Source organism: Biomphalaria glabrata, chromosome 2 (genome assembly GCF_947242115.1).
Source record: "Biomphalaria glabrata chromosome 2, xgBioGlab47.1, whole genome shotgun sequence".
Lineage (NCBI taxonomy): Eukaryota > Metazoa > Mollusca > Gastropoda > Planorbidae > Biomphalaria > Biomphalaria glabrata.
This window is the reverse complement of record NC_074712.1, coordinates 3,015,443-3,135,118: the sequence shown is the minus strand read 5'-3', so window position 1 is coordinate 3,135,118 and position 119,676 is coordinate 3,015,443. Positions and strand designations below refer to the sequence as shown.

Genomic DNA, 119,676 nt, shown 5'->3' with positions numbered 1-119,676 from the left:
TCCGTCTTCTGCGCCTGTCTTCAATGATGGGTTTTCATTTGGTTCTCAAATGTGCTTCCGGCAGCCTTTGTGACAGTTTGTGATAGCTCTCCAACCGGTAACATTAGAGAACTATATAATACCGACCAACAATCAATACGCTCACGTGTGTAGAATAGTTACAGAAAACAGGGTCTCAAATTTTGACCGAGACACACGTGTGGGAGGATGTTGACACATTGATATGAACTCAATTATGATGACTGATATGTCACGCCTGCTTGTATTACTAATATACAACTACAATGAACATAACAGGATGCAGACGCAGAACTTACAAAACAAGGTTACAATGAAAGCATAGCAGAAACTACAGAAACTATGAAGAGACCTGCTCGTGTCGAAAGTGTTAGCGATACAGTTGTATTGTATGACTTGTATAACTTGATACCACAGGATACGGACATTTGTTAATGTTATTTATTATTTGTGGTTAATATACATATGTATTCAATGACCTGATGGTTATGAAGATATAGGTAAATCCTAGATGTCACTCAAAAAGACCGCATCACGAATGAAGAGAGTAGAAAAAAAGATTAATGCAACAATTGGACCCTACGATGACCTGCTAACCACGTAATAGACATATAAAACAGTAGTGAGGGGTCAGTTGATTTTTTTTTTAATTACCCGATCGCATTAACAGGCTTTTAGCGAATATGTTTTATTGCAAACAATTTTCACTTTTCTGCAAACCCTTTGGTCGTCTCTCGGACCCCAGTTTGAGAACCATTGTTTTCAATAATAAGTTATGAGGTCTCTTTAAAAACAGACTAAATTATACTTATCGGATACGAGAAAAAAATTCCAGACACTTCCGAAACATTTAAATAGTTCTTCTAGTTCTTTATATATCTATATTTAGTTACAAGATATAAATAATGATAAAGGGGCGCAATCTAAATTAAAAGGAAAGTACACTGCTGTTCATTGAACCTTTACTTCTAGTGTAGCTTAACGTGCTTGGCATATATATATGAAAGTGGCCGTGATGGACTAAACTAACTATTACTTAGTGAAATGGATGTACACTGTAAACCAATGACTAAAGGTTTTAAACAATTCCTACACAAAAGGATATTGTTTTTTTTCTGTTTAAAAAAAACGATATCAGGTTATTAAACAAAATTATATATATATATATATATATATATATATATATATATATATATAGCTTTTATATAGCGCTACTTTCATGCTTATAGCATGCCCAGAGCACTTTGGTCCAATCTTATTTGGGGGTATCTAGGAGTTGGTTTTCCGTGCTGCCTTTAGGCGCTCAGTAAACACAACTCTGCCCGAGTCGGGTGTCGAACCTCGAGCCCCCGTCTAGGTAGCCAAGCCAAGCCAAGTTCAAGCGCACTTAGCCTCTCGACCACGCTTCCCAAATAGCCACAAATATGTTGCCACCTCTGATTTCACTAAACTGTTGCCGACTCTGATTTCACTAAACTGTTGCCACCTCTGATTTCACTAAACTGTTGCCACCACTGATTTTACTAAACTGTTGCCGACTCTCTTTTCACTAGACTGTTGCCACCTCTGATTTCACTAAACTGTTGCCGACTCTCTTTTCACTAAACTGTTGCCGACTCTGATTTCACTAAACTGTTGCCGACTCTGATTTCACTAAACTGACGCCACCTCTGGTTTCACTAAACTGTTGCCGACTCTGATTTCACTAAACTGTTGCCGACTCTGATTTCACTACACTGTTGCCGACTCTGATTTCACTCAACTGTTGCCGACTCTGATTTCACTAAACTGACGCCACCTCTGGTTTCACTAAACTGTTGCCGACTCTGATTTCACTAAACTGTCGCCGACTCTGATTTCACTACACTGTTGACGACTCTGATTTCACTAAACTTTTGCCACCTCTGGTTTCACTAAACTGACGCCACCTCTGATTTCACTAAACTGTTGCCGACTCTGATTTCACTATACTGTTGCCAACTCTGATTTCACTAAACTGTTGCCGACTCTGATTTCACTAAACTGTTGCCGACTCTGATTTCATTACACTGTTGCCGACTCTGGTTTCACTAAACTGTTGCCGACTCTGATTTCACTAAACTGTTGCCGACTCTGATTTCACTACACTGTTGCCGACTCTGATTTCACTCAACTGTTGCCGACTCTGATTTCACTAAACTGACGCCACCTCTGGTTTCAGAAAAAAAAAGGTGCCACTTCTAATTTTATAAAACTGTTGCCACCTACGACTTTGACAAAACAATAGCCAGCTCTGATTTCACTATAATGTCTAGCTCTATAAAAATCAGTCCCAAACAAGTTGGAGTAATCAATTCTAGAGAGAAAATTTGAGCCCTGCTGTTGTTCTATTCATCACAGCAGCCATGACTCTGATATCGTGCATTATAGTAGCATTTAGTGGGCTTTTGGTTACAGAGGCAGACTACGTCAACAATTACGACCAGCCTTTTGATTTCCAATGTCCTGCTGCTCAAATCCTCAGCTACATATCAAGTGTCCATCACAACGGAGCCGAAGACAGACGATGGGAGTTTCTCTGCCGGACCGTTGGCAAGACGGACACTTGTAACTGGTCAGGTATATCATATATACAATTTACGTTTCTTGTCTATCTTGTTTATATCTACATTGACCATAAGAGCAATATACACAATGCGCACGTTATACGTTTAGAAATAGTTTATATGTTTATCATGTTATGCAAAAAACTTAATATAAACATCATTCATTTCGATACAATTATTACTTGTGACTTTGGTCTATAGTCGTTCATTCCATTCGTTTAGCAGCTTCGGTACTGGTATAAGTATGGGTTACTTACACTTATACACGGATGGAACATCGTAGATGATTAACGCAGTGTAGAATATGCCTTACACAATCTTCAGCCACTAGCTCTGGTGTATTTCTGTTACCGGCTTTTATAAGCGTTATAAAGTTTAATAATACTGGAAATGTGTAAATTTTCTTGTCAGTAAACACATATTATATATATATATATATATATATATATATATATATATATATATATATATATATATATATATATATATATAATGGGCGTAGCCAGAAGGGGGTGTTCTTGGGGGTGTGTGTAATTTTGTGACTGATTTTTTGCTTTGATTTTCTTTATTTTAGGTGAGATTTTAATATTAAACCATCACTTGCCCCAGCGCAGTCAATGTGTGTGTGTGTGGGGGGGGGGGAAATGAGTTTGAAATCCCTTTCCAGGGGGGGGGTTTAACCCCCCCCCCCTCCAGGCTTTAAGTTTAAACCACATCCAGAGGGTTTTGAGTTTAAAACCCCCGTCCACCGGGGTTTCAAGCTAAAAACCACCTCTTCAATATAAAAAAAAGCAAAGTTTAAAACCCCTCCAGATGGTTTTGAGTTTAAAATCCCCCTACAGATAGTTTTGAGGTTGAAAAAAACCCTCTTCAATATTATTCTTAAGCAAACTACATTCACCTAATTCTATGAGCGTAGCTAAGGGGATTTTGAGTTTGTTTAAAAAGAACTCGAGAGATTTTTTAGTTTAAAACCCCCCAACAGATGGTTTTGACGATAAAACTAAATCTAAAGCAAACTACAGTCACCAAATTCCAAGAGCGTATCCAAGAGAGGTTACACATTTCTACCAGTCGCTGGGCTCCATTAATAAAGTGCAGTGAATAGCATGGAAGTCATTTGCCAAAATTGAAAAAAAGACTTAATGTGGTTTAAGAAAGAGGCTGAGACGGCTTTTAGGAGTCAGTTATAGAGATCGGGTCTCAATCAAGGAAACTCCGAACTGGGAGCCGACAACTTAGTGAGGTTGTGATTGAGCGTCGTATGAGGTTTGTGGAACACGTTCTTGGTCAAAATGAATTACGCATACCAAGAGTTGCGACATGGAGGCCATTACGAGGAAAGCGGAATCATAGTATACCTTGGCGCCACGCTTTCATGGAGGACCGCTGAGCAGTGAACACCAGGTGGGAAGAGCCTTCAGACATTGCCAGCGACAGATTTTTGCGGAGACAGCTTTCCGCCCAATGTGCCGAACGGCGCGGTAGGATCTAAGCCTAAGTAGGTAAGATTAGCAGATTAACGAAAAAAATCCTGGCTACGCCCATGATATATATATATATACATATGTATATAAATAGGGAATGGTATTATTTGTTTTTCTATGTATAGGAACGTGACAGAGCGTGTAATAAGATTTTAAAAAAATCATAATTGTTTCGTTTAATCAGATCACGTCAACGCTTTTGAAGAAATGGTTGCCTTTTCCTGTCCTGATGAGACCGTCATGACCGGAGTATCTAGTTACCATGACAACCGCCCGGAAGACAGACGGTTCAAATTTCAATGTTGCAGGGTGGTGGAGAAACAAACCAGCGGCTGCTTCATGACCAACTTCGTCAACGACTATGACGAGAAACTTACCCTCGATGTCCCTGAAGGCCACGCTGTGAAAGGTGCATTTAGTTGTTATCACAATGGCGCGCATGACAGAAGATGGAAATTTGAAATCTGTAAACTGTAGAGTTTAGATGCTAGAAATAATATAATATATGTAACTTAATCGGCGTCCTTTTATTCTTGAAATTATGTTTGCAGTAAAATATGTTCTTATCTTATCTTATCTTATATAATACAGACGTTACTTCAAAAAAAGAAGATGATTGCGTCCTACGCGTCATGCATTTAGTCATGCATATTAACCAATGACTTAAATTCTGCCAATTCACTGGTTTTCCTGGCTAGCTCAGGCAACCCATTCCATGCTCTAATAGCACTAGGGAAGAAGGAGTATTTGTACAAATTTGTCCTAGCATATGGGACAAAGGATATGCTTTTATCTTTGTGTCTTGCAGAGTATTTTATTAAATTTTGTTTTTGTATTTGACGATTATGGTTTAGTGTTTTATGTATAATTGCTACTTTACTTTTGAGTCTTCCGTCCTGAAGGTTTTCTAAATTGAGTGATTTTACTAAAGGTGTTACTCTAGTCCAGTGATGCCCAACCTAATTCGACCTGCGGGCCATTTTAATTTCCAAAACTCGTTTCGCGGGCCACATGACCGAAAAGTTACAAAAACTAAATGCAATCGTTCTGTATTATTTTACCAGCACACCTACATTCGTGTGATATTTGACGTTTATATTTTTTTTACGCGACAAAAAAAAAAATCATTTCTTTACTTAAAAATGTTTTACATGTTTCGGATGTTCCTTCAGAGTTGAAGATAATTACTTCCTAGTCCAAACCTCCCGCAGGACGACGGGGGATGGGAGCGGGCAGGGTTTGAACCCGGGACCATCGATAAATCTGAACGACAGTCCAGCGTGCAAACCGCACGACCAGGCAGCCATCCATCCAATGTTAGCAATGGTGTAGATGTCTTTAAAATCGACTCATTTTCTTGTCCCTTTTTGGTGAATATTCCCATCGACCCTCCAATGTCTAGTTGTAGTTAATCAATCTTTTATTCGTGGTTGAAAACGAGGATGCCGCCATATTTATTTTATAATGCTGATATATATGTCGAATTGTCGATGTTGTATTTTTTAACAGCCACACTTTCTTTATAAAACAAAGATGTTGGCTTATCATCATGTTCCACAAAAAACCGTAAAGATGCGCCCACTGGTTCTGGTAGATTCTTCTTTCCCTGTTTATAGACATTAAAACATTAAAGGTCTTGGTATCAATTAATCAGAGAAAATATGAAAGCCCTACAGTAGTAAAGATACATTTTTCAATTATATTTTTTTGGAGGGGGGAATTTTCTCCACGTTGTGTCGACGTTTCGGCGGGTCGGATAGAACCGTCGCAGGCCGGATCTGGCCCGCGGGCCGTATTTCGGGCATCACTGCTCTAGTCAAATGTGAATATTCGTTTGTTATGAATCTCACTGCTCTAGTCTGTTCCAGTTTCTTAATGTTTTCTTGAGTTGAGGGGTCCCAAACGGAGGATGCATATTCTATTATTGGCCTAACCACCATGTGTTTTAACTATTAAAAGACATGTTGTTCTTATTTCATAAAGTTATTAGATCACAAGATTAGATTGGTTCTTAAGACCAGTGGACTTCAGGTCCACAACATGGGACTCTGGCATTCATGTCCTGGGTCCATGTCCATCCTTCCGTTTTTTTTTGTTTCTGCTATTAATGAGTGAAGTAGTTTGAAAGGAAAACAAAATTGTGTTAAGGTGTAGATTGTCCAGATGGTGATCTCAGGTTTTTTAGATTTTAGATTAGTTTTTTTTCCCTCTCAAAGAAATTTCGGTCTCTGAAAAGGAATTTAGTAGGCCAATTCTGTTTTAACTTGTCATGTGACTATAGAGGGCGATCCTCGATGCAAGTGTACGGTCACAAATTTTAATCACCCGATCCAACTTCTGGTGTGTTCACCACATGCGATCATTGACATTTCTGCTTGCCCTAAACCCAACACATTTAGCCATGTCTGTGAATACTGAAGGATTAGTTTCCTTTGTTGGTATCAAAGAAAATATTTAAATTACCAGTAATTAAAACTCATTGGTAACTTTAAAAAAAAATTTGGGTTAATGTCTTGTCTACGCCAATGAATAATTGTTTCAACTTGATCCGAGAATGGGTGTGGGAGAAATAACGTGTACAAACTTTTTACTATACAGACAGACAGAGTAGATATAAGCTTGGTAAACAATTGAAGAGAGAATGTTTATTGAGATAAAATGTCCGACAGACAAAATTAAGTTTACAAATTGAATGTAGCGAAGCTAATAAATAGCCCTGTTTTTTCAAGATATTCTGGCATCCTTCCGAAATTGGTAGACTTTATAACAGGGGTTCTCAACCTGTGGGTCGCGACCCCCTTCGGGGTCGATTGACCATTTGCCAGGGGTCGCTTAAGACCATCGAAAATATGGATTGCTATTGTCTACTATTCTATTGCTGTATGTGTGTGTCGGGTTGTGGGGTCGCGGCAGAGTGGGAGGTTGTAAAAAGGGGTCGCCGAGCTTAAAAGGTTGAGAACAGCTGCTTTATAAAATGTAAAATAACAACATTAAGAATCTAGGATTTACAACTATCCATAGTGATTGTCAACCAATCGGCTACCAAGTACTTCAAGTACTAGTCTATGTGATTTATATTTATATAAAGGTCGTTACTCGCAGCAACTGTTTTAAATCTTCTTTATATTTGGTGCTCATACTGTAGTAGATAAATATGTTGACGCTGGCGTTGACTGTACCCAGCACAAAGACCACAGTCCAGACGCCATGAAACAGTGAAGCTAGTGGGCCAGTAACGTTGAACTCTGGGCATGAAGCCGAGACGACGGACAGCATGACAGCCGGAGTGTAACAAACGACCATGACGGCAGCCACAAGGATCACCATTTTGACAGTCTTACGATCTTTAGTCTTGAACGTCTCGCGCTGTCTGTCGTCGCTCGTGCTTTCCAACCGCCATTGTGTCTTTTGATTCAGCTTCACCACAAGTACAGCAGTGAAGACGACAACACACAAGAGACCGGCACTCATTAGAACAGCGTGAAGGGTGAAAGCCATTCCTTCATTCTCAGCGCTGTTACTTCTAACCTTCAACGCTATTAACGTCTTGTTTTGGGTTGCAGCAAATGTCCAGCTGTAGTTACCCGACATACATTCATGAACAAATCCGAACACATTAAAAACGTCTATGGTGATTAAGACCGCAACACTTTTAAAAGGGGGGACAATTTTCCTGACTTTCAGAGGGACCATAATGCAGAGGCATCGCTCGGCGGTGATAAACACTGCGGTAAACATGGTGATTCTATTGGCGCATCGTATGGACCAACTTGCTGTACGATACGATAGCTCCACCAATACAAATGACACATCTAGCGACTGGATTATGTGGGATGAACATAGATTCATCCAATTCACCGCCACGATTCGGAAAACATCCGTAATGGCCAAAGCGAAGAAGCTGATATTAATCGATGAGTTTAACCCTTGCCTGGCAAAGACACAGATGTTGATGATATTAGACACCAGACCAAAACTGCCTGTGATAGTACACAGGATTATTCTGTGTAGGAAAAGACTACTTTGCATTCGACCGGCTGTCACCAGAGTGTGTGAAACAATGATTTCGTCAATGATAAGATCACTCTGATATTTCTCTTCCATGTCTTCTATGTCACTGACATAAAATGATTCAGAAATGGAAGAAATGTGTTGAACCAATAACGTATCGACCAAGTCTGGTCGTTATTCTTTGAAAGTGTCACTTGGGGGACGTTCTTATAGAGATCCCTGGGATAATGACAGTCGATATTTAACCGAGTTTCTTTTCAAACTTCAGTGACTGTTAAATACATTAAAGAAAAGATTTAATTGAAGGGTAAGATGAAGTTTCTCTGCCACTTAAAATAAAACCTTTTTTCAACAAGCGATCAGTTCAAAGGTAGAGTCTCAGACGTTCAAATTTAAGATACAAACAATGACGATCTTTAATTTATGATTCGAAATTGCCGGTGTTTTAGTCAGATGAACAGATCATGTCTTTCTAAACATATACCTGTTGTTGAAGTGGGTAAGCTAAATACCAGAATTCCGTGGCTCAATAGGAGGCGGTAAATGATTAGTCTATCTTTGTAGATACAAAATGATCATTTCAGTTTCTTTACAAACAAACGAAACAATCCACAATAATAAATTCAAAGACAATGCCAACTTTAATTTGACAGTTTATGAAGTTTTTAACAACGATATTAGCGATTCAGCTCAATTTCATTGACAAGACTGACCTAGTTTAAGAATTTAATAATAGACAATCAATGTCTTTTGACTGATCAACAATGAATGAGTCTATTTAGCAAGACTTTGCTACACTGCATAAAAGGAAGCTAATTTCTTAGGGGGAAAAAATTCTTTGTTTTAACTATATCAATCACTTTTTGGTCCAGATTTTTTTCTATTGTATTAGTCTAATATTTTGTTAAGATTGAGCCTTATTCTGTTTTTTTTAAAATGATTTTCAAAATTGTTTAGTTTTTCTCACACTCGGGGTTCTGTTATTTGTGTTTTAACAATTCTTTCTTTCATGTCTGCTGTTGCTCTCTCAGAGGCTGTTTACTGTAATCATTCTAATCACATACTTTTTGACTGGACGTTTTTATGACAAATCCATGCCTTGATATTCTAGTGTAGCGTTACAATCTTATTTATTACGTGTGTCATATTATCAAAACGATATACCGTAAACATGCTAAAAAATTTTTCATTTCTTGCATGTGTTTTTTTAATATCATACTTTGTTTTCTTTGAATAGATCAGACAGCCTAGATTGCTAATAAAATATAGTTCTTAGAAATCAACAATCAGAAACTACCTGGTAGAGCTTAAACATTTTCTAGGATCTTTACATATCTTGATCGATGCATTTCTGTGAACTATACATGTTTGGCCACTATGCATGTCTAAGCACTAAACACATCTGGGCATTGAAGTTATATGGGCAATATATCTGGGCACTGAACTTACCTGAGCAATGTGCATATTGGGACACTATAACTATGTGGACACTAAACATATCTAAGCCATATGCATATTGGGGCACTAGTCATATTTGTCCACTGGATACATTTTTCTGCGATGAAAATACAGGGGAACTATATTTGAGCACTGAACATATCTGGATAATATCCATTATTAGGACACTCATAATAATATCTGAGGATTACATATATATGTACACTATAATCTATAGTCACTGAAAAGATATGGGCACTCCACATAACGGGGGCACTTACCATATCTGACTAGCAACTACACATATATGTACACTGTAATCTCTAGTCACTGAAAAGATATGGGCACTCCACATAACGGGGGCACTTATCATATCTTGACTAGCCACTACACATAGATGTGCACAACTCATCTCTGGTCATTGTTAATATCTGGGCGCTATGCATAACAAAGGCACTAAACGTATCTGGGACTCTGAACATATATGTGTACACTATATAAATACACACACACATATATATATATACATACACACACACACACACACACACACACACACACACACACACACATATATATATATATATATATATATATATATATATATATATATATATATATATATATATATATATATATATATATATATATATATATATATCATGAGCACTACCCCTATCTCCTGTCTGAACACTTAGACTTTCTGGGTAACAGTGTAAATAATTAAAACAAAATAAACCAACATATAATTGAACAAGAGTGACTATTGTAAGAATCTATGATCTTTATTAATTTTTGTCTCGTATTCTTATTATTATTGTTACTGTCATATTATTTTGTCGTAACTATGATTGACTAATACTCATCTTCTGGTGTCTCCAATGATATGAAATTCAATTATTCGATGTGTTGTAGCTTGACTTTGATGGAGTAGTACTATTTTGTTCATGCATACTTCTATTGTTACTAGGTAGCTCTTAGTTTTCGTAAACATGTAACTATAGTAATGACTAAGCAAGGGCTCTAGTGGGAAGCGAGGTCGAGAGGCTAAGTGTGCTTGAACTTGGCTTGGCTACTTAGAAGGGGACTAAAGGCAGCACGGAAACCCCCCTCCCCTTCCCCCCCCCCCCACACTGGTCCACAAAAGAGATTGGACCAAAAGCGCTCTGAGCTATAAGGATGAAAGTAGCGCTGTATAAAAGCTATAATAATAATGGTCATTCATTGTTTTAGTTGTTTTTTAATGCTAAAATGAAACCAAACCGTTGAACACTTGAAGATCTATAATCGAATGATTGATATCCAGAACTAAGTAACCCAGTGCCGTAGTGAGATTAGTTGACGTTCTATCATTTTAAGAAGTTTCTAAATCTACCCCAACTTTTTAAATTATAGTTGCCAGATAGGTGTTGGGGAAAATACATACTGTAAGCTGTTGCAATGGTCACATTAAGAGGAAAGCTGGCTTACTACTGATGCATCGAAGAAATGTTTTTATCAAAGAAACTCACATGTAGTGGTATTTGTACTGTTATAAAGCTCTTGATTATGTTGAACGGGAAAGGCAAGATAAAAATGTCTGCCTATATTTAGAACTCATTTTGTAATAAACAAAGAAATTAATACTAGGCTGAGAAACTCCAACAATGAAGTCAAATGACCAGGCGACGTGAAAGAGATTGGATTGCCTCCCGTAAGCGCTGAAGTCCTTGACAAATGTTTGCACCAAGGATAGGGTTACCATGGGAACGTCAACTAGCGCCATGAACAAAGCCAGCACAGCTATGAGGACTGACGACTTCCGGTCTCGCAACGTTAAGGCTTCCGCGTGATTCTCACTTCTGGTGTGCCTCTTTCTCCAGCTCGTTTGCCTCTTCAACTGTGTCACAAGCAGAACGCTGAAAAGGCTAACACTGAAAAGCCCTGATACTACCAGGATGGCGTGAATTAAAAATGAAAGGCCTTTCAGATCCAGGAATTCGCTCCTGAAAGCCAGCCCCAGCATCGTTCTGTTCAGAGCAGGGTAGAAGTTCCAGTCGTAGTAAACGTAGGCGTACTCCGGGACTACGTATGCAACACAGACGACGTAGATGCTTACGATGACCGCCACGGTTCTTCTCGGGGTGATGATTTTCTTGATCTTCAGGGGCAGCACCGTGCAGAGGTACCTCTCCAAAGTCACGTAAGCTGTGATGAACATGGAGATGTTGTTGGCGCAACCCGCAGGCCAGCCCGCACTCAGATATAACAGCTCGTTAAACATCACAGGGACGTTAAGCTGATCAGTGGAAGGGTTCCAGCACACAGCCATCCACTCTGTGAATAAGATTCGGCCCATGTCGGAAATAGCTAGGGAGAAGAGACTTATGTTAATAGAGTTCTTAAGACCTTGCACCGCAAAAACGCACAAATTGGCAACATTCACGACTAGAGAGAATAAACCCAGGGCCGTGCAAATGACCACATGATTTGCAAAAACAAATTTTTCTTTGTCACTGGTAGATATCAATTCATCTTCTAAGCTATTTATACCAGTACCTATGTTAGGTACAATGCTCTGTGTGGATATTACCAAATGAACAGGATATGTATCATTCATAGTGACAAGGAGACGCGGTGGCTGAGCGGTAAAGCTTGGCTTCCGAACGGGAGTCCAGGGTTCGAATCCTGGTGAAGGCTGGGATTTTTTATTTCGGGATCTTCGTGCGCCTACGAGTCCACCCTGACATTAATTGGGGAAAAGTGAAAGTCGTTGTGCTGGCCACTTGACACCCTCGTTAACCGTAGGCTACAGAAACAGATGACCCTATAGACCACAAGGTCTGAATAGGGAACTTTGACAAGGTAAATTAATGGTATAAACTAGTTCAATAACGATCAAGAAGACAAAGCTAAGCTGAAATATATTTTCGTACTTTTTGACAGTAACACTATGTCCATATATTGTTCAAACTCTTGTATGGGCGAATGCTGAGTTTAAATGAACACATAAAGTAGCTGATCTTTATGTAGATTTGTCAAAGCGTAATAACTTGCTAATCCTTTGGCTATTATTGTTTGTACCTATGTGAAAATATTTATATGCATATGCTAACATTGCCTCGCACAGAATAGGAACACTCTAAAAGAAGTCTCGCCTATTAGATTAACTAAAGGCAGTAGATCTAGACAATTAAACACATATTCTTAACGTCGGCATTCAACTTATTAATAGCATTAAAATTATCTCTAAATGTCATCGTGATAATTGACATTTGTGTGTTGGATTATATATTTTTTCTTCGTTAAACACAAGATTGAAGTTGTTTTTATGTTATAGCTGGATGTACCGTTATATCGTTATATCCGTCACGCTCATTGATTTGTGCATGTCCCTTAAATGGGAGGTAATTAGATTGAAAGTGTTTGCAATAAGGACATACTGCATTTAAAGAGATAATAACTCAGAATTATAATAATGGTATAGTAATACAAGGCTTAAAGGTCATAACTGTAGAATGAGGCCTGTTTATTGGAGATAATTAATGGTGATAAAGTAAAGGTCTTTTATAATTATATGCATAGGACTTAGGACTATTTAATCATCATCATTATTCGGAGATAACATGTGGATACGATACTGCCTACAGCAGAGCGAGCCCGCGGCACACTTTTAATGAAGAATAACTGATGGCTCCAATGATTAATCTTAGTACTAGCGAATACACATATTCTTAGCCCTTTGGACATAAAGCATGTTAACTTGTAAACACAATTTACTCTGAATTAAAAAAAAAAAACTTGCGTTATGGCGGCACATTTCCTGCTGACAGACGTCTGCTTCACACAGCTGAAGATGCTTGGGATTTCTGGAGCATTATGTCGACAGTGTCTTTGGTTTTTTTGGACATTCAACATTTGGCAGAGCGTCTACGTCTGTCATTATGTTCTGTCGTTTTATTGGGAAGATATTTGAAACTGTTAATTTTCTGCTTCAAATACTTCAAGTCATCATGATTATTTGACAAAAGGACGAATTTCTTAACTCTTTCTCTCCTAACCGACGATACAAACGTTGATTCCATCAGAATGTGGTCAATAATTACGGAGAGAAAGAGTTAAATGTGCATTTTAAATTAACGTAAACATAATAAATAACCTTTTTTTTGAACATAAATTGTGATTTGAACAAAAATAAATAAGCTTTGGATTGAGGACGGACTTAATTCTTAGTGCCTACATGTTCTACTTGCCAATAAGAGTTATATTTGAGATAAGCTTGTTTATTTATGTATGTATCCCTTTTATTTTTTATTTTAATAAATCATTTGCTAAGTTGTTGGTGAAAGCTAGAAACATGTGAGACCAGTGGCATAGCTAGGGATTTGGGGACCGGGGGGGGGGGCGGTCGGGCTTGACCTCTTTAGGAGCCCTTGCATTTTGACATCATGACTTGAGATAATGGCCGCTAAATGGCGTAATATTTAATGTTTAATTTTGGAGGAATCCTCAAGTGGGGGCCCGGAGTCGGATTTTCAAATTTGGATCACCCACCCTAGTTTCGCAACTGAGTGAGACTGTCTAAAATATGTCAACTAAGAATGAAAACAAGTTATAATATTTCACTTAAAGTGCTCATAAAGAGGATAGTTAAATTTCTCGTCTATATAACATGCTTTTATGATATGTCTTTATTTCTTTATGGGCCTATTTCGTAAATCTTATATATGAATGAAAAAAATTTTGAACTGTTATTTTTTTTTTCCAAATGTATTTGATTTTTTTTGAATGTATATTGTAGCATTGCAAGATATAAACAGATCACATGTTGTTTATCCCTAATGAGAAGCGTGGTCGAGAGGCTAAGTATGTTTCAGCTTGGCTTGGTATGAAGAGGGCTTGAGGTTCGACACCCGGCTCGAGCAGAGATGTGTTTACTGAGCGCCTAAAGGCAGCACGGAAAACCTTCTCACTCATTTCTCTGACTAATCGAGTGTTTGGTTTATTGATTCATGTTTTGTTATGTACAATAAAAATTTTTTAAGTATCATCTTGATCGGAGAATGCGCGAGGGACAAATAGCGTTAACAATTATTTAAGCGGACTAAACCCAACAAATTCAGCTATATCTATGTGAACACTGAAGTATTAGTTTCCCTTGTTTTTATGAAACAAAATAATGAATTACAAGTAATTAATTGTCTTATTGGTTACATTTTTTTTTATTGATTTATGTCTTGTCTATGTCAATGAATAATTGTGCGAAGTTTCAACTTGAACCAAGAATGGGTGTAGGAGAAATAGCGGGAACACGCTTTCTACCGGACAGACAGACAGACAGATTGAGTTGATATAAGCTTCGTAAAAAAGAATGATTTATACCTATCAACAGAAAATACAAGATCCACTTGAAGCTGCATAAACTACGATCAATCAATATCTTTGTTTCTGGAAATACATATTGTAATAACTGAAGTGAGGCAACTCAACGAGGACATAGACGTTTATTTACACTGAGACATGACAAACACAAAGGGCATCTGCCTTGAGCACAGCATCTCCATATTGGCTCTCTCATTGGGCGGAAATCGTTAGTCTCCTCATGTCAACATCCTGTTCTAGTTTGGTTACTAGAAGTGCGCATCTCTGCACTAGCCTGGATGATGGTGCGCATGGCAAAGTCATAACAATATATTTTTTAATCATTTTTTTCTTTTGGTTGTAGCGCAAATTAATTATTGTTAAATCCTTTTAATATGGCGTCTTTGACTTGGCTTATTTTGTCAATTTATTTCCAAATCTCCATCAATTTGCCTCTTTTCAGTTACGTTCATATTACTTTATATGCGATCTATGGGGCAGATAAAGTAAAGGTCATATGTTTCTTTGGCCCACGGTTAACGAGGGTGTCATGTTGCCACCACAACGATCAACCGCCTTTACTTTTCCCCAACTAATGTCAGGCATCCATTACAACTAAAAGGCGCCCTTTGACATTGCTTAATTTCCATCAATCTTCTCACGACCTTCACACCAGTCTTCACCAGGATTCGAACTCGTGACACTTGGTTCGGAAGCCAGGCGATTTACCACTCAGCCAACCCGCCTCCATAGAACTTAGAGAAAATTCAAACAAACTTTTTTTAAACAGCAAAAAAACAACAACAACAAACAAACAAAAACAACAACAACATAAATTTGATTGATTAGCAACCTGTAGCCTACTCAGTTTACAGCTTCAATAAAGATCTATGTAGAAATACTAATGAGCTACTAATACCTCATCTCCTACAGATTGAAACAAAATTCGACTCACTTTAAAACTGCACGTCTTTCTGTCACTCGGTAACTTTTACTCCCTACTAACGTAGCCTGCAACTTCCGCTTCGATGGACTCGTGGTTACATCAGAATCTACTCAGCTAATATATTCACGCACACACACACACACTCCATAACCCCCACATATGCACAGTCTTTGTAGATGTTATGCCCATTGCCCGAACATCAATCGCTAAAGTGTCTATTTACCACATACCAATACAGGTCTCGGTAGTATCTTTAGCTCGTCAAGCATGTTTATAGCAGTGGTTCTCAAACTGTAGCCCGCGAACACCCCAGGGCACCGTGAGATGACCGTTAGGGGTCCGCAGAAATGTGAAAATTGTATACAATTCAAATTAATTCTTCCTAAAAGCTTGTTTATCCTATCGGATAAGTTTAATAATAATCAAACCGCCACTCACTGTTGTTTTATATATCTATTAGTAACTATTCTTTGACGAAATCATTTATATAATAATAATAATAATAATAAGGCTTGTCTTCGAGTCCAAAGATTAGTGAGGAGTGCAGTATTTCCCGTGGCTGCGCAGCCCAGGCTGTGACCTACATATTTTGCCATATCCAGGGCAAGCCTAACCATTGTCCGCAGGTGGTCGATTTAGATTTTCTTTTCGCCGTCTGCGTTTGTCCTCGGCAGCGGATTTTCTTTTGGTCTCAAATGTGTATCCCGCGGCCTTCGTGAGTGACCTACAGCTGTCTCGTTCTGAGGCCGAATGCAACCAGGTGCTCTCTTCTATGTCAGCCAAGGAAAGTTGACGCCTAAGCTATGATGCATTTAAGTACCTTTTTTTACTTAGGAGTCCGTGAGCGAGTTTTGAATATGTAAAGGGGTCCCCGGGTCAAAAGGGTTTGAGAAATTCAGGTCTATAGGATACGCTAATTATGAAAACAAGAAAGACACATTTCTATTGGCAATCTGTATTACACTAAGAGTAAGACTAAGACCGACTTTCTTCATTCCTTTCTGACTTTTGCCGTGGATAGAACCTCTTTCAATGGCAGGCACGCCCATTCTTTTATGTTGTCTTCCCATCACTTTCTCTGTCTGCCCCTTCTTCTTTATCCTGGTACTGTTCCCTGAAGGAAGGTCTTTGTGAGGCCTGAGACCTTGTGATGTGGCCATAGAGTTTAACTTTCCGTTCTTTACTATAGTGAGCTTAGTTTAACTCTAAGAAATGCGTGAACTCGAACCAGATACATCAGTTTTTTTGTGGCTACATTCAAGATAGAAATTTCTCGGGTCTCAGTTGGCGATAATTTCTTCTATTTTCAATGCCCCGGGACGACAACTGGTCTCCTTATTTATCAAGTCTCTATAGTTGTAGCTTTGGCCATTAGCAATAAAATGGCTACGAAGTTGGTTCCGCCCCCCCCCCTCCAAAACAATCCCCCCTTTCCATTTGTGATGATGACAGCTTTCTGTCTTATGCTCCGAAAGGTGTGGGGCAATCAAAGTCACACCTTTGCTTGATATGTGAACCAACGAAACAAGCAAACTATATAAAATATTTTGTTTAGAGACAAAGCTTATAAAGCACCGCACAATCGTTGTCATATCTCTAAATACTACAAGGTTTATCTCACCATTTTTCCGATTTTGCTTAATCATTTCTTTAAAAAAAAAAAGAACAACCTAGTTAATTATCTAATGGTAATTAATTATTAATTTTTTTTTATTATTAATTAGTTGGAGAGAGAAGGTGACCAAGAACGCTATGGACAGCGAGAAAACATGGGCATCAGCTCTTGAAGAAAAGCGTGCCATACGGAAAATGGCCGGCTCCTCTACCACCAAAACGAAACCTGCAATATATGTGGACGGGAGTGTCTCTCCAAAAAAGGGCTCCACAGTCATATGAAAAAGTGTTCGAGATGAACCATAGTCGTTAATTAGTATGTTTGGTATCGAATAAGGTGTCAGGGGGAGGTATGGCGAGAGTGAATATGTTACTTTGATATTTTGGTATGATAGTTATATCCCTTTCTTTAGGTACTCCCATTCCCAGGTTATGAATGTAAATAGTCTTGCACGTGTTATGAACTGAATGGTTTAGTCTTCTTTGGATGTGCGAGAGAGTGTGTTAAGCAGTGAGGTCTTGTTCCAGGTCCAGGAAGGTTGGACGTTTACTTCCTGAACTGGTGGTTGTGTATTACTTACTGACAGTTAATACAATTGTGTGCTTTATTAAGTATTAAAATATTATTTGCATTTTCATGGATATCTGAGTTGGAATTACGGTGTATCTAGTAGTAATCATTAAATAAGAACAATCTGATATAAACTTTGTCACATGTAAATTATGAGTGAGTCTGGTGTGAATGTACACTTTGGTTTCTTATAGTTATAATGTTTTTTGTTTGGTGTAATGCACAAATTGTAAGACAAATTTCCATAAGGACAATAAAGATTATTATTATTATTATTATTTGTATAACAATTAGTGAGCGAAGCAAGTATTAATTAATTGGAATTGAGTAATTGTGTAACCCCTAAAGAACAAAGCAAGAATAGAACCCTGACACAAGGGGAAAAAATGTATTTGACTGATGTGTTGGAAAAAAGTAGAATTAGTCCCCTCAATACATTGTCTGGTGAAGTAGGTTGTCGCTTTAAGGTTTCAATTTAACAATAGATATCTGTAAAACCTTATATCATCATCAGTACTTCGCATAGTGCATCAAGAAAACTAAATACATGAACTTGTGCTAAACAAAAAAAATGGGTAAAAATATTTCCAATCCCACAGATTTATTAGTCTAGATATCTTACAATTTTAATAACATGACTGATCCAAACTAATTGATACAACTACACTTAATATAAGCTTTTGTGTTTTTTTTTAAGTATTTTTTTGTGTGCGTTTCTTGTTCTTTTTCCGTCCCTGGAGACTTATAAACTACGTCATGGGTAGAAAACTTGATACTGTGTCTCTTGAAGTTGTAAATAAAGAATGATAATTAACAATGTACCCTATAGACCTCTTGGTAATAGGGACATGTCTGGCTCGGACATGTCACCCGCATGCCAGATGGTAGAATCCCGAAAGATATCTTATATGCTGAGCTTGTGGAAGGAGTCAGACCCAAGGGCCGCCCAAGACTAACATATAGAGATGTCTGCAAGCGAGACATGAGAGCCTCAGGCATCAGCGAAAGTATGTGGGAAAACATAGCCAAAGACCGGAGTGCATGGAGACAGACTGTGCGTGCTGGGACAACCCTTGCTGAGAACAAAAGAATTGAAGCGGCCTTAATCAAGAGGGAAAAAAAAGAAAGCTGCCCTGTCCGCTAGCCCTGAATCAGAGGCATACACATGTATGAATTGTGGCAGAGTCTGCCGTTCTAGAATTGTCTTGATTAGCCACACCATATTCTGCCCCGTCTCAAGATTAAGCCAAAACCAGTGACTCATTTGGGCGCATCCATTGCCTTTCGAGACAAAAGGAGCCATATAATAGGGAAATGTTAAGTTTTATTTTTATGATTCTAGCTATCGCTATCATAATCAAATGGTTTAACAGTCTTGAGAAAACATTGGCCTACACACAATCACATTCTAGAAGTGGATTAGGGGCCTAAATATTATTACCTACCTCAAATATAATGATAAAATTTTAATATTTAGTGTGGAATAACAAAACGAGAATGGGCGAATAATAATCTCTCTGTCTCTTTCTCTCTCACTCTCTCTGCCTCTCTCTCTCTCTCTCTCTGTGCCTCTTTCTCTCTCTCTGTGCCTCTTTCTCTCTCTCTCTCTCTCTGTGTCTCTTTCTCTCTCTCTGTGCCTCTTTCTCTCTCTCTCTGCCTCTCTCTCTCTCTCTCTCTCTCTCTCTCTCTCTCTCTCTCTCTCTCTCTCTCTATATATATATATATATATATATATATATATATATATATATATATATATATATATATCAGATAGATTAATACATCTAATTACACAATTTATGAAACAAAATCCCATGCACTGTCGAATAAATACTAACCACTATGCTGAGATTAATGAGGTCACATTCTGTAGTTTATGTCCTATGCATTAATCAATCATTCCAAAATGGGTCTATATAGACCCCCAGGGGTCTACCAGGACTTTCAATGGGTCTACGGGAGTAAAAAAATAAATTGGGTGTCTACGACCTGTAAATGGGGGTCTACGATAGTGAATCTTTTTTAAGCATGTCGAGACATTAAATTTCACTTCCCATTAATGAGTTGTACCTTAGTTAATCTTTTAAATTTTAACCCTTTTTTTCCAATTTTAAAATTTTAACATCTTATTTTAAATAGCTTAATTGTGTCTACATAAAAAAATATTGTATATGGCTGTGTTATAAAAATAACTGTAGAAATTAAAGTGTTGGTTATTTAAATTTTGTTTCATTCCTTCCTTGTCGAACAAGTCCTTTCATTTGTGTTTTTTTATGCAACAAGTTTGAAGTTATGTCGCCATGAAACCATCTAAGATGGAACATCATTTGAGACAACGCTAACATGATAAAATAGATTTGAAATTTGAAATACATTCGAACACTTTAAATTTAGTAGAACAAATGTTTGATTACAACATCACAAAAGAGAAGAGGTTTGCGAGCGTTTTACAATATTTTTTACCTAGGCCTATATCAAACTCCAGAAAACTGTACACTATGGGCAAAAAAATGACTTTGCCAGCCATTTAAGAGGTTTTAAAACCTGTTTTACACAATCCTATATCTGATATAAAGAAAATTCCTCTAATCAACAATACATTTTAAAGGTATAATGGTAAAATAAGTTAGGACAATGAAAGGTTGTTATGTAATTTCTTGCAAATAACATTCTTCCATGATAATATAGTGTTATTTTTATCATATTTTCGTTTTGTTAGGAATCTTTGCCTGAAACTTTGATCAATCGCTTCTTCACACTGAAGTATGGTAGTTGTCGAAAGGCTTATGTTTGACAATATCCTTTTTGAGTTCTTGTGTGCTTAAGATCCCAAATTTAAAAAAAAGCGGGAATCGGACATAGTCTATTGAACAGACTCATCGTTTCATAAATTTAATAAGGCTATCTTGCAGCTACAAGGTGATAACCTAAATTTAATCAAAATGAAGGCATAATCTCAATGTTTCTTGTGGTGATTAAATCAATGAAGCATACAATGGACGGAATTAATGTTACCCCATTTTCAAATTTAAAACACTCAAACATTATCTAATCGAGAAGTTATGGTATTAAACCCTAAATTGACATTTTATTTTCAAAGCTGCCCATCAATAGGCGTTTATCTTTTATTTATTAATTTGTGTTTCGTCAATTCCTGTAATGCATATTCAATTTAATCCTGCTTCATTTTAATTTGACTGTCATCAATGAATATATATGGCTCAGTGAGAACAACACATTTGGCGTTAATGAACTTTCAAACAAATACAGGGGTCTAACGAGAAATGGAAAACATGGCAAGGGGTCTACAAGACACAAAAAGTTTGGGAACCACTGGTATAGATAGTATAATTGGCTGGTGTATTTAAAGATTCTATTTTAAAGTTTAAATCTATAGTTTCGGACATGTGGACTAGAGTAGTTAGATGGCCTAAACCAATTTGACTGATAACAAAAGTTTGCAAACTCTCAAATTATCAACTACTGGCCCTCTATCTAAGTAGAGTTAACAAGTTTAACAGATCTTAAAACCTAAATCTACAACCAGGCAATCAATCTTTCTTCAAACCTAAATCTAAAACCAAGCAATCAATCTTTCTACAGACCTAAATCTAAAACCAAGCAATCAATCTTTCTTCAAACCTAAATCTAAAACCAGGCAATCAATCTTTCTACAAACCTAAATCTAAAACCAGTCAATCAATCTTTCACCACACCTAAATCTAAAACCAAGCAATCAATCTTTCTTAAAACCTAAATCTAAAAGCAAGCAATCAATCTTTCTTCAAACATAAATCTAAAACCAGGCAATCAATCTTTCTTCAAACATAAATCTAAAACCAGGCAATCAATCTTTCTTCAAACCTAAATCTAAAACCAAGCAATCAATCTTTCTACAAACCTAAATCTAAAACCAAGCAATCAATCTTTCTACAAACCTAAATCTAAAACCAAGCAATCAATCTTTCTACAAACCTAAATCTAAAACCAAGCAATCAATCTTTCTTCAAACCTAAATCTAAAACCAAGCAATCAATCTTTCTTCAAACCCAAAACAAAATAACATTGGGATCTAAGCATTGTTTCATAATGTCTTATACCGCCACTGCAGCAACTGTTTTAAATCTTCTTTATATTTGGTGCTCATGGAGTAGTAGATAAATATGTTGACGCTGGCGTTGACTGTACCCAGCACAAAGACCACAGTCCAGACGCCATGAAACAGTGAAGCTAGTGGGCCAGTAACGTTGAACTCTGGGCATGAAGCCGAGACGACGGACAGCATGACAGCCGGAGTGTAACAAACGACCATGACGGCAGCCACAAGGATCACCATTTTGACAGTCTTACGATCTTTAGTCTTGAACGTCTCGCGCTGCCTGTCGTCGCTCGTGCTTTCCAGCCGCCATTGTGTCTTTTGATTCAGCTTCACCACAAGTACAGCAGTGAAGATGACAACACACAAGAGAGCGGCACTCATTAGAACAGCGTGAAGGGTGAAAGCGATTCCTTCATTCTCAGCGCTGTTACTTCTAAACTTTATACCGATTCGTGTCCTGTTAATAGATGGATATATTTTCCAGTCAAGGTAGGCTGCCATGTATTCCGGGACAAGGCCCAAGCCATTCAAGATGACTATAATAGTCAAAATCACCACACTTCTGAGAGGCGTAACGATTTTTCTGACTTTGAGAGGGACTATAATGCAGAGGCATCTTTCAGCGGTGATGAACGCTGTGATGAACATGGTGATCCTATTGGCGCACCCTATGGGCCAACCAGTAGTTAAGTACATTAGTTCAGAAAAGACAACAGGCACATCGAACTTTTGCATGTCTGGAGATGAACACAAGTTCATCCAATTCACCGCCACGATTCGGAAAACGTCCGTAATGGCCATAGCGAAGAAGCTGATATTAATGGATGAGTTTAAACCTTGCTTGACAAAGACGCAGATGTTGATGATATTAGACACTATACCAAAAGTACCTGCGATGGTACACAAGACTATACGGTGTATGAGAACGATGCTCTCCATTTGGTTTGGTTTCACCAATGTTTGCGCAATAACGATTTGTGATGTAACTATGTCAGTAATATTTCTTTCCATCTTGTTGGTCTGTGTAGAAGTTATCGAATATGAAATGGTATAGGAATTTTTAAAACACTTCGTTCCTATATCTATTGTTATTCTTTGACAAAGGCGTCCACAGAAGTGAAGAGAGATACCTTGAATATTGTTAATCGATATTCGGTTTAGTTTTCTTTTTTAAACTTCAGCGGGTGTAAAATTGTAGTCAACAGATCTTTAATTCTAGAGTAAGGCCAAAACAAAGCATGGAAATGCGCACCAGAGTCAAGTTTTATTCGGTATTGAAAGCAGTAACGAGTCTGGGTAGAACTGTCTGTGTTAGAGGCTATGATTAAATTTTTTTAAATCTATGAAATATAATAACACGTCTTAACTAAACATTTACTGTTAGTTATAAACTAGTGCTTGCAAACACAAGAACAAATAGCATTGTTTTAATAGGAGATGACATAGAATTATACCTTATAATGTATGCGTAAAGGTCTGTTTGATCTCTAGTTCAACACTAACACATAAATGGTAGTAAATTGAAGGATCTTCTTAAAATAACCACAAATTTTGATATTTTAAAAAGTATACACATCTTGTAAATAATCTAGCAATGATACCACGATTTCGATAAGTTTGTTCGCAATACTGTCACACTTTAATTAAAACCAGGAGTACTACCTTTCAATGAAGTATAAACTTGTGTTTACATAAAAGATATTTGAAAATGTGTTTCTCTTCTAGAAATAAAAAGTGTTTTCATAACATTCTCATTCCCTATACTCTTAAGCGAGCAATTTTTGTAGATATATATTTATATTATAATAATAAGGCTTGTCTTCGAGTCCGAAGATTAATGAGGAGTGAAATATTTCTCGTGACAACGCAATCCCAGCTGTGATTTACAAATTTTGCCACATCCAGGGCAAGCATAACATATATAATACATTTTATTTCTACGATGGCTCTAACGATTCTCTTTAAAATTTCGAGCTATATCTAAATAAATGAGAAAAAAAATTCTTAACTCATTGGCCACATTGCCAAAACTCGAGGACGACTGTTATATAGGTTTTAAGACGTTTCGTTCTCGTAAAATTAATTTTGGCTTTAAATTTCTAAAAAAATGGAATTCTCGCTACACACGAATGTGTCTGAAATGAACTCGGGAAACAAAACATTCAACCGAGCGAGGCACGGGCACCTGGTAGTGTGCTATTAAAACTTTAAAGTTTTCAGCTATTAGAAGAGGTTCTCTTATCGCTTATTAGTGTTATACTGCAAAGTTATAAACGCATTATTGTTATGTGTTTTCACGGCCATTAGTGTTTGATTTCAAAACATCTCATTGATATGTTGATAGTACTCCCATCATTTATGTTATCATAACAAAAGTGTCGTAGATAGGAATTTCGGGGCCCGGGGGCGGGGGGGGGGAGCTTGACCTTCTTATGGGCCCCTGCATTTTGACATTCGACATCATGACATGAGATAGTGTACTTAATAATTATATTAGTCTGAATTTCAATTGGTAAAGTATATAAATAAAATTAACAAAAAATAATCATTAATATTCTTGTAATGAATACTAACGTTTTTTATTGGCGAGATAACGCACAAGGGACAAATCTCAAGTCATATCACTTCACGTCGTGCTTACTGTGCAGAAAAGGTCATCTATAGCATTATCAAGATCAATGCTGTCTAGTATTTTTGACTCCAAGTGAATAGCAAGATTATATGTCAGTGGCTTAATAGTTAATATTTAATGTAAAAAAAAAAAAAAAAAAAAAAATAGGACATTCATTTGGGGTCACCTCTCTAGTGGGGGTTCGGGGAGACCTTCGAATTTTGACCCACCCTCCCCTATCCTAGCTACGCCACTGCATAACAGTTTGTCAATTTGTTTCTATATATTCCATAATTCATACACGTAGGACCTACTACACGAGTAATACTTATTGTATTACATAAATATTTATCTTCGCTATTTTTAGCTTTTTAAAAAGAGAATCATTTCAAAAGTTCTCATCCCTTGATGATTTTCTGAGACAAAGCTTGGTGAAAGACATGGGGAAGTCTTTATGCTCAGTTAAGTGACCTGAGCAAGGTATTATAGCACAGTGCAGGACAGGCCACTGTACTGTTGGCTCATATTTCTCGCGTCTATGGCTAAATTTTGATTCACGGTGCCCCCGCTGCGGGGAAGAAGATGAAACCGTTCCTCATATTCTGTTTGACTGCCCCAGACTTGCTGATCTCCGCCTCGACAGGTCTGGGAAACCCAAAATTCTCGACCTGTATGGCGACATTTATGCACTACGCAAGACAGCAGGGTTTCTGTCCAGGGCTTTTGCAAGAGAGGATTTGAGCCTCTCAAGCCCTCACTCTAATGGAGTTTGATGATGATGATGATAAGTTAAGTGATACAATGTCGTGAGATCTTTAAAACTTAAAGAAACAAACATTAAATTATTCTCTTAAACAGTAATAACAGAACAGAATATGCAGCTCCGTGTTTACTATGGATTTTATTTGTTGGTATTCCTAACAAGGTCGTTTTGAATCAAATAAAGGTCATTGGATTGGTAGCACAACACCCACGTTACATGTATACAACTTCAACCAGGGAACTGAATCGTTATAATTTTGTATAGATAAGCAAGCATGCCTACTTTGTCTTTAATTGTGTACACCTTTTCATTAAGTGTTTACTTTCGGTGAATGGTAAAAACAAGAGCAAATGTTTCCGATTGTTTGTCTATATTTAGAACTCATTTTGTAGCAGACGACAAAGTTCATGCTGGGTTGAAAGACCACGCCGATAAACACAAAAGACCAAGCGACATGGAAAAGATTGGATTGTCTCCCGTAGGCGCTAAAGTCTTTCACAAAGGATTGCACCAACGACAAGGTAACCAAGGGAACGTCAACTAGCGCCATGACAACCGCCAGCACAGCTATGAGGACTGATGACTTCCGGTCACGAGCCGTCAAGGACTCCGTCTGAATTTCACTTCTGGTGTGCATCTTTCTCCAGCTTGTTTGCCTCTTCAACTGTGCCACAAGCAGAACGCTGAAAAGGCTAACACTGAAAAGCCCTGATACTACCAGGATGGCGTGAATTAAAAATGAAAGGCCTTTCAGATCCTGGAATTCGCTCCTGAAAGCCAGCCCCAGCATCGTTCTGTTCAGAGCAGGGTAGAAGTTCCAGTCGTAGTAAACGTAGGCGTACTCCGGGACTACGTAAGCAAAGCAGGCAATATAGATGCTTATAATGACCGCCACGGTTCTTCTCGGGGTGATGATTTTCTTGATCTTCAGGGGCAGCACCGTGCAGAGGTATCTCTCCACCGTTATGTAAGCCGTGATGAACATGGAGATGTTGTGGGCGCAACCCGCAGGCCAACCCGCACTCAGATATAACAGCTCGTTAAACATCACAGGGACATTAAGAGGGTTGGTGGAAAGATTCCAGCACACAGCCATCCACTCGACTGATATGACTCGTACCATATCAGACATCGCTATACAGAAAAGACTTATGTTAATAGAATTCTTAAGACCTTGCACCGCAAAAACACACAAATTGGCAAAATTTACTACGAGGGAGAACAAACCAAGCCCTGTGCATATGACTACATAGTTGGCAATGACCCATTTCTCTTTTTCAATATTAGATATCAGTTCATGTTCTAGGTTGTCAATTTCCGTCCTGTTGTTACGCACAGACGCAAAGTGCTCTGCAGATAGCAACAAGGAGTTATAGTATGTATCATTCATAGCGACAGTACTTTTACTGTAACTCTTCTGAAAGAAAAGTCCGATTAAAATAGATCCCCTTTTAGGAATAACATTATGCTGGTATTTGTAATAATTATTACTTAATAAAATCATGCGAGCTTTAGCTAATAGTGTTTAATTGATTTTCAACAACCTGCGATTACCGGGACTAATTGCGAACACACACAGAAGCACATACAAACACACTTTATATTAGTAATACACTCATACATATGAACATAATAAAATAAGCTTCGTCTGCTAGATTAGCTGGAGGCAGTTAAAATCTCGTGAAGTGCGTTCAGTTAGAAGTCTCTATCTAATCAAATCGCTACAAATGATCTGTTTACCGTCAATATGTACACAGTAATTGGCTGTTGTTGCTCTAAAATAATTATCTCGTTTGCTGTTATTCGGGAGTAAAATATTCTCTTTAATTAAATAAAATTACAACATGCAATATATACAAGTGATAATTGTTACTTACGTAGCGAGTTTCACCATGATAATTAGAGCCAACGACAAGAGAAGGACATAACCTACAAATATGTAGGAAGAACGTCACCTCTTCTATACTTTAAAACTGAACTAGTTAACACACTATGACGTCATTCGTCATTGTGCATACGGTGCAAAGTAAAGCTTTATTTTGTATAAAAATTATACTATAAAGCCTAATCAAAGTACATTATATCTAGCCCACTGGAATTCCTCTAGAGCTCACTGCAATGCTGTAGTTTATCATCTCAGTCTGTGGTGATTCTAACACAACTCCAGGACCTCTCGGTGTCAATTGGTGCAGATTAGCTGTCCCGTGTTTTCATTTTTGTAAAAAATTATTGCCAGACATCTGGAAGCCGGGGCATCTCTGCCAACTTGTGAAGGTTTCTCCGATGGTGATGTGGAAAAAAAGGTCACATTAATGTTCTTTTGGACCTGTATAAAAAATGTTTGTTTGTAAAATGTTTTACATGTTTCGGATGTTCCTTCAGAGTTGAAGATAGTTTACTTCCTAGTCCAAACCTCCCGCAGGACGACGGGGGATGGGAGCGGGCAGGAATTGAACCCGAGACCATCGATAAATCCGAACGACAGTCAAGCGCACAAACCGCACGACCAAGCAGCCATACAATGGCGCCGAACACACGCCTCATTCGCAACGTGATGACTGAGTGATGTCCAGGAACATTGGTTTGCATTGACTAGCCCAGTTTTAAGTATATAGAGCTGGACATAACAAACATTAGAACAATGAAGATTCACGCTGATCTGTCAACTAGTAAACGCACCAACACAAACATTTGGCATTGTATTTTCCGGGATTTCTTTGGCTTCCAGGCTTCCATGAAAACTGGAGACGGCTGCCTTCGGAAGAATCCCTGGTTCATCGTTTGTCATGTGAGGACATGTATAATACATGTGTTCGTACATGTGTCTACAACAAAGAACAATAGCCATGATGTCTACAGCCGGAAAAGGTTTGGAAATACGGTGGCAAGACCGCACTACAAAAAGCGATGTCGTTGCGAACGCCATATGGACAGTATAGAGGGAATTCTTATGGTCCGCCAGTTACGCTGGGCAGGGCACGTATCCCGTATGAGGGACGAACGTATGCCAAAAGCAGTCTTTTTTGGTGAGCTAAAAGGTGGTCGACGTAACAGAGGCGCCCCACGGAAACGCTTTAAAGACCAGCTTAGGCGCCAACTTGCTGACATCGAAGAGAGCACCTGGTTGCATGCGCCCTCATAACGAGACAGCTGTAGGTCGCTCACAAAGGCCGCGGGATACACATTTGAGACCAAAAGAAAATCCGCTGCCGAGGACAGACGCAGACGTCGAAAATAAAATCTAAATCGACCACAGGCGGACAATCGTTATGCTTGCCCTAGTGTTGCAAAATAAGTAGGTCACAGTTGGGGCTGCGTATCCACGGGAAATACTGCATTCATCATTAATTTTCGGACTCAAAGACAAACCTTATTACATTATAATATTTTTTTTAATTCAATAATAATATTAATAATCATAATAAACCAGAAAATTCCTCAGTGAAAACTGTTAAATGGACTTAGATGAATTTTGTTTCTCTTTAACGAAACTCAACCCTGGCAGCGCCAGAGAATGAATAATCGTAGTTTCTGACATAATAATAATTAAAATAATAATAGATTCAATAATAGACAATGTTATCATTGTATTCATTGTAAATAATGCCATCTCTTTAAATATTACGATTACCTCCCTTTGACCGACACTTCCGAGGTCACGTCAAAAAAATAATTCAGTGAACACTCCCAAAAATTGTTTAACAATTCAACCACTTCCGTTCCTTCAGAACCAAACTTTTTCTCGCAGATAGTAACTGGAATGTAGATTCCTCGATAGTAAGCATTATACATTGTAATGAAATTGGAAGATAACAGCAACGTCACGGCTGACTAAAGCCATCAAGGACGGCTCCAGCAATGTCACGGCTGACTAAAGGCATCAAGGACGGCTCCAGCAATGTCACGGCTGACTAAAGGCACCAAGGACGGCTCCAGCAATGTCACGGCTGACTAAAGGCATCAAGGACGGCTCCAGCAATGTCACGGCTGACTAAAGGCATCAAGGACGGCTCCAGCAATGTCACGGCTGACTAAAGGCATCAAGGACGGCTCCAGCAATGTCACGGCTGACTAAAGGCATCAAGGACGGCTCCAGCAATGTCACGGCTGACTAAAGGCATCAAGGACGGCTCCAGCAATGTCACGGCTGACTAAAGGCATCAAGGACGGCTCCAGCAATGTCACGGCTGACTAAAGGCATCAAGGACGGCTCCAGCAATGTCACGGCTGACTAAAGGCATCAAGGACGGCTCCAGCAATGTCACGGCTGACTAAAGGCACCAAGGACGTCTCCAGCAATGTCACGGCTGACTAAAGCCATCAAGGACGGCTGCAGCAATGTCACGGCTGACTAAAGGCATCAAGGACGGCTCTAGCTGGATGCTGAGGCTGGGGCTAATATGCTACTAATGTGTCCTCCTGTCGTAAAATGTTGTAATGCTAATTAATATAATCATAATAATCTAAACCAAATGCACGACCCTTGTATTGCTATTTAAAATGTATGCCAAATATAATATTATATGTATGATCCCCTAGTGCAAAATGGATTGAACCTGCTGAAAAATAAATATAATTTTACTTGGTGGACTAAAATCAATAAAGAAGTTTCTTTTCTTTTTTTGGACCTTTTGGATTTGAGTAACCCCCTACCTCGAGTGTGCCTCTAATGTACTTATAATAATAGCAGCACTAAGGTACCCCCAAGGTTACAGAAGAAGGTCAAGAAAGTGTGGTGACAAATAGACAGATCCAGACGAGGATTCGAACCCCTGACCCCGACCCGACGCCATCGCCTAGCAGCAACCAATTAGGCCTACCAAAGTAATATCCACTCTCGCCATCCTGCTCTCAAAAGAAAAAAAAGGGGTCAAACGAGTTAATTGGCCATCCCAGGGTCACGGGATTACACTCCCCCCCCCCCTCTTCCAAGAGCGTGCCATAATAGTCCCCACAAACAATCTTTTATTTTGGGTTAACACATTACCTTTATTTTGTCTAGTTTATAAACTAGCCAAATATGACCCGCGGGCCTTAGTTTGGGTTATACTGATCTACTGGATTGAATTTAGACTTATGTCGTTCTTAAATACAGATACAATTAGGTACTTTTTGTCTATTTTTATGGCCCTCCGGTTTGTGGGAGGGACATTAATCATACACTACGGCCTCCGCCATGATCTAAAGAACTTTTATGCCAATTTTTATCAAGATTGGTCAAAAGATTTTTATTCTTATTCCGGACATACATACATACATACATACATACATACATACATACATACATACATACATACATACATACATACATGCACACGCATACATACATACACACACATCATACATACATACATACATACATACATACATACATACATACATATATGCACACGCATACATACATACACACACATCATACATACATACATACATACATACATACATACATACATACATACATACACACATACATACATACATACATACATACATACATACATACATACATACATACATACATACATACATACATGCATGCATACATGCATGCATACATGCATGCATACATACATACATACATACATACATACATACATACATACATACATACATACATACATACACACATACATACATACATACATACATACATACACACATACATACATACATACATACATACATACATACATACATACATACATACACACATACATACATACATACATACATACATACATACATGCATACATACATACATACTGTTGTAACCCAGCCTTGCACCAGTGCTTGAGGTGCGCACCAGCGCACTAGTGAACTTAAAACAGGAGGACTGTTGGGAGGCCGGCTAGAGGTCATGGGAGTCTGAACAGTCTGGTGCTGAGTGCTGTCCTGTGTGATACTAGGAAACTGTTGGGAAGACCTGGAGCGACACTGGGAAGTGTGTCGGTGGTCTGTTCTGTGTTCTGGTATAAAGTAGGACTCTTAGAACTTAGACATATTACTCCCTGTGACTTTATAGCAGAAGTCCAAGTCTAACTAGTTACTATTACCCGTACCATTTGTCGATGCTTCATTTGCATTTATCATAAATAAATACATCGTTTACTCTTGTCAACCTGTCTTTCGTTGAGTGCCTGCCTTAGAGAGTTACAACAATACATACACACACACACACACATATATACATACATATATAGGATACATACGTACAAACATACATACATACATACATACGTACATAAAATGCATACATACGCCTTACTGTCTGCTTTATATAATAGATAGCGTTATATTTAGCATAGTTCACAAGGAAGTTATTTGAAGCCTGCAGCGGTTTAGTTGCTTACCAGCAGTTTGGGGCTACAAGTCAACAACCTTCAACGACACCCCGTCGACCTATAGGAAACCTGAATAGGGCTCAATGATCTTTTTTTTCCCTGGAGAAACAAATTCCACAAACAACAAACAATAAAACATATTCTCTTGGATGTTTATAGGGATACTGCTGATGAACTGATAGTTAATACGTGGGTCCCTTTTTAAAAGAGAATATTTTAAATTCTTTTATTGACTTTGCTGTCACTTAAAGCAATCCATTAGGCGACGACACTGTCTGCCCATTTGATGGCGGCCCAACGAGTTGCAAAATGTTTTTGTAAAATGTTTTTGTAAAATGTTTTTGTAAAATGTTTTTGTAAAATGTTTTTGTAAAATGTTTTTGTAAAATGTTTTTGTAAAATGTTTTTCTAAAATGTTTTTGTAAAATGTTTTTGTAAAATGTTTTTCTAAAATGTTTTTGTAAAATGTTTTTGTAAAATGTTTTTCTAAAATGTTTTTCTAAAATGTTTTTGTAAAATGTTTTTCTAAAACGTTTTTGTAAAATGTTTTTGTAAAATGTTTTTCTAAAATGTTTTACATGTTTCGGATGTTCCTTCCTTTACTGCCTTGTCCAAACCTTCTACAGGACAAAATTCTATTATAAAAAAATTGTTTTATTACTAATTTGTTTTCTGTTATAAAAGTTACTTACATTTTATATAATGAGTTTAATTTTGTCTTAACGAGGAAAAAAAAAAGCATTTTGTATGTATATAAGTGGAATATATTTTAAAACAACATTTAATAAACAGTGTTATTCACAATGTAATAACATATACATTTATTTGTATTAACAAAGGGAACGCTTCTTCCTTGATGCCTTAAATGAGAGATTGGCACTTTACAAAACCATCCAATCATTCAAAAACATCAGTTAGTCCAGGTCACTTTCAGCCGTATCGGTCTGACAATTCAAAAACATCAGTTAGTCCAGGTCACGTTCAGCCGTATCGGTCTGACAATTCAAAAACATCAGTTAGTCCAGGTCACGTTCAGCCGTATCGGTCTGACAATTCAAAAACATCAGTTAGTCCAGGTCACGTTCAGCCGTATCGGTCTGACAATTCAAAAACATCAGTTAGTCCAGGTCACGTTCAGCCGTATCGGTCTGACAATTCAAAAACATCAGTTAGTCCAGGTCACGTTCAGCCGTATCGGTCTGACAATTCAATAACATCAGTTAGTCCAGGTCACGTTCAGCCGTATCGGTCTGACAATTCAAAAACATCAGTTAGTCCAGGTCACGTTCAGCCGTATCGGTCTGACAATTCAAAAACATCAGTTAGTCCAGGTCACGTTCAGCCGTATCGGCCTGACAATTCAATAACATCAGTTAGTCCCGGTCATGTTCAGCCGTATCGGTCTGACAATTCAATACCATCAGTTAGTCCAGGTCACGTTCAGCCGTATCAGTCTGACAATTCAATACCATCACTTAGTCTAGGTCACGTTCAGCCGTATCGGCCTGACAATTCAATAACATCAGTTAGTGCCGGTCACGTTCAGCCGTATCGGTCTGACAATTCAAAAACATCAGTTAGTCCAGGTCACGTTCAGCCGTATCGGTCTGACAATTCAATAACATCAGTTAGTCCAGGTCACGTTCAGCCGTATCGGCCTGACAATTCAATAACATCAGTTAGTCCAGGTCACGTTCAGCCGTATCGGCCTGACAATTCAAAAACATCAGTTAGTCCAGGTCATGTTCAGCCGTATCGGTCTGACAATTCAAAAACATCAGTTAGTCCCGGTCACGTTCAGCCGTATCGGCCTGACAATTCAATAACATCAGTTAGTCCAGGTCACGTTCAGCCGTATCGGCCTGACAATTCAATAACATCAGTTAGTCCAGGTCACGTTCAGCCGTATCGGCCTGACAATTCAATAACATCAGTTAGTCCAGGTCACGTTCAGCCGTATCGGTCTGACAATTCAATAACATCAGTTAGTCCAGGTCACGTTCAGCCGTATCGGTCTGACATTTCAATAACATCAGTTAGTCCAGGTCACGTTCAGCCGTATTGGTCTGACAATTCAATAGCATCAGTTAGTCCAAGTCACGTTCAGCCGTATTGGTCTGACAATTCAATAACATCAGTTAGTCCAGGTCACGTTCAGCCGTATTGGTCTGACAATTCAAAAACATCAGTTAGTCCAGGTCACGTTCAGCCGTATCGGCCTGACAATTCAATAACATCAGTTAGTCCAGGTCATGTTCAGCCGTATCGGTCTGACAATTCAATAACATCAGTTAGTCCAAGTCACGTTCAGCCGTATTGGTCTGACAATTCAATAACATCAGTTAGTCCAGGTCACGTTCAGCCGTATTGGTCTGACAATTCAAAAACATCAGTTAGTCCAGGTCACGTTCAGCCGTATCGGCCTGACAATTCAATAACATCAGTTAGTCCAGGTCATGTTCAGCCGTATCGGTCTGACAATTCAATAACATCAGTTAGTCCAGGTCATGTTCAGCCGTATCGGTCTGACAATTCAATAACATCAGTTAGTCCAGGTCACGTTCAGCCGTATCGGTCTGACAATTCAAAAACATCTGTTAGTCCAGGTCACCTTCAGCCGTATCGGCCTGACAATTCAATAACATCAGTTAGTCCAGGTCACGTATCGGCGTTCTTTGTGTATATTTGGGGCTAGGGTTGTGGTTCTTGATAGTTTACATAGGGTTGTGGTTCTTGATAGTTTACAGTTCATAGCTTCTAGTATTCGTGCTGAAAATATTGAAACCTGCCTTTTTACCTTGCTATCTATAGGGCAGATAATGTTTTATGGTCATCTGTTTCTTTGGCCAACGGTTAACGAGCAGGGTGTCATGTGGTCAGCACAACGACCGACCGCCATTACTTTTACCAACTAACATCAGGTACCCATTAGAGTTGGGTGGATTCAGGGGCGCCCTAATAATCACATAATTCAAAATCCTAGTCTACACCGAGATTCGAACCCAGGACCCCAGGTTCGGAAACCAAGCTCTTAACCACTCAGCCACTGCGCCCCTGATATATTGAGCGATATAGATGTTATTGCTTTGTCTGAGATGTTAAACCAAACAATTCCTTAAAGGTGCTCTTATACTTGGAGCTTAGCTTGTAGTAGATAAAGATGTTAACGCTGGCGTTGATGATGCCTGTCAGGTAAGCGAATGACCAAGTGGAATGAAACAAATTGGCCTGACGACCACCGACCCCAAAGTCAGGGATGAAGGATGAGACGAGGGATAAAACTACAGCGGGCGTATAACAAAAGGCCATGACCACAGCTATGAGTATGACCAGTTTGACTGTTTTCTTGTCCCTGCTTGACATGGACTCCATCTGGCTTTTATTGCCCGTGTTATCTTTCCTCCACTGAGATTTGCTCTTGAGTTGGATGACCAGAACAATGGTGAAGACGATGACAGCGACGAGGGCGATGGTCAGAAGAGCTGCGTGTATGCTGAAAGTGACGCCTTGAGTACTCGACCTGTTGCTTCTGAACGCCATCCCCAGAAGAGTCTTGTTTTTGGCCGGGTAGAATTTCCATTCGTAGTAGACCGAGGCGTATTCCGGGACAAGTCCCAACGTATTGACCACATCGATCGCCAGTAAAATCAATACGGTCCTCGACGGTTTTATCATCTTCTTAATCTTCAGAGGGAACACGATGCAGAGGAATCGCTCAGCGGTGATGTACGCTGTGATGAACAAGGTGATGCGGTTGGCGCAGCCGGTCGGCCAACTGGCACTCAGGTAACGAATGTCTGAAAACACCCAAGGAATTCCCAGCGTATCAATATTGGGAAGAGAGCAGAAGTTCATCCACTGAACTGTGACGATACGGATCAGATCTGAGATGGCCATGGCGAAGAAACTGATGTTTATGGACGTATTTAATCCTTGTTTGACGAAGACGTAGAGATTTATGACGTTACTGACCATGCCGAAGAGACCGATGATGGAGCAGCAGGAGATTCTGACCACCAATAGAAACATCTGCGCTTCGTAGTCGCTCAGAACTTGCTGTGTCACTGTAATAGATGTTTCATTTAGGGTCGGATTTAAGTCTGATAATGCCTCACTTTGGCTGGTTAAAGTCATTTTTGTTAAAATTGTTGTTGTTAGCTGTAACTGCAACTATTTCTTTTCATAACTTCATGAATTAAAAAAAAACATAATTGATTTAAAATAATACAAATAAATATCATTTCAATAATTATATGAATAGTTTTGATTATGTATACATTTTAATGAATAGTAAACTCTGCTCGAGTCGGGTCTCGAACCCCCTTCAATGGTTGCCAAGCCACGCCCAAGCAAGAGAGAGAAAGAGAGAAAAAAGAGGAAGAGAGAGGAAAAGAGAGGGAAAGAGAAAGAGAAAGAAAGAGAGAAAAAGAGAGACAGTGAATGAAAGAGAAGGTAAGAGAAAAAAGAGAGAGAGAAAGAAAGGAAGAGAAAGAAGAGAGAAAGAAAAAGAGAAAAAGAGAGAGAGAAAGAGAACGAAAAAAGAGAGAAAGAAAGAAAGAGAAAAGATAGACAAAGAGAGAGAAAGAGAGCCTAAAAGAATAAGAAAAAAGAGCGATAAAAAGAGAAATAAAGAGAGAGAGAGAAAGAGAAAGAAAGATACACAAGAAGCGGACTTCAGTTTTGACAAATTTTGTGGTGTACTGAACAGAAGATGTGAGGAAGTTACCTTATCAGAAGATTGATGATCCATATCGGTCTATCTGTCAAACATTTCTATGTATCTCAAACAAATTCAAGATATCATTGAAGTTAATATTTGTTTAAAAATCTGAATAATTTTAGATTTAGCAACTTCACGTCTAATTCTGTAAATGTAGCATAACTTTATACTTACGTATGTAGTGAAAGTTTGTTTAATACTTTCAATTGATTTAAATACAAATACTTGACTTAGAATTAGATTTTCTCTAGAAGCATAGAGTATCTCCCTTTATCTTGAGAGTATCTCCCTTTATCTTGAGAGTATCTCCCTTTATCTTGGGAGTATCTCCCTTTATCTTGAGAGTATCTCCCTTTTTCTTGGGAGTATCTCCCTTTTTCTTGGGAGTATCTCCCTTTATCTTGAGAGTATCTCCCTTTATCTTGAGAGTCTCTCCCTTTATCTTGAGAGTATCTCCCTTTATCTTGAGAGTATCTCCCTTTATCTTGAGAGTATCTCCCTTTATCTTGAGAGTCTCTCCCTTTATCTTGAGAGTATCTCCCTTTATCTTGAGAGTATCTCCATTTATCTTGAGAGTCTCTCCCTTTATCTTGAGAGTATCTCCCTTTATCTTGAGAGTATCTCCCTTTATCTTGAGAGTATCTCCCTTTATCTTGGCTGCCTGGTCGTGTGGTATGCGCTCTGGAATGTTGTTCAGTGGTATCGATGGTCCCGGGTTCGAACCCTTCCCGCTGCCTACACCTGTCATCCTGTGGGCAAGTTTGATCTAGGATGTAATTAAATCTTAAATTTTAAGGAACAACCGAAATGTGTAAAACATATTTTAAAAACCTTTTACAAACAAAAACTAACCAAAGATAAGGACCCCCCCCCCTTTTGGCACTAGTTTACTGCGGCTACGTACGTTTATATTCATAACACACCTCGCTCTGTACGCAAGAAGCAGCACGCTATGAAATCTATATTTATTCTTTTCATAAAGAAGATGATTACGTCCTACGTGTCATGCATTTAGTCATGCATGTTAACCATTGACTTAAATTCTGCCAAGTCACTGGTTTTTCTGGCGGGCTCAGGCAACCCATCCCATGCTCTAATAGCACTAGGGAAGAAGGAGCGTTTGTACAAATTTGTCCTAGCATATGGAACGAGGAATGTGCCTCTATCATTGTGTCTTTCTGACTATTTTATTAGGTTTTGTTTTTGTATTTAAAGATGATCACGAAAATATTTTTGGATTCTTGTGTTGTGTTTACCGAGATTTATAGCAACTCTAGCTGGTCTCGGTGAGTGGAAAGATCCCCCTTAAAGATCCAACTTAAAGATCCCACTTAAAGATCCAACTTAAAGATCCCACTTAAAGATCCAACTTAAAGATTCAACTTAAAGATTCAACTTAAAGATTCAACTTAAAGATTCAACTTAAAGATCCAACTTAAAGATTCAACTTAAAGATCCAACTTAAAGATCCAACTTAAAGATCCAACTTAAAGATCCCACTTAAAGATCCAACTTAAAGATCCCACTTAAAGATCCAACTTAAAGATTCAACTTAAAGATTCAACTTAAAGATTCAACTTAAAGATTCAACTTAAAGATCCAACTTAAAGATTCAACTTAAAGATCCAACTTAAAGATCCAACTTAAAGATTCAACTTAAAGATTCAACTTAAATATCCAACTTAAAGATCCCACTTAAAGATCCCACTTAGAGATCCAACTTAAATATCCCACTTAAAGATCCAACTTAAAGATCCCACTTAGAGATCCAAATTAAATATCCAACATAAAGATCCCACCTAAAGATCCCACTTACAGATCCCACTTAAAGATCCAACTTAAAGATCCCACTTAGAGATCCAACTTAAATATCCAACTTAAAGATCCCACCTAAAGATCCCACTTACAGATCCCACTTAAAGATCCAACTTAAAGATCTCACTTAAAGATCCAACTTAAAGATCCCGCTTACAGATCCCACTTAAAGATCCAACTTAAAGATCCCACTTAGATACTAGCCTTGATCCTTCTAGATTCGTCTCCTAGTCTGACCACTAGACTGTGGTAGAACTCCTCAAGGACTCTGTGACTAGAGGGTGTTATCTCTAAGTGTCTAGGCTATACGCATCGGATGAAACCTAGTTCTAGACTTTAAGCATATCCAAGTTTATCAGAACTGCACCTCTGAGAGATATCCTCCACTGCCAACTCCTTGCCCGATCACGAGGTTAAACCTTTTGCTTGCCATAAAATCAGCACCCTCAGCTGACGAAGGACTCAACGACCGTCGAGTGCCTAAACATTTCCTTGGGCAACCAGTGGTTTAAGTTGGAAGCCGAGTCACCGGTCATTGACTTCTTCCATGGCTCCTAATTACACTAACAGGCTTGATCCGTCTGCCGCACACATTCTCGTCAGAAGGAATCCTCTCCATAGAGCCTCAACAGGACACTGGAACACTTGGTCACAAAAACAATGGGGGGGGGGGGGGGGACGCGTATTCATGCCATTAGCAGTCGAATGATAATTTCATGTTCAAATCTATCTATGTTTATATAATAATTACTTTAGGTTATTTTCGTTTCTTTCCACTACTGTTATCATCCTTCCTTTTTTACATTTTCATTCATTAAATCTATTTGTCCAAATAAAGAATTTTTCTATATTATCATTATATAATTTAATACATGTTGCTCAGGAATTTTTTTTTACTATTTTTTTAAGACAAAATTGAATTCGCAATACTTTTATTTTTTCGACACTGAAATCTGAAAATGTTTTCAGAGCATCAACCTGTAAAATAGACCAAGCAAACAAAAAAACAAACAAACCGCAGAACTTGATACTTGAGAATTTCTCACAAAATCACAAAGGTACTGTCAATACACTTCTAGTATTTCAATACATATTTATTTTATTTTTACATTTAAATATATACTACATGTATTTAATCTACCTATATTGCCCACGAGTTTATGATATTTTGATGACTAACAGAAACCTAGTCGTTATTATCAATAATTATGGTTCCACAGATTTAAATACGAACTTTCTTGACAATAAAAAAAATCGATTATTTGTTAATGGAAGGGTTAGCCTATTTTGCATGCGTCTATTGATTGATTCATTTAAACAATTTGTGTACTCCATTCTTCTAAACATAAATATCTTCCAGTGAAACGAGCGGACGCCATAATTAAATATGTAAGTAAAACCTATTATTAGAGTTCAGTAAGCCATGAACCGTAACCACGAATATTCTTTTCTCTCTTAGTGTTCGGTCTGTTTGATTACGGTGAACTCCCCTTGACCCAAAACTTTTGACGTCAAAACAAATTATTTTGTGTAAACTCCGTGAAATTATTTCAGATGACACTATTTACATTTATTCAGACCCATACATTATTTGCAGATAGTGCATGGTCTGGGGAACCCATACTTAGAATTGACAACTAATGATCTTGACATGATGATAGTAAATTTGTATGCTTGATTAATGTTATCAGGGTTGGCCTACGCACAATGTTCAGTTTGAGTTACAAATACCAATCTCGAATTTTATGTCGGCGTTCTACGCCAATTAATGTAATCTTTACTAACTATATGAAACAATTTCTATTTTAAATAAATTGACTTCTTGAGCACCGAATGTCTGAAGGATGAAACACATGATTTAGCAATTGGATTAAAATCGATCATAACATTCCCGTTTTTTGGCTGATATTGTGAAGGGAGTAGGCTTATTCCTGCGCCTGTGTTGTGGATATAAGGCTTGTGTTTGAGTCTGAAGATTAAGGAGTTCAGTATGTCACGTGAATACGCAGACCCAGTTGCGACCTGAATTTTTTTTGTGGCATCTAGCCAGACAAAGCTGTTGTTCACCTGAGTTATTTTTTTTGGTGGAAGCTTTTCTTTGGGTCTCTAGTGTGTCCCACAGATTTGTGTGTTTTCCGGCAGTCTGTTTCCGATACCTTTTGATACGCTGGCCTTTTCTCTATGTCGGCAAAGAAAACAAATGATGCCTGAGATGATCTTTCAAGTGTTTTAGGGAATACCTCTCTTACTCCGCCCCCCTTAAAGATTAAAAAAAGGATTGCCTGACGCAAACGGTCATCTCTTGTACGAGTTGTCCTACCCAGTTCACATGTCCAACAAGAAATGATGCAGCTATACCGCCCATTCCTGCATTCAACGAACCTCTTTATGTCTTGTCTTCTATTAAAAGCGAAGACAGCCTTGAAAAATGGTGTCAGGTTCTTCCCCTGGCTCCTCTAGGGGTATGATTGAAAAAACAACTTTTATTATTTCGACCTCTACAGATCTACAAACTTTACAAACTTTATTACTGTTAAATAAATAATCTCTAAACGTTATTTAAAAACACAACCTTCAGGTCAAAGAGGAACAAGAACTTAAATATCCGATATCTTAGACACACTTGTACTCATAACGAACTAACGTCTTGTTCCACCACAAGATAACAACTGATTACCAAGTTCTGTCTCAAACAAGGAAAGCTAACACATTAAAAAACATCACGTTTATACTGTTCACGTTCATACCCGGGGATATTAACAAAATGATACATTTCTTTCATACCAAAATGTATGTATATTAATGTATATATATGGCTCCTCATGTCTCGGAAGACAATGGATGCACTCAGGTGAGTCACTGGCTTTGGTTTCGTCTTGAGACGTGGCAGAATCTGATGTGACTGATCAAGCCGATTCTTTTGCGTCAGAGTTTGCCACAGTTCGTGAATGTATATGCCTCTGTCCTAGGGCTAGCTGACAGGGCAGCATTCTTCTTTCTCTTGACTGATGCAGCTTCGTTTCTTTTGCATTCGGCAAAGTTCGTACCAGAACGTACAGTCTGTTTCCATGCTGTCCGGTCTTGGGCTATCTCCTCCCACATACTTTGTTCGATGCCTGTGGCTCTCATGTCTCGCTTACAGACATCTCTGTAGGTTAGTCTTGGGCGGTCCTCGGGTCTGACTCCCTCTGCAAGCTCAGCGTATAGGATGTCTTTAGGGATTCTTTCATCTGGCATGCGAGTGGCATGACCGAGCCAGCGTAGTCTCCTCTTTGTAAAAAGAGCATAGATGCTGTGCATATACCAGCCACTGACAAATGGCATCTCTATCTAGACAACCTTGAACAAAATATTGCAGAGCGTAGTAACACATGTGATATCTGTGTTTTGGGTCAGAGCCTTACCATGGAACTATACTAACTAGCTTTCACGTAGCGCATTATGAAACCGTTGTGGGACGTATGCTGAATAACTCATCCTAATTGTTGTACTTTGAAGTAGGCCTACATTCTATAAGGTTGATAAGTTATACGATTTATAAAACCATCACGCTCGTATAGACAACATTTAAGTTTATGTAACTTATGGTAGCAAGAGTTTTTTTTTTACATTTTACTTTAATCTACACCAGTCTGAACCTTAAGCTACTGCTGATAATGTCATAATCTTATAACGTTATATAATGTTATAAAATGCTATATAATGTTAATAAATTTTATATAATGTTATAGAATTTCATAGAATGTTATAATACTCTCATTCATATTCTTCAGAATTTTTGTGATCTCTTTCAAATTGATTGGAAGACATGGTGGCTGAGTGGTATAGCTCTTGGCTTCCGAACCGAAAGGTTCCGGGTTCAAATACAGGTAAGGACTGGAATTTTAAATTTCGGAATCCCCCAGCTCTAATGAGTAACTGAATTTAGTTGGGCGAAAGTAACAGTGGTTGTGCTGGCCACATGACACCCCCGTGCGCCGTGGGTCAAAGTTACAGCTGAACTTTACATCCTCTTCCCTGTGGATCTCCAGGTCTGAAAAGGGAGGCAGGGGGGGACTTCAAACGGATGAATTGGATCAAACAGTCTAGTACCGGACTACCATTAAAATAATCTATTTAATGACTGAACCTTTTTGATGTGTGCTATTTTATGTAGATGTCGAGTATACCTCTAAATGTTGGTAATGATCACAAAGACTTACTGTGAATAAAAAACAAGCACGAAATATTAATGTTTGCAAAAGGCATGCATGCAGTTTTATTTCAAATGTATAAGATAAGATAAGATAAGATAATTTTTATTGGTCCAATCAAATGGAAATTCCAACTGACTACAACTGACCACCTCAGCGTATCTACTATAACAATAACAATATAAATGCAAATACGAACAACATTCACACATGAGGCACACACAGGGGTGGACTGGGTATCAAAATCGGCCCCGGCATTTCTATACCATCCGGCCCATAATTTATATTTTATAAGATGGACATCCAGTTCTAAGTCTAACTGTCCTCATAATCATTATGTTAAATTTGATAATGTATCGATAGCTGTACACATGCTAACAGTAACACTATGTACTTATAAAGAATACAGGCTTTATGCTGCTTTTTAATCGCAAAGTGTATAGGCTCTAAAAGGATGAAGCTCTATGGATGTAGGGCAGTGTAGGCTATTACATTATTTCGGAAAATGTTAGATTAAATTAGAAGGCCTTAGTAGAGTCTGTAAAAGATTTTTTTTTAAAACTACTTCGCTCAGAGGCCCCCTTCCCCTGAATAAGGAATACTATAAAACATTTAACAGTGGCATCCATGCGGCCCTTATCTTATAAAATACAGACGTGATTTAAAAAAAGAACATGCTTACTGTGGTCCTACCGGCCCATTTGGATACCGGCCCACCGGACATTTGCCCGAATGCCCATATAGCCAGTCCGCCCCTGCACATACACACTCACAACCATCGCTTTATTGATTAGACTTCTATGTACTTCTCGATGACAACAGATGACCTTGTGATACACTGCCCGAAAGTGGGATAAAGGAGTTTTTAAATCTTTCTGATTTAGTCCTAATGGAAAGGAGACGGTTCAGATCTTATGTAACAGTGGTTTAATGGGTGCAGGTTGTCTTTAAGAATAGTGTGTGTTTTGGAAAGGCATATTTTATGAAAGAGTTCTTCAAGAGATGGTAGCTGTGTTCGAGTGATATACAATGCTTTTTTTAATTATTCTATTTAGTCTAAGTCTTTGTGCCAGTGAAGTATTACCAGCAGGTAATGGCAAAGTTAATTAGACTGCTGATGGTTGCTGTATAGAAAGGTTTAATTATTGTTTTGTCGATTTTAAATTTTCTTAGCTTTCTAAGATAGAAATGAATTTTTGGTGTAAAGGTTTTGACAGTGTTCACTCCATTTCAGTTTGTTTTGTTTAACTTATAGACAAATAAAGCCTTTACCTGGTAATAGCCGCGTCACCAAGTGAGCGCGGGGGGTGCGGGCCACACCGGGTGACACCCACCAGGGGGGTGACACCCAAATGGGAAAAATGCAGTTTTCAAAATGCAACTTTTAAAAATATAAATTATTGCCTTGAATGTCTCTCACAGTTCAATACCAACATTTCCCAAACCTTTTTAATTTAATTCTGTTTGACTTGTAATCTTCCTACAATAACAAAACTAATACGTTGTAGAGGCCAGGAGAAAAAGCTTCTGAAGCTCAGAAATGTAGAAAAACTTTTGGCGCCCAGGGCTTTGCCCCGGACAACTCTGAGTGAATTTAAAGCACTCCCCCAGACATCTTATCTGACCAGTTGAGTGGCGAACGTAACATTTTTGTTGTTGTTAATATGTTGAGTAACACAAAATTCTTTAGCCCCTAGCGCGCCATTCGACGCATAGGGCTGCAAGTTCTCTCCACAGAAATCAGTCTAAGGCGACTTTCACAGCCACTTCTCGGCTCAGGATTTTTAAAAAATGTGTGACGCCAAGTTAGATGTGCAATATTTTTGCGTTCCTTTTTCGGCTTTCGTATCACGACTGAATTTTGGTGAACGTGTTTCGTCTTGTCTAATGATATGTCTCACTAATCTCAATTGAAGTTCAGTTGCTAGTTCCTTTAGACGGTGAAATGTCTGTGTGGGAAAAGATTTCTCTATTGGTAACATTGTCTTGGTGTGTAATTCGTAGGATCATTCTCACCATCACTGCTCAGCCTCTTTTCAACCTTCCACGTCTGGAAGGGAGATAGCGTTGGGACAATGAATTTATTGTATTGAGTAGGTGGATTTTAATATCCAGGCTTATTGATTTGTTTCAGGACAAACTTTTGAAAGACGGCTCCTGCTTTCCAATCCGACATGCAACAACATGATATGCATCTCCATCGCTTAAGGGTTGTGATAACACTGCCTAAATAGGTTAAGATTTCTATTTGTTCAAGTTCTGTAGGGCCCATGTTGATGGGGGTACTGAGTAACGTGCACTTAATATGCATAACTTTGAGGGGGTCTTTATCCTTAATCTCGTGTATACATTTAATTGTATTTCAAAGTAATGCTCTGTTGTCTGCAAAACCATCTTGTCGATGGCTACAAGAAAGTGAAATGGGGGATAAGATACACCCTAATCTCATATCCGTCTCGATGTTGAAGAGACGGATCTGTTGTGACTTGCTTTGGACATGTCGCTGAATCTGGACAAATTTTTGCGAGATGCCTTATTCTCTTGCTATTTTCCAGAGTGATTCCAATGACGCTATAAAACTTTTTTTTTTAATTACTAAAATGTTTAACATCCTATCTTGGTATTCTAGGCTTTGTTTCGCAGGACTTAAACCTGTTCAGTGCTTGAATTGCATTTTCGGAAGCAGCTGAGAAATACTAGCGTAAATGAAAAACCGTTTCCGTAAGGATCTCTTCCATAACCTTTTAACAATAACTATGCTCAACGCAAGGGTTCTCAATTCTATAATCGTACATTTTTAAATTATGCAATATTTTTTTTTTTATATAAAATGTCAAAAACAACGACATCAAAAATAAATCGAAAACTATTTTCGAGTATAACTGTCAATGAAGGGGCTAACAATGTTATGGTTCAACATGATGAAACACTGTAAAGAATAGGAGAGTGTTTTTTTTTCCTTGGAGGGGGGGGGGGGGTTTGACACCCGAGTTTGCCGCACCGGGTGACACCGACCTTAGTGACGCCACTGCCTGGTACGTTTACAGTAAGATATCCTACGGTATACATTCTTAAAGCAATTTTATCTTTTTCAAGTAGTTTTTTTTTGGGTTGTAGTAAGTCTTGATTTTTTTTTATTTGTTCATCAGTAAGTGAGTTTGTTTTAAATCCTTAGTAAATAACTTTTATTGTGCATATATCTCATTAAAATAATAATTCTTCTTCATTACCCATTGCTTTGTTTCTAAAATAGCTTTTAAAAAAAAATAATTTTCAAAAAAAAATACAGCGAGATATTTCAACGAGGCTTAATTTAACTCCCCTGAATGTTGTGCATCATATCACTAATACAGGGCTTTTTTTGTGACGGTACGCACCGGTACGGCGTACCGGCACCTTTTTGAAAAAAAATATTACTTTTCTTGTATTTTAACGTATATTATTAATTTTTAGTAGTTAAAAGTTGGGCTATGAACTACTGAGAACTGGCACCCAATCACTGAGAACTGGCACCCAATCACTGAGAACTGGCACCCAATCACTGAGAACTGGCACCCAATCACTGAGAACTGGCACCCAATCACTGAGAACTGGCACCAAATCACTGAGAACTGGCACCCAATCACTGAGAACTGGCACCCAATCATTGAGAACTGGCACCCAATCACTGAGAACTGGCACCTATTTTTTTTTTACAGAAAAAAAAGCCCTGCACTAATATATCTCCAGCAGGTTACTAGCATCACGGGTTGATATTTTAAACATGAGTGCTACTTATAAGTACTATGTTCAGTAAAGTTTGGCCTAAGGGACTATAACTTATACACCATCACAAAACAAGCAAACAGAATGAGAAAATTTCAGGATTAGCTAAACAATGTCAGGCCGCTAGACTGAACGTCATTGTTGTCAACTAAGAATTGAGATATAATTTTAAAATTTATCGTAATGCGTGTCAGTTGATCTGCGTATCAGTCCCCTTAATCACCGCTAGTTAATTGCCCATTTGTTTTTTACATAAGTTTAAAGTTTAAAAAAGATTTTATAATTTCTCCAATTTTCGTGCCACAAAAGTGAACCGTGGATGACTGCTAAGCATCGTACAGGCTGCATCGACAACACAGCAACATCAACAAATTAGCAACATCGACAACACAGCAACATCATCAACATCAGCAACACAGCAACATCAAAAATACAGCAACATCATCATCACAGCAACATCAACAACACAGCAACATCAACAGTACAACAACATCAACAACATAGCAACATCAACAAATTAGCAACATCGACAACACAGCAACATCATCAACACAGCAACATCAGCAACACAGCAACATCAAAAATACAGCAACATCATCATCACAGCAACATCAACAACACAGCAACATCAGTAGTACAACAACATCAACAACATAGCAACATCATCATCACAGCAACATCAACAACACAGCAACATCAGTAGTACAACAACATCAACAACATAGCAACATCAACAACACAGCAACATCAAAAACACAGCAGCAGCAACAGTACAACAAAATCAACAACACAGCAACATCAAAAATACAGCAACATCATCATCACAGCAACATGAACAATACAGCAACATCATCATCACAGCAACATCAACAATACAACAACAACAACAGTACAGCAACACCAACAACACAGCAACATCAACAACACAGCAGCATCAACAACACAGCAACATCAACAACACAGCATCATCAACAACACAGCAACATCAACAATACAACATCAACAGTACAGCAACATCAACAACACAGCAACATAAACAACATCATCATCACAGCAACATCATCAATACAACAACATCAACAGTACAGCAACATCAACAAATCATCAACATCGACAACACAGCAACATCAACAAATCAGCAACATCAACAGTACAGTAACATAAACATTACAACATCAACATCACAGCAACATCAACAACACATCAACATAAACAACACAGCAACATCAACAGTTCAGTAATATAAACATTACAACAACATCAACATCACAGCAACATCAACGGTTTCTTCCCATTCAGGTAATACATTGTGTTCACGGTTTTTTTTTTTTTTGGTGTGTGGAATTAAAACTTCTACAATAATAGTTTAAGCGAGTAGGTTCAAAATCGCTAATTTTATACTGGCAATGGCACCAAATGTTTCGATACAAGAGGAGAGTACAATAGAAGAAGAGAAGATGCTCAAAATGCGATCTCAAGAGGAAAATGATTGTTACAATACCTCTATTCAAGTAATAACGTCATAGAGGGCGGAAGCTAGACGCTGATCTCAATTAACGGCTCTAACAATTTTCCTAGAAATTTAACAGTTGATTAATATCACTGAGAAAAGAATGACTAGCTCGTTGGCCAATTTGGGAAAACTCTAGCTTGACCGTCATCATGTTTTCAAGTGAAAAAAAGAAATAAATTTAAATTTAGCTCTAGATCTAGATCTAAGTTTATATCCAACACTTGTTTTGAAATGACTATCACTTTCTTGAAATGACTATCACTTTCTTGAAATGACTATTGCTTTTGGGAATTTCTGAATTCGAAATTAATAGAACTGAAGAGTTTTATAAATTAATATTCAGGAACATTTTGCCATCGTCTTGTAAGTCTAGATCTCAATGCTTAACATGCTTTCTCTGCGAGAAGAGGCGGGGTAAAGGGATGTTCCATTGTTTTGTAATCTAACATTCATTAATTTTTAAGAGAAAAACAATAAGTTGCATTAAGGAGGCAGTGTCTTTTTTTTAAAAAATATTTTTTATGTTTTTTTCTTGTTTAAAATATTATTGAGTGAAGCATTTAAGTACGAGGTTGTAAATTATAGTAAACAGCCATAGAATGGGCCTACGTGTGTTCAAAAATGAAAAGGTGATTATGGATTTAACGTAGAGTTTGAAATACCTTCCCCAACTAATAAGGCAATTCCCCGTACACCCATGTATGTATCCAGTGTGTAACGTGTATCAGAGAAGCTGTAACAAGATGAGATCAAGGATCTATCGGGAAAGGGGCCACTATGGATGGCTAATTAGTGTATCCGATGGATACAAAGGATAACGATTCATTGACTTCAGTTTACTGGTCCGCACAGATTGACTTGTTCAAGGTGGTGGTTTTGGGGGGGGGGGGGTTTGAGGGGCACTGCATTTTGCCATATGAACAATTCAGCTATGATGTGGGAGCGGTTAGAGTCCTTGTTGCGTGCTGCTACGGAAGCTCGGTGAATTCGTTGTTTAATGTTTAGAATTACATATGACTATCATTGTCAAATTTATAACCGAAACTATTTAAATAAATGTCCTTTTTATCTTAAATATTGTGTAGAGTTTAAAAATAGTTAGATATCTCCCTCTATTCAGTTGTCTTCTTTTTCCTTCTGTACCCCTTTATTTGGCTCGTGTCTGATAAATCAGTTGTTGTTTTATTTCACAAAGGAATAACACATTCGTAATGATTGTAGGCGAAACAGCCTAAGTCACGTGTTTACGGTATTGAGTGTTAAAGTTTTAGTTTGTTTTGAGTGTTGAAATTTCCAAGTTTCCAGAATCCATTTCTCGAAGTCTCGTCTTTAGAATGTCTATAAAAAAAAAGTAGGCCCTATAATAAAAACAACAAATTTTTAAAGCAAAGCTTATATTGAGTGAGATTACATCAATTATTTTGACTCAATCATGTAATAACTTTTTAATAGATTTAGAGTTTAGACAAACATTCTAAATTGTTTTTATTTTGCACAACTTTCGTACTTATAGCATGCTCAAAGTGCTGTGGTCCAAATTATATTTTGGACCAAATGCTGGGGGAGGGAGGGAGCTGGGAGAAGCTTTACGTGCTACTTTTTCAAAAGCTGCTCAAGTCTGAATTCGAACTCGAGGTCTCGAGCATTCATACTAGAAGGCCGACGTTCTAGCCACTGAGCTATTCAAGTACTTTTAAAAATAGAAAGTTTTGTTGTCTAAAAAAAAGTCTACAGGTCAAAATTTTTAGCAAATGACCTAATTTTCTTAACAAGATTCAGTTAAGAACATTTCTATGTCAACTAAAATTAATTAAGGTAGGACGTAATCATCTTCTTTTTTGAAGTAACGTCTGTATTATATAAGATAAGAATTCATTACGACTAACTGATTATTTTGAATAATGTGTAAAAGATTCCATCTAGACTGACAACAAGTTGGTTTGTAAAATATTAACTAAATTCCAGGCCACTATAGCTTCATCATGACTTTGAACACGTTATTCGGCATAATGTCTGTTTCGTTCTGGGCTTTCACGAGACTTCTAGAGATGGACATTAAACAATGTTTGGGAAAAAACAGACCAAAAAAAATATATAGCGCTATTTAGTAGATGCATTCATTTATTAAATTCGCCTGTGTGCTTCACTGTTTAGTAGAAGTAATAGGTCTAGAGCTAGCAGGTACTAATTAGAATAAGTTCGATAACATCTGTTTGTGAAATGCATCATTCCGACGCTAGAGATGTCGGAAAAAATGGGTCGGTGGAGCTTTGAAGCAGACTTCGCCATGTCTTTTAACTTCTGTTATAATTGGTTTTGTGTCTGTATTGAGTAGATCAAATGGCATAATTTTAAACATAGACTTTTTTTTTTGGATCTAGTAAGGGAGAAATGTGTGTATAAAAAAAACCCAACTCTGCACATTGTAATTATGATTGTATGTAGTGTGAAAAAATTAACACCCCTGAAGTTGAGTATTGATTTAGTGTTTAAGGAATGGCCAACAAGCCTTTCAATAATTAATAATAAGTATGTTCCCATTGTTAAAAAGAGCACGAGAAAAATCTGTTCTATGAAATTATTACAATTATAATTGTTAAAAAAGTGTTATCATTTTTAGAAATGATTTTTTAATATAAAATATATATATATATATTTGTATTGAAAGTTTTTTTTTCTTGAGACCAGTATAAAAGTGAATTTTTTTTTAACTAACTTCAATTAGCTTGGCCTGAGGCAAGATACCTTATCCTAGGCCTTAATCAGATTTTCCTAGTTCAGTAACAACTTCCCTAATGCAGTCATAGTTTTCGGGTTTATGTAGACTTAAGTCTGACAAATCTGTACATTCTGAAATGCTTAATAAAAGCTTAGAAGAATTTGACGTACCGGTAACTGGCTCAAGGTTTGAAACAAAGGACTTGGAAACTTTAAAGGACTTGAAACTATTGGGGAACATCATTGATCAAGAATTGGTCACAAGGTCTGATCTACAACTATGGGTTCTCGTCAATTATGTTGTTGTATGTACCGGACTCGGGCTCCTCTCTCTAGTAGCCAACATCATCAACCTGTTTGTCTTTGCGAAGCAAGGTTTAAACAACTCCATCAACATCAGCCTTTTCTGTATAGCGCTGTCGGATCTGATCAAAGTGGTGTCAATAGAGTGGATGGCTGTGTGCTGGAATCCTTATGTCCACGAGTTAGGGGCCCCGGTGATATTTACTGACTTACTCTATCTGACTGCAGGTTGGCCCACAGGGTGTGCCCACAACATCGCCATTTTCATTACTGCGTACATAACTTTAGAGAGATACCTTTGTATCGTGACTCCGTTGAAAATAAAGGATATCATAACCCCACGTAGAACTGTTGTGGTAATTATCTGCATTAAGTGCATGTGCATCTCTTACTTGGTTCCGGAGTACGCCTATGTGTACTACGATTGGAATTTCTATCCGGCTTTAAACAAAACAATGTTAGGGATGGCATTCAGACAAGAAGCTCGCGATCTGAAAGGGTTAACTTTTTTAATCCAAGCGATTTTAATTGTATTCGGCCTCATAAGTGTTGGGCTTTTCAGTTTTCTCCTAATCTCAGAGCTCAAAAAACAGTCAACATGGAGAAAGCTGCACACCAACTGCGAGCAAGTGAAAAAAAAGCGCATTTCATCACGTGACCGGAAATCGTCTGTTCTAATCGCTGTGATAGCTGTCGTCATGGTAATAGTTGATGTCCCTTTAGTCACAATATCAATGGTGCAGACTTTTGTCCAAGATTTCAGTGCCTACGGGAAACAGGTCAACCTTTTCTATGTGACTTGGTCTTTTGAATTTATTGTTGGTGTAGCCCAGCCGGGGGTCAATATTTTTATTTACTACAAGATGAGCACAAAATACAGAGAAACACTTCGAATGTTATTTCCTTGCGACAACGAATGATATTGGATTCTCTACTAGTTGTTTTTTTTTAAAAAGGCTTTTATTATCGACTACATTCAGACTCTTGAGTTTATGTCAGTTTTAATCAAACCGACAATGTCAAATATTCAGAATGAACCCTTGTATGAAAATGTTTATTGAAGGTGATCATGATCATGCAAGAGCTGTTGTTGTGTTCGATCCATCTAAGAATCCCCAGGTCATAATGATACATTGATTTCATGCCCTTGATTGTACCGTAAAGTATTAATTAAATATATTTACAAAACCAGTTTAGGAACGAAATCTCTTGATTATGTGTGGTACCCGGTATGATCATGTGATGTTAGAGGCAATGGCAGACTGGCTTTGTAAGCGATCGGGCAGATGCCATGCAGGCCAGCACCCAATGGGCTGGTGGGGTTGGCGGCGAATGGACAGACTTCGTTAATGGTAAGGCTCGTAAAAGTTTAATACGTACCCTCACATAAAAGGAGCCCCACGCAGCGTCATAACTGACTCGCCTTACCGTTTATAATAGATCTTTAACAGACTTAACAGTCAGCGGAACAGCAAACATAGCTCAGTGACCGTAATATATTAGACAATTTGGAGTTCTTGAGTTCTCTTCGCTAAACCAGCACTTACTGTCACTCTCTACTGTCCAAGACGAGGCTATCTCCCCTATGTACTTTTTCAACAGAGGATCCTATTTTCAGACGTCTAGAAACAGCTTTTATTACATTGGTCTAGAACAGGGGTGGGCAACCTTTTTCTGCCGAGGGCCGCATTAAAAAAATTTGGGCACTGGGAGGCCGCATATATAGGCCTATATGTGTGTGTGTGTGTGTGCACTCCCAATTGAGGAATTATAACAAGAGTTACCAATTACTTGAACTAATTTAACGAATGATTTGTTTGAATTTTGCAAACATTTGTTTACATCACAACATTTCACCACAAATGTATAGTTGTACTTAATATGAAGTTTATAACTATTTACTCTCGTGCGTAATGTTCCGGAACCATGGAACTATAGCTTACTAGGTGTTATCTTTGTGACTGCTGTCAAATTGCAGTAAAAAAGCATCGACCTGTTCTAACACTTCATAATTTTCAAACCAAAAAAAAAAAGCATGTTCACAGATAAATGTGATTCTAAATAATGTGAAAGTTTAGCAGGAAATTTTTTTATAGCGAATATACAGCTTCTGTCGCCATGAACTCTCGCGAAATAACTGACAGGAACTTCTCTTTCAGGTCAAAATTTGCTAGGAGGTATGTCCTCTGGAGCTGAGTCAGCTTCTGGATTAGCCTAAATGGTGAGATGAGGATATTGAAAACTTGTCCCAAGTTGCTGACGTGTTAAAATTTGCTTTCAAATTCCACAATCAAGGAATCCAAATAAGTCTTGTACTTTTCAACCATTTCACTAGAAATCGTTTCACCTTTCAAATAAGGAAATTGATCAAGCCTAATGTCACTTGCTGCCCTTACGAAATTGAACAGTTTTGTTTGAAAAGATTTAAGATGCACAAACATTTCATATGCAAACAACAAACTGCAATGTTCCCGATGATAAACATGACGTCTTTTTTCAACTCTTCATTAGAAATATTAGTAACACAGTCACAGTCAAGGATCCTAGCAATTTTTCTTGATATTCCATATTCTTCTAATGCTATGCCAGCGGATACTACTGTGTTACCGAACATCGGAATGTTTTGTTTCCAAATCTTCAAGTATTTTTCGGAACTGCCAGTCAAGACCGGCACTAGAGACCTGGAGGCCCTAGGCGAAGTGAATTTGGTGGCCCCAAATAAAATATAAAAAATTATAAATTAACAGTGAAAAAAAAAACTAAAATTATGCAGCTTATTAAAAGCCTAATCTACTTCAACAATAACAGTACGGACAATAACTGTCACAATAAGTTTCGCTATTTATCTCTAAAATATTAAAATACATATCCTGTGCGAGGCTCCCAATAATGCCTTTAATATGAATATGATTCATTATTGCCTATTAATTGAATAGTATTCAATGCAGATTTGTGTAAACTTTCCCGTAATGAGTTTATGGTTGGGATATTGCTCTTTTTAACTATTTCATTACAAAGCCTGTTTTTCTCAGTCAAAAGCACGGTCTCCATCAGTTGTTGCCCTTGCCATTTTGTACAAGCCAACCTAACCTTTTCAACACAGTTCTTCATAGCACTGAATAATAACTGGCCTGAGCTTGTGTCTTTGACTGAATTTTTCAAAATATTGCCGTTTAAAATAATCTTCATTTACTTTGAACTTTTTAGAATAACGTTTAGAGAAAGTGTTTCTTTAGCCTCTCCATTATAAGTGATAAGAATCAAAAGTTTCAATAATTTCTATAGATATTTACAATTATTTATTTTTAATATCTTTGCATTTTTATATATGTAATGTGTGGAAACACCTGATTTCTTTGGGTGTCCGCGGGCCGCATAAAACACTTCGGCGGGTCGCATGTGGCCCGCGGACCGTAATTTGCCCACCCTTGGTCTAGAAACATTCTTTATTACATTGGTCTAGGAAAATCTTTTATTACATTGGTCTAGAAACACCTTTTATTGCATTGGTCTAGAAACATCCTTTATTACATTGGTCTAGGAAAATCTTTTATTGCAGTGGTCTAGAAACATCTTTTATTGCATTGGTCTAGAAACACCTTTTATTGCATTGGTCTAGAAACATCATTTATTAGATTGTTCTAGAAACATCTTTTATTGCATTGGTCTAGAAACATCTTTTATTGCATTGGTCTAGAAACATCTTTTATTACATTGGTCTAGAAACATCTTTTATTGCATTGGTCTAGAAACACCTTTTATTACATTGATCTAGAAACATCTTTTATTGCATTGGTCTAGAAACATCTTTTATTACATTGGTCTAGAAACATCTTTTATTGCATTGGTCTAGAAACACCTTTTATTACATTGATCTAGAAACATCTTTTATTGCATTGGTCTATAAACATCTTTTATTACATTGGTCTAGAAACATCTTTTATTGCATTGGTCTAGAAACATCTTTTATTGCAATGGTCTAGAAACATCTTTTATTGCATTGGTCTAGAAACATCTTTTATTGCATTAGTCTAGAAACATCTTTTATTACATTGATCTAGAAACATCTTTATTGCATTGGTCTAGAAACACCTTTTATTACATTGTTCTAGAAACATCTTTTATTGCATTTGTCTAGAAACATCTTTTATTACATTGGTCTAGAAACACCTTTTATTACATTGCTCTAGAAACATCTTTTATTGCATTGGTCTAGAAACACCTTTTATTACATTGGTCTAGAAACATCTTTTATTGCATTGCTCTAGAAACATCTTTTATTACATTGATCTAGAAACATCTTTTATTGCATTGGTCTAGAAACACCTTTTATTACATTGGTCTAGAAACATCTTTTATTACATTGCTCTAGAAACATCTTTTATTGCATTGGTCTAGAAACACCTTTTATTACATTGCTCTAGAAACATCTTTTATTGCATTGGTCTAGAAACACCTTTTATTACATTGGTCTAGAAACATCTTTTATTACATTGCTCTAGAAACATCTTTTATTGCATTGGTCTAGAAACACCTTTTATTGCATTGGTCTAGAAACACCTTTTATTACATTGATCTAGAAACATCTTTTATTGCATTGGTCTATAAACATCTTTTATTACATTGGTCTAGAAACATCTTTTATTGCATTGGTCTAGAAACATCTTTTATTGCATTGGTCTAGAACATCTTTTATTGCATTGGTCTAGAAACATCTTTTATTGCATTGGTCTAGAAACATCTTTTATTGCATTAGTCTAGAAACACTTTTTATTACATTGATCTAGAAACACCTTTTATTGCATTGGTCTAGAAACATCTTTTATTACATTGATCTAGAAACATCTTTATTGCATTGGTCTAGAAACACCTTTTATTACATTGTTCTAGAAACATCTTTTATTGCATTTGTCTAGAAACATCTTTTATTACATTGGTCTAGAAACACCTTTTATTGCATTGCTCTAGAAACATCTTTTATTGCATTGGTCTAGAAACACCTTTTATTACATTGGTCTAGAAACATCTTTTATTGCATTGGTCTAGAAACACCTTTTATTACATTGATCTAGAAACATCTTTTATTGCATTGGTCTATAAACATCTTTTATTACATTGGTCTAGAAACATCTTTTATTGCATTGGTCTAGAAACATCTTTTATTGCATTGGTCTAGAACATCTTTTATTGCATTGGTCTAGAAACATCTTTTATTGCATTGGTCTAGAAACATCTTTTATTGCATTAGTCTAGAAACACTTTTTATTACATTGATCTAGAAACACCTTTTATTGCATTGGTCTAGAAACATCTTTTATTACATTGATCTAGAAACATCTTTATTGCATTGGTCTAGAAACACCTTTTATTACATTGTTCTAGAAACATCTTTTATTGCATTTGTCTAGAAACATCTTTTATTACATTGGTCTAGAAACACCTTTTATTACATTGCTCTAGAAACATCTTTTATTGCATTGGTCTAGAAACACCTTTTATTACATTGATCTAGAAACATCTTTTATTGCATTGCTCTAGAAACATCTTTTATTACATTGATCTAGAAACATCTTTTATTGCATTGGTCTAGAAACACCTTTTATTACATTGGTCTAGAAACATCTTTTATTACATTGCTCTAGAAACATCTTTTATTGCATTGGTCTAGAAACACCTTTTATTACATTGCTCTAGAAACATCTTTTATTGCATTGGTCTAGAAACACCTTTTATTACATTGGTCTAGAAACATCTTTTATTACATTGCTCTAGAAACATCTTTTATTGCATTGGTCTAGAAACACCTTTTATTGCATTGGTCTAGAAACACCTTTTATTACATTGATCTAGAAACATCTTTTATTGCATTGGTCTATAAACATCTTTTATTACATTGGTCTAGAAACATCTTTTATTGCATTGGTCTAGAAACATCTTTTATTGCATTGGTCTAGAACATCTTTTATTGCATTGGTCTAGAAACATCTTTTATTACATTGATCTAGAAACATCTTTATTGCATTGGTCTAGAAACACCTTTTATTACATTGTTCTAGAAACATCTTTTATTGCATTTGTCTAGAAACATCTTTTATTACATTGGTCTAGAAACACCTTTTATTACATTGCTCTAGAAACATCTTTTATTGCATTGGTCTAGAAACACCTTTTATTACATTGGTCTAGAAACATCTTTTATTGCATTGCTCTAGAAACATCTTTTATTACATTGATCTAGAAACATCTTTTATTGCATTGGTCTAGAAACACCTTTTATTACATTGGTCTAGAAACATCTTTTATTACATTGCTCTAGAAACATCTTTTATTGCATTGGTCTAGAAACACCTTTTATTACATTGCTCTAGAAACATCTTTTATTGCATTGGTCTAGAAACACCTTTTATTACATTGGTCTAGAAACATCTTTTATTACATTGCTCTAGAAACATCTTTTATTGCATTGGTCTAGAAACACCTTTTATTACATTGATCTAGAAACATCTTTTATTAGATTGGTCTAGAAACATCTTTTATTACATTGATCTAGAAACATCTTTTATTGCATTGGTCTAGAAACATCTTTTATTGCATTGGTCTAGAAACACCTTTTATTACATTGATCTAGAAACATCTTTTATTAGATTGGTCTAGAAACATCTTTTATTAGATTGGTCTAGAACAATGGTTCCCAAACTTTTTTGTCTCGTAGACCCCTTGCCATGTTTTCCTGTTTTCGTAGACCCCCTGCTTAAGTAATAAGATATATCATTTTTGAAAATTAACTTCAAATTTCTAACCAGTGAGTGAAAAAAAGTATTTTAAAGCTACATTTCAAGTTATATCTTTTTATTAATAAAATTCAGATTTAAAACAAAATAATAGTTAGTACGTATTACATACAATCAACAAACACACTAGAAACGTTTTGTTATAAAGTATTTGCAAGCTTACCATCCCTTGCTTCGGAGATGAGGTTTCATTCAAGGATTTGTTGTTCTATGAAGTAGTCCTTCCAAACATTCAATATTCATTTGTCCTAAGTAGCATTGTATACGTTTTCACAAAGAACATAGTGTTTTTTGTGTAGATTTTCTTTTATCTACAATAAATCGAACATATGCAAATAAAAAATACCCCAGTACTATTTAATGTTGACTAAGCCAGCTGTATAGAGAAATATGTCATTTGGAGAAATATGTTTTTTGTTTGCATAAAAGTACATTAGAAGAAAGAAAACCTTGTGGTCCTATAGAGGTCAAGAAATTAGTGAACTCTTCTATAAATTCATTGTCCTAATAACCATTGGGTCAGAGTTTATCTCAAAAAGCCACCACAAACGAAGGACCTGGATTACTCAACAAATGTCCGCATGGAGAAAAATTAATTAAGAAATCATGTTCATTGCCACTGGTAAGCTCTCTGATAGCCACAGAGCAGAAATGGGAGCACTGGAACTAGCAGCTATCATGCTAGCAAATCACCACGTACGCCAAACAGTCAGAATATTTTCCTGACCGATGCAAAAAAAAAAAGTCCTCCAAAGCTTGGAAACCCTGATTTCTCCAATTTGAAACTACTCAGTATAGCACTTATAAAGCTAAAAAACAACAGCAAAAAAAAATATTTAAAAAATACTGTTCTCCAATTGAAACCAGCACATATTAAAATAGAAGAAAATGAGAAGGTTGACACACTTTCCAAGTGTGAGAACAAATACAAAAGAAGAAACTAATAGTGAATAGATAAAAGGACAAATGGACAAGCTCTCATCCGAATAGCAAGAAGGACAACGCCTAATATAAACTATCTCGATACGACCAATGACTAATTTTTGACATAAGAACCAGACACAACAGTATGAAACAACACATGTTCCTAAAGATGAAAATTGGGACCAGTGAAATTTTCCCATGTAGAGTGTCACCAGAGAATGCCGACCAGGTCCTTCAAAGTTGTATTCTTCATCAAAAGGGTCGAAAAAGACACTGGCCCCAAAACACCACCATAGAAGAGAAACTATATAGCAAGCTTCCTAATCTGGAAACCACTTTGCCACATCTCAGATACTGGTCTAGTCATCTGAATACTCCAAATGATAATAAGTAGGAAGAAGAAGAAGAAGCCTTTACTGTTATAACTCATCTTACTATATGATGTCGATCAAGATTTTGTGGGTTTATTCTGAACTTTATCGTTGAGTGTTAGAAAGTTTTTCAAACCTTTATCTCAAATGATCCTCCAGCTTAATTGGCTTCATAGCGTCATAAAAAAGACACATAAACATTCGTTTGTTTGACAAGGAAGAATGAAGTCCAATTTGAAATACTCAACGCTGTACGGTCTACATGTCTTCTTGTTAAAGTTACAACATGACAAAATTAAGCTATTTAAATATAGTTATTAAATTTAATACAACGATTTTTCATTCCAGCATTTAGTAAGGTACAAATCATAAATGTGTGTATAAAATAATTCTATTAACGGGATATCAAAATTAAAGTCATTACCTGCTGAAATGAGATTCATTATCATAGACCCCCGTGCCCATCTTATAGACCCCCAATTTACTTTTTCTCTTTCGTAGACCCCTTGGAAGTCTTCGTAGACCCTTGGGGGTCTTTATAGACCACTTTGGGAATCACTGGTCTAGAAACATCTTTTATTGCATTGGTCTAGAAACACCTTTTATTACATTGATCTAGAACAGTTGTGGGCAACCTTTTTGTATCGAGGGCCGCATTAAAAAAAAACTGGATATGGCGGGCCGCATATATATATATATATATATATATATATATATATATATATATATATATATATATATATATATATATATATATATATCTTAGAAAGATACGCTAGCTAATTGTGTAGAATGTCTTTTAGCTCATATTTACACTGTATTATATTTACGTTTCTTTCCTTTTTTTTTTCCACACTCCACGTTGAAAAATGACAACAAGAGTTAGCAATGTTTGAAACCAACTTTACGGTTTTTTTTAACTGTTGTCTTTTTCTATCACACTATCCCCACAAATATACTGTTTTACTTAATGTGCAGTATTTTACTTCTTACACTCGTGCATAATGTTCCGGAGCTGTGGAACTAGCTTACTAGTTGTTACCCTTGTGACTACTGTCAAATTAATCAGTCAACATTGACCAATATACTTGTTTAGCTTCTATAAAAAATAACAAACTTGCTCACTAAATGAAACAACATATGTTTCGGAAGTTAAATGTCGGGTCCTGCCCTTGTGAAGCCTCACCAGAGAATGATGACCATGTCCTTGAAAGCTGCATACTATATCAAGAGGCCAGAACAAGACTCTGGTCCCAAGGCCCTGCAAAGACTATTTGGCGAACTGCCTGATCTGGAAGCCAATGCGCGGTTCATCTCAGATTTGGGATTACTGAACTGAACCCTCCAACATGTAAAATGAGAACGAAGAAGAAGAAGAAAAACAGATGTATGTGTACCCTAATAACAGCAGCAAAGTTTTTTTCAAGTGTTGAAATACAGCTTCTGGCACCTATAAGACTTCTATGGAAATAATGTCAGGAGGTTCTCTTTGCTTGGAGTTATGTCCTCTGGAGCTGAATCAGCTTCTGCGCTAAAGGTGAGCTGATGGCATTGAAGACTGGTTCTTGACGTCTTAAAATTTGCTTTTATAAATAAGTGTTGTACTTTTAATCATTTCACTCGAAATAGTTTCACCTTTCAGCAAAGGAAAATGACAAAAACTTTTTTCTTTTTTTGCTTGCTTGTAGAAACGGGAACGCTTTGTTTGAAAGGATTTAACACGCATTTGAATTTCATTGGCAAAGAACCAATTTCAATATGGATTATAGAAAACATGAAATCTTTCTTTCACTCTTCATTAGAAATATTGGTAACATGGTCACAGTCAATGTCCTTTAAGTAAAATAACTATTTATATTCTTCTCATTTGCCTTGCCCATGGTAGGCTGGCGGATGCATTGAATTATTTTGTTCATAAATCAGAATTACCGATGTCTAATAACCCTGGCTTTAGATGGTACAGACATTGATCAATGTAATGTTGAAATTTTATGCAACTTTGTACAAACTTTCATGTTTAGAGTATATGGTTGGGATATTTTTCTCAGTGAAAGATCGAGCTCCATCAGTTGTTAAACTATCTATCTTGTTCCAAGCCTACACAACACTCAGAGATTGTGTCTTCAATTGAGTATTGATGTATAGCCAATAAGCACAATCTTCGTTTACTTGAAACTTTTTATAATAAGACAGTTTCAATAATTTATATAAATGTTTTTAATATTTGCATTTTTATATGTATATATTGTGGGAATACCTGATTTCTGCAGGTGTCGGCGGGCCGCACAAAACATTCCGGCGGGCCGCATGTGGCCCGCGGGTCGTAATTTGCCCACCCCTGATCTAGAAACATCTTTTATTACATTGATCTAGAAACATCTTTTATTACATTGGTCTAGAAACATCTTTTATTACATTGGTCTAGAAACATCTTTTATTACATTGGTCTAGAAACATCTTTTATTAGATTGGTCTAGAAACATCTTTTATTAGATTGGTCTAGAAACATCTTTTATTAGATTGGTCTAGAAACATCTTTTATTAGATTGGTCTAGAAACATCTTTTATTACATTGATCTAGAAACATCTTTTATTACATTGATCTAGAAACATCTTTTATTACATTGGTCTAGAAACATCTTTTATTAGATTGGTCTAGAAACATCTTTTATTACATTGGTCTAGAAACATCTTTTATTAAACTCATTTTAAAATTGGTGCTTAAAACGATTTCATACTATTTAAATTCTAAGGATCTGATTTCAAAGAGTACAGGCATCTATTACATTTTGAATTTTTAGATGCATCTGTATAAAAAGGAGTCTATAAATTTTAATTTATTTCTGTATTTAAAGTGTTAAAGTGTATTAATAAAGATTGACAATGTTAACATTAATAATCATGCACAAGGTCTTGAAGACAATACCAGCAATTGACTTGCATATGTTACAAAAATTTATTTGCATTTAAAAAAAGGATATAATATTTCCTTTAAGATCTAGCATAGTCAATCATATCATTATTAGCGTTGTGAATTGTAACATAGTTACTCAGAATGTTACTTTTGTTTCAGAATCTTTCACTTAATCACAAGGCTGTAGAAACAGTAGAGGAACATCTAACTACAGGTACATCGAAATTTAAATGTGACAAGTAAAAAACAATGTATATAAGTTAGTATACGCTACTCTTTTCCTAAAGACCATCTAGCTAAGGATATTCATTGTTATCTCCCCTTTTTTCTAGACCAGGTTAAACAAAATAGTCTAGAGAAAATATATTATTGTTTTTTTTACTTCTTTATCATTGAAATGACTATATTATCAATTTTAATAACTAAAAATTTATAGGTGTCGATTCATTCTGAATTCTGTTTGATTGCAAAATATTTAATATTGCTTATATATGTATCTTATAAAGTTTAGAATTACGTAGTAAATACTAACTTTTATATTGAAATGATGACAAAATGTATTAGTCTAATACATGTGAGGTGCCTATATGTTGGTGAATTCACACATCTCTCACATCTTTGTGTCTGTAGAGGGAGTCTCAGCAACTGAAGACTTGGTTTAGTTTACACAGCATAGAATGACATATACAAATGTGACAAAACATCTTTAAAAAAGAGAAAAATAATATTTTATTTTTGTTAACAAAAACAAAAAGTAAAAAAAGAAAAAATACCATTTGAAAAAAAATTACAATCAAAATTGATTTATTTGAATCCAAGCAACTTCCAATCAAACTGATAGATTGCAATGGCAAATATCAAACATCTTAAAATTAAACATTTGTACAAACTAGGTCAATACGTGAAATGTTTGCTGTTTACAAAAAGTGTACATTCTAATTGTCATTAAAAAACATTTCAAACAAAATTCTGGAATGAATGAGAGTGAAACTACTCTGGGAGATAATGTGAACAACTTTGATTTATCAATTTCAAATGTCAATGTTTAGAGCCCAAACTGAGACATTGGTTCTAGTATTCTGGTTTGATTGAATTATGTTGAAAGAGCACAAGCTGAACCTTGTATCTGGCCCCAGCAGGGGAAATAATAACATATTATACAAGTCAAACATTACTATTGGTTAACTCTTTCTCTCCGTAATTATTTACCACATTCTGATGGAATCAACGTTTGTATCGTCGGTTAGGAGAGAAAGAGTTAATAACCTTTGCATCTTTAGTTGGAATGTCTTTTTTTTTTTTTTTTATAACTTTTCACCCTGTTAAAAAATGAATAAAATATTCTGCCACACAGTATGAAATGTTTACACACATTGAATGTTTTTTTATACTAACAGTTTTTTTTTTTAAATAATATTTCAGGAATGAATAATGTTCAACTTCTTTTTAAGTTTATCTTTGTTGATAAACAAGCCAGAAACTATATAAAATATGAGTGTAATTAATAAGTAATATGCATACCATTCCTTTATACATAATGACTACAATAAATAAACAAATAATGGACCAGTAAGAAGTGGCACGGAAAACATTGGCACTACATATATTGTAGCTATACTTGAGTGACAATCATTTGCTGGTGACAACTTTAATTAAAACATGTTAGAAATAAATTTGCATTATTCTAGTACAACTCTTGCAGCTTATAAATATCTGACTGGCATTTGTGGCATGATTGATAAGTGTGTAATAATTTAATAATAACATTGAGACTTCCACCAGTGGTTGAAATTATGCAGTTATCTTGCCTCTTTCCAGCTAAGAAGACGATGAAGATCATGAAAAGAGATTAAATCAAGACAAAGTTAAAAACGTTTTTTGATAAGTCATTTGAACTGAATGTCTGAAATTAGTTTGTGATTTACTGCTTCGATACCAGAGGTCTTCGAATGACATCGAGAAGAGATGTGTGCTAACTTGACCTATTGTATTGTCTCGTTACAACCTCTTCTTTATAAAGGTACCCTAGTTTAAACTACTATGGCTCTGTGCCCAGTATCTACTACTACACATGCCCAAGTCCCGAGTTTTTTAATAGACATTTTTTTTTTCAAAAGTTCTGTCAATTGTATGGCAAGTTTATTCCTGAGGATTTCCCCCCCCCCCCCAACCATCTTCTGAGTAGATCCCACCAAGTGAGTCAACTAATGTGAATTGCAACATGCAGTCTTAAGGCCCTCACATCCTGAAGATGCCCCCACGAACATCTCCTTGTTATATCAACAACTGGCCAGTTTGTCCCACCAAGTGGGTCAACTGACAGACCAGTTGCAACATGCAGTCTTATGGCCCTCACATCCTGAGGATGCCAGTGAGAAAATCCAGAAACTGCTATTTTGTCATCTTCATGGCCATTTTTTATATATATATATTCTTTTTAGTTTCCTGAGTTAATGTCCTTGTAATTTTAAATATTTGGCCGATTAACATTAAACGCAGTAGAATCAAAATGTCCTGTTTCCCCAACAAATGCCTGGGTGGACAGAATGTTGCTGACATATCACTCATAAAATAATGTTCACAGAAAAACTGAACCCCATTTATAACAAGATATACAATACATAGCCAAGGGACTTAAGTTTCGTTTATCATTTTAATTATTTCATTTGTTGGACAAACAAAACATTTTGAAATATGCTGATGAGAGAATAGTCCTCTTTAAAAATGTATTTGCGCTATGCACATGACCAGCCTTGTTTGTTCATGCACTGATGAGGAATCAATTTTCTGATTTAAAAGTGTGAGAGATGCATGTGACTAGCAACATAGGGAAAAGAATGGAGACTTGTTACAAAGTCGTGTTACTAAAATAAAGTAATAGTATTAATGCTTCACTCTAATAAGTTAATAGTATTTAATCTACAATAAATGTTTCAATCATTCTCATTACATTTTGACAACAAGAAATAAAAAAAAATTGTGGCTGCAAGAGTTTAAAATTGAACAAATGCTGCCCCTTACAAACTATTTCTTAAAGGAAAAAAAATTGAATCCAAATCATCATGAAAAATAAATAAAGAAATAAAAACTTTTAAAAAAAAAGAGGAAATTGGCAATGGGATATTGATGGCTTTAATCAGACAGCATATGAATAGAGACAGATGAGACAAAGGATTATATGATATTTGTCATCAAGAGCCTCAGTCTATAAACACTGCAAGAGAACAAATGAATTGAAGGATGGTGAGAGAAAAAAAAAAGTTTTTGTAGATACTTTTATTGTATCATGTGTATCAAGACTGAGTGTTTCCCTTTCACTATGTCTTTCCGACTTTTTATTTAATGTTTTTCAGCTGCCCTTTTAGGATCAGAAAAAAAAAAAAGCAAAAGGAAAGAAGTTTCATCAGAGGGAGATGTTTGTATAATGTGATGGATGGACATGTGCGCTGTCACTTTTGCATCTAGCCTTGTTAGGCTTGAGGACATAGACACTGTTAGGAGATGGAGTGAAAGTACAAAATCTCATATTCAGGTGAACAGACCCAAATGTGTTAAGACTTGAGGACATAGACACTGTTAGAAGATGGAGTGAAAGTACAAAATCTCATATTCAGTTGAACAGACCCAAATGTGTTAAGACTTGAGGACATAGACACTGTTAGGAGATGGAGTGAAAGTACAAAATCTCATATTCAGGTCAACAGTCCCAAATGTGTGCAAGTTCACAATGAATTCATGGGTGGGGTTGACAAAATGGATTTCCTAATTTCCAACTACAGGACAAAAGTTAAAACCAAAAAAAAAAATGGCCTGTGTGGATCATTTTTCATGTTATGGAATCTTCATTGGTATATTCAGAGTACAAAGACATTGAAATGAAAACTGGTAATTCCCCCCCAAAGAAACAATTCAGGCTTAGGATTCACAGAGATATAGTCAGAGATGCTAAGCACGCCTTGTTTACAATCGAGTTACGAAGGCATGCCTAAACAAAAGCAAGACTTCTAAACTGTATTTAAGTTGTTTGCCTTGAGTTTCGTTGTATAACCATATTTTATACATCTCACACAGATGACGAGTTTTTAATAAACAGTCAAAACCATTTTAGTTTTGTGAGAATTTAAAAATGCCAGCTCTTATATTGTCATAAAAACTTTTGGGAAATTTTCAAACCCAAGTTCTGTGTTTTTAATAGATTTTTTTTTAAAGTTCTATCAATTGTAAAGCAAGTTTAACACAAAACAGATGATGATTTTCCATGCTATGGAGTTTTCATAATTCAGAGTAATTGAGAATACAGAGACAAAGAACTGAAAAACAGTTTTTAGCTCTGTTAGAGAATTTCATTTTTAGGGATTTTTGTATGACTTAAAAAATGATTACATTTCTCCATCACTATTCCTAGTCAACAACTTGGAAAAAATGGGAACTAAAAAAAGCAGCTTTGAAACTCCGTGTATACAAGAAAAGAAAAAAACAACAGATTTCACTTAAGGAGAGCAGCTTAAGCTAGCAAGGAAAAAGAATTAACTGAAAAAATAGGTCCTAGGTATTGAAAAAATTCTGTAAAAATCATTTGACTTGTTTCTTTAAGGGTGTTTTTCTCGATAATAACATTTTCACTTCAGTCACCTTCTTAGATTTGTTTCTATTTATTGACGGAGACTTAATAAAATGTGAAATATTTAACAGGACACTATGTGCTTCATATCAAGGGAGAATGTGAACATTTGGAAGATAATGAAGTTAACTTTTGGAACTGGCAGCGCAGGGGTCATTCTAGTCATCATGGAGTGGTAACGGAAAATTGTTGAAAATGGAAAGTGTATTGATACAAAATTCTTTCCAATATTTTTAAGACATGTCAACATTGGGAAAAAAGAAAGGGAACAGTTGAATATGAGTCCTGGAGATTACAACACAATTGTAAAATTAACCATGCAGGTAGTGCTGGAGCGATGAAAGTCACTGGTACAGTCAACATTTTTATGTGCTCTGTAGAAACCAGAAACCTCTGATACACTCATTATTTAGGTGACAGAGATTCTTCCTCATACAAAAAAGTAATTGATTCTAAGTCACATGGAAAGAAGCCTATGCTATAGAAAAACTGGAATGCGTAGGCCACATCCAGTAAAAATGCAGGACAAGACTGAGGTGGCTTGAGCAGATTAACCAGCAAAAAAATAGACACACTCAAAAATTACTTTGGAATTGCTATCCGTCAGAATAGTGGTAATTTGGCTGAGATGAAAGCAAACGTCAAAGCTGTCCTTATTCATGTTGGATCATCTGAAAAAAATACCAAGACATGATAACTGACAACTCTCGGTGCAAATACAAACTTGACCCAAAGTCTTACAAACATAAAAATGGTCTTTTTGAAGCAGCAATAACATTTTTGGAACCTGTTTTTGAAGATCTGGCAAATGATGAGCTGTTGCGAAATGCACTAATGGCAATACACAGAAACAGAAATGAAAATTTGAATAAATTGATTTGGGAAAGATGTCCTCAAGAGTTGTATGTAGAGAAAGAAGAGGCAGTGTATAGTGCTATTTCTTATTTCAATGATGGATCAACATCTTTAAATGTTTGGAATACCTCGATATAGAACCTGGATATTACACATACCAAAAGTATTTCAACCCCAACATCAAGTCGTCAGAAGCAGCACAAAGAAGAGAAGAAAAAGATTAAGAGCCAATAAAAAAAGGTTCCTAGATATCACAGCAGCTACAGAAGGGATAAGTACACACCAGGAGGGCATTAAAAGCCATTTGTAAGTAAAATTATAAACAATATTATTACCGGTAGTATTTTTTTTTCAGCTGCCCAACATTTAACATATAATAATATATAGATAACTTCATCAAATATTATTCTATTGCTTTGAAATTCCTCATATCAATACATTACAAGGATTTAAAAAAAAAAATTTTTAGTGGAACAGAACAAAGTAACTTTCTTGCATGTAAGTATTCTAAGTTTTGAAATTATATTAAAAGAAAATTTTTATTATATCTCATGTAAACTGATAGGGGCCCTCAAGCATTATATTCTAAGCTTTATTTTTTTCCAAATCTGAAAGCTAAGACTTAATTAGGAGCTGAGTAAGAAGTGTTGAAAAATACAATATATTTTTACTATTTTGGCAGCTGGACCCACAAAATCACATTTGCAAAATTTTTTTTTTCGAAGTCCCTATTTCCAACCAGCTGGGAATAGGGTTCAACCCTATTCTCAGTCAACTGTGTAAAGGCTTTAACCCTGTTCCTAGTCAGTAGACTTCCGGTCTAACCCCAGTTAACTTTGTATATCATTAATTTAAAAAAACAACATGGAAGGAAAATCATTCCACAATTTTATTGCATTCAAAGAATATATCAAGAAGCATGAAGAGAAGCATCATGTTTTGTTTGTTACTTGTAGTTCTTAAAAGGCACATTGTTGATTTTACAATGATTTACTAGACTTAGACTTACTAGTAACTAGACTATAGATCTTTAGATGCTAAAACCTTTTTTATTTCATTTATGCTTAGCTTTTTCATTTCTTTTCATTCAAATCATTTTATTTTGTGCTGGTTTTCAAAGGAATGAAAGCTGTAGATGGAGGCTTCAATGTGTCAGACTCTTCATGTGCCAAGTTGATAGAGATTTTGCAGGCAGAATTGATCAAACTTAAAAAGGCTATGAGTGAAAGGCAGGTACTTGAAGTTAAAGACTCTTGCAAATTTATTTTATTAAAACTGTGTGTAGATCTAATAAAAACAAAATCTCCATTGCAGTACTTGTTAGTGACATCTAGGGAAATCTATCACCTGTTTAATCCCTCTGGCTACTTACTCAAGTACCAAGCATGTTTGGTCACAAACTTTTAAAGACTGTCTCTCTGTGCTGCGAGCCTTCAATATTCACAGTTGTGATTCTGCTTTTGAGCAATATGTAACATTTAATAATTTATTGAGGAAAAGACAATAGATGGTAGCTTAGCCAGCTTCAATAGGAATGGACATCTGGATGAATTTTGGTTTAGGATTACTATTAATTCAGACAAAAATCTGGCCTGGGAAGCAGTGTCACAACTGTTATTACTGTCTCATGGACAGACAGATGTGGAAAGGGGATTCTCTGTGAACAAACGAACTTCAGAAATAAACTTGGCTGAAAGAAGCCTTATCGCAAGGAGAAGCATTTGTGACCACATTTGCAACATAGGTGGGATAAAAAATTTTGTTGTTTGCCAAAAACTGATGTTATCCTGCTCAAGTGCCCATCAGAATTACAAACTAAATCTAGAGGCAAAAATAAAAAAATTAGAGACTGAATTCTCAAGAAAACTTCTAGAAGAAAAGGTCATTTGTCGGAGTTTGAGTTTTTTGGCACATTGGCACAATTTAGGCCATGTCTGAAGAAAAGGAAAATGGCAATTGAGCGTGGTATACAAAGCCTCAATGAGACAGCAGATGAATATCTTTTTGAAGCAGATAAAAAGAAAGGTCTCACCTTTGTCACCAAAAGCATCATCTAAAATGAACTGCTAAAGAAAAGACTGAGGAGTTGAAAAATGTTGAGAAAACAATTCAGGAGAAAATAAATAGTGTCCAATATTTTATAAAAATGAAGTAAATGATTCATGTGTATAAATGCTGTTTTGTTTGTACATAACTTTATGGTGAACTGTATATTTTCTTTGATAAGATGGTCATAGCTTTTATGTCTCATTTTAAAAAGTTAAAAATATTTATTATGACTTTTTTACATCATATTCATCAATTCATGTGTAATAAATTTATTTGTTGTTTTCCTGTCTTTTTGTGCATAACATTTTGCTAAAAAGTTGAATTAACGTACTGCTACGTGGGGTTTTTAATACTAATATAAACATTAATAAAGCTCTGCGACCATGAAGTTTCTCCTTAAAAACCCTCCTAAAATCTTGTCATGAAAAAGTGCTACTAACCCTGTGATTAGTGTTAATACATATTGTTTCTTTTTTGAAGTAATGTCTGTATTATTAAAAGATACAATAGGTAGCACGTAATTTTGAATGAAAATAAATATGTAGGCCTAGACGGAAATAAATATACCGAGAGATATTTTAACTTTCTCCATTTATGAAGCAACAGAAGTTGTTGTTTTTTTGTACACAAAGAAGTTAAGTTTAGAATGTTTTATATTTTTTGTATACAGCTGTTAAATTTAATAAGACTTTTAAGAAGATAATAGATTTTCCCTATTATTTCAGGCCTGTGATGAATTATTCATAGCCTCTCTGAATGACAAAGCCTCAAATAAAGCCTTACAAGAAAAGCCTCTTCCAGAAATCTTCCACTATACGTGAAATCATTACAACAAAAGGTATTTTGTTGCCATTTTACGACAAAGTATTATAGGTTGAAACTTTCAACCAAACGACCACATAACATTTGACAGAGAGAACGTCCTGCAAGAAGGATCAACTGTTTTGAGGTCAGTACCTTACATTATTAACATTAAGCTGTGAAAGATACATATACTAAGCAAAAACAGACTAAATGTATTCTTGAGAAGGACGTCAAAAATTATAGGAGAAAACTGAAAGATCCCTGCACTGACAGTAAAGGAGTAGAAAACATTCTTAACAACATAAAGGTTGGTGGTGACATGGTGAAATATGGTGTGACAACAAATAATGAATTTTTATATTTGGCATACATGACCAAGGAAATGATAGGTTCACTTAAAGCCAACAAAACCATATTGATAATAGATTGCACTTATAAAGTCAATGAGTATTTATTTCCGTTGTTGAATGTTATGTGTATTGATGCGAATGGTAATGGTGTAAACTGTGTTGCATGCTTTTGTAAGGAATGAGAGTGTTGGAATTTTTCTGAATGTTTAAGTGTATTATGACTTCAATTTTTTTTTTTTTTTGTAGATAAAGATTTTAGTAAAATAGGTGCAATCAAGCAATGTTTCCCTCAATCTTTAATTCGCCTGTGCTAATTTAGCACAATGACAGCAGTGAAAACGTATTTAAACACAAATGTCTCAAAGGAATTAACCAATAAATTTTTTTTGATCTATTTAAAGAACACTCTTATAGATTGAGCATGTCCCAATGTTGAAAGCTACTTTCAAATTAATTGGTGGTCACTTTCTGACAAGTGGGCGGCATGTAGAAATACAGATGTTGCATCTCTACATATCACAACTACAAATCATGTAGAATCCTATCATTCAAGGATAAAAAAGCACCTAGATAGCCACACAACACTCTCAGTATGTGTAACTAAGCTACTTTTGTTTGATTCAGATCTATCTTAAATAAAATCAGCACAACACCACATCCATAAAATAACCAAACATTATTCAACACTACCAGACACACATTTGCTTATTTTGTACAAGAATATACTAACACCATTTGGAGCAGAGTTAGTGGGCCATCAGATTTCTATATTTAAAAGATTTAACTATAATGCAGACTCATCATTTTGTCTATTTCTGATACTAGTAATTCTAATGACACCAATTCATATGTGGTGAGCATGGAATCTTGCACTTGTATTTTCTTCACTAAATTTGTATTGCCTTGCAGACATATTCTTTCTTTGAGACATAAACTTTCTTCAGAACTGCTGGGTACCATTTCCAAAAGAAATCTTTTAGTAATTTAGGGATGAAGAATTTGAGTACATACACCATTAGTGCAAAGACAGCAAAATGCAATTTAAAATTATACAGGAGCTGGCTAATGAACTAAACTGTCTGTATCAGAATATGGGGGAACAACATTTTTTAGTAAAGCTTGAACAGTTGAAGACATTTATTTATCATATCAGGGCTAATGAGGAATTTGTTATTACTAATGTAGCAGAGGCCTTGGCTAAAACAAATATTAGTATGCAGGGTGAGTGTATTAATGAAGAGTTTGTTCCTATTGCCACAACCTCTCAGGAAGTGTCCTGTCATTTAAATGATATTAAGTAGCAGAATGTTGAAAGAGTCACAAGTGTTATTCATGCTCAACCCTTTGTAGTTCATAGTATTGAAAGCAATCTGTCTGGTAGTGATATTGCTGACTCATCTAAAGTTACAACTGATACATTTAATAATGTAATGTTGGGAAAAGTAAAAACTAAAGGAAGACCTAATAATAAACAAACACTTCACAAAGAAAAAAGACTGGGTTTCCCTTACAGCTCAGATAGTAAAAAACTTGTTAGAAGTAATGAAAAAGAAGTCGTCGCTGATGTGAAATGTCCCAGTGCCAATGATGTGAATGTTTAGACTTAATACATTTAAAAAATATTGATGTAGAATCTTGTTAAAACCTTAGTCATATATATTTTTTGATATATATGAAAAAACAACATAAATGACATAGTAAAATGGAAATGAATAAGAAATGTGTATTAAGGGGGTCCACAAGTTATGATGTCGGAAGTAAACTGATTTTTGGTATACGTTGGAAAATAGGTCAAGTTAAATGAAGAAAATATACAATGTGGTTATTTACTAACTTAAACAGAAATGACAAAGAAAACCTGATTATTGGGAGGAAGAAGCTGCAGAAGGTGCAGGAGATACCGGAGCATGTGAATCTGGAAGTTTAAAGCGAATCCTGAAGATACAAAACTAAGGCTTTAAATAATCAATATAGAATACGAGACATGTATCATAACCACAAAACATTTTAACTTGGGATTGATGTAACTAGTGGGGTACAAAATTGTAAAATTTAAGCAAACAATGTAATTTCAAACATTTCGGAAAGATCTCAATAAAAGCAGAAATTCAACTGGAGAAGAGTTACAAAGAATGACTTTAGGGAGTGTAAAAATTAGGGCTTTTTAAGTAGATCGATTTTACAGTGTGAACCCGTTTTTTTTTTTTTTGCTCTACACAGTTGCAGAAAGTTAAAAGGCAAAATTGGTGAGCATATCACTAACTAGTTTTGAAAATAAATAATCAAAATGCAGAGAAGTTCAGCAGGTTATTCTCGAAACTGATCAAAATGTAAGAATTTCTATGACACAGAGCAAGATAGCTTCCCTTGATCTTCTTTCCATTGAGACAGAAACAGCCAAAAGTTTAGAAATACACGCCCAGTGGCAGGATTCTGACTTTGCTACTTAGAAGGCCAGAAAAATGCACTTTTAGTTAATAAATATATATGCTATTTACTGTTAAATAATTGATATAGAACAAGATGATGATAGTTCTTGTTAATGTTTAATAGTTTTACATTTTCATTTGAAACGTGTACCGTAAATGGTTTAATTTTGTTAAAGGCTGGTATGGAGTCCTAACTTAATCAAAAGTAACGACATTTTTACTTATAAAAAAAAAGTACAATCCTTGCATTGGAATGTTTTCTGGTAAATGTACTTCATACTTTTAGATTACTTAATTTTTTTGCCACACACTAATTTTTTCTTATTTGGGGGAAGGGGGCCCACCAAAATATTCTTGAACCCGAGTACCTTTGCTATGCCACTGGATGTAACCCAAGAACCTCCTGTATTTTGAAATTCTACTAGGTATCTTTAAAAACTATACACCAGTATTACTGAAATCAAATCAAAGAAATATTTGGTTATTTCTTTGCGTCAATTCACAACAACCAATTTATACACTGGAAGATGGATATCTAAACACAAAGTTTAATTTTATAACTATCCAATCTATTGTTAGATATGTTTGAGTGACTAGTGTGCAGTAGTCCAATCCTGACTAAAACATGAAACCTTAAAAATGGGCTGTTTTAATAGAGGCTACCTATCACTGAACCAAAAGAATGACGGGAAAGTTATTCAAATGATAATTTAAATTTTAGTCACAGAAGCTTAACTTTTGATAAATTAAAAGTTTAAATTTAATTTACTCCTAAAAATAATTTTTAAGCTATTTATCTATCTTCCCTTAAATTAAGTATTTAAAAATTAAAATATGTTTCTGTAAGACATTTTCACTTTCCTAATATATACAATTAAGACTGGGAATACGATTTTGGCATAAACACAGTGGAGGAAAGGGTTACAATACAGCCTATACACAGTTGACTGGGAATAAGATTACAGACTATAAACAGTTGAATAGGAATAAGGTTACAGCCTATACACAGTTGACTGGGAATAAGGTTATAGCCTATACACAATTGACTGGGAATAAGGTTACAGCCGCCTTTTTTTTTTACTCAACCTATTTTTATGGTCCCTTCAATGCAATTTTATATTTATTTTAATATTAACAATTTTTTGAATTTTTTGGAATGTTAATCAAAATAGAGAAAACATGTCAAACTACCTCACAGATGACAAAAGGTGACTCAGTCTCTTTCAATGTTGCTGTAAAGATACAAGATCGATTAAAGTCACATTGAGTTTTTCAATTCTTGAAATGCACTAAATAATGTTTTTTCAAATTTGAGTTATGAGAAAATGTCTTCTTGCAAACCTCACACTCAAACGGCTTTTCTCCTGTGTGAATAATTAGGTGTTCCCTGAGATGATCAATTCGAGAAAAAAATTTCAGGCACCTCTGGCACTGAAACGTCTTCTCCCCAGTGTGAATTTTATGGTGCCTTTTAAGTGCATATTCCAGTGTAAACATTTTATGACACAAGTCGCACTGAAAACGTTTCTCTCTTGTGTGGACCAGTTGGTGATCCTTTAAGTGTGCATTCTGAGAGAACTGTCTATCGCATTGTTGACATTTGAAAGGTTTATCACTCCTGTGGATGAATCGATGTGTTCTCAGCGCTGACCTGTGTGTAAAGTCTTTACCACAGTCCGGGCAATGGTATGGTCTTCCCCCTAAGTGAAAAGATTCATGCTGCTTTAAGCTGGTCCTATCTCCAAACTCTTTATCACAAAATTTGCATGTAAAACACTTTCCTTCCATATGCACTCGGGAATGCTTATGCAGAGTTGAACTATCCGAAAAACCTTTGGAGCAAGCTGAACATTTATACGGCTTGTCACCGGAGTGAATGGTGATGTGCCTCTTCAAATGTGAATTGGAGGAAAAATTTTTATCACAGAGATTGCAGGTATACAATTTTATATCCGTAAGTGTCAGTTCCTGTTTTTTTAGCTTTGAGTCATGCACGGTCTCCTTTCCAGAAACATCAGTTGCCAATGTGACAACTTTGTTATTAAATGTAAACTGAACTTTGAGAGCAGCTGGCAGAGATAAAATGGGGCTATGTACAGATGACTTGATTGAGATTTCCTGGACATGTTTTGTTAAATGTTTCTTCATTTCATAAAGAATGTCAAATCTTTGATTGCAGAGGGCACATTGAAATTTTTTATCTTCTGCAAGTCCTTCTCGATTAAATGAAAATTCTCCAAGAGTTATCTGTTTACATAGTAAACAGAGATTTTCATAGGATGTGCACAAGTTTGCATTTGTACTTATGAGGAATAGATCATTGCACATCGAACACTGAGACAATTTTCCCCCTGTGTGATCAGCCATGTGGTATTTGAAAATATCCTTGTCACTAAACGAATCAGTGCTAAGTATTTAAGTCTAAACGGCAACAGATCAACAATGCCATGTTTTGTTTTAAACTTGGAAAGTGTAATGTAATGTCAGATGCTACAACCATTGCTCCTTTCTCACTGCTGTGGAGTTGAACGGTCTGTTTACAGGTAAGTTGTAGGCTCAATACAGAAGTAGATGATTGTTCATAGCAGTTTCAATGAGTTGTTGACAAATCTTCACAATTTTGTTAATACACATTTTGGCCTTATAGTAACTGTACAAAAAAGTAGTTCCTGAAAAAAAAAAAAAGAATTTTAATTAAAAAAAAACGACAAAATGATAAATTCACAATGTTCTCTCAGACTCTACTGCAGATCATTACGATTAGTCTAATGACCCACTGTAAGCTTAAGCCATATGGTCAGGAGCACACAAAGGCCTGTGCATTATTTTTTCCATTATGTTTCTACTTAAAAAGTCTTTATTTTCTCTGACATGTAAGTGGAATAGATTCAAGAAGACTTCAATAATTGATGTACATCAAAAGATGCTAAAAATACTTTATATCAGCCCTATGTACCTTGATGTAACCATAGAGGTATACAGGCCTAGTAGAACTATGATGCTACAAATGATGTGTTTGATTGGTCTAGACCTAGTTAATGAGTTTGAGTTTAGGCACATCTGCACAATTTAGGCCATGTCGTACCCGTAATCCTTTAAGGATCACTCTCCCTTTACATAACAAGGGCTAAATTCTATACAGTTAAATCATTAAAAACAAGGTCTATTCACAGTTAAAATAGTAAAGATAGTAAAAATGTAATAATTTGGTAAAAATCTTATGTAAATATTATATGTTCAAGACAAAATTTTAGGAGATATTACATTTTTTAAGAAGGAAGTATATGATGTGTGTGTGTGCATGTATGTGTGATACAACAGCAAACAGATACATAGAAAGCAATATTGTTTTATACTAAATGTCACTAGAGTTTGAACACTTAGCAATACTAAATAATCTCTCTTGGCTGTATTGATTTGTACAGTTTTAAAACAATTATAATTGGTTTTTGAATGTGGAGATCATAATTTTTTTTTACCAGCAATGAGCATCCCACCCAGAACATAAACAACATTATCAACAGCGGTCCAAAGAAAATGTAGAAGTAATCTATATATATATATATATAATTCTCTTCGTGGCCTAACCATGCGGTACAGCATGATGAAAAACTCATGAAAGTCGGGCTAGAGTTACCACATGTAACTTTCGCAGTGACAGAGAGCGAGGCTCAGAGAAAAAAAAAAGATATGGAGGCGTATGCTACGCCGCAGTCGGCTCGCTAACGATAACTTACAATCAGTAATGACTCATTTCAAAACAATAATCCATTTTTTTTTAAATATTTTATTCAAAAATTTCATCAAAGAAACTTGCAATTCCATTTTTTTTAAAACACTTTCTTAGAGAGATGCCTATAGTGACAAATAATAATATATTTTTCTCTGTGGTGGGAAAGTAGATTTTTGTTCCTCTGTATCATTATGGCTTGCATTCTGATTTATAAAATGCTCTTAGAAACAGGGCCAGTAATATTTACATTTCTATGTTTAAACATTTTTTTTGTTCCTAAATAAATAAACTTAATTTTAATAAAACTCAAAAGATCCAGAAAATTTGTTATTATAATGACTTATATTCTTAAAAAGAAAATATTTTGAGGGCTTCATTATTCTGTTTTAACCTCCTCTCCCTCCCAAAAAAAGACACCTCCGATTTCTTAGAGAATATATATATATATATATACATATAAAAATAAAGAATTTATAAATAAACACTAGATATTTTGTAGTTCTAAGTCACTCTAATTCAATAACTTTTCACTTATGGGTGAACCATCTTCACAAGATTTAGCGCACATCTAGCTCTACAGACTTTTCTAGACATTAGAATGATTAGATATATCTAGATCTATGTCACTAAAATTCATGCTTAAGTGGTATGGTACGCATCTTCAATAGATCTGGACATAAGATCAACATAATCAATAGGTTTTTGTATACAACAAAGTGCTTGGCTTCCAAACTGCCCTGCCTAGATCTTTATATTGCAAGATCTGAAGGGGAACTTTACTTACTTATAATCGCTAATAATCTAAATGAAGTAAATGTAATGAAATCTTTAAGCTAAAAATATAAATACTCTTATAGACTTATAATAGACTACATAGCATTTTTAAGATTGGTAGAAAATATAGAACTTTTAAATTCTAGATCTAGTAGGTACTTTGACATCCTTACTCTACTGACCTATAAACTGCTAGACTAGCTGATTCTGTGGCCTACGTTTAACGAGGGTGTCATGTGGCCAGCACAACGACCAACCACCTTTACTTTTCCCCAACTAATGTCAGGTACCCATTAGAGCTGGGTGGACTCAGAGGCGCCCAAGGATCCCAAAATAAAAATCCCAGTCTTCACCAGGATTAGAACCCAGGACCTCCGATTCAGAAGCCAAGCGCTTTATTGCTCAGCCACAGCGCCTCCTTTCTACCAAACTGCATTCTAGAAAAAGGATCGAAGTCAATTTACAAATATAAATAGATTTGAAGCTGTAAGTGTAAATGAATGTTAGCCGCATGTGACTGTGAGACGAAACATCAAATTAAAAATCATATATAATGTAGTGGTATATTATACATGTTCCAAATTTCAAGTTTCTATCTAGAGTCTATCGAAGTACTAGATCTAGTATCTATTATGCCATGGTTATAATAAATTAAATTCATTTTTTCAATCATAGTTTTTAGGACATTTTCAGTTACTCTACTCTAGAGTGAGTTACTAAAATACTAGACCTAGGTCCGCCTGGCTAGGAGTAGGGCGGCTAGGGCCTAGCCCTCTAGCCTAGCTAGCAGGGCGCCTACACTGGCTACACTAACAGTAAAACTGCCTACAGTAAAAAGTAGTTTCTTACAGTTACAGTTGACTTACAGTTACAGTAGTCAGAGTAGTGTTACAGTGTTAGTGTACAGTACAGTAACAGTACAGACACTGACAGTGCGTACTGAGTACTACTGTCTCTACTCTAATTCTAGAATCTAGGACAGTCTACTAGTACTAGTCTACTCTAGGCGTCTAAGTCTAAGGAAAATAAAAATACGTCACCAAACGAAGTTACAATATTTGTTTAAATCTACTCTAAAAAAATTTAGACTGGATCAACTACTTTTTTCAGTTTTGAGGTAACGTGGTCGCCATCTTGTCAACAATTGTTTTTGTAGCCAGATAAAAACTGCCGTACAAAACAAAACTAATTTCCGAGAAGTGAAAATGTATCTTTTTTTTTTTTAAAAGAATATAGATATAAACTCAAGAGTTCTCTAGATGGTCTCTGAAAGAATTATTATATTTTGTTTGCTTATAGATCTAGAATCTAATGTAGCCTATTGTTTTGTGTAATTCACAGTTGTAAGGGCTTGGCTCCCGAACCTGGGGTCCTAGGTTTTTCGGAAAAGAAGACTCAAAAGTAAAGTAGCAATTATACATAAAACACTGAACCATAATCTTCAAATACAAAATCTAATAAAATACTCTGAAAGACACAAAGATAATGGCACATTCCTTGTTCCGTAGGCTAGGACAAATTTGTACAAAAGCTCCTTCTTCCCTAATGCTATTAGAGCATTTTCATTCCTATATATATATATATATATATATATATATATATATATATATATATATATATATATATATATATATATATATATATATATATATATATATATATATATATATATATATATATATATATATATATAGGGTCGTCTGCAGGTGCAAAAGGATAGACATGCCATTGAATGTGTGTCAATATATTATCTATATGACAAGCTCCTGTTTGAAATGTTAAAATGTCTGGGTTGCCTACAGAGACCTGGGCTTAATGCTTAAGATCTGTAATTGCTTCTTTTGTATTTTCGTGCATGATGCTAACGTTAGAGCGTTTTGACTGACCAATACATAGAGTGCAAATGAGAAAAATAGACAAAATGACTTACAGAAAGCCATTTACTCACATAGTAAAACAGAGGATGCATATTCTAATATTGGCCTTCAACTTAGTCTATTGAACCATTGGGGTACCACACAAGATCTGTTGACAACCTTTCTTCATTGTTCTCAGTCTTACTCTGTGGATAGAATCTCATTCATGACAGACTGTCCATTTTTTTTATGTTGTCTTCCCATCGCTTCTCTGCTAGCAAGTCATCATTGGTTCCAGTTGCTGTATTAATCTTGTTTCTAATCTCTTATCTTATGTTATATAATACAGACGTTACTTGAAAAAAAGAAGATGATTACGTCCTACGCGTCATGCGTCTTCATTTGAGATGCAGTCTTTGTTAAGTGACACCTAGAATCATCTCAACTGATTATTGTTAATATTGGCCTTGCCAAGGTGAGATAGCATTTAAGTATAGACTACCCATGCCTTGAATGTAATCACCTTTTTAAATTAAAGATTTTCTCATCTTTTGAGTTCATAAAAAGAAAAAGCTTGTGTTCATCAACGATCATGAAGATGGAGCTTAGCGTCTACAATGTTTTAATAATCGGCTAAGACTTTATGATAACTGCCATGAGTCAAGATACAGAACTTCCTGCTTAGAACTAGTTCACATTTGTTTCAGTCCCTCTCAATATGACCAAGAGTACTTTTAATTTCACAAGAGTACTTTTAATTTCACAAGAGTACTTTTAATTTCAAGTACAATGACTTCCTCCCCATCCCCATCCAAAAAAAAACTACAATTAAGTTTTAAAGTCATTTTTTTTATAAAGAAGAAACTGTTGCTCGGAAATACAAAATGAGTCCAAATTTTCAAATTTCTACAATAATTGCATGGGGTCTAAAATAGATATCTAGATCTAGGAATGAAAAATTAAAAGAATAAAAAAAATCATAGTTTATAGTTCCAAAAGCAAATAAAAAAAAAAAATGTAAAGTTTCCCTTTCAGACCTTGTGGTCTATAGGGCAGATGATGTAAAGGTCATCTGTTTCTGAGGCCTGCATAATGCAAATAGATGATAATTTCACTTTGACCTAAACATTTAGGTCTCAACTTTAACCAGTGCAAGGTTAGTCTTGCGAATGAATTCCTGTATAACAGTCACAAAGTTTTTGTATGATATGATTGTCTCAATGAAGTAGTTATGAGGGGCATAGGCTGAGCGGTAAAGTACTAGACTACCCAGGTTCAAATCCGGGGATTTTTTATTTCAAGATCTGAGTCCACCCAGCTCTTATGGGTACCTGACATATATATAAGTTGAGGAAAAATAAAGGTGCTTGGCCATTGTGCTGGCTACATGACACCTCCGCTAACCATGAGCTACAGGAACACATGACTTTTACATCATCTGCCCTATAGATTGCAAGGTCTGAAAGGGGGAGCTTTACCTTTTTTTTTTCTATTTTAGTAGTCGTCATGCTCTCAATTATGTTCTGTTAGTTATTGAATACAATTCATTACTTGCAAGCAGTAATATCAACAAATATAATTGCAAACATCTTAAATGTTAAAGCAATTTATTTTATCAACACAAACAATTGGTTACAAAAAAAAAATACAAAATAAAACAATAGATAGTCTATAAAAAATGTATTTAGAGTTCTTTTGTCTAGGAGACAGTGGATCCACCCAGATGCTTATCTTTCAATATAGTCTGCGTAAAAAATTGTATGACTAATCAAGCTACAATGTACAAATAAATAACTACTCAATCACAAAGTATAAACATTTATATAAATTATTCATATAATAATGGAAATATTCAGTTGTGTAAAATTGTTTTGTTTTTCAACATTTCAGATGTTACTTTAGAAATGAATGTTAACACAAACCTTTCACAGGAAGGTGGTGACCACAGAATTTGAACACTGGACCACCAAAACGACAGTCCAGAGTGCATACTACACAACCAGGCAGACATTCTGTCATTACAGCACATTGTATGAACATACCCATTAGTTAACTATAAAAGGTCAACAAAAAAAATCAATATGTATTTTAAGCCTTATGAATGAGATTAATTCAATATAAAATTAATTTAACTCAGGTGTATTAAAGTCTTCAAGGATTATTCCAGAAGTAATATCACTTTATTTAAAAAAAAAAAAATACAATATCAGTATTTTAAAAATACACAGATCTAGCAACAGTTACTGCTGATTGTTGTTATTCATTTGAGAATAAAAAGTCTTAAAAGATGACTGACATGCTAAGTGCCATCTTTATCATACCATTTGTTTTCTTATGTTTGTTTTAATGTGTTTTCCTTTATAAGCTTTACACTTGTGTGTATACAAAAGAATTAAGTTGAAGGGTCTTTTAAACTGACTGCTAAAAGTGACTCTTTAACTCATTTAGAAAACTCCTTCAAAGTTGAATGTTTAGGATGTTCCTTTAGAGTTGAGAATTATTACATCCTAGCTCAAACCTCCCGCAGGATGGCAAAGATGGTAACAGGAAAGGCTCCATCCAGGGCACTACAGAGATTAGACTGACAAACCAGAGTGTGCTGTATGACAAGGCTGCCACCCTGTATTGATTTGGAGACTAACTGATCTACACATAAAAAGTCAGGATCATTATATTTAATAAGAGAATGTTTCTCCCCATCACTCTGTTTCAGCTTACAATCTTTGTAATTAATGTTAGTCGTTGTTTCAGATTATAACATGACAGATACTTCTGTAATTACTTCATGCCCCATCCAAAATCATTAGAATAATTTTGTGACATTATCACAATTTTAAGGGTCATTCCAAAATTTACAACATTAAACATGGCAATCTTTGAAGTGAATCAAAAAATGTTTCCTCAAATTGGAATTACTTGTAAAGGCTTTGCCACAGATGTCACATTTAAATGGTTTTTCTCCTGAGTGAATCAATTCATGCTCCTTCAAGTGGTCAACTTGTGAGAAAAATTTATTACAAATCAAACATTCATATGTCTTCAGCCCAGAATGTGTGACACCATGCCTTTTGAGGGCATACCTAGTAGCAAATGCTTTACCACACTCTTGACACTGAAAAGGTTTGTCTCTTGAATGAATTTCTTGGTGCTCTTGTAAAAGTGCTCTCTCTGGAAACCGTTTACCACATATATAACATCTGCAAGGTTTCTCCCCCTTGTGGATAACTAGATGAGTTTTTAATACCGAGTTGCTAGAATAATTTTTGCCGCACTCTGGACAGCGGAATGGTTTCTCTCCAGTATGAATCGTCTCGTGCTGCTTCAGGTTAGATCTTTCTGCAAAATCTTTACCACAGTAGCCACATTTAAACCTCTTCTCACCAGTGTGCAGTCTCTTGTGTTTATATAAGGTTGAATTATCTGTAAAACGTTTGAAACATAGGGGGCATTCATATGGTTTTTCCCCTGTATGAATAACACTATGGCGTCGCAGAGTTGATTTAGCAGAAAATCTTTTCTTACAAACACAGCATTCAAATGGCTTCTCACCAGTATGTGTGAGTTCGTGTTCTTTCAATTTGGAGTAGAATGTGAATTCTTTGCCACACACGTTACAATGTAATAGATTTACTTTGTCATTAAATCCAAAGTGGACTTTAAGCCCTGACAAGTGAGAAAGATTGACATTACGTGTAGATGACTGGACTGGAATTTCGCCAACGTGCTTTATTAAATGTTTCTTCATTACATCCAGCATATAAAATCTTTTATTACAAAGGACACATTGGAGTTTTTTGTCAACTAGAATTTCCCCTAGATGTAATGAAATATTTTTAATATGTTTTTGGTTGCACATTTGGCAGAGATTTTTATGAGCAGTGCGTTCACTTATACTTCCAGGAAACAGCTCATTGCAGTTCTGACACCTCAACAATTTTTCACTCATGTGATTCGACATGTGCTGTTTTAAAATAATTTTTTCTCTAAATTTATCATTACAAGTCAGGCATTGAAAAGTATCCACTTTGATTCTAACTCTTTCATGTTTCTTTAAACTCAGGTAACGCAAGAATTCTGTATCACATTTTACACCGAACATTCCATTTCCAATGCTCTGGAGATGATCAGCGCCAGTAAATTCTGTATCTAGAGGCAATGGAGTCTCAGTCTTTATGCTGACAATATTTGTTTTATCAATCATCATTTTGGTTGAAAAACATATACATATATATGGTCAATCGAAGCCTTGGTCAATATTATGTGTAAGTTCTGCAAAAATAAAAAAAGTAGATAGTTGTATGACAATATAAATGATGTTTACACTACTCATTCAATGGTAGGACATGCATAATTTGTACTCTTAAAAGCTATTTTTAATAGAAGGGGAACTATTTCCTTGCAATATTTATTGGACAGTTAAAGTAAGATTGTCAGATAACAGAGGAGTGAAAATTGTATACAAGCAAAAACCAAAAGGCAGCAACCCAAAGGCAGAACAAGAATGCGCTGGATTGATGATGTGGAGGCAGATCTGCAACAGCTTGGGGTTAGGGCGTGGAAACAAAATGCTCAGGAGATATCTGAATAGAGGGATGTGTTGAAGCAGGCCAGAGCCTTTCATGGGCTGCAGCGTCACTGGGATGGATGGATGGATGTTGAAGTAAAATATTAAATTATCTGATACGATGCTTAGTTGGCTTCAATCATTAATTCTCATATTAATATGTTTACTTTATTTGATAATAACATTAAACAGAATTACAAATGAAAAAAAAATATATTAAATAAAACCTAAAGGTGTAAAAATACTAGAGTAGCAACAGTGGACATTAGTGAGTTACATGAGTGGCAACAAAGTTTTTAAATTAACTGTTTCAGTCTGATACAGGCCAATTCTATATAGACAGATCTGTTCCACATTTGCATTGGTCTAAAAGTATTGTGTCTGTGCTGTGTAATATAATGTTTCTATATTTTTTGTGTGTTTAATAAATTGAGGATTTACAATATTTCTAATATTATGTCAGAGAATGTTTCCTTCTCTGGGTGCATACATTGTCTTTCAAGACAGAAGGGTGTGTCATAATTATTGCAGTGTTGGTCTAAGTTCAAATGGCTATGTATTTTGTTTTTTATCTTTTTATAAGAAATCAAGACCAGCTAAATAATAACAACAAATGAATTCAAATGGATAACCATGTACACTTTATTTGATCGTTTTTATGATGTCTTATAGATTGCAAGGTCTGAAAAGGGAAATTTACTTTTAATAATTATATATACACACTACAAACTAGTAGTTAGTACTGTATAAAGTGTATTATAGTTTTATCTAGATAATAGTTATACATAGATCTAGATCTCCATGATTTCACATCTTGATAAAATTATTAACAAATCAAACAAAGCATATAAAGGGTTTAATAATCTACAAATCAATTTGTAATCAAATAGAACATTTAAGAACACTATTTTTAAAATGTTATTTAAACTTGCTTAGACTGAAGATTAACGGCCAATAATGTATTTCTATATATATAGTTTAAATATTATATAAAATATATATTATAATATGTCCTCTGTTTGGGATCCCTTAACTCAAGAAAACATCAAGATTAATCAAGAAACTAGATCTAGAACAGAAACAAAATAGAGCAGTGAGATAACTAATGAATATTCACATTTGATTAATAGACTTTTATAGAGTTTTTTAGACTTTATTTTAGAGTTTAGAGTAATGTACACCCAAGTTAGTAAAATCTTATTCACTATGTCTTAAATGATAGAGATCTATAATCTAGACTCTCTATACTATACATAGAATAGATCTCTATAGATAGACTGTCTAGACTAGTCTAGAGTACTCTAGTTCTAGAGACAGAGATCTAATATATATCTATTTCTATACTATAGTGACACTATATAGTTAATAGTTACAATAGTAATTGTTCTATAGATATAGACGAATATAGTCTAGAGTCTAGACTATAATATAATAATCCTATGATATAGACTATATAGATCATATTTTAAAATAATCATGGAATGGGCTGTCTGAGTCAGCCAGGAAAACCAATGACTTGGCAGAGGTTAGGCCTAGCGCAGTACAACGGTTATATCATTGATTAATAATTTAACATGCATGACTAGATTGTCAGTCTACTCGGGCTAGCCCTACTCTCTACTTGGCTACTTAGCCTACTACTTTACTCTAGGCACTAGGGCTAGGGCTAGGGCAAGCGACATGTATAATTAAGTATAATATTATATTGTATTGTAGTAATAGTATTGTTACACTTATATTTATATCTTAACTCTTGAGTCTACTGGTCAATCATATGACATGCTAACAGACACAAGCGTCATACCTATGATACAGTCAGTTTTCTTTTATTGGTTCAATCATGAAGTTAAAGGAAACAAACAGAAATAAACAGCAACGCCATCTTGGCACTCTAGGTGATTTTTTTTCCCTTCTGAAAACAGTGTTGATTCGTCTTTATAGACCTAGATCTAAATATCTAGGTATGTGATCTAGACTAGAAGTTCTCAAACTTTTTTGAACTGAGAAACCCCTTAGTAGAGTCAAAACTTGCCATGGACCCCTAAGTGGAAAAACTAAATAAATGTATAGCATACAAATTATTAGTGTAAAAAAAAAAAAAACAACATTTTGTTGAAAGAGTGTTTGTAAACAGCAACAGCAAATCACCACTAGCACACATTTCTAGTTGGAAATGAATAAAGGGAATCTATATTTTTGAAACCAGAATTTTGTTTTAATAGTGACATTCTTGTTTTAAAAATTGATTTTAAAAAAGTTTCACATTTGTGGATATTTCAATATGGTACTCCACAGCTCCGGGATTAATCCGTAATTAAAATATGAAATTGTCAATGCGTAAATTTTTTTAAGGGCTCAATATCCAGTCGGGAATATCCAATAGAAAGGAGTATCTTGAAATCTTTGTTTTATGTCGTCATAGAATAGCTTGAAATGGTCATATTAAACATGGCTAGTTGATTAATATTCAAATTATCTGATAAACTGGCTTTTAACAAAGAGTGACTAAATGCATGACGCGTAGGACGTAATCATCTTCTTTTCTGAAGTAACGTCTGTATTATATAAGATAAGAAGATAGAACAGGACGAATATTACATACATTTATCATACCAATCAATACAAATCAAAGGCAGTGAGCACGATTCTTACTGTGAAGCTTTACTACTTTTCATCTTAGGCCTAGACTATGTTAAGATAGTGATATATTTAAAGCAGAGAATATCAAGTATTAAAGTTGATTAATAGATCATTTACTATTGCAGTAAATAGCAGTAAAAAAGCTGGGCATTTTACCCTTTAGGCTAATATATATGCGGGCCGGACGGAGGACACGACACCAAAAATGAGGACAAGGCCTCATTTAACCGGACGTCTGGTAACCCTACCAATAATACACATTTTGACCTTGACTTTTCATTTAAGTCTTCTTCTCCTCCAGTGGAACCTTTTGGAAAGGGACACCACTCTTTTCAATTTAGTTCACGCTTCACACAAGCATTTTTTTTCTATTTGTACAGTAAAAGATAAATACTAGGCCTATATCAAGGGACGCTCCATATAAATGCTTAACTCTTTCTCTCCTAACTGACGATACCAGCGTTGATTCCATCAGAATGTGGTAAATAATTACGGAGAGAAAGAGTTAAACATCCCCCCTTCCCCATTATTTATAACCCGGAGGCTCGGTGGCTAAATGCTAAAGTGCTTGGCGTTCAAATTGGGGATCCTGGGTTCGAGCCCTGGTGATTTTTGTTTTCGGAATCCTTAGGGCGCCTTCAGTCCACCCAGTTCTATGGGTACCAGACGTTTGATGGGGAGGAGAATGGATCGTTGTGCCACATGGCACCCTCATTAACCGTGGGACACAGACGTATCGCCTTGACATCATATGCCATATAGATCGCAAAGTCTGAAAGTGGAACTTTAATTTTACTTATGATTTGTCGGTTTGCATAGGTTCCTTCTGAAATGAAGATTGTTCAGCCCTGTCTCAAACATTCTGCAGTACAGTGGTTCAGGCGGTGGCGGTAGCCAGGGTTGTGATCGCTTCCCTTAATTCTTAACCCTTAACAATGAGTGTATACAAAATGGAATTACAATTCTGATGATTAGAGGCTAAAGTACCACAAGCGTTTTAAGGGTTAATTGGCCATAAAGGTATCATTTAGCGATGTGGGAGTCTTTCATACTGCAGATGTGGCCTGCCCATCGCATCTGAGACTGCATCGAGATTGTACAAAATACAGCAACAATTAAGCACACTGGTTTAAGAAAAAAAAGTTTCTGATTCCAATGAAGTACTTTTCTCTAAAGCGCACACATAGGAAGAATCACCTTGGTATTTTTTCAGCCCAAAATTATGCCATATTCTACGTCGACAAATTTAATCCTGGGCGGTCCGGGTGTCAAAATAGGCGCGGCATTTCTCCACGCTCCGGCCCACACATTGTTTGCCATATGATAGCCCTTCAATCAAAGCTGTCCTCAAAAGCATTTTGTAAAGTTTAATAATGCTTCAAAAGTAGTTAGCTATATGAATAATTTATTACATAATTTGAAACTATCCAATAAACCCTATTACTAAACGAATAAAGTGTAACACTCAGTCTTAATGTGAAATACAATCCTGCTACCATATACATTAACATATACACGTATTTGACATTCAATGTATCTGAAGAGGCTCAGTCAACAACAAACATATTGTTTTTGATTCACTTTCACTCCTCGCCATTTTCTCAGTCTTTTCGACTTCAATTTACAAATACAACTTTTCATATTGTTACGAATCTCACTATCCAGGCTCTCTGCAAACTGCACCATACACCACCAACTTAAAGAACTTGACAAGTCAGGGCTCCAAAATAACGTAAAGGTTTAATGTCCATAAATAACAGCAAATACTGTACAATTGGCAGCACGTAGAACAGTACAAATAGCTCTGCGATAACAAATATCTCTCCGATAACACCGTTCCGCCGTATCAAGTCTTGCACTGGCCTCTCCGTCTCGTTCCGGGCTTGCACTGGGTTCAACAGTTCGGGACTGACTTCACACACTAGGCTCGTTGTGTCGGACTCGATCACAGACCAAGATCAAGACGCCGTTCGTCTCAATTGTACTTGATAGTACTCCGCACTGAACCGTCGTAATGCTCCGTACAGAACCACACCGCTGAACTGTGCTGTAGTCGACCGGACTGTAGTGAACCGGGCTCTGAACCCCTGCCGTGAACCGTCTTGACTGCGACACCTCCGCTCTTATTTAGGGTCCCTACTGGCCTTCTCGAACCGGACAGAACGCCGCTCGACGTTTCTAGGTGGTCAGATGACTACAACTCTCGTAACGCTCCTGAACTCTGTTCACGACGTCGGTCCTTCCCGGACCGCCGTCGATCCTTCCCGAACCGCCGTGTTGACACTCGTCTCGGCTGACAGTCGTAACTCGTCACGGTTGACCGCTCGTCTAGCGCTGGCCTGGGGCGATATGCGACGGCTGACTACACACACACCACTACCCCCATTTGTGCCACCACCAGGTTTATAACAATATATACACACACACACACTAACGTCGAATACTAAGAAAAAAAGGCCTTACGTTTCTTGTTTATCATTTAGAGTGTAGCCTATAATAGCCTATAAAAGGAATTGATGTCTACTATAATGTAATAACTTAAGGGAGGCTAACTCAACGAGGCTCATATATCTTTATTTACACGACATCACAAGTTCATAAAACATCATCTTTCTTAGGCACAGACTTTTCACTTCGGCTCTCAACTTGGGCGGAAATCGTTCTCCCTTCTCTTCCTAATGTTGACATCCTTTTCAGTCGAGTTTATCACAGTGCGCACCTTCGAGCTTAGATGTCGGTGCGCATGGCGGAGTTATAACAATATGCACTATAAACGGATGTAGGTTAATTACGACAACATTTTAGATTAGTTTTAGACTTTGGAGTGCACACGATGTTGGTTTTGTTTTGTTTTAAATCAAGACGCTCAAAGTGTTACTTTAAAAGAGAAGATTATAACATCTTAAAACACAATCTACTGGCATTCATGCTGTCCTTTCGACGGCGCAATAGTGTACCGGCACACCGGGCCTTTGCCCAAATGCCCATATAACCAGTCCGTCGCTGCTTTGAATGACTCCATGTGAACGTTACAGAAGTCGAAGTAATGCTAAATGTTCACACTTAGTATCCACGTTCATTTATAGACAAAATAGCATCAGCTTTACGGCATTGTGTGAACTATTTAGGCAGCACAGCCAACACCTAATAGTTTTTTGCCAACATTGGATCTCGAGGCTCGGTGGCTGAATGCTAAAGTGCTTGGCGTTCAAATTGGGGATCCTGGGTTTGAGCCCAGGACATTGTGTGAACTATTTAGACAGCACAGCCAACACCTAATAGTTTCTTGCCAACACTGACTGAATCTTGCAATTTCTCTGAGTTTTGTTCTCGCTGTTTCAATCTCCCAAAAGAAAAATATAAGAAATACTTTAAAAAAAAAACAACCTAAGTGTAATTGTATCAATTAATTTGGATCAGTCATTTAATTAAAATTTTTATTAGATCAAGATCTAGACTAACAATAATAGATCAGTGCGATTAGAAATAGTTTTATCAATTGTTTTTGGTTAGCACAATTTCATGCTTTTAGCTTTCTCAATGTGCTATTTTTTTAAAAAAAGTTGGACGACTTAAATTTAAACTCTAGGGCTCAAGCCTTCTCAAGCCAATACACTAATCATTGTGCATGTGAAGTGCTTATGAAAATAGAAGGTTTTATAATTATCTATTGTCATTTACAAACTTTTAAGAGGCGAACTAATTCTACACACAAAGTATAAAGGGGACAAATTAAACTTATACCGGCAAATCAGTCATGTAGAATTTCTTTCCCTTGTTCGATACCAAACAAAATAATTAATTACCACTAATTAACTAACTAATTATTTTTATATAATGAGACTCTTGTTTTGTCATGTAAAAGAAATAATTGTGCAAAATTTCACCTTAAATCCGAGCTTGGGTGTGGGAGAAATAATGCGTGCAAACTTGTTAACACACAAAAAATATTCGATTGCTTCCCCTTAGCAGCTGGATGGTCTGGGAGAGCACTACATGCTTCCATTAGTGGGGCCCAGAGGGTTTTAAGAGTTTAAAGATAAAGATGAAAAGTCCTAAGACAAAATTAAAGAAATACATTTTAAGGTTTTTCTTTGCAAATTTACAATATGTTTGGAATCTAAATTTACGTAATGGGATGTTAATTAAAGTTTATCAATTTTGTTTTTTTTAGGAAATCGTGTTTTGTAGATAATTTAAGTTAAGATGCTGATACAGAGTAAGAAAGAGATTATTTCAAGAAATAGTAGTAGGGAGTAGAAAAAAGTTCCCCTTTTCAGATCTTGTGGTCTATGGAGCAGATCATCTGTTTCTGTAACCTACGGTTAACGAAGGTGTGGTGTGGCCAGCACAACGATCAACCGCCTTTTCATTTTTCCAAACTAATGCCAGGTTGACGTGGATTCAGAGGCGCCTAAAGATCCCAAAATTAAAAATCCCATACTCACCAGGATTCAAACCCGGGACGGCCGGTTCGGAAGCCAACCGTTTCACCGCCCAGCCACCGCACCTCCAATAGTAGAGAGACATCAGATTTACCTCCATCTAACAAGGGGGTGGGGGGGGGGCATCGAGAGCGACCTAAGCGTCTATATTCGTTCTTTTGGGTTCTATAACGTACTTTTTAATTATAAAAAGAAGAATTCGAATGCAACAACAAGAAAAAAAAAACGAAACAAAAAAACAAAACAAAAAAAAAACAGCTAAAGTAAATAGGGGTGAGATGAACCACCAGGGGCGGATTGGCTATATGGGCATTTGGGCAAATGCCCGGTGGGCCGGTACCCAAATGGGCCGGTAGGGTCACCTAAAGGGTCTCATAAATGCCACTATAGAACGTATTAACTTAGATTTAAAGATTGTATAATATTCTCTTGTAAAGGGGCTCTCTGAGCGTCGTATTTAAAATACAGTGTAATACTAATTTAATCTAACACATTTTCCAAAATAATGTAATAGCCAATATCCTAGTAGTAGGCTTCATCCTTTTAGGACTTACACACTTACGCAATTAAAAAGTAACATAAAGCCTACTATATTTCTTACAAAGATAAAGAGTTCACTGTATGCATGCGTTCAGTTATCGATATATTATTAAACTTAACAGAATGATTTTGAGGACATGTAATCTAAAATTGAATGTCCATCATATTATATACAATTTGTGGGCCGGATTGTATAGAAATGCCCAGGCCGCTCTTAACCCCCAGTCCGCCCCTGTGAGCCACTATTGAACTTTTTTTTTTCTTTCAATCGCAGGTAAGAAATACATTCTCCCTCAGTCTTTAGAGTGCATTATTAATCCTAGCCAACAAATGCGCAAGCCAAATTAAGACGGATCACTACTGGGCATCCTTATCTTAGGCCGCTGTAGGCCTACTATTAGGCTATGACAAATTCTTTTTATCATTTATATGTGTTTCCCATAATTAGGACTGATGAGTTCAAATTAAAAGAAGTCAAACAATTTTCGTTCATTCTCAAAATATTTATTGTTTACTATCAAAGTTGGCTTTAAATATAGTTTGGTGTTTATTTCTTCTCTATGTCTACATAAAACATGTCCAAGTTATTAGTGTAGTAAAGCTCAGAATAAATAGATCTACCTAAATTTCTGTTCGTTGTCGCCTAATTTGGTATTTCGCAAAGGAAACCCCAGTCCTGGTTCGGGTACAGAATGCAGTCGCTCATGTAAAAGTCGCCATCTCTCCAGAAACATAAGTTGTTGGCCCCACGACCTCCGTCCGGCTGTCCAGTTCTGAAATAAAGGTAGGGCGCGGTTCTGTTGCTGTAGGGGTACACCCAGCGACCCTCATTCTCCTCGTCGTTCGCGCCAATGAAAATCTCATAGTAGTTTCTCTCTTTCTGATTTTTCAAGAAGTTTCTGACGAACTCAAACTCATCCGAGTCGTCGATCTCCGTCAGGTAGCCGCCATACATCTGACATCTGAAATGAGCGTCTTGCACTGTATGCAGGTAAGGTCTGAAACTTAGATAGTATCGTCTTCCTTTGTAAGGCTCGGATATAACGAACTGGGTCCTTAAAGCCCCTGATACATTTAGTCTTCCGCTGAGTGAACCTGACCCTCCAGACTCTAAGTCATCAATGCGCTTGTTCACGTTTATCAGCTCCTGGACAATGCTGTTGATATTGGGGACGTCTGCAGTCACTATGGTTCCCTTGATGGAATCGACAACCTTGCCGACGCTGTTTGCGCCGTTGGCTCTGCATCTGTATCTTCCGCCGTTTCGTTTTAGAGGGTAGCTCCAGGTGATCTTCAGGAAAGATTCCCCGTTGTTGTTGATTCCTCCAGAGACTTTAGCCCCAGTGTTGAGGATAACTCCGGTCACCTTGTTGTCGTTGGAGTTTATGGAAGCCAATAAGCTGAAGGATGGGTTATCCACATTTGCCGAATGAGCGATGTGTAGAGACAGAAGTGAGTTAATGATGGAGCCGGAGTCTCGAGAGAAGGTACATTTGACTTCGAGTTGCCTGGTAAGACCAACACCTACAGCTGTTGGTGTGGCCGTCAGTACATGAGCTGTGGAACAAGAAGAAAGTTCACAAACGAGAATTTAATAGATAAGAAGAACATAACAAGAAAAACATTTTAACTCTTTCTCTCCGTAATTATTTACCACATTCTGATGGAATCAACGTTTGTATCGTCGGTTAGGAGAGAAGGAGTTAAAAAATACATTTGTTTAAAAAGTCAATACCTCCATTTTACAACTTAAAATAAAGTTTAAAAAATTTTAATTTTTTTTTTTTTTTATAGCTCAAATTGGATAACAAGCTCGTGATGTTGACACCGTCAATGTCTTGATCGAACAATGCTCCCAATCAGGCCATCGGACGTTGTATAATAGACACCGATAGCAAAGACAAACAGACACAAATACTCTTTTATTCCCCTGGCAATAAAATCATTTAATAGAAACTATCTGTTATAAACTTTGTCACATCTAAATTATGAGTGAGTCTGGTGTGAATGTACACTTTGGTTTCTTATAGTTATAATGTTTTTTGTTTGGTGTAATGCACAAATTAAAAGACAAATTTCCATACTGACAATAAAGATTATTATTATTATTATAAGATATCTATTATCTATCGATACGTTTATTACACGTATAATTCTTAGGGTCTAGCCTAGATATCTACTTCTAAAGATCTAGTCTAGATCAAGCTCTTCTTCTAGATCTTATCTTATCTTATATAGGCTAATACAGACGTTACTTAAAAAAAGATGATTACCTAGACTCTAGGTGTAATCTATATTAGATTTACGAAAAATTACTAAAAGTATAGGCTAAGCAAAACTTAGATAATCTATCAATACACTTTAAGCAACTTTAAATTTAAGGAACAACTGCTTTCTAATAAAATAATTCCAATAACATAGATCTAGGTCTTTTAATCTAGACTAAGAAGACGATGCGCACATCTTTTCTGAACATTAATTGCATGATTGAGTCAATAATGCCTTAAAACTAGTTTGAGAAATTCCTGACCGCGGTAGTCCTTTCAAAAGGCGATGTTGGATCTAGAATTATTCTTAATTAAAACCAATTCTACATTTGTTTATTTTATTTTTTACTTTAAAAAATTAAAACGGCCAAACTTGAGTTTTCCGCATGTGGCTAATTCTTTTCTCAGCGATATACATCAACTGTTAAATTTCTAGGAAAATCATTAGAGCCATTTTTTGAGATCAACGTCCACTAAATTTCCATGAAGTAGTGACCTGAATAGAGGTAGGCCCCTATTGAGGCTTGGTGGTCGAGTAGTAAAGCCCTTGGCTATCGAACTGATGGATCTCAAGTTGGAATCTGAAGACTGGGCTTTCAAACTTCTGGATTTTTAGGATGTCCATCTAACTTTTATGAGTAACAGACAAATATCGGGGAAAATAAGGGTGATCGTTGTGCTGGCTACATTACACCCTCATTAACCGTCGGCCATTGACACATATTAGGTTTACATCATCTGCTCTAATTGATAGCAAAGTGCGAAAGTGGTACCTTAAATGAAGGTAAATATCACTGCTAACAAGCATATGTTGGCTAAAGGCGTTTTTATAGTATTGTCTTAAATGTCATAAAACTGAGTTAATAAATCAAAATTAATCTAAGAAAGATTTAGCGAGATTGTCTTTTTTATGGTCATATCACAACGTCATAGAGCTCTCAAAGACCTTCCTTCAAGGAACAGTACCAGGAGAAAGAAGAAAAAGCAGAGAAAAGCGATCTAAGATTGGACAGGACAGCTCAGTCACTGGAAGTCACTTAATGCAAAAAAACAACAACAGAGAGCAATGAAGGAAGAGGATAGACAGATCACGTGTCCTTCATATTAGGAGAAACGGATTCAAACTGACAGATCAAAAGTAAAAGTAAAGTTTCAGAACGTGCGATCTATAGGGCAGATGATGCAAAGATCAAAAGTAAAAGTAAAGTTTCAAACCTTGCGATCTATAGGGCAGATGATGCAAAGATCAAAAGTAAAAGTAAAGTTTCAGACCTTGCGATCTATAGGGCAGATGATGCAAAGATTATTTGCTTCTGAGGCCCACGGTTAAACAGTTTTAGAAGTTCCTTAGAGATGAGAGATATTACGTCCAAACCTCCTGCTGGGCTGCAGGGGATAAGGCAGAATTTGAACCCAGAACCATCGAGTTAACAGCCCGAAGCGCGTACCAAACGACCATGCAATCATCATTACAATGCGTGTACATTTTTGTTTTGAGGCGCGGTGGATGAGCGGTAAAGCGCTTGGCTTCCAAACCGGGGGTCCCAAGTTCGAATCCTGCTGAAGACTGGGATTTTTAATTTCGGGATATTTAAGCACCACAAATTCCACCCAGCTCTGGGTACCTGACATTAGTTGGGGAAAAGTAAAGGCGGTTGGTCGTTGTGCTGGCCACATGACACCCTCGTTAACCATAGGCCACAGAAACAGATGCCCTTTACATCATCTGCCCTATAGACCACAAGGTCTAAAAGGGGAACTTTACTTTACATTTTATTTTGCGAGATGTATTTATCTACACATTTTTAAAAACATTTAAAACTAATATTAATCATATCATAATTTGTGCCAATGCAGAGTAGAAAAAAAAGTTTTTTTTTCAAGCTAGACTTATGTTTTATGTTCTTTTGAGACTCAGATATTAGATATCGTAGTCCATGAAACGCAACTTTATTATTTTCTATCAGTGTCTGTATTCTAAAAATCTTATTATCTAAATTTATATTATCTAAATTTTGTTTCGGTATTTACAACTTTTATGCAATACTTAGTTCTACTTATGAATTTCATTACCTGCTTGGCAGAATTGCAGCACATTAATAGCCAGCGCTATCGCAAACACATTTCTTAGCCCCATAGTGGTCGCGTAGACTTCTGGCGTTTCTGAAACTGTCTTGCAAACACTCTGTTCTCTAAACATTAAGTAGTCTTTCATCTCATTAATAAACTGTCACTCGCATTAGAATTCACAGTTTAGGAATCATGTTCAGTCATCTAGGAAAAATAACAACTTGTGGCCACACATGTTAATGAGCTCTATTTCTGTTTTGTTTTCAGCATTTTTTTTTAAAGTCAACTTTTAAATTATCTATGCAAGGCCGGTAACCATGAGTGTCACGGATGACTTGAAGACTTAAGCAGGCGTCTTTGTTTCCCCTCTAAAAAGGATCTAGTTTAATTCTCTCGTATTACAGATGAAATGGGTGAATAGTACACATTAAGACCAAATTAATGTTGGTATTTAAACAAGCGTTTAATTATATGCACTCAAAGGTGCTCGTAGGATTCAGGAATACAATGAGCTTGAAGAGAATGAAAAGGTTTCTACGAAATGTTTTGTTTGCAGTTACTCTATTACCACATGAGGTGTTACATTTTAAAAAGCTATTATACAGAGATGGATTGATTGTTTAATAGTTATGGGGTATTAGTTCTCAAAGCTAGAAAAACTGCTATGTAGTTCTCAAAGCTAGAAGAACTGCTATGTAGTTCTCAAAGCTAGAAGAACTGCTATGTAGTTCTCAAAGCTAGAAGAACTGCTATGTAGTTCTCAAAGCTAGAAGAACTGCTATGTAGTTCTCAAAGCTAGAAGAACTGCTATGTAGTTCTCAAAGCTAGAAGAACTGCTATGTAGTTCTCAAAGCTAGAAGAACTGCTATGTAGTTCTCAAAGCTAGCAGAACTGCTATGTAGTTCTCAAAGCTAGAAGAACTGCTATGTAGTTCTCAAAGCTAGAAGAACTGCTATGTAGCTCTCAAAGCTAGAAGAACTGCTATGTAGCTCTCAAAGCTAGAAGAACTGCTATGTAGTTCTCAAAGCTAGAAGAACTGCTATGTAGCTCTCAAAGCTAGAAGAACTGCTATGTAGCTCTCAAAGCTAGAAGAACTGCTATGTAGTTCTCAAAGCTAGAAGAACTGCTATGTAGTTCTCAAAGCTAGAAGAACTGCTATGTAGTTCTCAAAGCTAGAAGAACTGCTATGTAGCTCTCAAAGCTAGAAGAACTGCTATGTAGCTCTCAAAGCTAGAAGAACTGCTATGTAGTTCTCAAAGCTAGAAGAACTGCTATGTAGCTCTCAAAGCTAGAAGAACTGCTATGTAGCACTCAAAGCTAGAAGAACTGCTATGTAGCTCTCAAAGCTAGAAGAACTGCTATGTAGCTCTCAAAGCTAGAAGAACTGCTATGTAGCTCTCAAAGCTAGAAGAACTGCTATGTAGCTCTCAAAGCTAGAAGAACTGCTATGTAGTTCTCAAAGCTAGAAGAACTGCTATGTAGCTCTCAAAGCTAGAAGAACTGCTATGTAGTTCTCAAAGCTAGAAGAACTGCTATGTAGCTCTCAAAGCTAGAAGAACTGCTATGTAGTTCTCAAAGCTAGAAGAACTGCTATGTAGTTCTCAAAGCTAGAAGAACTGCTATGTAGTTCTCAAAGCTAGAAGAACTGCTATGTAGCTCTCAAAGCTAGAAGAACTGCTATGTAGCTCTCAAAGCTAGAAGAACTACTATGTAGATCTCAAAGCTAGAAGAACTGCTATGTAGTTCTCAAAGCTAGAAGAACTGCTTTGTAGCTCTCAAAGCTAGAAGAACTGCTATGTAGCTCTCAAAGCTAGAAGAACTGCTATGTAGTTCTCAAAGCTAGAAGAACTGCTATGTAGTTCTCAAAGCTAGAAGAACTGCTATGTAGCTCTCAAAGCTAGAAGAACTGCCATGTAGCTCTCAAAGCTAGAAGAACTGCTATGTAGTTCTCAAAGCTAGAAGAACTGCTATGTAGTTCTCAAAGCTAGAAGAACTGCTATGTAGTTCTCAAAGCTAGAACTGCTATGTAGCTCTCAAAGCTAGAAGAACTGCTATGTAGTTCTCAAAGCTAGAAGAACTGCTATGTGATGCCAGGATGGTGGTTGGGGGGGGGGTGTTGAAGCGAGACCAATCGTCACAGAAGGCCTGAACACACACGTCACAACCTGTGGGCAGTTTAGATCAATAGCTCGTTGCCATCTCACAGATCTATATGACGTGGCAACGGGCTGTTGTTCTCCCCTGCCCACAGGTTGCGATGTTGCAGGTCAGGGTTGAGGCCTTCTATAACAAATGGCCTCGGTAAAAGGGGGCGATGTGGATAGAAAATATCAATGTGACATTCAGTTTGCTGTTGTGAATGTGTAATGCTACTTTTTATTATTTCACATTGTAAACAATCTCCTATAAAATCTGATCTTATCTGAGATTATTTGTATTAATTTGTATTAATTTGTATTAATTTCCTTTCCCTTAAGGGTAGAACAGAAATATTTTAAAAACTTCCGTAGTCCACTTGCAATGTTTTAGGTTAATTGTTAGGTTAATTGTTAGGTTAATTCGTCGTTACTGAGAAATACATAGGAGCTCAATTCACTTTACCCTATAAGCCACAGTGTCTAACCCAAAATATGTAGGCCTACATACACTGTTCTATGTTTTAAATTAAATTTATTTGACCCATCTTCTTAAAACAATTTAGTGCATAAAGATCTTCACATTCACCTATTCCTTAGTTGGACCTTTGGGGCATCACACAAGATTTGTCGACCGTCCTTCTACATTCCTCTCTGTCTTTTGCCTTGGATAGAACCTCTTTCAATGTCAGGCACGTCCATTCTTTTATGTTGTCTTCCCATCGCTTTCTCTGTCTGCTTCTTTTTTTTTATCCTGATACTGGAAGGAGACCTACAACGAATAAAAAAGATGTATCCAACATTGTTCCGAAACAAATATTAGAGTCTAGGGAGGGGTTGAGGGATTGAAAGCTTATGGCGTGGTAGTTTTGCGGAAAAGTATAACAATAAATATAAAATAGTAACATACTCACATTCGAGATTGTGAAGCTGAATGTGTTTTTAAAAAGCTTATATCAACTCGGTCTGTCTGTCTTGTAAAACGTGTGTACACGTTATTTCTCCCACACTCATTCTCAGATCAAGCCAACACGGTAACCACTCTGCTAGTGGAGAGCTTATGAACATGGAGGATTGTAGAGTTAATTTAGTTCTCTATTGTTTCTATAGTCGTGTCCTCTTTTTCAGGCTTGTGTTCACTAAGACTCAGACGATGACCTATAAGGGAGACTAATTCAGATTATACCACCACATCAGTCTAGTAAAACTTCTTTCCTTTGTTTGAGATACAAAACAGTATAAATTATTACCAATAATTAATTAACTAATTGGTTAACTTAAAAAAAAAAAATTGATTCTTGTGTTGTCAGGTAAAAGAAACAATTTTGCAAAAAGTTTCAGCTTGATCCGAGACAGACAGACAGAGTGAGTTGAGATAAGCTTTGTAATAATTAGTTTTATTTCTATATTGTTATTATTTATAACTTTGGCTGCTTTTGTAAACACTTGTGCTTTGTGGCCAAACAAAATAAAATTGTTAAGATTGTTGTCACCTCCCCCCCCCCCGGTTATTTGTGTATCTTAAATTGGGGACTTTAAATTACAGTAATAGTACTAACTAATACATTCTATCTTCAGCACTTATTATAAAGATCTCTTTAACGCTCTTTTATCACTACAGTTGAAAGGGAAAAAGAACAGAAAGCGATCTAAAGCAATGTGTTGACAATCTAATGAAAAAAAAAAGCCCACAAAAGAAGCAAGAGGGACAATAAAAGAGGCATATAAAGCCCCCCCCCCCCCAAAAAAAAAAAAAAGAGGCAAAGAAAAGAGGCATAAGGCCCAAGGATTCCAATGATGATAAAGCTAAAATTGAATAGCGCAAATTCTGAGGTTTCCTAAAAAAAAAAGGAAAAACATTACAATTTGAATTGGGGGAAGACGGGGAGAGACTTTGAGATAAATTGACAAAATAAAATGTCAGGGGCGGAAGATTAAAAGATCACTTTTCAGTTTTACATAGGCCTATAAGTCGTAATTTTTTTGCTACAAGTAAAAGAGACTGGAATTAGATATTATAAAATGGAGGCTTATCCATAAATACAGGGGGGTAGCTAGGATTTTTCCAACATTTAGGGGCCCGGGGGGCTTGACCTCTTTGAGGTACCCTGCATTTTGGGAAATATTTAATATTTAATGTAAAAAAAACACTCACTAGGGGGCCCTCCTCAGGTGGGGGCACGGGGGGGGATTTTTTCAAATTCTTTCCCCCCCCTCCTTCCCCCACTCTAGCTACGCCAGTGCATTAATAGCAAACTTTTTGTGTGTATCTGGTGAACAGACTACGAACGTATTGATAAACTGTACATTTGTAAAACTTTTCTTTAGCACTAGAAGTTCCTCTTTCAGATCTATAGAGCAGATACTATTGAGGTCATCTGTTTCTTTGGCCAACGGTTAACGAGCAGTGCGTCACGTGACCAGCAGCAACGACCAACTGCCTTTACTTTCTCCAACTTAAGTCAGGTGCCCATTAGATATGGGTGGACTCAGGGGCGCCCAAAAAAAATTTCCCAAACTTCAAATTCCCGGAGATTCGAACCCAGGACTCCAGGTTCTGAAGCCAAGCGTTTAACCACTCAGCCACCGCTCATTTTTGTTAAGCACTACAGAAAGAAATTAGACAGCTCATTAGTAAACAAAGAGAAGGTTAGTGTGATTAAAAACTTTATTATGAATAATGAGCTTATCCAAAAAGTGCTGAAAATTAAAAAAAAATAAATTAAAAAAATAAAGGTTAATTATTCTGCTTCCGTATTCTAAGCACCGGACGCCACCGAATACACCAAAAAGCTTGCTATCTGAGTTGTCCTCCTTGTATGCAAAATTCATGTAGTGTAATTAATATTTTAGTTAACAATAACTGTACCAAGTTTCATATCATAAAACCTTAATATTTAAAGATAAACTCGAGTCACTTTAGTAGGCATACGTATAGAATAATGTAGACCCTACACACATGTGTGAAGTTGGTCAATTGACTGAAAAGCAGTTTAGGTCGAACCCAACATTCGCGTCCTGGTTCATTTAGCGAATCGTGAAATGGTTCACGCCTCACTCCATTCGCTGTACAGTAGTAACACAGTGAATGCGGGCGCACCGCCCGTCAGCTCTAGACGTTAATGGGGGCCCAGTTAAAGCCAACCAGACAACACAAATGTATCAGACGAGATCACCAGGCTGCACTAACTTCATCCGGCAAAGCTGAAGTCAATGCGTTGTTAATTACTCAATAAATGGTGTTTTTTTTTTTTTTAAATCGATAAAGAGTTCTCGCCTTATGTAAAATGAATATTAGCGAATGATTTTTTTTTTTCAATAATCTTAAGGTTTTGTGTTACATAAAGTTGACACACCAATATAATTCTATCAATGTTTTCAAAAAAACAAACAGATAATATAAACATTTCGGTATTGTGCACATAGGGGGCGCTAACTCGCGTTCCTAGACTCTTTATCTTGACTTCATTGTAAACAGTTATTTTTTTTTAACAAAATAGAATTTTTTAAACCTAAGAAAATACGTGAAATTACGGTGAAATTATATTATATTTACAAATGTTGTATTTCTTTCTTCAAAAATACGACATGCTTTCAGATTTACTCAAATTATTAAGTGCATCCATGCTCCTCAAGAGGATTAGGGCCTCCAGAAAAAAACAACAAAAAAAACCTCTCCATGCCCTGTACTTACTAAAATCTGGCAGAAACATAGAAGATCTTTACCAGGCCAACCAAATGTTGTGTATGTACCAGGGGAAATGAACTTGAAAGATACCAGCTATTTGAATGTATGTTTTTCGTGTATCAATTGGTTACATACAGAGCAGTCATAAGGATACACACAGAGCAGTCATAAGGTTACATACAGAGCAGTCATAAGGATACATACAGAGCAGTCATAAGGATACATACAGAGCAGTCATAAGGATACACACAGAGCAGTCATAAGGATACAAACAGAGCAGTCATAAGGTTACATACAGAGCAGTCATAAGGATACACACAGAGCAGTTATAAGGTTACACACAGAGCAGTCATAAGGATACACACAGAGCAGTCATAAGGATACACACAGAGCAGTCATAAGGATACACACAGAGCAGTCATAAGGATACACACAGAGCAGTTATAAGGTTACATACAGAGCAGTTATAAGGATACATACAGAGCAGTTATAAGGTTACACACAGAGCAGTTATAAGGATACACACAGAGCAGTCATAAGGATACACACAGAGCAGTCATAAGGTTACACACAGAGCAGTCATAAGGATACATAAAGAGCAGCTGTAAGGATACACACAGAGCAGTCATAAGGTTACACACAGAGCAGTTATAAGGATACACACAGAGCAGTTATAAGGATACACACAGAGCAGCCATAAGGTTACATACAGAGCAGTTATAAGGATACATACAGAGCAGTTATAAGGTTACACACAGAGCAGTTATAAGGATACACACAGAGCAGTCATAAGGATACACACAGAGCAGTTATAAGGATACACACAGAGCAGTCATAAGGATACATACAGAGCAGTCATAAGGATACACACAGAGCAGTCATAAGGTTACACACAGAGCAGTTATAAGGATACACACAGAGCAGTCATAAGGATACACACAGAGCAGTCATAAGGTTACAAACAGAGCAGTCATAAGGATACGCACAGAGCAGTCATAAGGATACACACAGAGCAGTTATAAGGATACACACAGAGCAGTCATAAGGATACAAACAGAGCAGTCATAAGGATACACACAGAGCAGTCATAAGGTTACATACAGAGCAGTCACAAGGTTACACACAGAGCAGTCATAAGGATACATACAGAGCAGTCATAAGGATACACACAGAGCAGTCATAAGGTTACACACAGAGCAGTTATAAGGATACACACAGAGCAGTCATAAGGATACACACAGAGCAGTCATAAGGTTACAAACAGAGCAGTCATAAGGATACGCACAGAGCAGTCATAAGGATACACACAGAGCAGTTATAAGGATACACACAGAGCAGTCATAAGGATACACACAGAGCAGTCATAAGGTTACATACAGAGCAGTCATAAGGTTACATACAGAGCAGTCATAAGGTTACACACAGAGCAGTCATAAGGTTACATACAGAGCAGTCATAAGGTTACACACAGAGCAGTCATAAGGTTACACACAGAGCAGTCATAAGGATACGCACAGAGCAGTCATAAGGATAGATACAGAGCAGTCATAAGGTTACATACAGAGCAGTCATAAGGTTACATACAGAGCAGTCATAAGGTTACACACAGAGCAGTCATAAGGTTACACACAGAGCAGTCATAAGGATACGCACAGATCAGTCATAAGGATACATACAGAGCAGTCATAAGGATACATACAGAGCAGTCATAAGGTTACACACAGATCAGTCATAAGGATACGCACAGAGCAGTCATAAGGATACAAACAGAGCAGTCATAAGGATACAAACAGAGCAGTCATAAGGTTACACACAGAGCAGTCATAAGGATACGCACAGAGCAGTCATAAGGATACGCACAGAGCAGTCATAAGGATACACACAGAGCAGTCATAAGGATACACACAGAGCAGTCATAAGGTTACATACAGAGCAGTCATAAGGATACATACAGAGCAGTCATAAGGATACGCACAGAGCAGTCATAAGGATACATACAGAGCAGTCATAAGGTTACATACAGAGCAGTCATAAGGTTACATACAGAGCAGTCATAAGGATACACACAGAGCAGTCATAAGTATACATACAGAGAAGTCAAATCCAAAACTGGGGTCCAAATTTGATAATCACCCCGGCCCCTACTTAAGAGGGTCCCCCAAATGAGTGTCAGAAATTTGTTTTTACATAAAATATTACGCCGTTATATCATGTCATGCTGTCGAGTGTCAAAATGCAGAGCCCACAAAGAGATCAAGCGCCCCCCCCCCCAGGCCCCCAAACTCCTAGCTACGCCACTAAATAAAGATAATAAAGCCTTTATATATTCTTGGCTTACACGTTGCAAACAAATGTGAACAGCCACACACTGACGGCCGAGCCAATTTTGTTACTAATTAGTCCGTTAGTCCAGCCAGTCTGTTGTCGTGGATGGCCCTCGTAAAGGTCGTTTGGCTCAGAAAGTATGCACACACCTGTATGTCTGTCCTCATTACTGTCATAGTTATTAGCCCTAATGACTTATTCCGAATCGTTGTTTATTAATTACAGTTTTTGTTAACTTTTTTAAGCCTATCATTTTTTTTTGTTACGCCTTTGTCTTGTAGGCCTACACTCTCCGAACCTGTCAGTTTTCTTATTGACGCGCCATTATATCTTATAGACACTAATGTGTTCGTCGATTCTCTTATAGATAATCTATTTTATTCTTTACTCTTTCTTTACTCTCTAAGCCCTTTCCTTTTGATTTTCAAATAATGACGCCATTATTTTAGGCCTATATACTCTCTAAAAAAAATTAAAGTTACCCTATTAGACCTTGTAATATATGAGACAGAATAACGACTAATTGACTTTACTTTTCCCCAACTAATGTCAGGTAACCAGTAGAGCGGGGTGGACTCAAATGCACCCTAAAGATCCCAAAAAAAAAAAAAACCCACTCTTCACCGGCATTCAAACCCGGCTCCCTCGGTTTGGAAGCTAAGAGCTTTACCACTCAGCCACCGCGCCTCCTTTCTACTCTCTAAGCATGTCTATTTTCGTATTGACATACTTTTATCTTCTATACTTTCTAAGTCTTAAGATTTTCTTATAGTCATGCTATTGTATTCTTTTTTCTCTAAACTCTCTAAGTCTTAAGATTTTCTTATAGTCATGCTATTGTATTCTTTTTTCTCTAAACTCTCTAAGTCTTAAGATTTTCTTATAGTCATGCTATTGTATTCTTTTCTCTCTAAACTAGTCTAAACCTTAAGATTGTCACATAGCCATACTATTATGCCGTGTTTCAAATGACTACGCAAACCCAGTTGTGACCTGCATATTTTCCCGCATCTCATGCAGACGAAGCTGTTGTCTGCTGGCGGTCTATTTAAGTTTTCTTCCCGTCTTCTGCGCCTGTCTTCAATAACGGTTTTTCTTTGACTATTAAATATTTGTCTCGCAGCCTTTGAGAAAGCTCCCCAACTGTCTCATTTAGAAGCCATCTTCTGCCAGCTACTTTCCTCTATGTCGGTGAGGGCACTAAGGCGCCTGAGTTGATCTCTATAGCACTTACGGGGGGGGGGGCACCTCTGTTACGCCTTCTTTCTTTGCTCCCCAAAGAAGTGTGGTGAAAACCTCTGCTTTATAAACATTGATTTTTGTTGGCTAGGGGAAGAGACATATTCCGCAATACACTCAGTTGGAGGCGATTATAGGCATCATTGGGTTTGCGGTCGTCTGTTTCTCTGAGCAGTGACGCATCGTTGGACACTGTGCTGCCCAGGTAGGTCAAGTGGTCAACAACATTAAGGAGATAGCCATTCACGTTGATGTGTGGATCTGGATTAGTTCCCATTTGGGGACTTCTGTTTCATCAATTCACCAGACAATGAAAACCACGTCCTTAAAAGCTGAATTCTTTACCAAAAGGACCCGAACAAGATTATTGAAGATACAAAACACCCCTTATCAGATTTCGTATTGCCTAAAGAACTATCTAATCAGGAAACAGCTACATTCAGATATGTGAAAAGTTATCTAAGACCTACAACTTGATACATGAAATGCGATCATTGAGGAAAATGAAGAATAGAATAATGAAACAATTTCCTACATTTCCATTACTGACCTAGGCTAACCATTTCCTTTTTTCAAGACACCACAATCAATAAGACCCCCTCTAGCGCTGGTTCTGTCACATGACACACACTTTTTTATCTCCCTTTTTTTCCTTTCTATTCTTGGTACTAAGCACTGATTAGTATTTAACATTTTCTGAAGAAGATTAAAGTTCATTGAAAAAACAACAGACATGGGAAATATTAAAATTGTTGGTTTCCTGATATTAACATGATCAATTCTATATGGATAACATTTAGAATACACGTGTAAACTTACTAATTAGACATGTCTAGTTTCACAGACTTTTATTAATTACATTTTGTTTACAAAAAACATAAATAAAGAAAGACTACTTAATTTTTTCTCTATTTTGCAGTAGATAAAGTCCCTAGGATTCTCCATCAATGGAAAGATTAATTATATAGAAACTAGCATGTACTTTTCACTATGTGATTATTGTGTTTTTAATTACATGTAATTAATCGTCCAATAGCCTTCATTAGTCCAACAATCATCTATTCGTTCATGGTAAGCAGTTATCTCTTTTCTCGTGTAGTGAATGGTTACATTGATTTCCGTTTCCCTGATAAACAAACAAGTGGCTTTTTAACCAACAATTACTGTGCACTAGTCTTCCGTCTGTACAGCCATTTTTTTCTAAAATATACTTTAAAATTGACATATTATTGTAGCTACTTATCAAATTGTTGTTTTTTTATTTGAACGATGCATTGCCAAAAAAAAATTGAGATTATTTTCATTAAATATCAAAATCAATGAAACGCACAACAAAATGTGTATATTTAATTTGTGAAAGTTGACTTTTATTTAGTAAAGCACAACTGACCTATAAATAAAAGCAAAATACAGACTTTCAACACCAAATCAAGTTGACTGAATCTATGTTTGAACGCTAAATGGCTCTGCAAGACATTGGGAAATTTGGTACGCTATTCGGAAAATGACTTTATGTATAGGCCTACTTGGTACTTGCCTAGATACAAATTAAAATTGACTTTAGGTTAGAGTGTATCAATAGGGAGCTTTCAAAAACATTTTGTATGGTTGTATGGTGGTCCAACAATGTTGCTTACACTACACATTTTAAAACACACACAGCGACACAAGATGGGCCTCTCATTTCAATGTAAAATAAATATTCTAATCACGTGCACGATGTCGTTCTCTTCATTCAACGTGACAGATGAATACTAAGTAAACAATAAACATTTGAAACTACCGAGATATATTCCGGAATGGTGCTTTTTTTTTTTTTTTCAATATCTCTTCATTCAACGTGACAGATGAATACTAAGTACACAATAAACATTTGAAACTACCGAGATATATTCCGGAACGGTGTATTTTTTTTTTTTCAATATATCTTCATTCAACGTGACAGATGAATACTAAGTAAACAATAAACATTTGAAACTACCGAGATATATTCCGGAATGGTGTATTTTTTTTCAATATCTCTTCATTCAACGTGACAGATGAATACTAAGTAAACAATAAACATTTGAAACTACCGATATATATTCCGGAATGGTGTTTTTTTTTTCAATATCTCTTCATTCAACGTGACAGATGAATACTAAGTAAACAATAAACATTTGAAACTACCGATATATATTCCGGAATGGTGTATTTTTTTTCAATATCTCTTCATTCAACGTGACAGATGAATACTAAGTAAACAATAAACATTTGAAACTACCGAGATATATTCCGGAATGGTGTATTTTTTTTTCAATATCTCTTCATTCAACGTAACAGATGAATACTAAGTAGACAATAAACATTTGAAACTACCGAGATATATTCCGGAATGGTGTACTTTTCAATATCGTAATTCAAATTGTGTGAGATGGTTTTAGTCGTTCAATTCTAGTTGAAACTTGCAGAGGTAAAGGGTTAACTAGGGCTGTTTGACCTAGAGGCTTGTCATCCCATCAAAACTGCCGTTTAGTCCCAATTTTATAAAAATTTAAAACCACGTATACACATTTTAAAAGTTCCTCGTAAAAGGCTGGGTGATTGAAATGGATAAATATATTCATACGTTTTATTACACCGAAGAAAGAAAAAAAAATTAATTTCGTCATCTGGTGTATTTATGTAAGCTAGAATTGTTTAGGAATTGTGTATGAAAAGCAGAAGGAATAGGTAGTGCTTAAGTTCATCATGCCTCATGACTTGGAATAGTTCGTTTCATATCTTTTTTTTAAATTTAAATCCATAGTTTCAAACAATTATTTAGATGAACTGAATGAGAAGAAAATAAGTAATAAACTTGTCAGTTACTTGAAAGAAAACACATTTTTCTAGCCATTTAGACCTAACAAACATTTAATTAACGAAGCAGACTTGAAGTAACGTTTCAAATTTAATCAGACGACACGAAAACATGAGCTCCATTAGCCTAAATGTCAGTAGGACTCAAGGACCTGAAACCGCACCAAGTAAACAGTTTCTAAGTGATTATGACAGAATGCTATTTGTATTGGTCAATCGCATTGTACTTTGCACCCTCATTGGACTATTTGGCATGGCGTCCAATTTCGTCAATATTTGCGTGTTTATTCAACAAGGCCTGGGCAGCTCGATCAACAAAAGTTTCTTTGCCATGGCGTTATCCGACCTGTTCAGGATCACCACTAACCACTGGATGAACGTGTGCTCCAGTCCTTTCATCGACACCATCGACGCCCCATTTGTTTTCGTGGACATCCAGTATCTCACCGGAGGTTGGCCAACAGCCTGCGCCAACCGCATCACGTTGTTCATCACAGCCTACATCACCGTCGAAAGATGCCTGTGCATCGCTTTGCCGCTCACCATCAAGAAAATCATCACCCCGGGAAGAACGATATTCATACTTATAGCCATTGATGTGCTAAACGTTTTGGGACTTGTTCCGGAATACGCTTCCGCATATTTTGACTGGAAGTATTTTCCGAGCAAAAACAGAACCTTGCTTGCGCTTGCTTTTAGAAGCAGCCGTCCGCAGATGCAAGGAATAGCCTTCACTGTACACGCCATTTTGCTAGTCATCGCCCTACTAACAGTCACTCTCTTTACAAGCGTCTTAGTTCTTCAGCTAAGGCACTACTCAAACTGGAGACATAGCACCATGAGAACCATCAACCAGAAAAGCGATCTCACCAAACGGGACCAAAAGACTGTGAAAATGGTGATTACCATAGCAACTGTTATGGTGGTATGTTATGCCCCAGCAGTGGTGCTCTCGCTTGTCTCTGCGATTGTGCCAGATTTTAGTGTAGCAGGAAGCCAAGTCAATCTTTTTCACGCGATGTGGTCGTTTGGCTTTCTTTTGGGCATTGTCAACGCAAGCATCAATATTTTTATTTATTATTATATGAGTTCAAGCTACAGAGACGCTTTTAATCAAATCTTTCAACTCGTTTACAGAACTAAAAAAAAACCCACAATAAACAAATAGATCAGTAATCATCAAAATTAGTGTCGAAACTCTATGAATATTATGAGTTGAAAAAAAAAATTATTAAGGAGAGAATACATCTTCATATTTAAATATGTGTCAATATATTAATTTTAACACCTTTCCCAATAATAGTACAATGTTACTGCCAATTCTGTTGCTATATGACTAACAAAGATAAACGCACATGTTATGAACATAATAATAATAATTATAATTTAAGAAAAACTGAGATAGAAAAACAAAGAAAATATGGGAACCTTGGCTTGGAGATTAAGCGTCTATGGAAATTGTCCAAAATAACAATATACCCCATTGTTATATCAACCGAGGGGATAATAACAACTGACCTCACAGACACTTTCAAGGCCCTTAACATTCCTAGGAACATCTTAGTTGCCTGTCAGAGGGCGGTACTGCTGCAGACCTGCCACATCACCAGAAAATTCCTCAGTTGAAACTGTTAAAGGGACTACGATGAATTTTGTTTCTCTTTAGCGAAACTCGACCCTGGCAGCGCCAGAGAATGACTACTCGTTCATTTCTAACATAATAATAATAATCTTTATTGTTCGTATGGAAATTTGTCATACAATTTGTGCATTACACCAAACAAAAAACATTATAACTATAAGAAACCAAAGTGTACATTCACACCAAACTCACTCATAATTTACATGTGACAAAGTTTATACCAGATTGTTCTTATTTAATGATTTGATTGCCAGGGGAACAAAAGAGTGTTTGTGTCTGTTTGTCTTTGCTATCGGTGTCTTGTATCTCTTTTGCGATGGTAAAATCACAAAATCCTGACACAAGGGGTTTCGAGGATCTTGTTAGCTTTTTTTATAGATGTTTGTCTCAAACAACTGCCCAAATGGGGTTTGTTTTTTGCCAATGATTTTACCAGCAGCATTTAGGAATAGTGATGATAGAGTCGAATACCATGTCCGCTTAGTCTGACTTTGATACACTGAATGACTACACAACACACATTTCTAACATTTCGTGAACACATTTTTATGGACGAGTTACAAGCACATGTAAACATAAGAACGACAACCGATACAGCATATAATATAACATAACAGCACATTAAAATCAAAAATGCCTTGCGTCGGAGGGGTGCTGTGACGGTATGCGTAACAAACGTCCTTCGCTCTTATCGGTTAGCAGTATACCAAGAGTGAGGCCTGTCTATTCTTTGAGTTGTTTAACTTTCCATTTAGTACAATAAAAACAACACAAGATACAGACATTTTACAAAGAGAATTAGATGAATTAAAGAAATGGGAATCAAATTGGAGCATGTCTCTCCGCCCAGAAAAATGTCAGTTATTAAGAGTAACAAAAAAACTAAAACAAATTAATTCCACTTATCTTATTCATGGTAAACCAGTAACACAGACTAAAAACGCAAAATACCTAGGTGTTATAATAAATGAAAAACTGTCATGGAATCCCATATTGATGAAACTATAAAAAAAAAACAACAAAGCATTAGGGTTTATTAAAAGAAATTTCTATAAATCAAATAAGAGCATAAAACTAAAATGTTATTTAACCTTGGTTGGGCCAATAATAGAATAAGCATCCTCTGTTTGAGGCTTCTCAACTCAAGAAAACATTAAGAGACTGGAACAGACACAAAATAAAGCAGTGAGATTCATAACAAATGAATATTCACATTTTACTAGAGTAACACCTTTAGTAAAATCACTAAATTTAGAAAGCCTTCAGGATAGAAGACTTAAAAGTAAAGTAGTAATTATACATAAAACACTGAACCATAATCTTCAAATACAAAAACAAAATTTAATAAAATACTCAGAAAGACACAAAGATAAAGGCTCATTCCTCGTCCCATATGCTAGGACAAATTTGTACTAATTTGCTATTAGAGCATGGAATGGGTTGTCTGAACTAGCCAGTAAAATAAGTGATTTGGCGGAGTTTAGGTCATTGGTTAATATACATGACTTACATGACTAAATGCATAACGCGTAGCATGTAATCATCTCCTTTTTTGAAGTAGTGTCTGTATCATATAAGTTAAGATAAGAAGATAGACAGTTTGGCTGGGCAGGAAACATATCCTGTATGTGGGACAAACATATGCCAAAGGCAGTAGTTTTTGGTGAGCTGAAAGTTGGTCTATTAACCAGCACAGGCACTAACTTACTTTAACTGCAGCCAGCTTCGGAATGAGACAGCTGAAGATCACTTATAAAGGCTTAGATACACATTTGAGACCAAAAGAAAATACACTGCCAAGGATAGACGTAAACAGCAAAAAGAGAATCTAAATTGATCAGTGGCTGACGTTGATTTTGTCTGCACTGATGTGGCACAATTTGTGAGTCAAAGCTGGGACTATGAATGCACATGAAATACTGCGCTCCTCAGTAATCTTTGGTCTTTAAGACAAGCCTTATTATTATAAATATATAAAATGTGAATTGTACCAGCTCACATCCCTATTACAAGAAAAAGGACACCTATTATAAGCAATCTCCACTTACCTATGCATAATTTTTCGACACAAAAGAACGAGACAACATATGTTCCACAAGTCAGGATGAGCGAAACCTGCCCTTGCGGAGCATCACCAAGAGAATGCTGACCATGTCCTTCAAAGCTGCACAATATATCAAGAGGTCCGAAAAAGACTCTTGCACCAAAATCTCCTATAGAACAAAAACTATACTGAGAACTGCCTGATCTGGAAACGACTTTGCGGTTCATCTCAGGTCTAGGATTACTGATCTGAACCCTCCAACATGTAAAATGAGAAAGAAGAAGAATATTTATAGAGTTTGGGTGTATTTACTCATCATCTACTGATGAAGCTTTTAATACAAAAGTTGGATTACTCAAGGAGGCTGATTTGGTAAACCTTTATATTGTCAATGTTTGGCATTTATTTGTAACAATAATCAGTGAGATTCGTAAGAAACGAATATTCACATTTGACTAGAGTAACACCTTTAGTAAAATCACTCAATTTAGAAAACCTTAAGGATAGAAGACTCAAAAGTAAAGTAGAAATTATACATAAAACACTGAACCATAATCTTTAAATACAAAAAACAAAATTTAATAAAATACTCAGAAAGACACAAAGATAAAGGCACATTCCTCGTCCCATATGCTAGGACAAATTTCCAGTGGCGTAGCTAGAGTGGGGGGGGGGGGAGTGAGAGAATAAGCTCCCCGTGCCCCGCACTTGAGGGGGCCCCAAATGAGTGTCCAAAATTTGTTTTTAAATAAATTAAATATTACGTTACTGTCATGTAATCTTGCTTTTCACGTTGTTATACAAGTCAGTGACCCTGTTGCATGTATTCCACACAGAGTAGTAACTCTTTCGTGAGAGGGGTTACTCTAAATTTCAAGGAGTAACTTCCATAGCGCTGACTAGTGTCGCGTTACTCTCAATAAGTAACTTGGTATATAGGGTAGTGTATTTCAACATCCTTCTCATTAAAGAAGAAACCTGATAAGAGCACTGAAAATAAAGGAGACCATGAACGTGTCGAAGAAAAGTTTCACTATTCAGATAATTCATACACAGATACAGCAGTCGAAGAAGTGAAAATGTCTCTTGATGAGAGAAGTAGTGCTGAAGAGACTCCAGGGGAATACCTTTTACCGCAGTCAGAGAAAACATCTGAGGTAAGTGATATAGATGATGAGTCAAGTGATGGTCTTCCAAAATCACTTTCTCCAGAAGTGGAAGAAGCTGTAATTAAGTATAAAGACTTCGGATATATCCAGCCTGTAATTTTATCTGAGGAACTGCGAGCAGAATTCTGTTAAAGGGTAGCTTATTTTTCCAAAACAAATATGAACGGTATTGTTTCCAGTAGGGTTTAACCAAAATAAATCACGAAGTTTGACAACTTGGTTCACTAGATAGCTTCCAACAGGAAATATCTTGGCTCCTCTTCTCTCCACACTTGGGATGTCTATTTTGTTTTCCATGTGTACTGTTTTCCGAGGCATTAAAAAAGACATCTAGTGCTTTGAGCAAACCAGGAGTTGCTTTCACCAAATGGAAGAAACCCGAGAGACTGAACGAACATGAAGAAGGAGTCCACCACAGACAAGCTTTTTGAAGAGGATGAAGAAGAAAAGCTTAAGACAGAACCAGATGAACTGTCACATATGTTTCATGCGCAAATTTGGAAAAATCAGCAGTATTGGAGAGATATTCTGAAGCATGAAGCGGCAGCTATTAAGTAACCCTAGCAAAAACAAACTCAAGCTTATGTGGTCACAACAAAAAACTGAATTCACACAATCCTGGGAAATTCCTTTCATCTTTGAGATTTCTTACAGAGTTTGATGAAGTTACAAAACACCACTTACATAGAATCGAATTTGGGAAGACACATTATTTGTCACCAGAAATTCAAAATGAGTGAATTATCTTGACGGGCAATAAAGTTAAGGAATCAATTGTTGGGGAAAGTCAAACAAGTTTTTTACATTTCTCTGATGCTTGATTCCACACCCCCCCCCCCCGATGTTTCTTATCAAGAACAGGTATCCATAATAGTTCGTTACCTGGATGTTGATAATTTAGAAATAAAAGAGTCATTCATTGGTTACTTTGACATTTTGAAACCTGATGGACAACATTATGAAGAACTTGTTCTGAAAACTCTTAAAGACATTGGACTGGACTTTGATCTGTGCAGAGGTCAAACCTATGATAACGCACCCTCAATGAGTGGCCGTCTGTCTCTTAGACATAAATCCAAAGGCAACATTTCTGAACTGTGATAATCACTCTCTGTACCAGGCAGCTCTTCCTTCTGCTGAGATAGATCCAGCGATTGTCATCTTTTTTAATAACTTTTTAAAATCCTTCAAAATTGGCTGACACTAATAGAACCAGACATCCTGCAAAGAACCACTCCTATTCAAGTATATAGGCAAACATTACAATGTCTTTAATTGAATTGTATAATATTTTGTCCTAATGATTTGCAGAATCTCAACTTTTATCATAACATTGTTTTGTGCTTTTGTGCAAAGGAGCTTGTCAAATATTTTTATAGCTATAAACAAGTGTGGCAAAATATGTAGGTCACAGATGGGGCTGTGCAGCCATGGGAAATACTGCATTCTTCACTAATCTTTGGACTTGAAGACAAGCCTTATTATAAGCAAGTGTAATACATTTTTTTGAATATAATGTAAGAGCTCTTTTTCATTCTACTTTACATATATACATATTTTTCTCACATAGTAAATATGTAAATGCATTTCCTCCTAATTAATAAAGATTATCATTATTATGAAATAACAAGTACATAACCATATAAAGACATATATATTTGGAAGCTCTTTAATATCATTCATTAAATTACAAAATCAAGTGATAGGAATGAAATAACAGTGCCGTATATTTGCTACACTGAAAGACCTACAATTATGTCTAACATTAAATATTCATAACATTCAGGAGTGATGAGCTAGTACAGCTCTGAAGATCATTGAGGTATGCAAGCTGTCACGCTGCGGCAAGGTATGTGCTTCAGGTGACTAAAATAGGAATCTTTTACTCTAATGACAAGGCAGTCCTACTGTATGGTTCTGAAACATGGAGAACTGAAGTAACAACAACAAAGTACACACCTTTATCAAGATACTCCTAAGAAATATCTTGAAAATACAGAGGTATAAACACCTAACTGTTGGAGATGGGTGGACAGAGAAATATAGAGGTGAAGATCTTAGAGAGAAAGTGGAGATGGATTGGTCACACCCTTAGAAAAGATACCAACAACAGAGCTAGGCAGGCCTTAGAGTGGAACCCCCCAGGGCACAAGACACAGAAGAAGACCAAAAGGAATGTGGGAACAGAGTGTATTAGATGAAGCAAAGAGAACAGGAAGAAAGCTGGGAAGCCATTACAAAACTAGCATGAGACTGTGGAGAGTGGCATGTTTTTACTGAGGCACTATGTTCCATGAAGAACACAAAGGAAAGATAATGATGATGTGTATATCTCCTCTGCTTTCAATTTGGTTTAAATTATGTTTAGTGCAGGTCATATTATAGAGTAGAAATTTTACCTTTTTTTTTTCAGAGCTTCCTTAAGAATGTCTTCAGCATTAGGGCTATACAGGTACTCACTTGTGTTTGATTAGTAGGTTTGACATTGTCAATCTAGAAACAGAAATAGATATTTTGTTCCACAAATTTATTGATGAAGCCCAGTATTTAAATATAATTAGTTTTTGGTACACCTTTTAATTAAAAATATGTCTGTGTGTGACAAAAACAGATATCTCATTGACAACTGTCATAAAAATAAACATACAAAAAAGCTAAAATCCTGTTAAATTTTTTTCCTTCTTTCTTCTCATTTATATGTCAGAGAGTTCAGACAAGCAGGACTATATGCAATGACCTGCACAGTTTTTTCCAGTTATGGCAGTTTTCCATAGAGTTTTTGTTTTAAGTGGTGGGGGTGGGGTTGGTGTCTTGTCCAGGCCACTCGATAGAGTCTGCAGCTTTGAAGAACATAAGAACAAAACATCTTTAAAGTTGTGTATTTACTATATTAAAAGGTGCATGTCATACTTGCCATTGCCTTTAGGTTTCATCATTTAAGTCTGTACTGTCCACAAAATCACTGTCTATTCATCAGCTATTTTTTTTTCCCTTTATTGTCTTTCTCTATTTCAACCAATTGTTCATAATTTTGAAAATCTGTTACAGATTTAAACAAAAATATTTAAATTGTATAATATATATATATATAAAATATATGTACGATATATCCTTGCTAAACCAGTATGGACCTGTTTCAAAAGTCAATCTAAATTTCAAAAAATCAAATTGAAAATTAAAGGCTTAATTAAATGATATTATTAAAACAAACAAATAATAGATCAACTTATGATAAGCTAGTAATTTATATTATATGAATCTAAACCTAATCAATCTATAGAATGCTAAAAACCTATATAGAAAATTTAAAGAAACTAATGCAGAAAGAGTTTACAAAAAGTATATAAAAATTAAACACTTAACCCAAAAAGTAAGCAGACAGCTGCAGAGTGAATACATAAACAATGTAATATCTAAAGACAACAACAAAAACCTATGGTCATACATTAAGTCTAAGAAAATGGAAACAACAGGCGTAGCGCCATTAAAAGATGAACATAACATAATACATAATGATAATGAAACTAAAGCAAACATTCTAAACAAATACTTTGCATCAGCATTCTCAGCCCCAGGAGACAAAGACATATTACTGAATTTGAACCAAGTAGACAACATAGAAGATATAGTAGTACAAGAAAATGGAATTCAAAAACTATTAGCCAACACCAAACCAAATAAAGCTTCTGGACCTGATGGTATTCCAGCTAGATTACTCAAAGAACTAAGTAATGAGCAGCTGTGTTCAAAATACTCTTTCAGGCTTTACTTAACCAGGGCAGAGTACCAAAGGACTGGAAAGAAGCTAATGTCACCCCCCTATTTAAAAAAGGAGAAAAATCTGACCCAGGAAACTACAGACCAGTATCACTTACCAGCATCACATGTAAAATCCTAGAACACATAATATGTAGCAGCATCATAAACCACTTAGACAAACATAATGTCCTCACACCATACCAACATGGCTTTAGGAAATATAGATCATGTGAAACACAACTAATAGGACTAATTGATGATTTTTCAAAAGGTTTAGATAATAGTGAACAAATAGATGCTATCTTACTAGATTTTTCTAAGGCTTTTGACAAAGTTCACCACCATAGTTTGCTTAAAAAATTAAAGTATTTCGGCATTAATGGTCCACTGCATCAGTGGATTAAAGACTTTCTGATAGGGAGAGAACAAACTGTAATAATAAATGGCTCTAAATCAACACCGATAACAGTAAACTCAGGTGTACCTCAAGGAACAGTCTTGGGTCCACTACTATTTTTAATTTACATAAATGATTTACCAAATTGCATTACTTCAGGAACAAAAGTCAGATTATTTGCAGACGATTGCATAATATATAGAACAATAAAAACAACACAAGACACAGATATTTTACAAAGAGAATTAGATGAATTACAGAAATGGGAATCAAATTGGAGCATGTCTTTCCACCCAGAAAAATGTCAGTTGTTAAGAGTAACAAAAAAACAAAAACAAATTAATTCCACTTATCTTATTCATGGCAAACCAGTAACACAGACTAAAAACGCAAAATACCTAGGTGTTATAATAAATGAGAAACTGTCATGGAATCCACATATTGATGAAACTACAAAAAAATCAAACAAAGCATTAGGATTTATTAAAAGAAATTTCTATAAATCAAATAAGAACATAAAACTAAAATGTTATTTAACCTTGGTTAGGCCAATAATAGAATATGCATCCTCTGTTTGGGACCCCTCAACTCAAGAAAACATTAGGAAACTAGAACAGACACAAAATAGAGCAGTGCGATTCATAACAAACGAATATTCACATTTGACTAGAGTAACACCTTTAGTAAAATCACTAAATTTAGAAAGCCTTCAGGACAGAAGGCTCAAAAGTAAAGTAGCAATAATACATAAAACACTGAACCATAATCTTCAAATACAAAAACAAAATTTAATAAAATACTCTGAAAGACACAAAGATAAAGGCACATTCCTCGTCCCATATGCTAGGACAAATTTGTACAAATACTCCTTCTTCCCTAGTGCTATTAGAGCATGGAATGGGTTGCCTGAGCTAGCCAGGAAAACCAGTGACTTGGCAGAATTTAAGTCATTGGTTAATATGCATGACTAAATGCATGACGCGTAGGACGTAATCATCTTCTTTTTTGAAGTAACGTCTGTATTATATAAGATAAGATAAGAATAATTTATATCAAGATCACAAGGACAAGATACTGTAAACACTGTACTAGATTTAGATCTCTATTATTAGTGTATGAAGTGTATGTACTGACTTCAACTACATCTACTAGATTCTAGAATATATAGAGCATTTTAATAATAATTACTTTTATTTAATGTATAGCCTATATAGATCTATTAGTTCTTATTATTCAATATTTCAATATTATCTAGATCTCTATATCTAGAATCTATACTGGGTAGTATAATATATATGAGCAAAAGATTTCTATTTCTAGCTAATTATGATCTTATGATTATATCATAATGGTTTCTTTACATCTAGACTAGATTCTAGATAGTATCCCCACTTATTCCACATCAAGAGCGTAAGTAAAAGTGAAGTACCCTTTCAGACTTTTATGAACTATAGGCAGGCAGATGATGTAAAGGTCATCTGTTTCTATGGCTGTAGTCCAATAAAATAAGGGTGCCATGTAGCTAGCACCAGAGTCGGCCTTAGGCGAACTAGAGCCTCCAATTGGTGGGTGCCTCGCACAGGGAAAGTTTTTTTCAAGAAAAAATTGTGAAACCTAGATCAAATCACAAGCATAGAATACACAAGGCTGGCCCTGCCAGCACAACAGCCTATACTTTTCCCTCAACTAATGTCAGGTGCCCATTAGGAGTTGAGTGGACTACTCAGAGGCCCCCTTAAAAACCCAAAATTAAAAGCTTCCAATCTTCACTTGAGTCTTAACTTGTGGTTCATAAAATTTAATGAAAATGAATTCCAGACATTTTCATTAGACCCTTAGGCCTAAATGATTTTTCATGGAAATTTAATATTTATCGAAACTCATTTTGCATATTGTTTATATCATTATATGTTGTTAGTTCTAAATGTCATTGTACAAGGAAGTGGATTGGATGCCCTATAGTCTAAAAAAACATTTGCTTACACCGAGACGTTTTTCATTGCAGCTTTTGCAATATTCCCTAATTGGCCTCTTATTGGCTGGGAAGAAAGTCTTCTTAAATGGTTACATTAATACATTTAATATAACAATAGTGCATGACATCTAGAAACATTTAAGCAAAACTTTGGTTATGCTCCATATTTATTATAGGTTTTTATTTCAAAACTTCCTAACTTAATGTAACATCAAATGATGCTAAATCTGTAGGTTACCAGGATTTTGTAACCAAATAAAATGTTGCATTTTTCACGGTTGGACTTGAAATAATTGTCATAACATTCTAAAGAAGGTTTCATTAAATCCATTTTCAGACATAAAAGTCAAAGAAGTATAGTAACGGTATAAATATAAAAGTAAAAATTACTTTTAATTTTGGATTCATATTGTAATAATTTAGTATCAAAACAAAATATTACACTGCATAATTTTGGAGTACATCTGAACTAAATGTATGTCAATTGTCTACTGAAATTTAATATATCATTATATATTACTAAAATAGAATTTTGGTCTATATAGGTGAACCATGTGTTAATATTATTATTAAAACAGGGTGTTTAACAGAAATATTGAAAAAAAAAGGGGGGAG

General features: G+C 36.2%; 11 protein-coding genes and 1 long non-coding RNA gene across 14 annotated transcripts in view; 2 read left to right on the top strand and 10 right to left on the bottom strand.

Annotated features, from left to right (window-relative positions):
* Positions 1 to 2,300: 2,300 nt before the first annotated feature.
* Positions 2,301 to 4,606, top strand: LOC129924431 (dermatopontin-like). Its single transcript, XM_056018757.1, has 2 exons — positions 2,301 to 2,616; positions 4,275 to 4,606. The coding sequence occupies exons 1-2, from the start codon at positions 2,403 to 2,405 to the stop codon at positions 4,565 to 4,567; spliced, it is 507 nt and encodes a 168-aa protein (XP_055874732.1). The 5' UTR covers positions 2,301 to 2,402; the 3' UTR covers positions 4,568 to 4,606.
* Positions 4,607 to 7,168: 2,562 nt separating this feature from the next.
* Positions 7,169 to 8,194, bottom strand: LOC106079061 (uncharacterized). The gene has a single exon (XM_013240179.2). The coding sequence runs from the start codon at positions 8,192 to 8,194 to the stop codon at positions 7,169 to 7,171; it is 1,026 nt and encodes a 341-aa protein (XP_013095633.2).
* A 148-nt stretch (positions 8,195 to 8,342) lies between these two features.
* LOC106068588 (uncharacterized) lies at positions 8,343 to 11,876 on the bottom strand. The gene is made up of 2 exons (XM_056022151.1): positions 11,280 to 11,876; positions 8,343 to 8,372 (listed from the first exon to the last, which is right to left on the bottom strand). Exons 1-2 carry the CDS (start codon positions 11,874 to 11,876, stop codon positions 8,343 to 8,345), a joined length of 627 nt encoding a protein of 208 aa, XP_055878126.1.
* Positions 11,877 to 22,093: 10,217 nt separating this feature from the next.
* LOC106079063 (lysophosphatidic acid receptor 1-A-like) lies at positions 22,094 to 23,047 on the bottom strand. Its single transcript, XM_013240181.2, has one exon. It carries the CDS (start codon positions 23,045 to 23,047, stop codon positions 22,094 to 22,096), a length of 954 nt encoding a protein of 317 aa, XP_013095635.2.
* Positions 23,048 to 25,792: 2,745 nt separating this feature from the next.
* On the bottom strand, positions 25,793 to 26,614 carry LOC129924846 (uncharacterized). The gene has a single exon (XM_056022150.1). It carries the CDS (start codon positions 26,612 to 26,614, stop codon positions 25,793 to 25,795), a length of 822 nt encoding a protein of 273 aa, XP_055878125.1.
* An 8,287-nt stretch (positions 26,615 to 34,901) lies between these two features.
* Positions 34,902 to 35,957, bottom strand: LOC106079065 (growth hormone secretagogue receptor type 1-like). Its single transcript, XM_013240183.2, has one exon. The coding sequence runs from the start codon at positions 35,955 to 35,957 to the stop codon at positions 34,902 to 34,904; it is 1,056 nt and encodes a 351-aa protein (XP_013095637.2).
* An 833-nt stretch (positions 35,958 to 36,790) lies between these two features.
* On the bottom strand, positions 36,791 to 37,291 carry LOC129924845 (filensin-like). The gene has a single exon (XM_056022148.1). The coding sequence runs from the start codon at positions 37,289 to 37,291 to the stop codon at positions 36,791 to 36,793; it is 501 nt and encodes a 166-aa protein (XP_055878123.1).
* An 8,016-nt stretch (positions 37,292 to 45,307) lies between these two features.
* On the top strand, positions 45,308 to 47,557 carry LOC129924844 (transcription factor mef2A-like). Its single transcript, XM_056022147.1, has 4 exons — positions 45,308 to 45,340; positions 46,035 to 46,228; positions 46,710 to 46,947; positions 47,042 to 47,557. The coding sequence occupies exons 1-4, from the start codon at positions 45,308 to 45,310 to the stop codon at positions 47,555 to 47,557; spliced, it is 981 nt and encodes a 326-aa protein (XP_055878122.1).
* A 14,998-nt stretch (positions 47,558 to 62,555) lies between these two features.
* Positions 62,556 to 79,526, bottom strand: LOC129924430 (zinc finger protein 239-like). 3 transcript variants are annotated; one of them, XM_056018755.1, is made up of 2 exons: positions 79,414 to 79,526; positions 62,556 to 75,627 (listed from the first exon to the last, which is right to left on the bottom strand). In XM_056018755.1, the coding sequence occupies exon 2, from the start codon at positions 75,323 to 75,325 to the stop codon at positions 74,231 to 74,233; it is 1,095 nt and encodes a 364-aa protein (XP_055874730.1). In that variant the 5' UTR covers positions 75,326 to 75,627; positions 79,414 to 79,526; the 3' UTR covers positions 62,556 to 74,230. The 3 variants fall into 3 exon arrangements, with proteins under 3 accessions (XP_055874730.1, XP_055874729.1, XP_055874731.1); XM_056018754.1 differs by lacking the exon at positions 79,414 to 79,526 and adding an exon at positions 78,506 to 78,609; XM_056018756.1 differs by lacking the exon at positions 79,414 to 79,526 and adding an exon at positions 78,567 to 78,598.
* A 1,385-nt stretch (positions 79,527 to 80,911) lies between these two features.
* LOC106079067 (zinc finger protein OZF-like) lies at positions 80,912 to 85,816 on the bottom strand. The gene is made up of 2 exons (XM_056018753.1): positions 85,690 to 85,816; positions 80,912 to 83,590 (listed from the first exon to the last, which is right to left on the bottom strand). Exon 2 carries the CDS (start codon positions 83,523 to 83,525, stop codon positions 82,182 to 82,184), a length of 1,344 nt encoding a protein of 447 aa, XP_055874728.1. The 5' UTR covers positions 83,526 to 83,590; positions 85,690 to 85,816; the 3' UTR covers positions 80,912 to 82,181.
* A 6,176-nt stretch (positions 85,817 to 91,992) lies between these two features.
* Positions 91,993 to 96,010, bottom strand: LOC129924429 (uncharacterized). Its single transcript, XM_056018752.1, has 2 exons — positions 95,851 to 96,010; positions 91,993 to 93,067 (listed from the first exon to the last, which is right to left on the bottom strand). The coding sequence occupies exons 1-2, from the start codon at positions 95,990 to 95,992 to the stop codon at positions 92,154 to 92,156; spliced, it is 1,056 nt and encodes a 351-aa protein (XP_055874727.1). The 5' UTR covers positions 95,993 to 96,010; the 3' UTR covers positions 91,993 to 92,153.
* Positions 96,011 to 114,731: 18,721 nt separating this feature from the next.
* LOC106079071 (uncharacterized) overlaps positions 114,732 to 119,676 on the bottom strand; it is a 20,067-nt gene continuing 15,122 nt past the window's right edge. Inside the window, exons 4-5 of the long non-coding RNA XR_008776376.1 lie at positions 115,841 to 115,969; positions 114,732 to 115,423 (exon numbers count right to left, since the gene is read on the bottom strand). This is a non-coding gene — a long non-coding RNA (uncharacterized LOC106079071). The remainder of the gene's footprint in view (positions 115,424 to 115,840; positions 115,970 to 119,676) is intronic.

Excerpts from the sequence above, each read along its gene's own strand:
- LOC106068588 (XM_056022151.1), bottom strand. The coding sequence starts at position 11,876 with ATGGGCCGAATCTTATTCACAGAGTGGATGGCTGTGTGCTGGAACCCT. Across the intron at positions 8,373-11,279 it reads CGCTAGTTGACGTTCCCATG|TCACTGAAGTTTGAAAAGAA; the intron begins GTAACCCTATCC and ends TGTATTTAACAG.
- LOC129924845 (XM_056022148.1), bottom strand. The coding sequence starts at position 37,291 with ATGACAGGTGTAGGCAGCGGGAAGGGTTCGAACCCGGGACCATCGATA.
- LOC106079061 (XM_013240179.2), bottom strand. The coding sequence starts at position 8,194 with ATGGAAGAGAAATATCAGAGTGATCTTATCATTGACGAAATCATTGTT.
- LOC129924846 (XM_056022150.1), bottom strand. The coding sequence starts at position 26,614 with ATGTCTGATATGGTACGAGTCATATCAGTCGAGTGGATGGCTGTGTGC.
- LOC129924430 (XM_056018755.1), bottom strand. The coding sequence starts at position 75,325 with ATGGCTGATCACACAGGGGGAAAATTGTCTCAGTGTTCGATGTGCAAT.
- LOC129924844 (XM_056022147.1), top strand. The coding sequence starts at position 45,308 with ATGCTCAACGCAAGGGTTCTCAATTCTATAATC. Across the intron at positions 45,341-46,034 it reads GGGTTCTCAATTCTATAATC|AACTGGCACCCAATCACTGA; the intron begins GTACATTTTTAA and ends TGAACTACTGAG. Across the intron at positions 46,948-47,041 it reads TCAACAACACAGCAACATCA|CAACATCAACAACACAGCAA; the intron begins GTAGTACAACAA and ends TCAACAACATAG.
- LOC129924429 (XM_056018752.1), bottom strand. The coding sequence starts at position 95,992 with ATGAAAGACTACTTAATGTTTAGAGAACAGAGTGTTTGCAAGACAGTT. Across the intron at positions 93,068-95,850 it reads GCTGCAATTCTGCCAAGCAG|CTCATGTACTGACGGCCACA; the intron begins GTAATGAAATTC and ends CTTGTTCCACAG.
- LOC106079063 (XM_013240181.2), bottom strand. The coding sequence starts at position 23,047 with ATGGAGAGCATCGTTCTCATACACCGTATAGTCTTGTGTACCATCGCA.
- LOC106079067 (XM_056018753.1), bottom strand. The coding sequence starts at position 83,525 with ATGATGATTGATAAAACAAATATTGTCAGCATAAAGACTGAGACTCCA.
- LOC129924431 (XM_056018757.1), top strand. The coding sequence starts at position 2,403 with ATGACTCTGATATCGTGCATTATAGTAGCATTTAGTGGGCTTTTGGTT. Across the intron at positions 2,617-4,274 it reads GGACACTTGTAACTGGTCAG|ATCACGTCAACGCTTTTGAA; the intron begins GTATATCATATA and ends TCGTTTAATCAG.
- LOC106079065 (XM_013240183.2), bottom strand. The coding sequence starts at position 35,957 with ATGACTTTAACCAGCCAAAGTGAGGCATTATCAGACTTAAATCCGACC.